Genomic DNA, 144179 nt, shown 5'->3' with positions numbered 1-144179 from the left:
CAGTTTTTAATTTATGCTGTATAATTCTTTATGCACATTTATGCTAAAGGAAAAGTGTCAACCCTATAAAGGAAACTTGTAAGGTATAACAGAAACCACACTCACTTTATTCTGAGCTATAACTTAGCTCTAAGTATAAGAGTGGTAAAACATTCCTCCCAGGTAAGGATTCAAGGATAACAGAACCTGGTTAAAAGTAGGTATTAACATGAATAACAAAATCACTTGAGTCATTAAGGGAGAGTCAACACACCAAACTACTAACAAACACAAGCTAGCACCCTTGCTCATGACATTCTCAACCAGTAAGTTTGGCAGTTCAAATGGATTGCCCTACCCTACTAGTGACATAGAATCCAAAACACTTCCATTCAAAATACTTTCCACCAGTTCTATTAGCTTTTGTATCTAGTTGTCTCTCTTACTTTTAGCTTTGTGGAACAGTGAATTTAGTTGGTGTGACTACTTGGGAAGTGGGCGTTTTGAGATATAAGGATGTCTTACTGAGGAACAGACCACTAAGGTGCCAATTTATCATGGCCCGAATGGGGCCATACACCACTGTTTCTGCGCGAGCCTTCAGGCTCGCCAGAAACAGGAGTTAAGAAGCAGCGGCCTTAAGACTGCTTCTCCTTAACTCGTACACCACCTCTGAGGTAGCGTACAGCAAACCACCCGATTAAATACAATCGGGTTGATTGACATCCCCTGAATCTGCAGGGTGCGGCATTGCACAAGCAGTTCACCAGAACTGCTTGTGCAATGGTAAATGCCAACAGCGTATGCTGTCAGCATTTATCGATGACTGGCGGACATGATCTGCTGTAGCTGATTTGATAAATCGGCCCCTTTATCAAGGGATAAAGCAGATTTGATAAATCGGCCCCTAAATCTCTATGTCAAGTGTGTGTAATGGGTCCTCTGTAGGTAATGTTTGCACATAGAGTGTGTGTAGTCTGATTTACTTTTATAAATATATAAATATTACAGGAAACTGCCATCCAGACCAATATGTGAGATTACAGCTTCCACAAACCAATAATGTCAAATTTCTAATAAGTATGTATTTATATATTTTTTTAAATAACTTTAGATCTTTATATTTAAAGGGATACTGAACCCAAATTTTTTTCTTTCGTGATTCTGATAGAGCATTCAATTTTAAGCAACTTTCTAATTTACTACTATTATCAATTTTTCTTCATTCTCTTTCTATCTTTATATAAAAAAGAAGGCATCTAAGCTTTTTTTTCTTGGTTCAGCACTCTGGACAGCAGTTTTTGATTGGTGGATGAATTTATCCACCAATCAGCAAGGACATCCTAGGTTGTTCACCAAAAATGGGCCGACATCTAAACTTACATTCTTGCATTTCAAATAAAGATTCCAAAAGAATTAAGAAAATTTGATAATAGGAGTAAATTAGAAAGTTGCTTAAAATGTCATGCTCTAGAGGTTCCGGTGGAGGAGGAGCAAGGCAAGCTAACCTGAGCTCACTGCTCCAGCCCAACAGCTGCTGGCGGTGAAACTTTCGCGCCCTGCCTCAAGTCTTGAGGCTGCCTCTCTCAGGGCAATTAACAAAGATCAAGCTGGAACCCGGCCCAGGGGACTGTCATCCCCCTGGTATATGCCAAACATCGCTACCCGAACTCACTTTTTGTGGCTCAAAATCCTTTACCTGGGTATACAGGTGCGCTGCTAACGAGCGGTGTTCCTGCCTCAAGTCATCTAGCTTTCTTAGCTGGTTATCTTTATTCTCTAGCAAGTGCTCAATTGCCAAACTAAAATACCCTCCCTCTCCTTGCTGTCACTGCCCGCCGCCTCAGAGCGGCTAAATTCTAAGCCTAAAGAACATAGTATTTCTTCAACCCCGTAAGGTGAGCCTCCCAGCACTCTTACCTATAGCAAGACTTTCCCTGCCGGCGTGTGCCTGCTTTACCCCTCCCCCACCGGTGCTGCGTGGGAGGTGGACTGGATTTGCTCTGTGCTGGAGCTGGCGGAGGGACTTCGCTTCTCGCGCTCCTGCATACTGTTCCCTTCTCTCCCCTCCCACCGGTGCTGCGCGAGGGGAGACGAAGATTGAGTTCTCCATCGGATCTGGAAGCGGGAGATGCGGGTGGCCACCTCGGGGAGCGAGCTGCTGTATCAGATCCTGGACGCCGGAGAAGAATTCGGCGGGCAGTTAGACGACATAGGAGGGGGTAAGTTAAGTTGTAAAAGCACTGCTTTTCCTACAAACTCTCTTGGCACATTAATAACTCTCTAAAGGGACATATAGCGAAGAAATACAGAGCTAATAGACTGGGGCTAACTAGCTTGAAGACTGTCCTGGAAGTAGGCCTCTAAAACTACTTAAAAAACACACTCTTTGGTTCACACCGTGTTGGAAAATTGCTGACACCTTGCTAACTTTACACATATTCTACACTTTGGAAAGACCCAGGGCAAGAAAATCTAAAATTCTGCTTGAATTTTTCACCAGCATCCTTTTTTTTTTTTTTTTAAATTGGACATTCTCGGGAAACGTAAAGAGTGGAGAAAAAGATACAAAGTGGCACTTACTAACTGAGAATGGACACAATTGTAGCAAGCACAAGCACAAATTGGCTTCTTTTTATTGTATATGCTGCATTGTGCTGGAAAGTATAAGATTGTTTTTGTCTTGAAGGCTTATCTATTTGCAGTAGCTTAAAGCTTCAGTGTATCTAACTTTTATACTTGTCTGCTTCAAAAATCCTATATGATAGGGATTTCTTTTTCTCTGTTAAATAATAGTTCTGATGTATTCCCATTATCTGCTTAAAGATTTACACTCATATAAGTATGTAAAGGTAATTAGCTAAGGTAAAGGCTTTATATATTATTTAGGTCTCACCAGATCAGAATTTACAACAGGGGAAATGACTCTTACTTTACTGAATAGAATTGTGAAAATGGAAGATAGCAGAAGTCTTAAAGGCAAATTCTGAACTAAAGGGAAACCTATACAATTAATTTCTGAACTCCTGGAAGGCTTTAGCCTCTTCTCCAAACCAAAAGGCATGAACTTTTCTAAAATTGATAGATAGGTGCGGAGAAGAGAAAAACTCAGGCTTCCTTTAACTTTAGCGTGATTGGGTAAATCTACTTCTGTCTGGTCAGGTTAACCATATATTTTATTACAACATTGAGTGTCGATCTTATTGATTGGCGGATCTTAAAATATTATTGCGACTGCCTCTATAAATCTTCTATCCTTCTATAGACAATCGTCATGGCTGGTCAAGAGACCCCCACACACTTTTCTTAAGGATCCTTTTTTCCTTAAGCAAAAAAATAAGAGGTTCACTCTATCTCTAATCCTTCCTCCCCCTCCTCCTTTTTTTCCTTGTCCCTTGATGAACTGAATCACGATTTTACCCTGGGCTAACGCTTTCTTCTCTACCCCAGGGCTATAGCACCTTCACTTTATGGTCACTGAGACACTGGTTCTTAATTTTTCCTTTCTATAATTTCACTGATATAGTGCACGGGATAAACAATTAGCAGTGATACACACAATAGTTTTTTTTTTATTTTATTTTATTTAGCACATGGATAAATTCCTTCACTCCCATTCCCGGACTCCTTCACCAGTCATGACATCTAAACATAGAGACAAGAGAACAAAGGCCGCTGCTGAAGCCTCCGCAGAAATAACTGCACCTACAGCTCCTATCTTGTCCATAAACGAATTAACTAATGTACAGGCCCTAGTGGCTAGTATATCTGAGGCACTAACCCCAAAATTTGATGTTTTAAGATCTGAGATTAAGCAAGATATTAATCTACTTAGACACGAGATAAAATTATTCTCCAACAGACTAGATGAGGCCGAACAGAGAATATCTGATTTGGAGGATCTTATCTCAGCACAGGGATCCAATCTTGAAGCTAATAATATAACTATAGCTAAAATGCAAAACAAAATGGAGGACTTGGAAAACCGCGCCAGGCGCAATAATATTCGCATTATAGGGGTCCCTGAGGGGGGGCCGCTAGAAGATTTAAATACATTCATTCCTGAGATTTTAACCCAGCTTCTTAAGATTCCTCCCCATTATCCATTGATAGTAGTTGAGAGAATACATAGACTAGGGAGACAAACAACAAATAGACAGGGAGATAATAGACCCAGACCTATAATTGCGAAACTGCTTAATTTTCAAGATAAGGTTACATTACTCCAACATTTTCGCAAAAATCAGCCAATTATTTTTAAAGAAAAAAAAATCCTGCTATTCCAAGATTACTCAATGGAAACATCCATTAAAAGAAGAAACCTAGCCCCAATTTGTTCAAAATTTATTCAGCAAGGCTTTCAAGCCTTAATAATTTACCCTTCTAAATTAAAAATCATTGTGAAAGGAGAGGTTCACTTCTTTGATAACCCACAAGAGGCAGAAAAATTATTGCAACAACTAAATACGCAGGAAAAATAAGAAGTTCTTCTTGATAAGAATATAACGCTAAAAGTTAGAGTTCAATGAATGGACAGTATTTATCTGTTCAATTCCCTTTTTCCTTTCCTTTTTTTTTTTTTTTTTTTTTTTTCTTCTCTTCTCTCTCCTTCTCCTCCTTTCTCTCTCCCTCCCTCTTCCTCTCTTTCTCTCCCTCACTTTCTCCCCCCCCCCTCCTTAGGTAAATGTCGGGCTTAGTTACAAATCTGAAATTAATCTCCTGGAATGTAGGGGGAATTTCTACTCCCATCAAAAGAAAAGCAATCTCAACCCATGCAAGGCGACTAGATTCCGATATTGTTCTTTTACAGGAGACCCACCTTTCTCAGGTGGAAGTCCTGAAGCTTAAAAAGGGATGGGTTAAGGAAGTATATGCCTCAACCGGCTCTGGCAGGAGGAGGGGGGTAGCTATATTGATGGGGAAAAGGCTTAAGGCAGAAGTTTTACAAGTCTTGACTGATCCAGAAGGGAGATATTTACTACTAAAAATGAAAATTGAAAAGGTTACTTTTTCGCTTTGTAATATATATGCACCTAATATTATAGATCCAGAATTCTGGAATCAGTTACAGGCTAAAATCCTTTCCTTTAAGGAAGGTTATTTAATCCTTGGAGGGGACTTTAACATGGCCCCTCATTGCCCTTTGGACAGAATGAGGGAAAATAGGGACCATAAAAAGAACAAAAAAGATAATTTAGAATCTAAATTATTGTCGAAAATCAAACAAAATTTAAATGTTAGAGACATTTGGAGGATTCAGAATCCTGATGTCCAGGAATATACTTGTCTATCTAAAGCACACAAGACTATGTCAAGAATTGACCTTTTTTTGATTGATGAAAGGCTATGTACAGCTAAAGTAAACGCAAAAATATTACCGATTTTTTTGTCAGACCACGGACCAATTTCTCTAAATTTTCAATCTGCAGTTTTCCAGCCGGGCTCTGTACGGTTTCATTTCCCCTCCTTCTTGGTAACAGATATGAAATTTAAAGCTCACTTGAGGATTAAATTTGAGGAATATATTCAATGTAACAGGGAATATTGGGAACGCCCATTAATTCTCTGGGAAGCGGCTAAAGCAGTCATTAGAGGTGAGATTATCTCTTATAGTGCAATGATCAGTAAAAATCTAAGAGCTAGAGAAAAAGAATTAAATAATGCCTTGATCAATTCATATAATCGCTTACTTCTGACTAAAAATCCAGCTAATTGGGCAAGCTATATCCGAGAAAAAAATGAGAAAGATACATTTGCAATATATAGAGAAACCCAGTCTGATTTGAAACTACATTCCAAACTGTATAGGTATGGAAATAAATCTGGAAAACTACTAGCAAACTTGGTCAGGAATGATAGAAAGTCACCACTTATTGAAAATCTTCTTGTAGATGGGAAACTCCTTACAAAGAGTTCAGATATACATGAAGAAATGGCTAGATATTACCAAGAGATATACTCTCTAAGAAAATCTGACTCAATACAAGCGGAAGATTTTTGGAGCAAAATAATCTGCCCTAAGCTTTCCGCAGAAGTATTGGAAACTCTTAATGCCCCGATCAGGGTCGAGGAAGTAGAGAAAGTGATTCTCGAACTAGCTACAAATAAGGCCTCAGGGCCGGATGGCCTACCAAGTGAGTTCTATAAGATTTTGACATCGGAGATTGCTCCCCATCTTAATCAAGCATATAACGCCATGTATATCAAAGGAGAACTGGTACCGAAAGCTTTCTCAGCATCTTTCACTACTCTTATCCTTAAAGGTGGAAAAGATCCAGTATATAGGGAGTCATATAGACCGATTGCTCTATTAAATGTAGACTATAAGATCTTTATGTCTATCTTGGCCAAAAGATTGCAGGGGATCTTATCCGATATCATACATAAAGATCAAGCGGGTTTTTTGAACTCGCGAAATTCTTCAGCTAAAATTAGAGAAGTGCTATTGGTTTCGGAATATTTTTACAATACTGGAGGGAGGGAGAGTGAGGAAGGAGATTACATCCCAGATCTAGCTATTGTGGCAATCGACGCAGAAAAGGCGTTTGACTCAATACAACATGATCATCTTTTTACCTCGCTGGATCAGTTTGGGTTTAAAGGGAACTTCCTTAAGTTTATACAAAATTTATACAGTCTTCCATCCACTAGCATAATTGTCAATAATATTGTTTCTTCTCAAATTTTGCTTAATAGAGGAACTAGGCAGGGATGCCCCCTCTCTCCTCTCCTTTTTAACCTAGCTATCGAGCCATTGGCCATAAAGATCAGATCACAGCTGGAAGGTATTTTGATTGGCAGACAGGAGATGAAACTGGCATTATATGCAGATGACATCCTTGTCTATTTGTCAAATTCTCAGATTAACATTCCCAAGCTGTTACAAATTATTAATCAATTTGGTTTATTTTCTGGATACAAAACAAATGTCTCTAAATCCGAGATTTACTGGCTTCGAAAGAATAAAGATTCATTTCTGAAGAGTCCTTTTAAAACAGTCAAAGATTCATTTAAGTATTTAGGTATAGTAATACCCACGAATCCACATGACCTTTACAATCTTAATATCCCCCCAATATTAACAGCACTTAAAGACAAACTTAGATCATGGGAAAACCTACCCCTTTCTATATCAGGACGGATAGCCCTCTTCAAGATGGTCCTCCTTCCTAAACTACTGTACATACTACAGAATACAGCATTAATACTATTTGACAAGGACATCCGAAGTCTTAATAGCTGGCTTAGAAGTTTTATATGGCAGAAAAGGAAACCTAGGATATCCCTGAATAAATTAACACATGCCAAGTTATTTACAGGATTTGCATTACCTAATTTGCGGCTTTATAATCTTGCTTTTTTAGCACGTATAGCTGCCGACTGGATTTCAGGCAATAATTATGTCCTGAACAATGCATTAGAAGAGAACATATGCGATCCATATCTCCCCTGTGCTCTACTTCACTGTGCGTTGAAAGACATGCCACCTAGAATTAAGAAAATTAAATCAATTATTAATCCATTAAAGGCGTGGTGGAAGATAGGGAAACTCCTGTCCTTCAATTGTAAGGTCTCCAAATATCTCCCCTTAAGAGGGAACCCTTTATTTCAAGCTGGCATTGACTCCGCAGTTTTTAAAAATTGGCAATCAATAGGACTAAAAACGATAATACAATTTGTTGATAAGGATAACAAGTGCTTTAAAACATTTGAAGAAATCAAGAACAACTTCAACCTCTCCAATAAGGAGTTCTTTGCATTTCTTCAGGTGAGACATTTTGTGTCTGGATTAATGAGGGAGGGGGAATGGAACTGGGAGCTCGGTAAAATAGAGGACTGGCTAACACTAGTTAAAAATGGCCGTATGTCCATTTCATACTGTTACTATTTATTGGGAGCTGAAGAAGGGAAACGCACTCTGGAGAAAGTGGCTCAAGACTGGAGATTAATCCTGGAACAAGAGTATATAAATTGTAAATTTATTCAAAAATCCATTCATATGGTGGCACAGACCACTCTCTCAACAACATGGAGAGAATCACATCTTAAATTGCTGCATAGATTTCATTATACACCAGAAAAAGGTCATAAATTCCAGAACCCTAATTTTTATAAATGTCCTAAATGCTCCCTAGATGCTGCAGATATTATACATATGATGTTTAAATGTCCCCTGATTAGACAATTCTGGTGCAAACTGGAATATTGGTTTAATACCTCCCTAAAGATTTCCCCTTTTGAACTTTCGGCGACATTTGTCATATTCTGCTGCGACAATCTAGTAGAACAACAAATGAACAAAAAGATAATTAAAGTTTCTATCCTAGCAGCCAGATATTTAATATTTAAAAAATGGAAGACGAAAGAAATTCCCACGGTAATTGAAGTAAAAAATTATCTTAAAAAACAATGTATTATAGAGCAACGTGATACGAATATTAATAACGAAACAGATATCAGAAAATTCTTTGATAAATGGGCACCATTTATTAAGTCCCTCCCAACAACAGAGATCGATTATATTATTTTTCCCTTTCAGAATACAGAGATGGTTTTATTAGGGATATGGTAATTGCATAAGGTCTGGAGATATGGGGTGGGGGGGGGGAGGAGGAGGGTCTGAGGCAAAATCTTTTCTCCCCCCTTTTTTTTTTTTTTTTCTCTTTTTGTTGTTTTGTTTGTTGTTGTTGCTGTCGCTATGTCTGTTTGTTTGTTTTGTTGGTATTATTATTTTCACCAACTGGTGTATGGAATTGAGATATTATGGGAAAAGTGAACAAAATAATTTAACAGGAACCCTGAGATATAAGACTTAATAGAGTATAATTATTATTTTGGTTACTAAGGTCAGGAAGACTGAGGAATTGTTTGAATTTATTTTTTTTGATGTTCTCTTTCTCATTTCCCTTTTTTTTGAAAATTATGTAATTGTATATATATGTTGAAATATATATAATAAAAATGAATTTAAAAAAAAAAAAAAATGTCATGCTCTATCTGAATCACGAAAGAAAAAAATTGGGTTCAGTGTCCCTTTAAGTTAACACTGTTAATGTTTCCACAATTTTAAACAACTTTCCAGTTTACTTCTAGTATTAAATTTGCTTCATTCTATGTTTTTGAAAGAGCAGCAATGCACTACTTGTTGCTAACTGAACACATGGGTAAGCCAATGACAATAGGTATATATGTATAGAGCCACCAATCAGCAGCTAGAACCCAGGTGGTTTACTGCTCCTGAGCTTACCTAGATGAAACCCTTCAACAAAGGATAACAAGAGAATGAAGCAAATGAAATAATAGAAAAAGTTGTTTAAAATTGTATTCTCTATCTGAATCATGAAGGTCTAATTATGACTTTACTGTCCCTTTCATTTTGCAAATACAGCTTGTATGTTGAAAGTACAAATGTTAGAAAATCTAATCAATAAACAATTAACCAATAATAATCCATGTGTTTGATTACATGCTTGATAAGTAAATTATTAAAGGGGTAGTCTAGTCAATTATATAAGTAAAAAGAATAAAGTATTAAGTATTAAAGCTATAAATTATCAAACATATGGCAATAAAGCAATAGTTTATTAAAGGAATAGTCTAGTTAAAATTTAACTCTCATGATTCAGATAGAGCATGCAATTTTAAGCAACTTTCTAATTTACTTCTATTATCAAATTTTCTTCCTTCTCTTGGTATCTTTAGTTGAATGAAAGCTTAGAAGCCTGCCCATTTTAGGTTCAGCCCCTGGGTAATGCTTGCTGATTGGTGGCTCCATTTAGACACCAATCAGAAAGCGCTAACCAGGCGCCGAACCAAATATGAGTCATTTTCTATGCTTAGATTCTTGCTTTTTCAAATAAGGATACCAAGAGAACGACGAAAAAATGTATAATAGGAGTCAATTAGAAAGGTGCTTAAAATTGCATGCTCTATCTGAATCATGAGTTTAATTTTGACTAGACTATTCCTTTAATAATTTATGTATCAAGCATGTAATTAAACACATGGATTATTATTGGTTAAATATTTAATGATTATATTTTCTAACATTTGTACTTTCAACATAATAAACTTATAGCTTTAATCCTTTAATACTTTATACTTTTAATTATATAATTGAGCTATGTGCTTTATTTTAAGAGTAAAAACCACAGCCACTTATTTAATATACTTGACCAAGCAGATGAAAATTTCTACTAGGACTGAAATTAATTATAGATTTAGATACATTTTAAAATAAATAAAAAAAAACCATGGAGATTTACACAACTTGCACTTTCCATTAGTTATTATGAAGAAAGTTAGGCACTTAAGAAAATGCATGAGTTAACATGCTATGTGCAATCTGTAAAAAAAAAAAAAAAAAAAACCATGAAAAATATATTTTTTTATTGACCAGGATTTTGGGAGAAATCTTCTAAAGCTTAAGCAGTCACAGATCTGTTTTCTAAAAGTATTGGCTAAAACTGTTTCTCCTTAAAAAATAGGTCACTACCTGTTTCTGATTTCTTTCAATCTTTGTTGAAACTGGATTTTATGACTAAAAGCGAGAGCTGTATCAAAATGTTCTCTAGATCTGGTGGGCAGTCTTTTATTTATGAACATTTGTACACCTTCAAAATAGAATGCAATTTATTTGAGCCTTACAGTGTTTCATGATAAATGTTAGCTATTAAATACAACATGTACAAAAATTATATTTTCTCCATGAAGTAAAAATATAGGGCTAGATTATGAGTGGAGCATTAACTGTTACACGCGAGCGAAAATAAGTTTATCGTGACGTAGTAAGAAGCATGTGTATTTCGAGTTGAAAGTAAGCGACTTTCCTCAAGCATCGGGATAGTGCAAATTCAGAGCTCTGGTTAACTGTTATGGTTGACTAAAAAGTTGCACAAAACACATCAAAATTATATTTAAAAGTACAGTTACATTCATTATAACACTATCTAATAATCACTATTAAAAATATAATTGCATAAAGATATGAGGACTGCAAAGAGATACATACAGTATATATACATATCTAAATATATATGCTGTGTATATATATATATATATATATATATATATATACAGTATATATATATATATATATATATATATATATATATATATATATATATATATATATATATATATATATGTTTATATGTGTGTACATATGTATTTATGTATTTATATGTGTATATATGTGTTTACAGATATATATATACATATATAAACACATAAATAAACATGTACATACTGTATATATATATATATATATGTTTATATGTGTGCACATATGTATTTATGTATTTATATGTGTTTACATATATATATATATATATATATATATATATATATATATATATATATATATATACATACAGTATATAAACACATAAATACATATGTATACATATAAACATATGTATAAGTGCATTGTAGCCCTTAGCAGTTAAGTAGCTGAAAACATGTAAAATCATATTTCTGCAATATTTATATTTAATAGTGTACTGTAAATATTTAACATTGCAATGCTCTTCACATAGGGTAATATGGTATAAGTATGTTTAAACAGATATTATTATATATATCTGTACTTAGCTATATATATATACTATATATCTATCTATATAGATATACAGTATATATATTTTTTTCAGAACCCTGGATAGCGCTTGCTGATTGGTGGCTACATTTAGCCATCCAATCAGCAAGCACAACCCAGGTGCTGAGCATAAAATGGGCCGGCTCCAAAGCTTTTATTCCTGTTTTTTTCAAATAAAGCTACCAAGAGAACAAAGAAAAATAATAATAGGAGTAAATTAGGAAGTTGATTAAAATTGCATGCTCTAGCCGAATCATGAAAGAAAATATTTGGGTTTAGTATCCCTTTAACCGTCAATTAGTATTTGTCCAGAAGGTATATAACTTACTTCAGGGTGTTGATTACTGAGTTAAAATACACCTGGTACCTTTCCAGTAATAGTAGAATGGACGTAGGAATAGATTAGTAAGTACCCAATCCATACAAAGGCAGAGATCTGAATACACCAATTGGTTATCAGCAACACCATATGTGGGCAAGAGTCTCAGGAAAGCAATCCATAAGAACATAATAGAAGAACCTAACTGGGTTGGACAAAAGGCCCAGGATGGTTAGAAGGATTAAAATAAAATCCCGAACTGGGGCTTATTACAACAGCTGCAGAAATAAACACAGTGAAGAGTCAACTGCAGCAAGGAAGCAAAGCAAAATTATGAGATAGCTGAATGATCAGATAAGCCAGTGTCACAGTCTTCTCTCCCAAGTACAGGCACAGAGGCTAGGACGAAGGGAATCAATGCCAGAGCACGGAACTTTGGTGGTATGTCTCTAAATACTAAGAGAAGGGAATACACCTGAGGGATAAGATATGTACCAGCAGTCAAGATAATTTAATTTATTTAAAATAATGCAGCATTAACTATTGCTAATTTTAGAGTGCTGAATGGTGCAAATCAAGATTGCAACATTTGTAAATTTTACAAGTATAGTTGTTTATTTAAAGGGATACTAAATCCAATTTTTTTTCATGATACAGATAGAACATGCAATTTTAACCAACCTTCTTATTTTCTCCTATTATCAGTTTTTCTTCGTTATCTTGCTATCTTTATTTAAAAAGCAGGAATTTAAAGCTTTGGAACCAGCCCATTTTAGGTTCAGTACTGTGGAAAGCACTTGCATATTGGTGGCTACACACCTGCTTTTTTAAATAAAGATAGCAATACAACGAAGAACAATGTATAATAGGAGTAAATTAGAAAGTTGCTTTTAAAATTCCATGCTCTCTCTGAATCATTAACCCTTTCCGGTCATATGTCGGAATATATCCGACAAAGGGTTTTCCCAATTGCGGTCCAATGTCGGATATATTCCGACATGACTTGTTCAGACCGGAAGTGTGGCCACATAGCGATCGGCTACTTTCAGCACATATTGCTCCCACATACACAGGAGCCATTCAAACTTAGAGCCGTAGGGGACGGGAGAATGATGTATGTCCCATGCTCTGTCTGCTGCCTGCGGCCTGCCCTGTAGTTTATAGCCTCTAACAAAAGGGGGAGGGAGGCAGGAGCTGAGCTTCCTGGAGGCTACCCACACAAGATAGAAGCTGAGACTCCTGCGCTCTAAACTTGGATTGCATTAAAAACATATATATATAAATATAGATAGATAGATAGATAGATAGATATCCCACAAAGCAAATGCACTCAGAGGTCTTTGGTTGAAATTGGTTCAAATTTAATGAAAGGTCTTCGAGGACAACTTCCCCTTCATCAGTTGTCCCCAAAAAAGTTTCATTAAATTTGAACGTATTTCAACCAAAGACCTGTGAGTGCATTTGCTTTGTGGGGTACTCATACATTTTTGCATCTGGCAGATGTCCATAGGAGGGAATTTGAGGCCGGGAATAAGGTCAAGAGTCGGGTGGCGGGAAAACAGGGGCCCATAAAAACGTGGAGACGGCTAAAAAGGGGAATAGGAGGGTCACAGGGCACAACTGTTAGGAAAGGGGGAGAGGAAAGGGAGCTTGGAAGGCTGGGAATAAGGCCGAGTGAGGACAGTGTGAGCGCGAGGGGCCCATGAGGTCGGGAGCGGGCCTCGTGGCACGCAACAAAATCAGGAACAGTCAGGCGACAGGGTGCAGGTCAGGCCTAGGGGGAGGGGCCCTATAGTAATTCTGGGGGTGAGGCGAAGCTGATGCTGGGAGAGTAGGGGGTGGGAAGCAAAGGGGGCAGTTCAGTGGTAGGCTGTGGGGGGAGGAGGAAAGCAAAAAAAAAAGAAGGGGGGGAAATTATTAGCTATCAGGGCGCAGGTCATTATAAGTCAGGGCCTTTCAACGGGACTTACGGGCTGTGGGTTGGAAATCACAGGGGAAGGGAAAGGGGGGTTGGCTGGGAGGAGAAGGGAGATGGGAATTGGTGCATGATGTAATTATGGTATTTTGTAGGGTGCACTGTGGTGGAACGAAAGGGTGAGGAGGCTGAGAACGCTAGGAGGGTGGAGCTTGTGGAGCAACAGGAGCTGTTTACGGAGCCACCACTAGAGCTGGAGGCCAGCAGTGACTTTGGGGACGAAGAGGAGGACCCTTTGGAGGGAACGTCATCAGGAACGGGACGGCTGGCCAGGTAGGAAATCTGTCAGCACTGGCGCAGATCTTACAGTTGTTGTCTCCTCAATGGAGAGAAGGGGGCACGGGACTGAGGGTACCAGATAGGGGGAGGGGTGGAGCAGAAGGTAGAGGGGGTTTGAGGGGGAGGGATCTCAATGTTGTCTCTCCCTCACAGGCAACAGAGGTGGAAAACAGGAGGGATGATCATCCCCTGCCAAGCGGAGCGACAATCTATGGTGGACGCCGGAGATCGAGGTCGCCATTACGACGGGCGAGAGGGGGCGAGAGGGGGTTGGCCCCCTACTTCCCAAACATGGGCACGAGTGGAGAGGGACTCTGACAGGAGCAGATACGGCAGGGGGCAGTCCCCCACCAGGAGAGACAATGTGAGGAGAAGATTGGTCAGCAGCAGAGGACATGAGAATGGCGACAGAGACAGTGTTCATAGGAGGGATACAAGACCAGACAGGTCGGATGGACTGGTAACGGTGCAGCAGCCTGCAGGTGAGGTGGCAGCTAGTGGGGCACCCGGTATGATTGGCTCGATGAATGGTGAGAGGGAAGCATTAGTGGCAGGTTTGAAGGGCTTGCTGACGGTTTTAGAGAGGCCTGGCAGGAATGGGAACTCGTTAGCGGCGGCATGGCTAGCGCCGGGGCCGAACACGGCGGCGGGAGGTTCACAAGCTAGGGTAGTGGTAGGTGGTACAGGGGGGGGTGACAGCGCCTGTGGCAAGTGGGGGGGGTGAAGTCGTGCGGGGGCCCGCTGGGGATACACCTGACTAGTGAATTGAGGGATAAGGTAGGGAAAAGAGAATTTGTGGATATTTGTATTTTGTTGCTATTAGAGCATGTGTTAGAAGTTAAAGATAATGAGAAGGAGAAGGGTAAGAAAGAGGAGAAGGAGAGGAAAAAATGGTGGAGGAAGCTGTTAAAGACGTTTGGGAACTGGTCCCGGGCCTTTTGTATTATGACCAGTGTTATATGTGAAAAATCGCCGGAACAGGGAGCCCCGCTGTTCTGTTATTATGATGAGATAGCTAGTGCATATAGGACATATGGGGGAATGGCATTGTGGCGTTATGATGAGGGGTTTAGGCAGCTTATGGCGGTACGACCGGAGATGAGATGAAACGATAGGGACATGGGGATTTGGCTGGAAAAGATGACCCCCTTAAGGGGGAGTTATTCATTTTGAGCCTACGGGCAAGTGAGTGGGGGCAGAAACGTGGGCAGCAGGCCAGGAATGGCCATTAGAGAAGGCTTGTGTTTCCAGTTCAACGAAGGGCAGTGTAGGTTTAGGGCATCGTGTAAATACAGGGAGTGCAGAATTATTAGGCAAATTAGTATTTTTACTACATCATCCTCTTTATGCATGTTGTCTTACTCCAAGCTGTATAGGCTCGAAAGCCTACTACCAATTAAGCATATTAGGTGATGTGCATCTCTGTAATGAGAAGGGGTGTGGTCTAATGACATCAACACCCTATATCAGGTGTGCATAATTATTAGGCAACTTCCTTTCCTTTGGCAAAATGGGTCAAAAGAAGGACTTGACAGGCTCAGAAAAGTCAAAAATAGTGAGATATCTTGCAGAGGGATGCAGCACTCTTAAAATTGCAAAGCTTCTGAAGCGTGATCATCGAACAATCAAGCGTTTCATTCAAAAAAGTCAACAGGGCCACAAGAAGCGTGTGGAAAAACCAAGGCGCAAAATAACTGCCCATGAACTGAGAAAAGTCAAGCGTGCAGCTGCCAAGATGCCACTTCCCACCAGTTTGGCCATATTTCAGAGCTGCAACATCAATGGAGTGCCCAAAAGCACAAGGTGTGCAATACTCAGAGACATGGCCAAGGTAAGAAAGGCTGAAAGACGACCACCACTGAACAAGACACACAAGCTGAAACGTCAAGACTGGGCCAAGAAATATCTCAAGACTGATTTTTCTAAGGTTTTATGGACTGATGAAATGAGAGTGAGTCTTGATGGGCCAGATCGATGGGCCCGTGGCTGGATTGGTAAAGGGCAGAGAGCTCCAGTCCGACTCAGACGCCAGCAAGGTGGAGGTGGAGTACTGGTTTGGGCTGGTATCATCAAAGGTTGAGGATGGAGTCAAGCTCAACTCCCAGTCCTACTGCCAGTTTCTGGAAGACACCTTCTTCAAGCAGTGGTACAGGAAGAAGTCTGCATCCTTCAAGAAAAACATGATTTTCATGCAGGACAATGCTCCATCACACGCGTCCAAGTACTCCACAGCATGGCTGGCAAGAAAGGGTATAAAAGAAGAAAATCTAATGACATGGCCTCCTTGTTCACCTGATCTGAACCCCATTGAGAACCTGTGGTCCATCATCAAATGTGAGATTTACAAGGAGGGAAAACAGTACACCTCTCTGAACAGTGTCTGGGAGGCTGTGGTTGCTGCTGCACGCAATGTTGATGGTGAACAGATCAAAACACTGACAGAATCCATGGATGGCAGGCTTTTGAGTGTCCTTGCAAAGAAAGGTGGCTATATTGGTCACTGATTTGTTTTTGTTTTGTTTTTGAATGTCAGAAATGTATATTTGTGAATGTTGAGATGTTATATTGGTTTCACTGGTAAAAATAAATAATTGAAATGGGTATATATTTGTTTTTTGTTAAGTTGCCTAATAATTATGCACAGTAATAATCACCTGCACACACAGATATCCCCCTAAAATAGCTAAAACTAAAAATAAACTAAAAACTACTTCCAAAACTATTCAGCTATGATATTAATGAGTTTTTTTGGGTTCATTGAGAACATGGTTGTTGTTCAATAATAAAATTAATCCTCAAAAATACAACTTGCCTAATAATTCTGCACTCCCTGTTCAAGCATGAGTGTTCCGGATGTGGATGGATCCATGCCTTTAGTAAGTGTTTCAAAAAAGTTAGACAAGGGGCACAGCCAGTGGACATGGGTGCAACGGGCACGGACACCAGTGAGGGTAGAAAGGATGGTGCCGTGGCTAGAAGCGTATGCCCATAAACGGGGGCACGCAGGGGACGCAGAGACGATTTTCACAGGGTTCAGTATGGGTTTCATAATTCCGTACAGGGAACAGGAGGCACAGGGTTTTACGGGAAATTTAAAATCGGCTAGGGAACATCCAGAGGTAGTGATGAAAAAATTGTGGAAGGAGGTGAGTTTGGGTAGAATGGTGGGCCCTTTTAGGGACCCGCCTTTGCCTAACTTGAGAGTATCCCCGTTGGGGGTGGTCCCCAAGAAGACGGCGGCACAATTCCAGATGATACATCATTTGTCCCACCCAAAAGGTTTATCGGTGAATGATGGTATTGACCTGGAATTGGTATCAGTAATATATGCTTCCTTTGACAACGCAGTGGTGCTGGTGAGAACAGCGGGCAGGGGAGCATTGTTGGCAAAGGTGGACTTCGAGGATGCATTCCGCTTGTTGCCGGTGCACCCAAAATGCCATCACCTACTGGGCTGTAAGCTGGAGGAATCCTTCTTTGTGGACCTCTGTCTCCCGATGGGCTGCTCAATTTCATGCACCTATTTTGAGAGGTTCAGTTCGTTTGTGGAGTGGGTCATGAAGCAAAGGTCCAGGAGGTCGTCAGTGGTCCATTACTTGGATCACTTTCTTTTTGTGGGCCCGGCTGGGTCGGAGGTCTGCGAGTCATTGGTTAGGATTTTTGGAGAGTTGGCCCGGGAATTTGGTATACCGGTGGCGGAGGAAAAATCTGAAGGGCCAGCCACTTCTTTGAGGTTTTTTGGGCATACAGTTGGACTCGGTAAGGATGGAATGCAGGCTCCCGGAAGACAAAGTCTGGGATCTGCAGAACGTGATTGGCAGCATCTTGGGGAGTAAGAAGGTTACGCTCAAGGAGGTGCAGTCGCTGTTGGGCAAGCTAAATTTTGCGGGGAGGATTATACCCATTGGTTGGGTTTTTTGTAGATGGTTGGCTCTGGTGACAGTAGGGGTGTCAAGCCTGAAGCACCATATTCAGTTGTCAAGGGAGGTGAAGGAGGACTTGAAGGTGTGGCAAATATTTCTTGAGAGCTTTAATGGGAAGTTGATGATGCAGGAAATGGGGTGGCCGGACAATCAGCTGTGTTTGTACACTGACTCTTTAGGGACCCATGGTTTTGGGGCATATTTGAAGGGGCAGTGGTGTGCAGGGGTATGGCCGCAGTCATGGGTAGGGATGGGGTTAACCAAAAATTTGACTTTCCTGGAATTGTTCCCACTGGTGGTGGCTCTGATGGTATGGCATGAGCATTTGAATAACAAGAGGGTGTGCTTCCATTCAGACAACCTGGGTGTGGTATTGGCAATCAACCGTTTGACAGTGAATTCGCCAGCGGTGATAAGACTTCTAAGAGTGTTTGTGCTGGAATGCTTGCGTTGCAATATCTCTTTCCGGGCAGTGCATGTCCCAGGGCGATTGAATGTGATTGCTGACTCTTTGTCCCGTTTTCAGTGGGAACGGTTCCGAGAGGTGGCACCGGAGGCAGAATGGGACGGAATCGAAGTGCCAGAGGAGCTGTGGCAGCAGGGCTGCCAGGAGTGCTGAACTTGATGAAAGGGGCGCTGGCCCCTAGCACATGGAGAGCGTACGCCCGAGTGTGGCAGCTGTGGTGGAGTAGAGCTGGGGGTGTGCAATTGCAGGAGGATAGAGATGGTTGCTTAAAAGAGTTATTGGAATGGGTTGGGAGTTGGGAAGAGGGCAGGCTATCGCCCGCTGAGATTCGGAAAAGGATAGCGGCATTGGCTTTCCTTTTTCATATGTTGGGTTGTGAGGATCTGACCAAGGTCTTTGTAGTGCGGAAGGCGGTCAGGGGTCTGTGTAGAGGTGGTTCAAGGACAGATGGACACAGGCCAGTGACGTTTGCCATCTTGCAAAGTTTGGTGACGCTTTTGGGAGATATATGTTCAACAGGGTATGATGTATTGTTATTCAGAGCGGCATTTGTTCTGGCTTTCTTTGGGGCCTTTCAGGTATCTGAATTGATGGGAAGGAACCGGCAAATAGCAGTGGGTTGGGGAGGCAGGACGTTGTCCTAAAAGAGGGGGTAATGGAGCTATGGGTTAGAAAGTCCAAAACAGATCAGAGTGGAAAAGGGTTGGTGGTAGTATTGAGAGAGATCGGGGGGGGGGCTGCTGCCCAGTGGGTACGATAAAGGAGTTCCTCAGGGTAGCGCAGCATAGTTCGGGCCCCTTGCTGGTGCATGTGGATGGGTCGAGCTTATCTAGGTTCCAGTTTATATCGGTCATGAGGAAAGCTCTGGGTGCAATGGGCCTGAAGGGGTCGGAGTTTGGGTCGCATTCGTTCAGAATTGGGGCGGCAACTGAGGTGGCAAGCTGGGGACTGGAACCAGCAGTGATTAGGAAGATTGGGCGATGGAGGTCTGAGAGGTTTCAGGGGTATGTGAGACCGGGCTTGGTGTCGTGACAGGGGTAGCTGATGGGTTTCACAATTTTCATTTGACAGATCCAGTGAGATGTTGGATAGTTGAACACGCGTATGTGTTTTGGGTGAGAAAAGCAGCTGCAGTAAAGGAAGATGGGGCTCAGATGGGTTTTCCTAGAGAACAAGTAGTAGTTACATGGTTTGGGGTTAGGGGTATGAAGTGGGAGCAGGTAGTGGGAAAACAGAATTTATGCTTACCTGATAAATTACTTTCTCCAACGGTGTGTCCGGTCCATGGCGTCATCCTTACTTGTGGGATATTCTCTTCCCCAACAGGAAATGGCAAAGAGTCCCAGCAAAGCTGGTCACATGATCCCTCCTAGGCTCCGCCCACCCCAGTCATTCGACCGACGGACAGGAGGAAATATATATAGGAGAAACCATATGATACCGTGGTGACTGTAGTTAGAGAAAATAATTCATCAGACCTGATTAAAAAACCAGGGCGGGCCGTGGACCGGACACACCGTTGGAGAAAGTAATTTATCAGGTAAGCATAAATTCTGTTTTCTCCAACATTGGTGTGTCCGGTCCATGGCGTCATCCTTACTTGTGGGAACCAATACCAAAGCTTTAGGACACGGATGAAGGGAGGGAGCAAATCAGGTCACCTAAATGGAAGGCACCACAGCTTGCAAAACCTTTCTCCCAAAAATAGCCTCCGAAGAAGCAAAAGTATCAAATTTGTAAAATTTGACAAAAGTGTGCAGTGAAGACCAAGTCGCTGCCTTACATATCTGGTCAACAGAAGCCTCGTTCTTGAAGGCCCATGTGGAAGCCACAGCCCTAGTGGAGTGAGCTGTGATTCTTTCAGGAGGCTGCCGTCCGGCAGTCTCATAAGCCAATCGGATAATGCTTTTAAGCCAAAAGGAAAGAGAGGTAGAAGTCGCTTTTTGACCCCTCCTTTTACCAGAATAAACAACAAACAAGGAAGATGTTTGTCTGAAATCTTTAGTAGCCTCTAAATAGAATTTTAGAGCACGGACTACGTCCAAATTGTGTAACAAACGTTCCTTCTTTGAAACTGGATTCGGACACAAAGAAGGTACAACTATCTCCTGGTTAATATTTTTGTTGGAAACAACTTTCGGAAGAAAACCAGGCTTAGTACGCAAAACCACCTTATCTGCATGGAACAACAGAAAAGGCGGAGAACACTGCAGAGCGGATAACTCTGAAACTCTTCTAGCAGAAGAAATTCCAACTAAAAACAAAACTTTCCAAGATAGTAACTTAATATCTATGGAATGTAAAGGTTCAAACGGAACCCCTTGAAGAACTGAAAGAACTAGATTTAGACTCCAGGGAGGAGTCAAAGGTCTGTAAACAGGCTTGATCCTAACCAGAGCCTGAACAAATGCTTGAACATCTGGCACGGCTGCCAGTCTTTTGTGAAGTAAAACAGATAAAGCAGATATCTGTCCCTTTAGAGAACTTGCAGATAATCCTTTCTCCAAACCTTCTTGTAGAAAGGATAGAATCTTAGGAATTTTTATCTTGTTCCATGGGAATCCTTTAGATTCACACCAACAGATATATTTTTTCCATATTTTATGGTAAATTTTTCTAGTTACAGGCTTTCTAGCCTGAATCAGAGTATCTATTACAGAATCTGAAAACCCACGCTTTGATAAAATCAAGCGTTCAATCTCCAAGCCGTCAGTTGGAGGGAAACCAGATTCGGATGTTCGAATGGACCCTGAACAAGAAGGTCCTGTCTCAAAGGTAGCTTCCATGGTGGAGCCGATGACATATTCACCAGGTCTGCATACCAAGTCCTGCGTGGCCACGCAGGAGCTATCAAGATCACTGAGGCCCTCTCCTGATTGATCCTGGCTACCAGCCTGGGGATGAGAGGAAACGGTGGGAATACATAAGCTAGGTTGAAGGTCCAAGGTGCTACTAGTGCATCTACTAGAGTCGCCTTGGGATCCCTGGATCTGGACCCGTAGCAAGGAACCTTGAAGTTCTGACGAGACGCCATCAGATCCATGTCTGGAATGCCCCATAATTGAGTTATTTGGGCAAAGATTTCCGGATGGAGTTCCCACTCCCCCGGATGGAATGTCTGACGACTCAGAAAATCCGCTTCCCAATTTTCCACTCCTGGGATGTGGATCGCAGACAAGTGGCAGGAGTGATCCTCCGCCCATTGAATTATCTTGGTCACTTCTTTCATCACCAGGGAACTCCTTGTTCCCCCCTGATGATTGATATATGCAACGGTCGTCATGTTGTCTGACTGAAACCTTATGGATTTGGCCTTTGCTAGTTGAGGCCAAGCTCTGAGAGCATTGAATATCGCTCTCAGTTCCAGAATGTTTATCGGGAGAAGAGACTCTTCCCGAGACCATAGACCCTGAGCTTTCAGGGATTCCCAGACCGCGCCCCAGCCCACTAGGCTGGCGTCGGTCGTGACAATGACCCACTCTGGTCTGCGGAAGCTCATTCCCTGTGACAGATTGTCCAGGGTCAGCCACCAACGGAGTGAATCTCTGGTCTTTTGATCTACTTGAATCGTCGGAGACAAGTCTGTATAATCCCCATTCCACTGTCTGAGCATGCACAGTTGTAATGGTCTTAGATGAATTCGTGCAAAAGGAACTATGTCCATTGTTGCAACCATCAATCCTATTACTTCCATGCACTGCGCTATGGAAGGACAAGGAACAGAATGAAGTACTTGACAAGAGCTTAGAAGTTTTGATTTTCTGACCTCTGTCAGAAAAATCCTCATTTCTAAGGAATCTATTATTGTTCCCAAGAAGGGAACTCTTGTTGACGGGGACAGAGAACTTTTTTCTTTGTTCACCTTCCATCCGTGAGATCTGAGAAAGGCTAGGACGATGTCCGTATGAGCCTTTGCTTTTGACAGAGACGACGCTTGAATCAGGATGTCGTCCAAGTAAGGTACTACTGCAATGCCCCTTGGTCTTAGAACCGCTAGAAGGGACCCTAGTACCTTTGTGAAAATCCTTGGAGCAGTGGCTAATCCGAATGGAAGTGCCACAAACTGGTAATGCTTGTCCAGAAAAGCGAACCTTAGGAACTGATGATGTTCCTTGTGGATAGGAATATGTAGGTACGCATCCTTTAAATCCACGGTAGTCATAAATTGATTTTCCTGGATAGTAGGTAGGATCGTTCGAATAGTTTCCATTTTGAACGATGGTACCCTGAGAAATTTGTTTAGTATCTTTAGATCCAAAATTGGTCTGAATGTTCCCTCTTTTTTGGGAACTATGAACAGATTGGAATAAAATCCCATCCCTTGTTCTCTTATTGGAACTGGATGTATCACTCCCATCTTTAACAGGTCTTCTACACAATGTAAGAATGCCTGTCTCTTTATTTGGTTTGAAGATAATTGAGACCTGTGGAACCTTCCCCTTGGGGGTAGTTCCTTGAATTCCAGGAGATAACCTTGAGAAACTATTTCTAGCGCCCAAGGATCCTGAACATCTCTTGCCCAAGCCTGAGCAAAGAGAGAAAGTCTGCCCCCCACTAGATCCGGTCCCGGATCGGGGGCTATCTCTTCATGCTGTTTTGGTAGCAGTGGTAGGCTTCTTGGCCTGCTTACCCTTGTTCCAGCCTTGCATTGGTTTCCAGGCTGGTTTGGGTTGCGAAGTATTACCCTCTTGCTTAGAGGATGCAGAATTAGAGGCTGGTCCGTTTCTGCGAAAGGGACGAAAATTAGGCTTATTTTTAGCCTTAAAAGATCTATCCTGTGGGAGGGCGTGGCCCTTTCCCCCAGTGATGTCTGAAATAATCTCTTTCAAATCAGGTCCAAATAATGTTTTACCTTTGAAAGGAATGTTAAGCAATTTTGTCTTGGAAGACACATCCGCTGACCAAGACTTTAGCCAAAGCACTCTGCGCACCACGATAGCAAACCCTGAATTTTTCGCCGCTAATCTAGCTAATTGCAAAGCGGCATCTAAAACAAAAGAGTTAGCCAATTTAAGTGCTTGAACTCTGTCCATAACCTCCTCATACGAAGATTCTTTATTGAGCGACTTTTCTAGTTCCTCGAACCAGAAACACGCTGCCGTAGTGACAGGAACAATGCATGAAATTGGTTGTAGAAGGTAACCTTGCTGTACAAAAATCTTTTTAAGCAAACCCTCTAATTTTTTATCCATAGGATCTTTGAAAGCACAACTATCTTCGATAGGAATAGTAGTGCATTTGTTTAGAGTAGAAACCGCCCCCTCGACCTTGGGGACTGTCTGCCATAAGTCCTTTCTGGGGTCGACTATAGGAAATAATTTCTTAAATATAGGGGGGGGAACAAAAGGTATGCCGGGCCTTTCCCACTCTTTATTTACTATGTCCGCCACCCGCTTGGGTATAGGAAAAGCGTCGGGGGGGCACCGGAACCTCTAGGAACTTGTCCATCTTACATAACTTCTCTGGAATGACCAAATTGTCACAATCATCCAGAGTAGATAACACCTCCTTAAGCAGTGCGCGGAGATGTTCTAATTTAAATTTAAATGTCACAACATCAGGTTCAGCTTGATGAGAAATTTTTCCTGAATCTGAGATTTCTCCATCAGACAAAACCTCCCTCATGGCCCCTTGAGATTGGTGTGAGGGTATGTCAGAACAGTTATCATCAGCGTCCTCTTGCTCTTCAGTGTTTAAAACAGAGCAATCGCGCTTTCTCTGATAAGTAGGCATTTTGGATAAAAGATTTGCTATGGAGTTATCCATTACAGCCGTTAATTGTTGCATGGTAATAAGTATTGGCGCACTAGATGTACTAGGGGCCTCTTGTGTGGGCATAACTGGTGTAGACACAGTAGGGGATGATGTAGTATCATGTTTACTCCCCTCATTTGAGGAATCATCTTGGGCAATATCATTATCTGTGGCATTACTGTCCTTACTTTGTTTGGACACTATGGCACAATTATCACATAAATTTAAATGGGGAGACACATTGGCTTTCTTACATATAGAACATAGCTTATCTGACGGTACAGACATGTTAAACAGGCTTAAACTTGTCAACAAAGCACAAAAAACGTTTTAAAATAAAACCGTTACTGTCACTTTAAATTTCAAACTGAAAACACTTTTTTACTGAATATGTGAAAAAGTATGAAGGAATTGTTCAAAATTCACCAAAATTTCACCACAGTGTCTTAAAGCATTAAAAGTATTGCACACCAAATTTCAGAGCTTTAACCCTTAAATTAACGGAACCGGAGCCGTTTTCAAATTTAACCCCTATACAGTCCCAGCTATATGCTTTGCTGAGACCCAACCAAGCCCAGAGTGGAATACGATACCAAATGACGCCTTCTAGAAGCTTTTTTAGTGATTCTTAGATCCTCACACATGCATCTGCATGCCTTGCTCTCCAAAAACAACTGCGCAGTAATGGCGCGAAAATGAGGCTCAGTCTATAACTAGAAAGGCCCCCAGACTAAAAAAGGTGTCCAACACAGTGCCTGACGTTTTTTAAACGTTCCCCAAGATTATAATACCAATTATTAGCTAGAATCTGCATAATATGCCCCAATAAAGCAATCGTTTTAGCCCATAAAAATGTCTACCAGTTTTTAAGCCCTTTTTTAAGCCCTTTATTCTTTTATATTTGACTAAGAAAATGGCTTACCGGTCCCCATGAGGGGAAATGACAGCCTTCCAGCATTACATGGTCTTGTTAGAAATATGGCTAGTCATACCTTAAGCAGAAAAGTCTGCTAACTGTTTCCCCCAACTGAAGTTACTTCATCTCAACAGTCCTGTGTGGAAACAGCAATCGATTTTAGTTACTGTCTGCTAAAATCATCTTCCTCTTACAAACAGAAATCTTCATCCTTTTCTGTTTCAGAGTAAATAGTACATACCAGCACTATTTTAAAATAACAAACACTTGATAGAAGAATAAAAACTACATTTAAACACCAAAAAACTCTTAACCATCTCCGTGGAGATGTTGCCTGTGCAACGGCAAAGAGAATGACTGGGGTGGGCGGAGCCTAGGAGGGATCATGTGACCAGCTTTGCTGGGACTCTTTGCCATTTCCTGTTGGGGAAGAGAATATCCCACAAGTAAGGATGACGCCGTGGACCGGACACACCAATGTTGGAGAAAGGTGGTTGAGTATGCAAGGTTGTTTCCTCCCCCGAAGGTGTTGGTTATTCATGCAAGAGGGAATGACCTGGGGTTCTTGCCCCAGAAGGACCTGGTTGAGGATATAAAGAGGAGTTTTGATAGACTGGTCCCATTGTTTCCAGGGGTGGTTTTAGTTTGGTCAGAAATCGAGGGTAGGCAGACCTGGAGGTCTGCATGGGACTTCAAAAAGTTAGGGGCCTCCAGACGGAAGGTGAATATAATGGTGAGCGGGTATTTGAGGAGGTTGGGGGGTGTTGGTCTACGACATGTGGAGTTTGAGGGGGAATCCAGTAAATGTTTCTACCTAAAGGATGGGGTACACTTAAACAAGTTGGGGTTGCATCTTTTTAATTTTACTTTAAAAGAGGCGATCGAAAAGGCCTTAGCTTTAGGTGGCGGTACTCGCTGAGGAGGTGGCGGGGTGCTTGCTATGTTTCTGTTGAGGCTTACGCTTGGTGGATAATGGCTGGTACTTTTGGGGTGGATGATAATGGCTGGTACTTATTGGGGTGGACGAAATGAATGACTTAGGAATATGGGGTCAAGGCAAGGCCCGGATGGAGTGAAATTGAAGGAGGGCACATTTGACCCCACTTCATTGGAATGGCCCGTGATAAAAGGGGCGGAGCTTCGGGAAGGAGTTAAACCCCGGTGAGGAAGTGACGTCACAAGTTGGGACTGGAGCAGCACGGCAGGAGGTGTTGTTCCCGCCCTCCCTAAAGTTGAGGATTAGAAGTAAGGGTTGTCGCAGCAAAGACGGGGTGCTTGCTATGTTTCTGTTGAGGCTTACGCCTGATGGATAATGGCTGGTACTTTTGGAGGTGTGGCAAGAGGAAGAGTGATAGTGGATGCCCTTCCCTGTGAAGGGGTGTGGGCTTATAGTGTAAAAAGCAAGCACTGATGAGTTAAAAGGTGTTTTACAAAATGTTAAAAGTTAAAATGTTAACTTGTTATTTGATTGGGTTTTTAATAAATAAGCTGCGGCCTTTTCCCCATAATATGGTGGTCTTGTATTTATTGGGGTGGACAAAATGAATGACTTAGGAATGTGGGGTTAATGAATATCTGAACAAATGCACCCCTAAATCTAAAGAAAACAAAGAAATACTAACAAAATTCATTAATACAAAAATACTTAATTCCGGCTCGCTGGAGAGCCACTCTTAATCTTTAACCTTCTTCACAGAGTCTCTGGGGCATTCTAAAAGGAAGCTTAGCAAGGTGGATCCCAAGGCCTGCACTAAAGACGAAGGTACTTTCGCACAGGCCCTGGGTTCTGAGAAGAAGGGTTGGGATTAGCACAGATCTCCAGGGCTCTAAAGGTAAGTATGTTACGCTACAGTTGAAATAGTTTCACCTGTAGCAAAGGAACATTTACATTTGTTTAACAAAAATGAATGTAAATGTTCCACGAACATTCAGTATTTGTTTTGTTTTTTTAACTAAAATTAATAGAATAGCACGGCAGCCAAATATTTGGAAACTTAAATTTCTGAATATTCGGTCCGAAAGATTGCACATGTCTAACAAATACTAAAGTGCATTTCAGATTAAGGTCTAGGCTACAAATGGAGCACAATCAATAGCACAGGATAGATTGTCCTTTGCGTGACTTTGCGTTAAGAATAGCACACTATCTGGTATTACAAGTGGATGGTAAAGAAAGGTCCAACATGTATACTTTTAATGGATAGTGCTGGGTGCGCTAGAAGCACTAATGTTGTAACTTGCAAGTGATGAGTTAAAGAGACAGTTTACCCCAAAAATTTCTCCCCTTTAACTTGTTCCCAGCTATCCATTTTACCTGCTATTAAATTGTTTACAAGTAGCTTATTTACCCTTTTTTCTGCATTTAAAACAGTTGATTTAGCTTGTGGAATCCCAACATTCACTGAATGTTTCTATACTGGAGTCTAGGATATTGACAAGGCTAAGTAAACACAGTCAGCAGAAGAAATTACACTCCCAGTGGGGTGCAGGATAGTTAAAGGACCAGTCAACACAGTAGATTTGCATAATCAACATATGCCAGATAACAAGACAATGCAGTAGCACTTAGTCTGAACTTCAAATGAATGAATCAATTTTTTTTTGACAATTTTAAAAGTTATATCTATTTCCACTCCCCCTGTACCATGTGACAGCCAACAGCCAATCACAAATGAATACACGTACCATGTGACAGCCATCAGCCAATTACAAATGCTGGGTGCGCTAATTCTGTAAATTCTTGCACATGCTCAGAAGGAGCTGGTGACTCAAAAAGTGTAAATGTAAAAATACTGTGCACATTTTGTTAATAGAGGTAAATTGTTAAGTTGTTTAAAATTGCATGCTCTTTCTGAATAACGAAAGTTTAATTTTGACTTTAGTGTCCCTTTAAGTAATAAATTGTTTATTTTCCAGTGTTCTCTCTAAGGCCCCGATTCTAAAAAGATCCCTGGGCCTGTGTGATTAGTGCTCGCCAGCCATTCTATATTCCTGGTGGAATTCTATAAAGCCACTTTTTACCCTTAAAACAGGCTCACTAGGGGGTGTATACTGCATTTTACTATGGGAGATGCAAACATTACAAAAGTGCCCAGTAAAATTCATAATTGTAAAATTTTACTAAACAAATAATTAAACCATTTACACAAAAATATGCAGGATACTGCGGGGCCCATTTATCAAGCTCTGTATGGAGCTTGTGGGCCCGTGTTTCTGGCGAGTCTTCAGACTCGCCAGAAACACAAGTTATGAAGCACTGGTCTAAAGACCGCTGCTCCATAAATTGTCCGCCTGCTCTGAGCAGGTGGACAGACATCACCGGAATTCAACCCAATTGAGTACGATTGGGTTGATTGACACCCCCCTGCTGGCGGCCGATTGTGAGCTGCTGGTGCAATGCTGAATACAGAGAGCGTATTGCTCTCTGTATTCAGAGAGGTCTGGTGGACCTGATCCGCACTGTAAGATCAGGTACGGCAGACTTTGATAAATTGGGGCCATTGTATTGTTAAGGTGCATCACAATTTATAACTACATTGATTACCACAAAATGTATTTTATAAAAAAAAAAAAATGTAGGTAAATTACAAAGGAATAAATCGTATTAAGTGTAATTTCATGTTTTTTAAAACATGCCGGTTTCTTCCTCTATACTTTACTTTCCATTGAAAACTTTTATCTAGCTCAGAGCTCTCATTATTTGTATGGGAGACATCACACCACTCATGGGGTAAGACCCTTTTTTTAAAGAATTACAATACGGTTGTCCCTGAGAGTGTTGGAGTGGAAAACCAGATCTTGAATGGTGATTTTTTTAGAATTGGGGAATGAGTATTAAGCTTTGATTTACAAATAGATATAAGATAAGGAAGCAAATGTGTGTATACAGAGTGATAACATGATGAGATCTGATATTACCTGCACGCTCAACCCATTGTAATAGGCTGTGGTTTATAAGCACAAAAAACAGCTAATTCATGTACACAAATAAACCTGAAGGTGCAAGTTCTCATACATTCTATACTTTGCCGCTGGCATAACAAGGCATTGAAAATAAATTAATATAAAAACAATTTTACAGTGTCAAATACAAAAATAAGCAGCGCTAAATAGCAAACAGCCTGTTCTTGGAGATGGATAGAAACCTTCCAGAGCCAAAATAAAGGCTGAATCAAGCCGAATGGTTGCAACTGTACAAAGATTTGTGGGTTTCTCCTCCACAGACAGATAGACAGATAACTGTAAGATAGAAAGGGAAATAGCGCAGTCCTCGATTCAAGGTAGTATTTATTCGATAAAATGCACAGCACGCTAGTAATATTGCACTTACTAAATGGATAAAACAAAAAGCCCCACATCACAGATCCTAAGGTAAAAGGAGATAGTCCGTTTCTGGTCAATCAGTGTCCGTGCTCAGAAAAAGCCTAACAGTTCTGTTTGAAGCTCCCGGCTTGCGGCACATGTGATCCAGCTGACGTAAGTCCAAACACTCTCCTATGGATGCTCGTCAGGGCCAATAGACTCAATGTGTTTCACCTGTAGAACGCCACGGCTTTCTCAAGAGTTAATTTTTTCATAAATATATATATGTATGTGTGTGTATATATATTTATATATACTATATGTGTGTGTATATATATATATATATATATATATATATATATATATGTATACAGGTAGCCCTCAGTTTATGCTGGGGTTAGGTTCCAGGAGGAATTGTTGTAAATCGAAACCATTGTAAATTGAAACCCAGTTTATAATGTAAGTCAATGGGAAGTGAAGGAGTTAGGTTCCAGGCCCCTCTCAAAACTGATATAAGTAACACCTAATACATTATTTTTAAAGCTTTGAAATGAAGACCTTAAATGCTAAACAGCATTATAAACCTAATAATATAGATTGTATCATCATCAAACTAAGCTTAATGAACAAAAACATTTGCTAACAGCAATTAATAAAATAATCACACAACAGCTTGCATCATCATCAAACTAAGTTTAATGAACAAAAACGTTTTTTTACTTGCATTTTTCTGCAATCAGTTCTCTGCATTGTTAGCATGTTAGATAATATTGGGTCTGCACCTATTCTATGCATTTCAATCTGCAGTGATTAATAGGCAGTTAGGCACCTTCACCTCAAGCAGCAGGACAGGAATATAATAGGGAAGTGGCTGCTCGATAGCTAATGTCTGCTCTGTGTACACAGATCAATTTCAGACCTGTTAAGTTGCATAACTTTGCTGCAAAACAAGCGGACAGATCCACCTACTGGCTATTTTAATTACTGCACATGACTGAAAAAAAAGGTTGTTGTTCTGAAACGGCGCAAATTGAACCTGTATATATATACATTACACACATACAAATATACACATACAAATATACACACCTTTGAGCCCCTCCCATTAAACCACTTTTAATACATTTATTTGTATAATGTTTAGTGTGGCTGTGCTATAGAAAGGAAGTCATACTAAAGAAATATCAGCATAGCTGAACATTCGCTGGTTATTCATTTTTACCATGTATTTGTAATACCAGATTGTGCTAATCTTAGCATGTTCATGCGATATTGATAGTGTACCCCGCTCTATCAATAGCACTCTACTTGTAATCTGGGCTATAATGTGTATGAATGTGTATATGTGTGGACATATATATGTGTATTTATGCATGTGTGAAGTGGTTGTAACTTATATTTCAATTGAAAACCATAGTATAAAAGTAAGTAGAACGTTAGCCAACGTGTTTTTCAGCGTGACCTCATAAACGTTTTTTATGTGAGGGATTTAGCACAGCCGTACTATCTGACATGCAGATGTTAGTGAACCCTGGACTTTTGTTTGAGTGCTAAAATATTACTTTCAACTTGTAATATGGGCATAATAACATTAATATTATTTGTGCTCCATTTTAATCTAGCCCTAAGTGTATATGCACTCATTAATTAAGCACATTTTCCTTTTTAGATCATTGTATTATATCTATAGAGTCCTTTGGGTGACACATAAATAAAAAATAAACAAGAAGCTATTTCAAAACCTTTGTAGGGGTTTTGCAAGATGTGGTATCACTAATGGGGCTACTAGGGGCTATAGCTCCAAACCTGGGGCAGTAAAGCCCTGATGTACTAGTTGGTTTGGCAGGAGACAATGATAGGAACCCTGCTAAAGTTATCTTCCTTTGCAAATATGGCAGCCACCTACAAGATAACCAACTCTAGATAATGGTAATGCTACTCATGTGGGGTAGTGACAAAAATGTTTAATAGACTTTTGCCTATTGGTGGGTAGTGACTGTATTAGAAAGGTCTCTAAAAAATGTATGAAAGAAGGAATATGGCATAAATTGACATGAAGTTTTAATACAGATATGGAGAACAAATAAGCAATAGCAGAAATGCCCACCTATATACAGAAACAAAGAAAGAAAATATGTATACTTCTGGAGGATAAATGGGTACCATAACTTATTTGTTTGTGATACTTGTGCAAAGGGATTAAGTATCTGCTCTCTATTAGAGATGTGCATTAGTTTTAACAAATTTAATATCCCAGGCATCTGTCTGTGCGCCCTACTGATTTCTATTGTGTCTGCAGCTAGCATATATAAATCGAGTAACTAGACACTGACATACACACCCAGACATATTGGTTAAATGAAAACCTTAAAAACTGCTTTTTTGGATGGTGGACAATAACTTATTCACTGTAGAAAAAGTGATCTAATTAGAATGAGAACCTCTGCTATATTCAATACCATGAACATCTTTTGAAGTATAAACTGCTTATGGATTTTAATGTTAGATAGCAAAAAAATCAGCAATTGGTGGCTTATTAAATCGAGTCCATACCTTTGAGTTTTGCTTGAAAATATTTAGTCAAATGATTTGTAACACTCTAAATATACTGGCCTGCCAAGGGCACACTGACCAGCCTTAAAATTGAATATCCTTGAAATATTATGTTAAGGACATTTACTTTTATCACTGACATTCTTTATTGCCAGTTCCATTCTCCTGAAAACTGGAAACCGAAAATTTTAATTTTAGTTGCTTCTTTTTCTGCTGAAACGTGTCACATATGCTTCAGATCAATGTTGCAGCTATCCTGGTATTGTTTTACAATTTTATGAACATCATTTCACATGCTCTAAAAATTCGCCATTTAAGTTGCAGTTGAGAAATTTTTATTGCATGGATTGATAGGTAAAATTACAGCAGCTGTTTGCTTGTATACATTCTCTACCCATTACTATTCTTCCCTTGGTAATTATATTGGGAGCGTGTTGAATAATAACCAGCTGTTTCAATTACCAAGTAGTAAACACAGTTATTTCATCTGTGAAGTAGCATAGAATCCAACGCTAGAAGGAAAAAGCTGTTGAACATGTAAAATTCAGAGCAGCTTTTTAGCTATAGCACTTTATTGGGATTAACACGTCAAGGCATATAAGGACATTTGTCAACGGGGCAGGCAGTTACAAGAGGGGTTAATAGGGGCTTAAGCCCCAGGTATTTTCCAGTAGAGACCTGAGTTTGTAGAGGTATCATGCTCCGAAAATTAAATATGTGTTAGATCACAAAGAAAAAAATAATAATTCTCCAAAGACTTTAATTTAGACAAGATGTCTAGGTGGAAAATAAACTTCACACCATTGTTAATACTTGCTCATTAATTGTAACTGCAGTCCTGTGTGGCTGCAGTTTGTATAGCTATTATGTATATATATTAAATTACGTAGTATACAATGGGAAGGCATATTTTTTATATTCAGTTGAAAAAAGAATTCTAACAAATTTTCTTGTTTTTCACTCATTTATAGAACAAACAAAATTAAAAAGTATTGAATTGTTCATTTATTTGTTATTTGCATGTGGGCATTTTACATCTATTATTTAATTTGCTTTGTTCTTTATTATCCTTTGTTTAAAGCCTACCTAGGTAGGCTCAGAAACTGGTACTTAGTTGCTGAGTGTTGGCTGCCCATATATACCTCTTATCATTGTCTTACCGAAGTGTGTAGCTAGCTCCCAGTTGTTCATTTGTTTTGCTTCACTAAAGCATTACAAGAGAATAAATCAAAATCGATAACAGAAGTTACGTAATTGAAAAGTTGTTTAAAATTGTATATTCTATCTGAATCATGACAAAATTATAGGGTTCAGGTCCCCTTAAAGGGACACTGAACCCAATTTTTTTATTTTGTAATTCAGAAAGAGCATGCAATTTTAAGCAACTTTCTAATTTACTCCTATTATCATTTTTTCTTCGTTCTCTTGCTATCATTATTTGAAAAAGAAGGCATCTAAGCTTTTTTTTGGTTTCAGTACTCTGGACAGCACTTTTTTATTGGTGGATGAATTTATCCACCAATCAGCAAGGACAACCAAGGTTGTTCACCAAAAATGGGCCGGCATCTAAACTTACATTCTTGCATTTCAAATAAAGATATCAAGAGAATGAAGAAAATTTGATAATAGGAGTAAATTAGAAAGTTGCTTAAAATTTCATGCTCAATCTGAATCACGAAAGAAATTTTTTGGGTACAGTGTCCCTTTAAAGAAGTTAGAGGTTTAGTAAAACATAGAACCATTCCTACAGATTGGATTACTTGATGTATAGTTTATCTCTATATATTGTTTTATAGACAATTTCTCAATGGGATAAAATCTAGCACCTAGATTTAGAGTTTTGCGGCCAAAGGGGTGCGTTAGCTACTCGTGCTTTTTTCTGGCCGCACCTTTTAAATACCTCTGGTATTGAGAGTTCACAGAATGGCTGCGTTAGGCTCCAAAAAAGGAGCGTAGAGCATATTTAACGCAACTTCAACTTTTTTTTTTTTTAAATATTTTTATTGAGGTTTAAAGGCAAGGCATACATGAAACATAAAACCAAGCATGTAATAACATATAAACTTCATATGGTACAAATAGAGAGATACAATACATATTGCAAAAGGACACTATGGTTGTATAGTATATAAATAAAATGCCTAAAAATCTGAAGCGCCTCCCAGATGGAATTAGAGGCCGCTCTTGGACCTCAGACATGTGTATATATAAATGTATGGAAGACAATTGTTGACAAAGGAAACCACTTTTGGGTCTCCAGACAAGAACCTCAGTTTTCAATTTTATGGGTCTCAAATAGCAATGTAGAATGATAACCAACAAAAAGGTGAGGAAGGATTACACAACAATAGAATAGAATGGACACCCTCATTTACAAAAATCTAAGCTGCAGATGAATATACTATTAGAGGCTTATATGGTTTATATGGTTTTTGCTCTATACTACTAGGAGAGAGCAGATATAGTATTTTATGGGACATGGGGGATACACTAGAATGGTCTTGAAATAACCCAGGCCAAAGTAAAACTAAGTTTTAGCCTCTTAGATAGAAGTGGAGGTGTGGATGGGGTAGGGGTCTAGGTATTTTGCAGGGAAATAAGTACATTGATTATTTAGCACATAAACATAGCGCCATACAAATAGGTGTACTCGCAAGATAAGAAGTCAGCAGTAAGTATTCAACATGAACAACATATGAATATTTTAGTACTTATGATAGAATGCACAAACTAAGCATGAGCAGGTTTGGACTCCCTAACTTTATACTTAAAATCTTATAACCCTCAAAGCTAATAAGGGTCTGAAGTAATGTGGGAACCTGAAAACATAGGGCTGGGTGTTAGATTGCTAACTATGGCTTCCACCTCGGCTGCTGGCAGGAGCACAACAACAATTTTCACCAGCCACACTACCGCTCTATAAGGGAGGCATATGATTGACTAACATTAAATGAGCTTAGCAGTCTTAACTCCTAAAGGCAATCAAACATCTGGTATTATACATGCGTTTAGCTATGTTGCCTAAATAATAGAAACAGCTGAAAAAAGCTTAACCTAGGCTATAAGACTATATTAAATATGTTAAACACACGTTCCAGGGTAACCCCCCTATGCAATACATTATACACATTCAACTATCATAACATGGTTACAAGGATCAAATATATTAGCTAACCCCTGAGAAAATTTGCTGATATCCCCATGTCCACAGCACCAGAGCAAACTGGGAATGCAATATCAGTCCCGTGCTGGGGCAATGTTTACCCAATTCCAGATTTCTCCTGAGAGATATGAGGCATGTCAGGAGCGCAACGGGTGAGGGCTTCATGTAATGGACTAATTAACTGCCCATTCTGTGTCCTTTCAGTTATTTGTATTGGCACTAGGGATGGGGCTATTACCAAGATACATTTAGGCTGTGGAGGGACAAGTCCTGAGAACGTTAACGGTGGTGCCGATTTGGCTCTAACATTTTTCAAAGAGACTCCAGCAGCGGTGTCTGTATAGGAAGGCAGCGTGGCATCTTTTGGCAGCGTGGATGGGGAACGGTCTGCATATGCAATGTTGCTTGCGCTCGCTACCGACATCCAATGTCCTATATCAGTGTTCACATCCTCTGCCGCCGTCCCGCCATACAATGCCTCCGGTTCCTCCAGACCAGCAACAGGAGCCGTCAAGGGTTCATTGCAAGTGGGAGGTGGGCACTCGGGCCCTAAAGCGCCCCCCTTCCCCTCACAAAGAATAGTTAGCTCCGATGCGGTAGACTGTTTTGTGTCACGATCACCGTCGCCATTAGCCCCTCCATGCAGAGTCTCATCAAAAGCAACTAGGTACGTTGCTAACAGGCTGCGCAGATCTTCAAGGATGACTTTAGCTAGCTCCATAGTGAGCTTTTGAGGGTGATGTACAGCTGGTAGAGTTGTGTAATCCTAATTAAAGGAAGGTCTTGCGGTGCATCAAACTTTAGTTGTAGTCAGTTGCTTCGAGTTTAGCATTACATGCTACTTAACGACAAGGCCTATGCGCACCTCGCTGGGGGGTAAGTGAAAGGCCTCAGCCTAAAAAACTGCTCCGGGTGCTCCAGGTCTCAGTCCTTAAAGAGATAGTGGGCTCATCTAATGCAGGATCTTTAGTTGAACAATGAGCAAGCTGTGTAACAGATAGATGAGCTGTCTAAGATGGTATATTGAAAGAAAATACTGCAAGGGCTGGAGCAGAGTGGTGAGGTGCGACCTATCATGGCCGCCTCCAGGAAGTTCCCCCACGCAACTTCAACTTTTGATACCAGCGGTGCTTACGGACGCGGCCAGCTTCAAAAACGTGCTCGTGCACGATTCCCCCATAGGAAACAATGGGGCTGTTTGAGCTGAAAAAAAACCTAACACCTGTAAAAAAGCCGCGTTCAGCTCCTAACGCAGCCCCATTGTTTGCTATGGGGAAACACTTCCTACGTCTGCACCTAACACTCTAACATGAACCCCGAGTCTAAACACCCCTAACCTTACACTTATTAACCCCTATTCTGCCGCCACCGCTATCGCTGAACCCTGCATATTATTATTAACCCCTAATCTGCCGCTCCGTAAACCGCCGCTACTTACATTATCCCTATGTACCCCTAATCTGCTGCCCCTAACACCGCCGACCCCTATATTATATTTATTAACCCTAAATCTGCCCCCCACAACATCGCCTCCACCTGCCTACACTTATTAACCCCTAATCTGCTGAGCGGACCGCACCGCTATTATAATAAAGTTATTAACCCCTAATCCGCCTCACTAACCCTATAATAAATAGTATTAACCCCTAATCTGCCCTCCCTAACATCGCCGACACCTAACTTCAAACATTAACCCCTAATCTGCCGACTGGAGTTAATAAATGTATTAACCCCTAAAGCTAAGTCTAACCCTAACACTAACACCCCCCTAAATTAAATATAATTTAAATCTAATGAAATTAATTAACTCTTATTAAATAAATTATTCCTATTTAAAGCTAAATACTTACCTGTAAAATAAATCCTAATATAGCTACAAGATAAATTATATTTATATTATAGCTATTTTAGGATTTATATTTATTTTACAGGTAACTTTGTATTTATTTTAACCAGGTACAATAGCTACTAAATAGTTAAGAACTATTTAATAGCTAAAATAGTTAAAATAATTACAAAATTACCTGTAAAATAAATCCTAACCTAAGTTACAATTAAACCTAACACTACACTATCAATAAATTAATTAAATAAAATATCTATAATTACCTACAATTAAACCTAACACTACACTATCAATAAATTAATTAAATACAATATCTACAAATAACTACAATGAAATAAACTAACTAAAGTGCAAAAAATAAAAAAGAACTAAGTTACAAAAAATAAAAAAATATTTACAAACATCAGAAAAATATTACAACAATTTTAAACTAATTACACCTACTCTAAGCCCCCTAATAAAATAACAAAGACCCCCAACATAAAAAAATGCCCTACCCTATTCTAAATTACTAAAGTTCAAAGCTCTTTTACCTTACCAGCCCTGAACAGGGCCCTTTGGGGGGCATGCCCCAAAGAATTCAGATCTTTTGCCTTTAAAAAAAACACATACAATACCCCCCCCAACATTACAACCCACCACCCACATACCCCTAATCTAACCCAAACCCCTCTTAAATAAACCTAACACTAAGCCCCTGAAGATCTTCCTACCTTATCTTCACCATACCAGGTTCACCGATCTATCCAGAAGAGCTCTTCCGATGTCTTTATCCAAGCCCAAGTGGGGGGCTGAAGATGTCCATGATCCGGCTGAAGTCTTTATCCAAGCGGGAGCTGAAGAGGTCCATGATCCGGCTGAAGTCTTCCTCCAAGCGGGAGCTGAAGAGGTCCATGATCCGGCTGAAGTCTTCTATCAACGGCATCTTCAATCTTCTTTCTTCCGGATCCATGTAGTTCATCATGCCGACGCGGAACATCCATCTTCACCGACGCGGAACATCCATCTTCACCGACGACTTCCCGATGAATGACGGTTCCTTTAACGGACGTCATCCAAGATGGCGTCCCTCGAATTCCGATTGGCTGATAGGATTCTATCAGCCAATCGGAATTAAGGTAGGAAAATTCTGATTGAATCAGCCAATCGGATTGAACTTGATTCTGATTGGCTGATTCCATCAGCCAATCAGAATTTTCCTACCTTAATTCCGATTGGCTGATAGAATCCTATCAGCCAATCGGATTTCGAGGGACGCCATCTTGGATGACGTCCCTTAAAGGAACCGTCATTCATCGGGAAGTCGTCGGTGAAGATGGATGTTGTCAGGGATTCATCTCTGTTCATGCTATACCTTTAAGAAAGTGAACTCATTAGCCCTATTTAAGGCACCTCCCAACAGAACTCATTGCTTGGTAATTTGTTGCTCAGTGACAAGCTGCTTCTGAAGAGACCTTGCCGTTTATACAACTTTGTATTTCATTACATTGCTCTCTAAACTCCCCCTGAGTTTCTGCCTGCTTGAATCTACCTCCTTGTGCTCTTTTGCGTCTGGAGATTTTCACCGTTTATTTCAGTCAGAGACCTCTCTGTCTCTCCTGTATTGAAGTTACTCCCTGCAGCGTGTGACGTCACGCCCGACATTCTCCCGCCGCGGCTCTGACTCAGGCTCACTGTGGTACCGCTGGGACTGTTTGCTGTCTGGTAACAGCATTACTCTGCTCATTGCCATCTCCTGTAATACTGGTCTGTATATTTTGCATTATACGAACTGTGTGTACTACTGCAACTCCATTTATCTGCAAGTTTGCCATATTATCTGTGTAACGCACACCTGCTGGAGAATCATATATGCTACAGATGACAAATATGCATTAATCTATTTTCTCTACTTACTAACTTGCATACAAACAACTGTGACAAAGTTATATATTGCTACCATTCTTTCATAAATAGACTTCCTAAGCATACATTGGTCTTAGTCACAGTTTACCCTCATATCTGTTCGCAAATGACTGTTTGTATAACTTCAACTTTATCTGTTTCAAATGACCAACACAGCTACTTATGCTTTCATTGAACAAGCTTGGATATAACTAACATTCATTATCAAATTATGGATTTTATAATGCTCTCAGCTTGATTAGTTCATTCAGATAACAAAGTGCTGTGTGATTGTAGGTGTGTTTGTTAAAGCTTGCTGTATAATCTTTATGTTCACTGCTTGTGTGAGTGAATCAAAGCACCTGCAGTAATTAACTCTTTCACTACTGTTGAAGTTGCTTTCCCTTATGAATTACTCTCCTTTCTGCTGCTAGCAGTCATTGTTGCGTGAAGGTTCCGTATTCACTCAGCTACCCTGCTGTAGTGACCCTCAGATCAATAAGCATATCAGGGTTCCCTTAAGTTCAATCTGTGGGAATCCGAGGTAAGGTGTGAGACTGAGTGGTCCTACATTGGCAGTAAGCTGTTGTAGTAGTGTTTTCTATGATAACTTAGCAAATCCTTACAGATGTTCCGCGTCGGCGGGTTCCGGAAGAAAGAAGATTGAAGATGCCGTTGATAGAAGACTTCAGCCGGATCATGGACCTCTTCAGCAACCCACCATCCACATACCCCTAATCTAACCCAAACCCCCCTTAAATAAACCTAACACTAAGCCCCTGAAGATCTTCCTACCTTATCTTCACCATACCAGGTTCACCGATCGATCCAGAAGAGCTCCTCCGATGTCTTTATCCAAGCCCAAGCGGGGGGCTGAAGATGTCCATGATCGGAACAGCCAATAGAATGCGAGCTCAATCTGATTGGCTGATTGAATCAGCCAATCGGATTGAACTTGATTCTGATTGGCTGATTCCATCAGCCAATCAGAATTTTCCTACCTTAATTCCGATTGGTTGATAGAATCCTATCAGCCAATCGGAATTCGAGGGACGCCATCTTGGATGACATCCCTTAAAGGAACCGTCATTCGTCAGGAAGTCGTCGGTGAAGATGGATGTTCCGCGTCGGCGGGATGAACTACATGGATCCGGAAGAAAGAAGATTGAAGATGCCGTTGATAGAAGACTTCAGCCGGATCATGGACCTCTTCAGCTCCCGCTTGGATGAAGACTTCAGCCAGATCATGGACCTCTTCAGCTCCTGCTTGGATGAAGACTTCAGCCGGATCATGGACATCTTCAGCCCCCCGCTTGGGCTTGGATAAAGACATCGGAGGAGCTCTTCTGGATCGATCGGTGAACCTGGTATGGTGAAGATAAGGTAGGAAGATCTTCAGGGGCTTAGTGTTAGGTTTATTTAAGGGGGGTTTGGGTTAGATTAGGGGTATGTGGGTGGTGGGTTGTAATGTTGGGGGGGGTATTGTATGTGTTTTTTTTACAGGCAAAAGAGCTGAATTCTTTGGGGCATGCCCCGCAAAGGGCCCTGTTCAGGGCTGGTAAGGTAAAAGAGCTTTGAACTTTAGTAATTTAGAATAGGGTAGGGCATTTTTTTTATTTTGGGGGTCTTTGTTATTTTATTAGGGGGCTTAGAGTAGGTGTAATTAGTTTAAAATTGTTGTAATATTTTTCTGATGTTTGTAAATATTTTTTTATTTTTTGTAACTTAGTTCTTTTTTATTTTTTGTACTTTAGTTAGTTTATTTCATTGTAGTTATTTGTAGATATTGTATTTAATTAATTTATTGATAGTGTAGTGTTAGGTTTAATTGTAACTTAGGTTAGGATTTATTTTACAGGTAATTTTGTAATTATTTTAACTATTTTAGCTATTAAATAGTTCTTAACTATTTAATAGCTATTGTACCTGGTTAAAATAATTACAAAGTTACCTGTAAAATAAATATAAATGCTAAACTAGCTATAATATAATTATAATTTATATTGTAGCTATATTAGGATTTATTTTACAGGTAAGTATTTAGCTTTAAATAGGAATAATTTATTTAATAAGAGTTAATTTATTTCGTTAGATTTAAATTATATTTAATTTAGGGGGGTGTTAGTGTTAGGGTTAGACTTAGCTTTAGGGGTTAATCCATTTATTAGAATAGCGGGGAGATTCGGTCGGCAGATTAGGGGTTAATAATTGAAGTTAGGTGTCGGCAGATTAGGGGTTAGGGAGGGCAGATTAGGGGTTAATACTATTTATTATAGGGTTATTGAGGCGGGAGTGAGGCGGATTAGGGGTTAATAACTTTATTATAGTAGCGGGGAGATTCACTCAGCAGATTAGGGGTTAATAAGTGTAGGCAGGTGGAGGCGACATTGAGGGGGGCAGGTTAGGGGTTAATAAATATAATATAGGGGTCGGCGGTGTTAGGGGCAGCAGATTAGGGGTACATAGCTACAATGTAGCTGGCGGCGGCGTGCGGACGGCAGATTAGGGGTTAATAAGTGTAGGTAGCTGGCGGCGACGTTGAGGGGGGCAGGTTAGGGGTTAATAAATATAATACAGGGGTCGGCGGTGTTAGGGGCAGCAGATTAGGGGTACATAAGGATAACGTAGGTGGCGGTCGGCAGATTAGGGGTTAAAAAAAATTAATAGAGTGGCAGCGATGTGGGGGGACCTCGGTTTAGGGGTACATAGGTAGTTTATGGGTGTTAGTGTACTTTAGAGCACAGTAGTTAAGAGCTTTATAAACCGGCGTTAGCCCAGCAAGCTCTTAACTACTGACTTTTTTCTGCGGCTGGAGTTTTGTCGTTAGATTTCTAACGCTCACTTCAGCCACGACTCTAAATACCGGAGTGAGAAAGATCCCATTGAAAAGATAGTATACGCAATTGACGTAAGTGGATCTGCGGTATGGAAAAGTCGCGGCTGGAAAGTGAGCGTTAGACCCTTTCCTGACTGACTCCAAATACCGGCGGTAGCCTAAAACCAGCGTTAGGAGCCTCTAACGCTGGTTTTGACGGCTACCGCCAAACTCTAAATCTAGGCCTAGGAAAATAGAAGATGGAGGAAAACCATTCCTAAGGGCTGCAGAGTTATTTATTGGGATTCAGCATACCAAGCTGATACATAAAATATATATTTTTTTTAATCTAATCTGCTCAGTTAGCATTGACTACAACTTAATGATCAGTGCAAGTATTAACAATATTATGTTTACATTTTTTACTGAAACATTTTTAATAAAATATATAATATTAATCATTATACAAAAAGTGTAAATGTTAATAAGTACATTGTAAAACTTGCAATCATGTTATTGACTCTTTTCTCTTTTTTTTGTCCTTTTTCCTTTTTTGTTTGTGCTATCTGGAATCAAAGCATCAAGTCTTTTCTTTGGGAAATCTATGAGTCCATTCCTGGTTTTCTTTACATATTGTTTGACATTAACCTATAGGGGATGGTAAAAACAAACACCCAGATTACGAGTTTTGCGCTAAACAGGGTACAAAACTAACACCAAAAAAGTTGCGTTATTTTACCCTCCGTAGAGCTACCATTACGAGTTACTGAAAAACCTCCTTGTGCGTGCGATATGGTGGCGTTAAGCTCCATTCCACACAAAATCCAAGGGCTGCTTTGATGTGCTTGTGCACGCTTTCCCCCATAGACATCAATGTGGAGAGAGTGTTAGAAAAAAACCTAACACCTGAAGTACGGAATGAAAAATCTCCATAACGCAACCCCATTGATGTCTAGGGGGAAAAAAAAGTTACTTTTAAACCTAACACCTTAACATAAACCCCAAGTCTAAACACCCCTAATCTGCTGCCCCTGACATCACCGACACCTAAATAAAGTTATTAACCCCTAATCTGCTGTTCCCAACATTGCTGACACCTAAATAAAGTTATTGACCCCTAATCTGCCGCTCCCGACATCGTCAACACTAATAAAAAATTTTAACCTCTATTCCGCCGCTCCCGGACATTACCGCCACTATAACAAAGTTATTAACCCCTAAACCTCTTGCCTCCTACATCTCCGCAGCTAAATAAACCTATTAACCCCTAAACCTCCGGCCTCCCATTTCTCCATAACTAAATAAACCTATTAATCCCTAAACCTCTGGCCTCCCACATCTCCGCCACTAAATAAACCTATTAACCCCTAAACCGCTGGCCCCCCACATCGCAAAACACTGAATTAAACTAAATAACCCCTAAACCTAACACCCCTCTAACTTTAAATTCTAATTACAATATTACTATTTTAAATAAATAAAAACTTACCTGTGAAATAAAAATAACCCTAACATTAAACTATAAATTAACCTAACCTTACTATTCTAATAAAAAAAAAATACTACCAATTAAAAAATAAAAATTTAAAATTTAAAAAAACCTAATACTACGACAAAAATGTAAAAAAAAATCTAAAATTACAATAACTAATAAACACTAAATTACGAAAAATAAAAAAACACTAAGATTACAAAGGATAATAAACAAAATTATCAAAAATAAAAACAATTACACCTAATCTAATAGCCCTATAAAAATAAAAAAGCCACCCAAAATAAAAACACCCCCTAGCCTACAATAAACTACCAATAGCCCGTAAAAGGGCCTTTTGTAGGGCATTGCCTTAAGCAATTAACAGCATTTTTACCTGTAAAAAAATACAAAGTCCCCCCAACAGTAAAACCCACCACCCAACCAACCCCCAAAATAAAAAACCTAACTCTAAAAAAAACCTAAGCTACCCATTGCCCCTAAAGAGGCATTTGTATGGGCATTGTCCTTAAAAGGGGATTTCAGCTCTTTTTCATTGCCCTTAAAAGGGTAATTTTTTTAAAAGCCCAAACCCTAATCTGAAAAAAAATCCACCTAAAAATATACAAAAATACCTAACACTAACCCCAGAATATCTACTCATGGTTGCTGAAGTCCGGACATCCAGACGCCGAGAAGTCTTCTTCCAGACGGCAACATCTTCATCCATCGCTGGGACATCTTCAATCTTCATCCCGGCGGATCCCGGCGCGGAACCTCCTCTTTATACGACCCTCGTCGTACACTGAAGCTTCAATGCAAGATAGCCATTTCAAAATGGCATACCCTGCATTCCTATTGGCTGATTTGATTATTCAAATTCAAATCAGCCAATAGGATGAGAGCTTCTAAAATCCTATTAGCTGTTCAAAGGTTTATTTAGTTGTGGAGATGTGGGAGGCCGGAGGTTTAGCGGTTAATAATTTAATTATAGTGTCGGCGATGTCGGGGAGCGGCGGAATAGGGGTTAATAGCTTTATTATAGTGGCGGTGATGTCAGGGAGAGGCGGAATAGGGGTTAATAATTTTTATTAGTATGTCGGGAGAGGCAGATTAGGGGTTTATACATTTATTTAATAGTCGCAATGTTGGTGGGTGGCAGATTAGGGATTAATAGGTTTAATATAGTGTTTGCGATGCAGGAGGGTGGCGGTTTAGAGATTAATAGGTAGTTTATGGGTGTTAGTGTACTTTGTAACACTTTAGTTATGAGTTTTCTGAAACATTTTTGTGGCGCAAAACTCACAACTACTGCTCTCAGATGGCGGTATGGATTGTGACGTATAGGCTATAACGCAAGCTTTTTAGTCTTAATGCACAACCTGTAATACTGGCGCTATGAAAATCCCAAACTAAAACTTCATTTTTTTGAGTGCAGAATTGCGTTACAGACTAAAATGCTTGCGGTATAGCTATACCGACATGACTCGCGATATATATAGCTATACCGACATGATGGCTGCGTTACTGCCATTATGCTTAAATTGCCATTTGTTCAGCGTTGATAGCTGTAACGCAAAACTCGTAATCTACCTGATTGTTAATTATAAAAAAACATTTTTAAACTCAAACTTAAACTGAGTGCCAAGGACCACATTGAATATAACAATTGTCTTATGAGTTACTTTAGGAGCTCTCTAATAATTAGCGAATAGGTGTGTGATATATTGTCTGTTTATTATACACAATTTCATTCATTATAATTTGAACCATTTCTCAGGTTCCAATTAAACCACACTTCATCATTTGTTTCTTTTAGACCTAATGTCCACGCTGCCAAGTCATACATTGTGTAGGTGTATTGAATCTTGTTATGTATTTCGGACCATGAGGGAGTACCAACCTTTCAATATCTTGCAATAGATGTCCTTGTAACTGTACACAGAATTTTAATACAATTAATGATGGGCCTATTAAATTCTCGTATATTTTCATGAAGTAATGCGTAATAGTAAGTTGTAGGTTTTCATCAAATAAATAACTTAGCATAGAAATTGTCTGTACTTCTCTACAGTCCCACCACATGCGTTTGTATGTTCCTATTTTGTTGCAACCCCTATAGCATAGCCTGGATTTATTGTGTCATGTGTGAAGTTCTCAGGGGAGTCAGATACAATCTAAACATTGTTTTTAAAGTATTGTCTATTAGATCTGTGTTCAATAGACCTCTAGTTGCTGAGTTATATATTTTGTCCCACATCTCCTTGTCTAGGGATATCTCCCATTTGGTCATTACTGAATGTTTGGAAATTTTCACAGTTTGTTGTGTGACTAAGTAGTTTGGTTATAGTTTGTTTTGGTCTGCATCATGAGGTGCATATGTTTTCTAGTGTGGTATTAGTGCTGTTAGTGTGTGTCAAGAGGATTTTATGTATGGAGGAGGCTATTTAAAGATATAAATACTAGTGAATCTTGATTGGAGACAACTTCTCCTGTAGTTGAGAGAACGTTACCAATTTATTTTGTATCAAGAGGTCTGCTACCCGATAAAGGCCTTTAATTTCCCATTTGCTTATATGAGTTCTAAACTCCTCTGTTAATATGTATCTAATTGGCATTAGTGTATATCATTCTGGCTATAACCCCCATTTAGTGCAACTTCAGACCATATAAGCCTTGTTGTTTCTGTCGTGGGTGGGCTGTAGCCCCTCATGAACATTTTAGAGGTTTTGTTATCCCAAAAGATTTCATCAGGAACTTACAATCCCCCCCAAGTTCGCTTCTAGCTTTATCCATATTGCTTCTTTTACAGATCTGTGTATTAAGGTGTCTTGTGCTAGTCTAGCAGTTCTATAGTAATCTATGAGGTTTGGAAACCCCAAACCCCCCAGATTTTTTTTTTTTTTTAAATCAAATTTTTTTTATTGAGGTGTTACAACAAAATACAATTAGTGAGCAAAGTACATATTTTGTCGGTTCATAACATGTCTTAATAAGTACAATATCATTTTACCACATGAAATGAAACCGACATCTCAAATAAAATTCTTACCTTATTTGTCATACAAAAAGAAAACTAAAGATATCTCAAAAGGACACAAGGTGTTTGAGTTATACACCATATTCACCTCTTTTACATTTTGTTTCCTATGTTAAGACACAACAAACTTTATGTTAATTAAACAACCATGAAAATCTATACCTCTTATAGAATGAAACTTTGTATACAGTAAAAATGTATTCAGTATCAGATGCTTTACATAATAGAGAAAGTCAGAACAAGCAGCCTCCATTGAAAATATATTGATCTAGGACAAATCAACATGTTTTATGGTTTTTCTCAACCCACAGACAGGTGGGGGGGGGGGATGGGGAACAAAAAAAAAAAAAGTAGGAGAAGGAGAGAAGAAAGAGAGAAAGGAGAAAATATGTATGCAGATGGGGGTGGAGGGAAAACAGAGGTAGAGATGTGGTCATAATAGTGGATCTCCCTGATTAGTGGGAACATTGCAAGAGTGTCTACACCCTATTGCCCCCTATCGTCTAATTAACTATTGTTCCCCATACAGTAGTGACCAACTTTCCCAGACCTTATCATGAAGATCAGCCTTCCCTGTTAGGTTATAGACGTATTGTTCCATTTGTTTCATATACGAGAGTTGCTCTATTACGTGTTGAATGGAAGGAGGTGAGACCTGTTTCCACTTTCTAGCAATTGTTAATTTGGTGGCCGTAAAGAAGTATATTAAAAAAATCTTTCTCGGTAAAGACATTCTAGGGAGATTCAAATGTAATAGACTGAGCGAAGGAGAGGAGGAGATATTGTAATGTAAGTCTCCAAATAATTTCAAACAAGTACGCCAAAAAGGCCTGATCTGCGGGCACTCCCACCACACATGCATCCAGGTTCCTCTCTGCCCGCAATTTCTCCAACATACTGGAGAGGAGGTGGGATAAAACTGATGCAAGCGCACAGGCACTAAGTGCCATCTCCAAACTATTTTATAATGAATTTCCCATAAAGTTGAGCAATGTAAGTATTTTCTAGCAAACATCATTGCCTTATACCAGTGTTTCAAGTCAAAAGTCTCATGTAAGTCCCCCTCCCAAGCTAGTTGGGTTGGGGTTTTAATTAATGTCTGCTCTTCAATCAATAAAGAGTAAAGAAAAGACATCATGCCCTTAGGTTTAAGTTTTGATGCCCAACATGATTCCCATTTGGTTTTCTCTCTCCACTTACTATTTTGTAAGCCCCAACTTTTCAAGAAACTAAGTAGCCTAAATGTCTCAAAACTGCATTTACCGGGGATATGATATTTGGTCATAAAGGAGTCTAGTGTGAAGCTATCTATACCGTCATGTATATCTCCCACCAACATGTCTCTATGCTCTAACCATATATTCATATGCAATTCCTGTAAACACCATGCCACACTCACAACAGGGTGAATAGGTGAAGGGTGTGGGGCCAATTGACCTCTGTGTCTATTTTTATCCCAGAATCTAAGGGCGTCCAGTATAATTGGTTGGGTAATTCCGAGTTTATCCCGACAATGTGCAGGGATCCAAATTAAATCAGCTAGAGTCATGTTCAGTGGCAGCATGTTGCTTTCGACATCCTGCCACCTGAGCCTGGAGTCTGCAGTACTCCAACCCATGATATGAGATCTAGCTGCATCATGATATGCTAGTATACTTGGCAATGATAGACCCCCTTGTCTAATGGTTCTTTGTAAACTTCCGCTGGAAATCCTTGGCTTCCTACCCCCCCAGATATATACAGATATCATGCTTTGCAATCTATTAATTATCGATCTTGGTATTTGTATGGGAATACAACGAAAGAGATACGTAATTTTCGGGAGAAAAGACATTTTGATGGAGGCAATTCTACCTGTCCAAGATATTTCTGAGTACTCCCATGACTCTAATATCTTTTTAAACTCCGGCATTCTATCTGTAAAATTCCTGTCTACCATTGTGGTCATATCGGGGCCCAGATACACTCCTAAATGTTTTATGCTATTTTCAGTCCATTTAAAATTATATCTGTGTTTGATATCTGACACTACATCATCTGGAATCCCTATCGGCAATGCTTCAGTTTTAGCTAAATTTAGCTTATAAAAGCTGAGCTCTCCAAATCGCTGGATAACATCCATAAGCGCGGGCACCGAGGTTTTGGGAGAGGTCAACAGGAGGGTGACATCGTCCGCGAAGAGAGCAATTTTATGGGGAGAATTTCTAAATGTAATACCTTCTATTCTAACATCTCTCCTAATGGTTTGGGCTAGTGGCTCTATAGCGAGCGCAAACAATAGGGGCGACAGGGGACATCCCTGCCTCGTTCCATTAGACACCTGAAATTTTTCAGATTGGAAACCAACTCCCCTAACTGTCGCCGTGGGGCAAGAATATAAGGCCTTTACTGCTTTTATAAATTGTGGCGGGAAACTAAATCTCTCCAATACTTTCCAAAGGTAATCCCACCTCACCCTGTCAAACGCTTTTTCTGCGTCTAGAGACAGGGCGAGGAGGGGGATCCTTCTTCTCTGCGCTTCTGACAATATATGGGCCAGTCTTCTAGTATTATCGGGGCCCTCCCGGCCAGGGATGAACCCCACTTGGTCCCCGTGTATCAAGGTTAGTTAGGCGATTAGCTAAGATTTTAGAATACAGCTTGGTGTCAACATTTATCGATGATATTGGTCTGTAGCTTCCGCATTCAACTGGGTCTTTATCGGGTTTTAACAGTGTGACTATGTTTACTTCTAAGAACTCAGATGCTACTATCCCCTGTTGCATGATCTCATTAAAGAATTTATATAGAACAGGAATGACCAGCTGGGAGAATGACTTATAAAACTTCCCTGTGTACCCATCTGGGCCGGGTGCTTTTCCTATCTTAAGTTGTTTAATTGCCAATTTTATCTCTTCGATCGAAATTTGAACTCCCAAGGTTTTTATATGGTCATCTGACAGAGTGGGAAGATCTAGGGACTTTAAATGGGAACTGATTTCATCATTCATTATGTCTTGTTTGTCCTGTGGTGACTGAATGTTGTAGAGGGATTTGTAAAATTTTCCAAAGGCTAGTCCAATTTCTTATGGAGAGGACACTAAAGTGTCTCCTCTGTTAATGGCTACAATTCGTTTCTGAGCAATTCGATTGCGTAATTTATTTGCTAGGAATGTGGTGGGCTTATTGTTACAGTAATAAAATCTCTGTTTGAACTTATATAGCGTTCTCTGAACTCTCAAAAGTTCTAAGTGTTTAATCTGTTTTTTAATCATTTGTAAATGCTCATTAACTTCTATGGAATATGTTCTAGAAATCTTAATCTGACAATCTCTTAGTTTACATGTTAATTCGGCTAATGTGCCCCCTCTTTCCTTTTTGGCTTTTACTGCTACCTTGATAAAGTAACCTCTCATGTACGCTTTGAGTGTAGCCCATAGGGTTTGATAGCTTGTCTGGCCATCATCATTGAACTTCAGGTATTCCTTCAGAACCTCATTAGCATGTTGTATATCTGTCGGGGACTTGATTAACCAATCTGCTAACTTCCATGTGAGTCCCTCACTAGGAATAACCGGGCCAATCTCAAGGGTCACTGAATGGTGATCTGACCACGAGATTGGGAGAATCTTGGAGTCTTCTAACTTATCTAGCAGTTTGGCCGTGACAAAGAAAGTATCTATCCTGGAAAACGATCCATGAGGATTTGAGTAAAAAGTATAATCTCTAACTGATGGATTATGGGCTCACCAAGCATCGTATAGTTGGAAATGAAACATAACTTTCCTAAACGCATTTGCCTTGGATTGTGCAGACCTATCTTTTTTAAATGTGGAAGGTGCCAATATATCTATGTCGGTGTCCCACACAAGGTTGAAATCCCCACCTACACATAATTTTCCTTGCCTAATGGGAATTACCCTCCCCATTATTCTTTTAAGGAATCTTGTCTGTTTTACATTGGGGGCATAAACATTTACAAGGGTGAAAAGCATATTATTAAGTTTGCATACTAGAAAGATATATCGCGCTAGTGGGTCATATTCACTATATATTTCTTCAAAACTAACTGAGTCTTTAATCATAATAGCTACTCCTCTAGATTTAGTGTGGTGGGAGGCTCTATAAACATGTGAATAATTGCGGAAATTGAAACTTCTCACCTCTCTGTGGTATCCAATGTGTTTCCTGGACAAATGCTACGTCAATTTTATTTCGCTTGAGTTGGTTGAGGAGTAAGCTTCTCTTAGTCGGGGAGTTTAAACCCTGCGTATTATGGGAGAGAAACCTTAGACCAGACATTTTCTATTATAGATATGTTGGAAAAAAGGCAATGACATATATAAATAGTGGTTGAAAGAGGGAAGGAAGAAGGAAAGGAGAAAGAAAGAAAAAAAAAAAAAAAAAGGGGGGGGGGGGAGGAAGACTTTGTTTATGAGTTATTCGATGTCCAATAGCACTGTTCTCATTTTCCTTAGATAGGGAAATATGGAAGCCACTTATAACGGTAATATATGAGTAGTGGATAAACACCGCCTAATTGTCCACCTATAAAGGAGTGAACACTATATGTGAAGTTAAACCTGATTCAACTTATTCAAACTATAACTGCAAACAACTTCTTGAAAGAAAGGATAGGAGGGCGGGGGGGGGGAGGGAGCTAAATCACTGGTAGCGTTTGGAAGTAGTGTATGTCCTTCTCTAGAGTTATCTCATTAAACAATGAAGTTCAATGGCATAGTCTAACTAATGCTACTAATGCAATTTAGTCAAAATATGATTTTAATTATGAATAAAGTCAGCTTCTAAGGAATGAAAAGGGAGGGGGAGGAAGAGAAAGGAATGGGGAGGGGGGGCAGGAGCAAATATCTCAGGAAGTGCCTAGGTATATAGTATTTCTGTTTCAATAGTCTATCTCAGTAGAGATTGAAACTTAATATCATGTGCTGACTGGCACTATTAAGGCTGTATATATAGGATGTGATTTTTGAAAGAGTCTATAGTTCACCCCTGAGGTAAGCCTGATGTAAAGGTGAGAGAAGGAGCAGAATATGTATGGGAGGGGGGAGAGTACAACTGGAGAAACATTCTACGACTGAGTTGAAGCGAGAATAACAAAAGAAATACTATTGCAAAAGAACAAGGGAAAGGGAGATAATTTATATATATATACTACATCATTACATCCTCCCTTATATATAACTACATTCTCGTCTTAAATATAGTGATGAAAAAGGAGCATTAAGACATAACCAACTTTAGTATTATTCATTTCGAGTTTCATTGATCCTTAGGGACTACTAATCATTAAGCTAAATTCCGTAAACATTCTTATCTTATCTATAAAGAATAAAAATTAAAAAACATAACATCTCTTAACATTTGCAATACATTCCAAATAGTGTAATTGACCTACAGATACAAATTATCTGCCTTTATCAACCACACCCTTAACTAGATAGTTGGATATCTAGTTCTAGTATAGGGAGTCTTCAGATAGTCTCAATTAATATTTTAAGTGACACTCGTAACTTCCATTGAAATTGTTGAGGCTCTATCTTGCTGTTTGTTTGGCCTTTTAGATAGAGGTTGCCATTCTACTGCTGATGGCCTTAATTTCTTTTGGAGAGCTGGGACAGGATCTGATATTTCTGTCTGCTGCACCAGACCCAGAGTTGTTAAAAGTTTCAAACCCTGTTCCAAAGAAGAAACAACATAGCTCTTGTTATCATGTTGAAAGAAAAGTCTCACTGGGAAGCCCCATCTATACTTGATCCCAGCTTTCCTCAGGCCCAATGTGATAGGTGCAAATGATCTCCTTTTTGCCAGGGTGAAAGATGAAAGATCTGGGAACAATTGTACCCCTGGGTATTTTTCATTAAGCATTTTATTGGAGAATGAGGCTCTCATCAATCTTTCTTTAAAGGTGAAGTAGTGGAGACGGACGATGACATCTCTTGGTAGCTCTGAAGCCATTGTTCTCAGTTTAATAGCTCTGTGAGCTCTGTCGATCAGTGCCTCTGTATCTTTGAGCGGGCCCAGAAGAACTTGAAAAAGGGCAAGCAGATAGTCAGGCAGCTCAGAGGGACTAATATCTTCTTTGATACCTCTAATCCTGACATTATTCCTTCTGGACCTATCTTCGATATCCGCTAACTTGGATTCAAGGTCACTGATAATTTCAGCTAAAGATTGGGCATATGAGAGCAGATTAGCCTGATCGACGGCCATGTCTTCTTGTTTTCTTTCCAAATTTTCCGATCTTTCATTTTGTATATTTAAGTCTCTACGTAATTCTGCTACAGAACTCCTAATTTCCGACCTAAGTGAAGTGTAATGGGTGTCTATCTTCGAGGACAATGCATTTATCGAGTCCAAGATCTTTGAGTCAGAATGAGCCATTTTTCCTTTTGAGAGAGATTCTGGATCAGGAGTCCCCTTATATGAGGGAAGCGAGTCTCTTGATTCGTCATCTGAACCTTCCCTATCTGAAAGCATTCTATTAGAAAAATGGTCAGCTACTGTGCGTTTAGGTCCATCACCCAATCTTTGTTGATGTTTTTTCTTGTTTGAATGTACCATTTTAAACTAATAGCAGCGGGAGTCACTTCCACAGGGACCAAAAGCAATAAAGGATACAGCTTTAGAGATGAAACTTTTTTGGACTGTTGTTTAAGTAGGAGTTTCTATAGGTAGCAGGAACCTCTGTATCGGATGTTTGAGCTAGCTCCTAGTAATGTGTCAGTCGCCTAGTCTCTCCATCTCCCCCCCAGCAAGGGATCTAGTGAGCGGGCATAATTCGGGTTAATCTCTTTGTAAACTTTTGTATTTTGTCTGCATCAAAGTGAAAAAGAGTAACTCCCGCAGTGGTTAATGATAGACTTTTGACAAATAGATCCTATTTAGCACAGCACCTCAGGGATAGTGTCCTCACTTGACCAGGTCGGGAAAAGGAAAGAGGTTATGACCCACTGCAACCCAGTACAGCAGGAAAGGAGGAGGTGTGTGTTATATCAGAACTAAGTTACAATATAGGAGGTAACTGGTACTATTGATCAAATGTCAAAGTGGTCACAGATGATGAGGCAAGGAGAAAAGTAAAAAAAAAAAAAAAAGCCAATAGCTTCAATAGGATCTTATATTTTCCTTCAGTGTCACTGAACATGAGGCTTAGAGTGCTATTACCTCTATCACATTTAAGCAATTTGCAATACTTTCTATCTGCCAGGAAAATAAACAAACAGCGTGACTAATTGGTTAAAGTGAGGGTTCCTTTCTTTTTTCTCTCTCCTCTCTCTCCTTTATAAATCAATTTATGATACTTAGATCCAGAGCAGCAGATCAAATAATACAAGTCTTATGGTCATATAATATTTTCCAGGGGACAGGACGCCTCCCTTAGTGAGAGAAGCATCTATCTGCTGAGGAATAAAGATTTTCAGTCTAGAGTGACCAAAAGTTAACTTGCAGTGTTGTATAAATATGAACAAACAGTTGCTCCCAGACCGGATGGTCCACTATATATAGCTGAGGTTACTTGGGTATTTTTTATTAAGTAGTGCTATGTCTTTACCCTCCGGTGTGTAGTAACATGGAACTGCGCAATAGAGTAGTTAAAATGGCGTATTTTCGCGCCAAATCTTGTGTGATGCGCTATAATGACCCCACAATGTCTTATGTTATAAATAACATACTTGTCAACCTCAGGATTCAAACTTAGAAACTTCTCTATATTAATTCAAGAGAGTACAGTATATCATTAGTGCCTGTCTTGTAGCCGTTTTCAATAAGGAGCACAATCTCATATGACAGTCAGGACCCGGTATGCTTCAGGCCAATATCAGTTACTTTCCCCGTGTACAGTCTATCCTACCGCCTGAGTACCGTGGGTTCCAAGACCCCCTCTCTGTCTCACCTGAGTCTCTCACAAATGTTCCTCTCAAAACCGGAGCAGGTGACTTGTCCTCCGAGTTCTCTACTTTGCTCTTAATGGCGGCTCCGTGTAAATGTCCTCCGGGTCTAACTGGCGTCTGTCGTTATTCACTGCTATCTAAGCGTGAACTATCTCCTCTGCTGTGATGATGTCTTCTAATGTCCTCCGGAGCAGAGCCCCGACCCTCCGGAGGTGATGAGATAGCAGGTTTTAGATAGGCGCTCTATTGAAACGTTAGCCCGGTGCCTACAGCAGCAGTCAGGATAACAGGGTTCAGAGTCCATAAATTTATCTGCAGCCGGCTCAAGTCACAATCAGTCAACCTCTCACTTGCAATGAACTTCTTAGAAAGTTAGTTTAGGTCACTTAATACAATTTTAACCCTGATTTTGACTCTGAAGCCACAGGAGCTACACAGATCCACAGCCTCTTCATACAGCGGTTAGCTCCGCCCCCCCAACCCCCCAGATTTTTGTGTTTCATTAGAATTACATTAGATATTCTAGCTGCTTTTTTACCTCTAATTAAAGCAAGTATTTCCGAAAGTAGTGGTGCTAGGTCCGTGTATATGATTTTTATAAGTATGGCCCTAAAAATGTATAAAATACGAGGTAGGATATTAATTTTGACTGCAGACATCCGTCCCAGCCAGGAAAAGTTATGGTTTCTCCATTTTTGTAAATCCTTTCTTATGGCTTTGTAGAGTGGAATATAATTAAATGTATATATTTGTTGGGATTGGGTCATTAGGTGCACTTCTAAATATTTTAGGGAATGTTTAGCTTGCTGCAATTCAAAATTGATTTCTATTGCTTTTTTGTGTGGGGAGGGATTTCTATAGGTATCATTTAGGATTTATCTAAATTTATTCTGTAACCTGAAATTGAAGAGAATTTGTTTAGCACATCATATAGGGTAGGGAGAGAGATAAGTGGCTTGGTAATTGTGAGCAAAATGTCATCTGCAAAGAGGGTCAATTTATATTCAGCTTTTTGTATTTTAACACCTGAGATATTTCTGTTAGATTGAATATTTGCTGCTAGAGGTTCAATACAAAGCGCAAACAAAAGGGAAGATAGTGGGCAGCCATGTCTCTTATCATTCAATATTGGGAATACTTTAGATTTATAACCTGCCGACGATACTTGTGCTGTTGGGGATGTGTATATCGCCTTCAGAGCTGTAATAAATGGGCCGTCAAAGTTCATATGGGACAGTGTTGTCAACATATACTACTAATCTACTCTTTCAAATGCCTTCTCTGCATCCAATGAGAGAAGCAGAGAAGACATTCTCGTCTCTTTTAAATAATGTATAATGTTTATCAGGCATTTAATATTATATGGGCTTCCCTGTCTTTGATAAAGACTACTTAGTCCAAATGGATCAGACCAGACAGTGCATGTTTGAGTCTATTGGCTAGAATTTAAGCAAATATTTTCATGTCCTGATTAAAAAGGGAGATTTGGTGATAATTAGAGCATTTTTGGGCATCTTTTCCTGGTTAAGGTATAATCACAATTTTGGCTTGGAGTAAATCAGGAGGAATCGGCTGTCCCTCCATGATATAATTACAAAATTTGGTCAGGTGAGAGATGAGGCTAGTTTTGAACAATTTATAGAACTCCCCCAGGAAACCATCCGGACCAGCAGCTTTCCCTGGTTTAAGATTCTTAATGGCAAGTATCACTTCTAGTTTTGTTATGGGGGCATTAAGGTTATTTTTGTCTTCTTCAGATATAGTTAACAATAGGGTCGTTCTCAAAAACTCTATTGTAGTATTTTCTATTTCAGAAGTATAATTTACCTTTTTCCCATCATATAGTTTCCCATAATATTCTGCAAGAGTGTCTAATATTGCTTGTGGGTGGGATGTAAGGGAACCATCTGCTGTCTCAATGCATGGGGTAGCTGAAGCTCTGCATCTCTCTCTAATTTTATGGGCTAAAAATGTATCAGGGTTTATTAGCATAAATAAAGTATTGGGATTTTAGCTTTAATATGGTTCTACTAGATTATGAATTCAGTAGTTTAGCTAATGCATTCTTTTTAGTGTGTAGTGTGTGTAGGGTTTAATTTTGTCAGGTAAGTCTATGTTGTCATTCTAGATTGTCTATTTTTTTATATAGTTGGGTCAGTTGATCTCATGACTGCCTTATGCGCTGCCCATGTATGTATTGGATTGTTGGTAGAGTCCACATTAATGTTCCAGTATTCCATTAGTTGTTGTAATGTCTTGTTATAACTCAGAGGTTTTTTTGGGGGGTATTGGGTCGTTTGTACATGATCTAGTTCTGTTGAAATCACATATTCCCTTCAGATGGAGAGAGATTATAGAATGATCTGACCATACACATGTATGGATGGAGGATGAATTGAGGATTGGCTGTAGAATTTGACAAGAGTATATATAGTCCAGTCTTATGTGGAGAGTAGTATGTTGTGTCTGTTGTAATACTGTTTATTGTGGTCCAGGTGTCTATCAAAAAGAGGGATGAAAGGGAATCTTGGATTGATTTTATCAATCGTTTATGTCTTTGGGCTTTATTGGAGAGAGTTTGTTTTTTTATTGCTTTTATCAGGGAAATAGTTATATTAAAGTCTCCAGCCATAATGATTTTGGTTTGTGACCATTGAGTTAACAGTTGTGCAATATGCTCGAAAAATGTGTGTTGGTTTTCATTGGGTGCATAAACATTACAGAAGGTTATGTCTGCACTGTCTAGTTCTTCCCGTACTATGAGATATCTTCCCTCCATGTCCGCTATTGTGGTTTCATGTGTGAATTGACTGATGAGTGGATGAGGATAGAGACACCCCTTTTTTAGTGCTTGCTGTTGCATGGTAATTTTTAGTGAATTGTCTGGCCCAATAATTAGGTATTTGTGCTTTAACAAAATTGGTTTCCTGGAGAAATAAACGGTTTGCCTTGAGTGTTGAGTATTATGTCATAGCTGTTCTGTGTAAGACATCTGTATTTAGCCCCCTAACATTATGAGAAATTATGTGTATGTTAGAAGTAATTTCTGTTGTTAGGTGAAATTATCGAGTAGTTCATGTATATGGCTTAGTATGACGAAACTGTGTGTCAATGTGGAGTAATTTATCGCTATAATTTAGCAATGAGTATCCTTAAGTCGTGGCAACATTGCACATAATATATAATGTACATAACAACTTATCTTGTGAACTAAACAAATAGGAAAAACTAAAAACCCAAGTTTTGGGGTTTTTATTTAACAGTTTAGCAAAAATCTGCAGGTTAGAGGGTGCCGTTACAGCAACACATAGCCATAAATTCTATAGATGGCTGTTACTATGGGAAAAACTATGCAGTAGTAGGTTGAGAGTAATGAAACTTAGGCTATCACCACGATGATTAGCCAACACAAGGTTGTATTGAATGAATTAGTAAATAGAATAAATATAGGATAATACAATATTACAATCTCAAAACAGTAAAAGGATACCAGTAATGACTTTGAGACTACCAGGTTAGTCTCACTCGATAGTTGCTGGATCATAGGTAACAATAGCAAGATTGTCATATACACTACATATATCAAGGTTCTCAGGTCTTTTGTCTCTTGTGATTAACCCTGGTCCATTTAGTGGCTGTAGATTGTGGGGTCTGTTTTGGAGGATAGAGAGTACTTGATGCAGAGGCTGATAGTGATAGTATTGGTGCTTCCAAACCTAATATTTTACATATCTCAGTTATATCTTCTGGTTCTCTAATGGTTATGGTTTTGGAGTCTGTGTTGATGTAAAGAGCAAATGGAAAGCCCCATTTATACTGTATTTGATGTTTTCGTAGTAGCATCATTAGAGGTCTTAAAGAGCTTCTGTGTTGTAAGGTTCTGAGGCTGAGATCCTGAAAAAAACTGAATGACGTTGCCTTGAAAATTAAGTGTAGGATTGTTTCTTGCAGCTTGGAGAATTTTTTCTTTATCCTGAAAAAGCAGCATTTTAATTATTATATCTCTAGGAGGCAAGCCCTCCCTGGGTTTATGCTTGAGAGCTCTATGCACCCTTTCGATCCCCATGGTGTTGTTGCCTGCTTCTTCTGTCATGTGATGGAATAGTTATGCTACATAGCAGATTAGGTGTTTATTGGAGATCGACTATGGTACTCCTTTCAGTCTAAAGTTGTTCCTCCTGCTCCTATTCTCTAAGTCTTCAAGTTTCTCTTGCATCTCTCTTAGTATTTGTTGTTGTGAGACAACTGTTTGAGAGACTTCTTTAAGATCTTCTGTAAAGGTGTCATTATGCTCTTCCAAGGAGTCAATTCTTCCTCCCAAATCAGCAATTTCTGTTTGATTTCAGATAGACTGTTGGTTACAGCTGTATGCATATTATCTATTTTGTTGCACAACTTTTCAAAGTTGGCTGTGATGTCCTGCTTGAGAAGTTTTAAAGATAGTGTTCATGTAAGTCATCTTGGAGGACTTGTCTCTTTTTATAGATTTTCTAGAGGACATTTTTAATCAAGTCCTGTATGTATATAGTTTACAGTCCTGTAAAGAGCTATAAAGAATATAGCTTGTGTTCAGTTTATGAAAACTGAGTTTCAAAGCTATCTTAATCTTTCTTTAAGGCTTCTGTGTTCTTCTGGATATATAGTTAGACTAACCACCTTGAACAACCTCAGATCCCTGAGTGTATGGTTTCTCCTGGTCAGCCTTATTAAGGGGTTGTGAACATAGCTTGGGAAGGTTCAGCGCTATTTAGCGTCTATGTCTCTTATTAGTGCCTTTAGTTGCTTTCTAAGTGTTAAATCGCTTTCACACTAGCTGTTCCCTGTCATCTAGCACTTATTGTACAATTCCTCAAGATCTTTTTTGTTATTGATAAATTAGGCAGTTATCAACTTTTATTAATATATATATATATATATATATATATATATATATATATATATATATATATATATATATATATTGTCCTCTGAGATTTATTTTGAAGCTAGGTATATATGGGATTATTGGGGGATTACCATTTTTTTTCTCTAGCCAGCGCCATTTTGACTGCGAGTGATGCTGCAATTGCGGCCTACCTTGTCTCCGAGAGAGGTGGTGTCACTTGTGCAAACCCCGACTTGCTCTATTTCTCATACCTTGTATTCCTTAGCAGAAGGATTCGGTTGTTGGACTTGCCGAAACTGTGAGTTTCTTATGATTAAAGCCAGGTAGGCCTTCAGCGTCTGTGGGGCATTGAACAATCTTCCGGTAACTGTGCTTCAAATCTTTTCCGGTTCATTTTTTCTTTTACTGGTCTCGGTATTTTAGTTGCAGGAATGATCCCCTTGTTAGTCTGCCTATAAATGAAGCATTAGGAGAGGGTAAGATCAAATTTTTGCTGTGGTGCTGCACGGAGATCAGGATCAAAGCTGCCATGTCTGAGCTTGGTCAGGCCACGCCCCCGTATTAACAATGTTAAAGAGACATGAAACCCCAAATTTTTCTCTCATGATTCAGATAGAGCATACAGTTTTAAACAACTATCTAATTTGCTTCTATATCTCATTTTCTTCATTCACGTGGTATCCTTTGTTGAAGGAGCAGCAATGCACTATTGGTAGCTAAATGAAAGCCAATGATAAGAGGCAAATATGTACAGCCACCAACCAGCAGCCTGTGAGCCTACCTGGTATACTTTTCAACAAAGTATACAAAGAGAATGTAAGTAAAAACTCAACACTTGATTTGTAAAATAATCAAATCAAATTGAGTTTGGCACACACTTTCATTATTTAAATAGAAGTCTAACATGTTTCTAATGCTAGATTCACCTCTTTCTCTTGTATCCTTTGATTAAACTTGACTCTTTTTCATGACAAAACACTGAGGCAGACTTAGGAGCATCCATGTGTCACAATGCACAAATTCTATAACATTGTTACAAAAATTGAGGTTGATTCCAATTTTTCTGAAACCTATTGAGATGCAGGGCCTTAAAGGAAAAGGGTACTGTAACATTTTCTTCCCTTTAATTTGTTTCCAGTTATCCATTTTACCTGCTGCAGTGTATTCAATTGTTTATAAATATCTCATCTATTTTAATATTTAAAATAGCTGCTTTTGCCTGTGGTATACCCACCTATACTGAAAATCCCAATATTTAGTATTAGGTGTACAGAAGCTGTGTAAACATAACAAGCAGAAATAATTACACTCCAAGTGGGGGATAGGAAAGTAAGTAATAAAATGTTAATATTCAATTGTTCTCTCTAAGTGCCTGATGATCTAAAGCTCTCCACTCCGGCACGATGATCTAAGAAGTCTCACCAGAAAGACCAAATAATTTCTGAAACAGAAACTTTAGCTTAAGAATTGTTTATCTCACTATACAGGGTCCTGGGTGTGAAGGTGGAACTCCCTTCATTACAATATAAGGTCTATATAAATTCCAAAGATTTTACGCATTTCTCCCCATGACAGCTAGTTTTTGATCTTTTGGACCTAAGTCCCTGATGATAAAAGCATCATCAGAACCATGAAAATTAGATTTTTTGGCTTTACCAGTCTTGCAATCTGAGAGCCTGGCAATATATTTGAAGAAAGTGCAAACCCTCCCTGTTCTCATGAGTTTTAGCAAAAGTCTAACAACATTGCAACTCATCTTGGATCTCGGAGGGGTAGGAGGGCTGTATTTGAAGCGTGTGGTTACACAATATAGACTGTGCATTTGCTAAAACAAAAAATGTTGTTTGTTAGACTTGTGCATTCATTTTGGAATAAAAGCATTTTCATTCCAAAAAAGGGATATTCATTTAGTTTTAATGAAACAAATATCCGAAAGGTAGCACAGAGAAAATTGACGAAAACAAAAAGAATATTGTTGAATTTGACAATAATCCTTTGTTTTTTTAAAAGATGCTAAAAAACTTACTTATATGCACTGAAGAGCTTGCTAACCCCCTCCTATTCACTCTAGAGCCTGGTTTGCACTTTTTCTTTTTAAACATTTACATTTGTTTAATGAAAATTAATGTAAACATTTAACTAAAATTTAATATTCGTCTTATTTTAAACTAAATTAATACTGAATAGTGCAGCCAGCACATTTTTGTAAAATGGATTTCCCCAAATATTTGTTACTAAATTTTTTGTGTAGTAAAACTTCAAATAATGCCTCTATAAACTAAGTTTCATTGTACATTCTCTAGATTTCTTACACTGGAAATTCTCATTACTTAAAAGCTGGCAAGACTAATGTGGCTAGAAAGGTGCATATAACATGGATATAGCCTTTAGGATCTGTGGGTATACATGTATATACAATCATTTATTTATATGTAATTTATTGTATAATGCTATCATATGTATTGTGTTTTTTTGGTTTATTTTTAGAAAGATTTCTTTTTCATGCTATTAAGATGCCAACAAAGACAGTATTAGTGACTTTCTAGTTTTACATAACTGCATTTTTTAATAACATTGCAAAGTTAAAGAAATGCAGTTATGTAAAACTAGAAAGTCGCAGATACTGTTTTCGATGACATAATATCAGAACTCTTCTTCCATAAAAATACATGCAAAAAGAAAACATTTTTAAAATCACAAAAATTCTTAAAATACATATTATTGCATTATACAATAAAATACACATAAATAACTCATTGTATATACATACATAGATACATATATAGTTGCTACTTCTCTAAAGCTCCTAAAGGTGTATTATTAATTTCCTACTTTCACTATTAACCCCCAAAGCCTCATAACCCAAACCACAAACTAACCCCTACACGATTAACCCCTAAAGCACCATTAGGCCCACCACAACCTTACCCAACTAAGCTATAAATCCCTAAAAACCCTTAACCCTCAATGCAACCTAGGCACACTACACTATTAACCCCAAAAACACCATTAGGCCCATCACAGCCTAACCCCACTAAACTATAAACCCCTAAAGCACCATAATCCATAAAAGTAAACTACAACATATCACAAAAAACATCAAACAAAACCCCACAACAGTAAACAAGAAAACACAAACAATACAAAAACAATGGTAAAGTACAACAAAGCAAACAATACATTAACCAAAACCCAACAATAGTAAACTAAAAATACTTTATTCTAAACCTAACATTAGACAACAACAAAGCAAACAATATATAAATCTAAAATCAGTAAACATCAACAACAGATATTTATTACTCACCATCTGAAGGAATATTTTCTTTTCTTCATCAGATGTAATCCACCACGAGAAAAAAAATCCAGGAGGAAAAAAAAATTATAAAAAAAACCATGATAAAAAAGACAAGGGTTCCTCTTCTTTTCTTCATCAGATATAATTCACCATGAGAAATAACAAATCCAGAGGAATAAAAACATTAAAAAAATCCAAGATGTCTTCTTTTCTTTATCAGATGTAATCCACCACAAGAAAAAATCCAGTAAAAAATAAACACAAAAAATCCACGATGGAAAAACAATCCAAGGGGTCCTCTTCTTTTCTTCATCAGATGTAACAAGGGGCCCAATGGCAGCAACGCCTTGGCGGTGACTCCTCTGCAACTTCTCAATCAATCAGCCAATAGAATTTTTTTCCTATTGGCTAATTAAAAAAATGAAAATCCTTTTATTGGCTGATTTCAATTTTTTGTTTAAAATCAGACAATAGATCTGCCTGGACACCCCTATAAAATGGGAAAGCTGACAGCAAAAAATGAGTGTGCTGCGGGACAGCATGAAGAGCAGACATAAGTAAAAAAGGAGCCACTGCCACCATTGTGGATTTGCTGAAGAGCTTTTGCCGAGGAGTCGCCATCGCCTAAGCGCTGCCACCACTGGACCCCTTGTGGATTACATCTGATGAAGAAAAGAGAAGGACCCCTCAAATTATTTATTTTCAGGATGGAATATTTTTGTGTTTTTACTTGGATTTTATTTTCTCCTTGTGTTTTACATCCAACGAATATAAGAAGAAAATATATTTGTTGTTGATGTTTATTGATGTTAGCTTTTTGTTTTATGTATTGTTTGCTTTGTTGTTTACTGATGTTGGGTTTTGGTTAATGTATTGTTTGCATAGTTGCTTACTGTTAGTATTTAAATGTATTTTATTGAGGTTACACAAAAGATACATGTCAAAAAAAGAAAAAAAAGAAAAAAAATTAAATATCCACATACATCATTAGATTCGTAATGATTCAACAATATTATAACAATTAATGTAGCTAACATCAATAGTGCACCTCTTATCATTTTGAATTATCACTAAGAAAGTATTTAATGCCAAGTGCTAATAATATATAATAACAAAAGAGCAGCAGAATTATAACAGAAAAAAACAAACAAAAAGCCTCTAAAAGAAGAGTTTACAATAATATGGTGAAGATACTCCCCTTTTCTTGGACCGCTGCCATCTCACAGTTTCTCCCCAAGTCCATCAAACTTATGTATTCTAATATGAGAGGCACTGGACCCAGGGGTACATCAGATTTTAAGATCTCCTTCTGGCACTATTCAATCCCACTCCTGTGTCTCAAGAGGCACAAAAGGAGATTCACAATAGTGTAATATGCCATTGAAAGGATAGCCGCAAAGGAAAGTACTCACAAGATATGTAGATGGCATTTCTCAAGAGCTTCAACGTTTGCATAAAAAAGCTATAATATACATCATATTGTTCTATGATAGCCCGTTTCTGAATTTCTTTATAAATTGTGTAATACTCGGTTCTCTTTTATTTTTCAATCTTTTAAGAATTAAATGCCTACTCCCTAGGATGACTGTGTTAATGAATTGTTCCTTATCTTGAATACTATTTTCTACATATTAAAAAAACTATCACCTAGATAGATTATGAGTTTTGCACTAAATAGGGTGCAAAACAAATGTATTATTTCACCCCCCATAGCGCTGCCAGTATAAGTTTCTAAAAAACGGCCTCCTTGTGAGGACGATATGGTGGCCTTAAGCTCCATACCGCACAAAAGCCAAGGGCTAAGAATACGTGCTCGTGCATGCTTTCCCCCATAGACATCAGTGGGGAGAGAGTGTTAGAAAGAAAACCTAACACCTGAAGTGTGTACGCAACCTCATTGATGTCTATGGGGAAAAAAGTTACATTTAAACCTAACACCCTAACATAAACCCCAAGTCTACACACCCCTAATCTGCTGCCCCCGACATCGCCAACACCTAAATAAAGTTATTAACCCTTAATCTGCCGCTCCCAGCATCGCTGTCACTAATAAAAGTTATTTACCCCTATTCCCCAGCACCCCGACATTGCCGCCGTTATAATAAAGTTATTAACTCCTATTCCCCCACACCTCAACATCGCCACCACTATAATAAAGCTATTAAACCCTATTCCGCCTCTCTCCAACATCGCCGCCACTAAATAAAGTTATTAACCCCTAAACCTCCGTCCTCCTACATTTCCGCCACTAAAAAAAACTCTGGGCCCCCCCATATCGCAAAACACTAAGATAAACTATTTACCCTAATCCTAACACCCCCTAACATTAAATTAAAATTACAATATAACTCTATTTAAATAAATAAAAACTTACCTGTGAAATAAAAAAAAACTAACATTAAACTATAAATTAACCTTACCTTACTATTCTAATAAAATAAAAAAAATAATACCAATTAAATAAAATTAAATTACAAATTTAAAAAAAACCTAACACTACGAAAAAAATAAAATAATCTATACTACAACCAAAAAAAAACAAATCCTACGAAAAAATTTAAAAATCTAAGTGTACCAAAAATAATTAAAACTAAAATCACAAAAAATAAAAAACAATAAGATAACAACAAAAAATAAATGAAATCCTCAAAAATAAAATCTATTACACCTAATCTAATAGCCCTATAAAAATAAAAAAGCCCCCCATAATAAAAACACCCCCTAGCCTACAATAAACTACCAATAGCCCTTAAAAGGGCCTTTTGTAGGGGATTGCTTTAAAGAAATCAGTTCTTTTACCTGTAAAAAAAGTTCAAAGTCCCCCTACCAGTAAAACCCACCACCCAACCAACCCCCTAAAATAAAAAACCTAACTCTAAAAAAGTCTAAGCTATCCATTGCCCCTAAAGGGACATTTGTATGGACATTGTCCTTAAAAGGGCATTCAGCTCTTTTCCAAGTGCCCATCCCTAATCTAAGAAAAACCCACCCAAAAAAAAAACAAAAAACTAACACTAACCCCAGAAGATCTACTCACGGTTTCTGAAGTCCGGACATCCATTTTCATCCAAGCGGCGAGGACTTCATCCAGGCTGCGAGGTCTTCATCCATCCCGGGGGCGTCTTCTATCTTCATCCTGGCGGCACAGACTGGAGCCATCCTGGAAGCTGATCCCATCCTGCGTGGAGCGTCCTCTTCATACGGTCGCCGCAGTACACTGAAGTTGAATTGCAAAGTAGCCATTTCAAAATAGCGTCCCTTGCATTCCTATTGGCTGATTTGTTTCTTCAAATTCAAATCAGCTAATAGGATGAGAGCTTCTGAAATCCTATTTGCTGTTTTAAGGGATATTGGTAGTTTATTATAGGCTAGGGGGTGTTTTTATTTGGGGGGGGGGGGCTTTTTTTATTTTTATAGGGCTATTAGATTAAAAATGGAGCCGTAAGCTACTGAAGCGGCCAACAGCTAAAAGTAATTTATGGCTACAGTTTAGTACCAGGTTTCCATTGAAAGCATAGCGTGTTGCGTGCAGTCGCTATTTTCGACAGTACGTAAGTTTGCGCTGCCAACCGATTTTGGATTTGACGAAAAGCACGCCATAACATGTTCATTGCCATGGTAACCCAACCTCTTTCTAAAAGAATAATGGTTTGCGCCTGCGCTTTTTACCTGTGATCGCCTCTAGAGGGAAAGAAATGGGAGCTAGTTGCGCTGGTAGGAGTTTAGTGGTTTGATTAGTTATTGTGAGTTAGTAAAGAGTTGGAGATTTTTGTTTGATATATTCATATATTTGTAGGCTCATATTATATATTAGGAACACACACACACATATCCATACATTAGTTAATAAACACACATTAGCTTATACACACAAACATACAAACACTATACACACATTTTTATTTTCATTTCATTAACCCCCCCATATCCCCATCTTCCATTTTTACCCCTTTCATTACCCCCTATCCCACTTCCCATCCCCCTTTACCTACCCTTCCCTTAACTACTACATATTTTTATTTTCCTTTTGTTCATTTATCCATTTCTCCCATCCCTTTTTTGTTTTATATCCCATATTATTTTTCTCTGATTTTTTTTATAATCTCATATATATTATTTTTTTTATTATTATTTAGCCCATCCTTTTTTCTTTTACATCCCTTTGTTTAATTTCACCCCCACATTTTTATTTTTATTTGCAGGGATATAGATTAGATATAGTTAGGTAGTTAGTTTTGGGGATATTTAATTTAGGGTTTAATTAGGTGAATTTGTGTAGGTAGGTAAGTTAGGGACATTAGTGTTAGGTTAGAGTTAGAGAGAAAGGAAAAGGGATGGATAGGCCTAGTGGAGTTGTGAATGCGGTGGCTAGGGGGAGGGCAGTGGAGAGGGGGGTAGATGGAGGGGGAAGTAGGGAGTATTATGGGCAGGTCTAGGAGCCGAGCTTTAGGTGGAGGATTTGTCCTTCCTCAAACCCTGGCAGAAGAGGGAAGGAGAGAGGGTGGAAGAGGAGTGGAGGTGTGAAGAGTGAGGAGGAGTCAGCCTCAACTAGGCATACAGTGAAAAGGTAGAGTAGGGCAGATTGTGGCAAGTGAGGTGGGGCTGGTGGTAGCCTTTCACAGCCTGCAGGGACAGAGGAGGGAGAGAGGACTGGTCCCCAGTCACAGGAGGGAGAGTCTGAGTCTGCTGGCCCTTCAGGTATGAAGGGCAGGCTAAGAGAGGAGAGGTACTCCGAGGAGGAGAAGGAGGCTCTTGTTGAGGCCTACTTGTATAGGGCACCTCAGCTGGAGACCCCTAACCTGAGGGCGAGTCTCAGGAATAAGCAGTCAGCTGCTTAGGAAGCAGTCATTCTACTGCCAGCATAAAACACAGATATCATGACTGCAGGGAAACAAAGGCAAATATGCCACAGCAGGCTAAATATGCATGTGGGACAAGTGGTGGTCCTAGTAAGAGGATCCTAAAGTCATGGGAGGAGATGATGTCCAACGTCATCCCAGGTGAAGCTGTCCTAGGATGTAAGGGGACAATGGACACCTCTGTGCCACCTGAAGAGGTGTATGAAGTTGAATATTCTATATTAAATATAAACAAATATATGATGTATATATGTTGTAGATCATAAATATCCATCTGTGTTTAGCTACAAATGTCAATTTACATAGTTGTATTTAATATGTTCAGCAAGCACTCTGTATAGTATATCTGCTCCAACAAGCAAGGATATTGATAATATAATATCCAATAATATCAAACATTTCATATAAATCTGTCATTAACAATGTTCCTTTAAGACACAGACTATAAAGATTCATCAGTTATGGTCATATATGCTTGGATTTCATATCAAACACACTATATGTATGTATGTATGTATGTATGTATGTGTGTGTATGTATGTGTGTGTGTGTGTGTATGTGTGTACATATACTGTATATACACAAAAGTATTGAATATAATCAGTTTTATTGTTATGCTACAAAGTAATATATTCTATTAGAGAGATAATGTATACATCTATTTATTTGTAGAATACGAACAGGCGGAGTATGAAGCTGCACCAACACCAGGGCAGCATGTTCATGCATTCATTGGGGAGGATGAGGATGTCTATGGCGACACTACCTCCTATATCAGCCTCCTAGAAGGCATCATCTGCTGTGGTGGGTGCATAATCTGCTGCAGTGGGTGCAGCTGTGGGGGGGGGGTGCTATTTGTTACTGCGGAGGATGCATGAACTGCCAGTGTTGAGGAAGATGAGTCTGCTGGGGTTCAGAACCCATAACATGGTATGTCGTCTCAGAGGTAGATGGAGAAGGGCCTGATACATCCTCCACCTCATATGCCCTGGGCTGCTGCGTATCACCTTCTAGGAGTCTGATATAGGAGGTAGTGTCGCCATAGACATCCTCATCCTTCCCAGTGAATGCATGAATATTCTGCTGTGGGGTTGGTGCAGCATCATACTCCTCCTGTTCTGACTCTCCACATACATTTCCTGTGCCTGCACACTGCCAAAATAAAAAACCCTTACTAAGGCCTAGATTTAGAGTTTGGCGGTAGCCGTGAAAACCAGCGTTAAAGGCTCCTAACGCTGGTTTTAGGCTACCGCCGGTATTTGGAGTCAGTCAGGAAAGGGTCCAACGCTCACTTTTCAGCAGCAACTTTTCCATACCGCAGATCCCCTTACGTCAATTGCGTATCCTATCTTTTTAATGGGATCTTTCTAACTCCGGTATTTAAAGTCGTGTCTGAAGTGAGCGCTAGAAATCTAACGACAAAACTCCATCCGCAGAAAAAAGTCAGTAGTTAAGAGCTTTCTGGGCTGACGCCGGTTTATAAAGCTCTTAACTACTGTGCTCTAAAGTACACCAACACCCATAAACTACCTATGTACCCCTAAACCGAGGTCCCCCCACATCGCTGCCACTCGATTACATTTTTTTAACCCCTAATCTGCCGACCGCCACCTACGTTATCCTTATGTACCCCTAATCTGCTGCCCCTAACACCGCCGACCCCTGTATTATATTTATTAACCCCTAACCTGCCCCCCACAACGTCGCCTCCAGCTACCTACAATAATTAACCCCTAATCTGCCGACCGCAAATCGACGCTACTTACGTTATCCTTATGTACCCCTAATCTGCTGCCCCTATCACCGCCGACCCCTATATTATATTTATTAACCCCAAATCTGCCCCCCACAACGTCGCCTCCACCTGCCTACACTTATTAACCCCTAATCTGCCGAGCGGACCGCACCGCTATTATAATAAAGTTATTAACCCCTAATCCGCCTCACTAACCCTATAATAAATAGTATTAACCCCTAATCTGCCCTCCCTAACATCGCCGACACCTAACTTCAAACATTAACCCCTAATCTGCCGACTGGAGCTCACCGCTATTCTAATAAATTTATTAACCCCTAAAGCTAAGTCTAACCCTAACACTAACATCCCCCTAAATTAAATATAATTTAAATCTAACAAAATAAATTAACTCTTATTAAATAAATGATTCCTATTTAAAGCTAAATACTTACCTGTAAAATAAATCCTAATATAGCTACAATATAAATTATATTTATATTATAGCTATTTTAGGATTTATATTTATTTTATAGGTAACTTTGTATTTATTTTAACCAGGTACAATAGCTAAAATAGTTAAAATAATTACAAAATTACCTGTAAAATAAATCCTAGCCTAAGTTACAATTAAACCTAACACTACACTATCAATTAATTCATTAAATAAAATACCTACAATTACCTACAATTAAACCTAACACTACACTATCAATAAATTAATTAAATACAATATCTACAAATAAATACAATGAAATAAACTAACTAAAGTACAAAAAATAAAAAAGAACTAAGTTACAAAAAATAAAAAAATATTTACAAACATCAGAAAAATATTACAACAATTTTAAACTAATTACACCTACTCTAAGCCCCCTAATAAAATAACAAAGACCCCCAAAATAAAAAAATGCCCTACCCTATTCTAAATTACTAAAGTTCAAAGCTCTTTTACCTTACCAGCCCTTAAAAGGGCCCTTTGCGGGGCATGCCCCAAAGAATTCAGCTCTTTTGCCTGTAAAAAAAACACATACAATACCCCCCCCAACATTACAACCCACCACCCACATACCCCTAATCTAACCCAAACCCCCCTTAAATAAACCTAACACTAAGCCCCTGAAGATTTTCCTACCTTATCTTCACCATACCAGGTTCACCGATCGATCAGATTGAGCTTGCATTCTATTGGCTGATCAGAACAGCCAATAGAATGCGAGCTCAATCTGATTGGCTGATCGGATCAGCCAATCGGATTGAACTTGATTCTGATTGGCTGATTCCATCAGCCAATCAGAATTTTCCTACCTTAATTCCTATTGGCTGATAGAATCCTATCAGCCAATCGGAATTCGAGGGACGCCATCTTGGATGACGTCCCTTAAAGGAGCCTTCATTCGTCGGTAGTCCGTCGGGCCAGCAGGATGTTCCGCGTCGGAGGTCTACAAGATGGATCCGGAAGAAAGAAGTTTGAAGATGCCGTTGATAGAAGACTTCAGCCGGATCATGGACATCTTCAGCTCCCGCTTGGATGATGACTTCAGCCGGATCATGGACCTCTTCAGCTCCCGCTTGGATGAAGGCTTCAGCCGGATCATGGACATCTTCAGCCCCCTGCTTGGGCTTGGATCAGGACATCGGAGGAGCTCTTCTGGATCGATCGGTGAACCTGGTATGGTGAAGATAAGGTAGGAAGATCTTCAGGGGCTTAGTGTTAGGTTTATTTAAGAGGGGTTTGGGTTAGATTAGGGGTATGTGGGTGGTGGGTTGTAATGTTGGGGGGGGGGTTTGTATGTGGTTTTTTTACAGGCAAAAGAGCTGAATTCTTTGGGGTATGCCCCGCAAAGGGCCCTGTTCAGGGCTGGTAAGGTAAAAGAGCTTTGAACTTTAGTAATTTAGAATAGGGTAGGGCATTTTTTTATTTTGGGGGTCTTTGTTATTTTATTAGGGGGCTTAGAGTAGGTGTAACTAGTTTAAAATTGTTGTAATATTTTTTTTATTTTTGTAACTTAGTTCTTTTTTATTTTTTTTACTTTAGTTAGTTTATTTCATTGTATTTATTTGTAGATATTGTATTTAATTAATGTATTGATAGTGTAGTGTTAGGTTTAAGTGTAGGTAATTGTAGGTATTTTATTTAATTAATTTATTGATAGTGTAGTGTTAGGTTTAATTGTAACTTAGGTTAGGATTTATTTTACAGGTAATTTTGTAATTATTTTAACTATTTTAGCTATTGTACCTGGTTAAAATAAATACAAAGTTACCTGTAAAATAAATATAAATCCTAAAATAGCTATAATAAAATTATAATTTATATTGTAGCTATATTAGGATTTATTTTACAGGTAAGTATTTAGCTTTAAATAGGAATAATTTATTTAATAAGAGTTAATTTATTTCGTTAGATTTAAATTATATTTAACTTAGGGGGGTGTTAGTGTTAGGGTTAGACTTAGCTTTAGGGGTTAATAAATTTATTAGAATAGCGGTGAGCTCCAGTCGGCAGATTAGGGGTTAATGTTTGAAGTTAGGTGTCGGCGATGTTAGGGAGGGCAGATTAGGGGTTAATACTATTTATTATAGGGTTAGTGAGGCGGATTAGGGGTTAATAACTTTATTATAATAGCGGTGCGGTCCGCTCAGCAGATTAGGGGTTAATAAGTGTAGGCAGGTGGAGGTGACGTTGTGGGGGGCAGATTAGGGGTTAATAAATATAATATAGGGGTCGGCGGTGTTAGGGGCAGCAGATTAGGGGTACATAAGTATAATGTAGGTGGCGGTCGGCAGATTAGGGGTTAATTATTGTAGGTAGCTGGCGGCGACGTTGTGGGGGGCAAGTTAGGGGTTAATAAATATAATATAGGGGTTGGCGGTGTTAGGGGCAGCAAATTAGGGGTACATAAGTATAACGTAGGTGGCGGTCGGCAGATTAGGGGTTAAAAAAATTTAATCGAGTGGCGGCGATGTGGGGGGACCTCGGTTTAGGGGTACATAGGTAGTTTATGGGTGTTAGTGTACTTTAGAGCACAGTAGTTAAGAGCTTTATTAACCGGCGTTAGCCCAGAAAGCTCTTAACTACTGACTTTTTTTCTGCGGCTGGAGTTTTGTCGTTAGATTTCTAACGCTCACTTCAGCCATGACTCTAAATACCGGAGTATGAAAGATCCCATTGAAAAGATAGGATACGCAATTGACGTAAGGGGATCTGCGGTATGGAAAAGTCGCGGCTGAAAAGTGAGCGTTAGACCCTTTTTTGACTGACTCCAAATACCGGCGGTAGCCTAAAACCAGCGTTAGGAGCCTCTAACGCTGGTTTTCACGGCTACCGCCAAACTCCAAATCTAGGCCTTAATCTAGCCGTTAATGATTACACTATGACATTAAAGACTTGTTTATCTACCAGTTAGTAGTGGTAGTAGCTTTCATTTGTTTGTAAAATGTGACTATATTTTGTGTATGCCGATGTTTACTGGGGGTGATCACAATCCATTAGAAAAACATATCTATTGATTTTTAACAGAAAACTCAGAACATATGGAAATGATAAAGGTTGTACATGTCCCATAAGTTGTGAGTTAAAGATACAATAAAGTCAAAGGGGCCAACTTAGCAAGCAGCGGGCAGACATGACTCACACATAAAAGCCTCGTCATTGGTGCACCAGATGTGTTCAGCACCCAGTAGTGCATTGCTGCTCTTTCATCAAAGGATTCCAAGAAAATTAAGACTTTTGATAATAAAAGTAAAATGGAAAGTTGTTTAAAATAGAATTTTCTATCTGAATTTTAAAAGAGCAGTTTTGGGTTTAATGTCCCTTTAAGAACAATTATAATAAATTATATTCCTGGTTTTCTGTTTTGCATCAATGGAAACATTGGCATGTGCTACAGAGTGGACAGACACACGTTCAGATACTGTAATAAGAGCCTTAAGGGGATTTACAGAAAGCAAAACAGTCTTAAAAAAAACATCCTGGCCCCTAGTAATCTCAATACCAATAGAAAAAAAAAATCTATGAAATAAAAAAAGAATGTTATGAGCCTAGAATCTAACAGAATACAGGTTTTTTTTTTTTTTTACACTGTGAGTGCAAGTTACAATCAGGTCTGGACTGGCACCGAGGGCCACCGAGCCATTTGACAACAGCTGCTTGGGACCACAGCAGGGGGGCATTATCCAATGAGTGATGGTATGCACATCAGGTTGGTTGGTATTCCGGCCACTCTTTGCAATGAGTGGCCAGAGAGCTCTATCTTAAAGGTACACTGAGGAGAACCCTGAGAAGCTGCTCTATGCCTGGGGGTTTGTAATGTAAAGATAGAGGGCAGGACAGGACTTCTCATGTAAGTTTCTACCATTGTTTACTATATACACACACACACACATATATATATATATATATTTATATATATATAGTGCCCTCCACTAGTAAAGATGAGCAAAGAAGGCTGTGAACATTTGTCTTTATGGTTTAACCCTTTGATGTTTTGTTAAAAAAACTACACAAAAATACTCTGCTCTAATGGATATCAACTGCTTTTATTCAGAGACACTAAAAATCAACCTTATTGCAGTTTTTAGCTAAAGTCTATGACAATGTATATTTATACACACACACACATATATATATATACATACATACATATATAGGTAATAGAAGACAGCACTCACTGGTCTTGAGCAAAGCAAAAACATCTTTAATTAAGTAACGTTTCGGGGACAGCTCCCCTTCATCAGACCAAACAACAGGTTGGTCTGATGAAGGGAAGCTTTTCACAAAATGTTACTTAATTAAAGCTGTTTTTGCTTCGCTCAAGACCAGTGAGTGCTGTCTTCTATTACCTATATCATAACCTGTATTCAGCACCCTGGCAACAACACTTCTGTTCGTGAGAGTGCACCTATCTCTGCAAGTACATATATATGTTACGTGTAAAGTCAGAAATTGGGTAATTCTAGGATTACCCAGTAGCTCTGGGTAAAACCCAATGTAAGATCATATTTTAGGCTTTACCCAGGAAATCTTAAGATTACCCAAAGTCTTCTGGATAAAGCTAATAAAATCATACATTGGGCTATACCCGGGTAATGTTAGGAGGGTAATGCTAGGAAAACACACCAACAGTAAATTAAACATTTTTATTTTGGATTACACAAACACTTATGTTTTGTACAATGTTTTTGTTACAACAACAGGAAATTAAACATTTTTATATTTTAAAAGTGGATTTGTACCATGTTTTGCTATTTCATATGTGGATTTTTCATATGTTTTGTACCATGTTTTGTTACAAAAGGAAATTAAACATTTTTACAACAACAACATGAAACATTTTTATTCATGAAACATTTTTATTTTTTAAAAGTAAACATTTTTATTTTTCATTTGTGTATTTTTCACATGTCTTCTACCATGTTTTTTTTACAGGAGCATGAAATTACATGTTTTTGTGTTATTGTGTGCAGGGCTCGAGGCTCTGATTAGAACAGAACTCTCTGGAGCGTATATGAATGATCTGATTGGTCCGTGTCTCTGTGAGGTCATTAAATGCACAACCAATCAGATATGATCATGCATTAATGGCCGAGGGCAGATACGCTCCAGAGAGTTCTGTTCTAATCAGAGCCTCGGGCGCTGCAACCACCACTGGGAACCTAACTATGAGTGCCACAATGTGCTTTTAAAGGTTCTCGGACCAAACGTATTGTTATCCAACGGACATTTGTCTGTACAATTATTATATGTCACACATGCACTCTGTCTGAGAACCTTTAAAAGCACTTTAAGGGGGGTGGGATCCTGGTTAGGTTCCCAGAGACGATTGCAGTGCACGGTGCTCTGATTAGAACAGAACTCTCTGGAGCGTATCTGCCCTCGGCCATTAATCCATGATCTTATCTGATTGGTTGTGAATCCTGTGACCCCATGGAGACATGGACCAATCAGATCATGGATTAATGGTCAAGGGCAGATACCCTACAGAGAGTTCTGTTTTAATCAGAGCCTCGGGTGATGCAACTACCTCTGGTACACTAACCATGGCACCCACCCCCCCACGACATGCTTTTAAAGTTTATCGGACAGAATACATGTGCGACAGACAGTCTGGTCTTTCTAAGAACACAATAACACAAAAATGTTTTATTTTCTGTTGTTGTTAAAAAAACATGTTAGAAAACATGAAAAATCCACATATGAAAAAAAAAGTTTAATTTTTAAAAATAAAAATGTTTCATGAAAAAAAAGTTTTATGTTGTTGTTGTAAATATGTTTAATTTCCTGTTGTTGTAACAAAACATGGTACAAAACAAATGAAAAATCTACATATGAAATATAAAAAATGTTTAATATCCTGTTGTTGTAACAAAAACATTGTACAAAACATGTGTTTGTGTAATCCAAAATAAAAATGTTTAATTTACTGTTGGTGAATTTTCCTAGTATTACCCTTCGAGCATTATCCGGGTAAAGCCCAATGTATGATTTTATTAGCTTTATCCAGAAGCCTTTGTGTAATTCTAGGATTACCCGGTTAAAGCCCAAAATATGATCTTACATTGGGCTTTACCCAGAGCCACTGGGTAATCCTAGAATTACCCGGATAATCCTAGAATTACCCGGATTTCTGGCTTTACCCATAACAAATATATATATATATATATATATATATATATATATATATAAATATATATATACATACACACACTCACTTTATTAGGTACACCTGTTCAATTGATTGGTAGCTGCTAGACGGGCTGGTCTGAGTATTTAAAAAACTGCTGATCTACTGGGACAACTACTGGGTTTACAGAGATTGGTCCGAAAAAGAGAAAACATTAATTGAGCGGCAGTTGTGTGGATGACAATGCCTTGTTGATGTTAGAGGTTAGAGGAGAATGGGCAGACTGGTTCGAGATGATAGAACAGTAACTCAAATAACCACTCGTTACAACCAATGGTATGTCGAATACCATCTCTGAATGCACAACACGATGAACCTTGAAGAAGATGGGCTACAGCAGCAGAAGACCACACCGGGTGCCACTCCTGTCAGCTAAGAACAGGAAACTGAGGCTACAATTAGCAGAGACTCACCAAAATTGCACAATAAAAGATTGGAAAAAATGTTGGCTGCTCTGATGAGTCTCAATTTCAGCTGCAACATTCAGATGGTAGGGTCAGAATTTGGCGTAAACAACATGAAAGCATGTATCCATCCTGCCTTGTATCAACGGTTTAGGCTGGTGGTGGTGGTTTAATGGTGTGGAGGATATTTTTTTGGCACACTTTGGGCCCCTTAGCACCAATTAAGCATTTTTTAAATGTCATAGCTTACCTGAGTATTGTTGCTGACCATGTCCATCCCTTTATGACTACAGTGTACCCATCTTATGATGGCTACTTTCAGCAGGATAATGCACCATGTCACTAAGCTCAAATAATCTCAAACTTGTTTCTTGAACATGACAATGAGTTCACTGTACTCCAATGGCCTCCACAGTCACCAGATCTCAATCCAATAGAGCAATTTTTGGGATGTGGAGTAATGGGAGATTTGCATCATGGATGTGCAGGCGACAAATCTGCAGCAACTGCGTGATGCTATCATGTCAATATGGACCAAAATCTCGGAGGAATGTTTCCAACACCTTGTTGAACCTATGTCTCAAAAAATTAAGGCAGTTCTGAAGGCAAAAGGGGGACCTGGTACTACCAAGGTGTACCTAATAAAGTGGCAGGTAAGTGTACCCCTGAGGAAGGGGTGAATGCCCCAAAATGTCACGTATTAAAGGTTGCTGTGATTTAAACCCAGAGAGTGCAATTTTTTGGAGTCTTTATATGTAGCAGTTTTGCACCCTGGTACTTTACTCTTAAGCAAGTTGGAGTGCGCTTTTTCTCTTGTTTATATGTATATATATATGTATATATATATATATATATATATATATATATATATATATATATATATATATATATATATATATTTATACATACATATATATAAATAGATAGATATACATATATACATTTATGTTGGATAATGCTCAAAAGCTAAGCAGATGGTGTGCAAGTAGAGGAGTTCTTAAAAAGGGCCAGTAAATACAGTAGAATGTAGTAATTGGCAAATACACAATACAAAGACAATGCTATGGCACAATATGAAATGAGCAGTAGAATATTTTCTTGCTAATTTCAAAGTTAATCCAATTTTCCTTCCCACTATATATTGTTACAGCCATGCTTCAGACTTGATAAAGGAAGGAACTCTTCCGAAAGCTTGTCATCTTATAAATGTATAGTTAGTCCAATAAAAAAAGTATCAATGCTCAATGCAATACTCTTGTTATTTTGATATATATATATATATATATATATATATGTGTGTGTGTGTGTGTATATATACTGTATGTGCAAAGATATATGTATAAATTCTGGCATTAATAATCATCTAAAAAAGAAAAAATCATGAGATAGGCATATAATGATTTCTGAAAATACAAAGACACATTAATTTATGGCGATGAAAGAGAAAAAATCAAAGTACTTCTGCGCAGCTTCAAACAGGTATTACCCTTTAAAATCCAATCTAATAGAGAAATGATTTTATAGTCTGTGATATTGAGTCATTATGAACAATATATATATAAGAACGGTCAATGCTCTTAATTCATAAGCAGTAAATCCCAGGCAGAAAAAGTAGTATTACTGTCTTCTTATCGGAAGGTACCTCAATCATATGAGGTAATGAGTAGTCATATGGTATAGGTGTGGATCTGTGGTCCGCCGCTGTCTGTGCTTGTTCTTTTTGTGCAGCCTTGTGTATGGTAGTCCTGGGTTAGGAACTTCCTGTATCTTGTGCTTCGATGGTAGTGTTTTCGTCTCAGGGTATTTCCCAGTTGTTGTAAGCAATGAGAATAATGCCACAGCGCCCTCACATTAATTTATGTGAAAATATTATATATCAGATTTTTTGTATAACAAATAAATAAATTACTTTCTAAGAGATATTATTGTTTGTTCAGGTATAAATCTAGCTATTTCTTGGACATTGACAGATGAAAAATAAAAGATTAGCTTTAGAGAAATGTGCTTGTTCATGGACAGTAATAAAATGGTATAAATAAAGTTGGAAAAAACAGAATACCTGTGACATCGATGACACTTATTTATCAACAGTCCGATGCTCATCGCGCCGTACTTGACACGCGTGTTTTTGACAGACTTTTTAAAAAATAAGGCCGTTGTATGTAGATTTGTGGCAGCGATGTCTGGCGAGGAATAGGAATGTTCTCATAGGAATAAGAAAGTCAATTTTCTCAAGGCATTTAAATACTGGACGCCATGTGTGGTATTTACAGCCTTCATGTTTATCTTCCAGAGACACACAAGGAGTGGCAAGCAGTTAAATTAAACTTTTATTCATATACTGTAGCTAGAATTTCAAATGTTTTAGGGGCCATAGACTGTATGTTTTGTAACATTCTTAGACAGTCTTGACTCTATACAAAGTTTGAGCAGAAGGAGATGCCAAAGGGATGGCTAATAGATAGTTGTTCATTTACTTTATATATTAAGCACTCAAATTATGTTAGCTAATTTATAAAGACAAAAAAGAAACATGTTTAAGATGTGTATAAAAATCAAAATGCTATATTCTTTAAAATGGAAAACTTTTAATAAAACTTGAACATGTTTGAAATTACCTTCATGAATATATCTGTAGCTACTACGTTGACACTAACAATGCATAAATAAGGGGACAGTGGATATCCATACCATATTTGGTTGTTGATACCTATCAATAACCCAAGGACAGCAGCAGAATTGAAATATTATGATGCCCATCTTAGCACAATGAACTATATTGAACATTCTTTAGCATATTAAAGATTAGATTCTGGTGCCTTGACCACTCTGAAGGTATCCTTTAATATTCCCCAAAATAGGTGGCCAAAATCATGGTGAAAAAGATTTTGAATTCTCAATGGACACAGATGATGAGTATAGGTAAATAGTAAATAAATATTATTTAAAAACATTTGAGATTGTACAATTCATAGTCACTCCTTTCTAATGCAGGGAATAAATATAACCTTTCTTGTTTTGGAACCTGACATATGAAATGTGTGGTATTATTTACAATAATAAAAGTTAACCCTTGGTTCCATTGTGACTCAATCAAACACAGTTAACACAGAACTTGTAAAACAGAATGCAACTACTTGTAAAATAACTTACTTCTAACAATAGTTTAAAAACTAATATATATACTTACTTAACTATAATCAATCACCTACTTAACTACAATTAACTAATTAGCAAAACCTAAACAACTAACCCCTGCATTAATAAATTACAAAAACTATATAATAAACATTTAAATTATCTCAATTAAAAAATTAACTTTTAAACATAAAAACTAACTAAATGTAATCCTAAAATCTTATCAGTAGCTTTTATGTTTATACTAATCTATGTTAAATTATATACTAAATAAACTACAATAATAATTACAAAGCAAACCTTGTTAAATAAACAATATCTACTTAACAATTCCCCTTTTAAAAACAACATGTAGAGATCAACAAAATAAATATATTTACAAAAGTCAAATTTCACAGATATACCTTTATGTGAACACTATAATTACATAATAACTGTAATATTATAATACAGATAAACATTTTTTAAACTGTTACAAACGGAAAAAAGGAAAAACTACTAGGTGTCAAACCACCCAGACACCCACAATCTATTTTAAATTTAACACCACACAGTGATTGCTCTTCGCCCCCAATTGCCAGGAACTTTAATAAACAGACAATCAAATAAGAGACACTGTGGTATTCAACCTTTGGGCATATATGTCACTCAACTAAAACATTGTGCATGGTCATTTACATCGGATGACGCCACAATACAAGAGGATATACAAGTCACAAGTGAGGAAGTTCAAACAACAGAGGCAACACAAGGTCCATCTGGTGGAGCCTCTGGAAAACACACGTTAATCTGACTGTTACTAAGCATACATTTATATAAATGTCACCTTATCTTGAATTTGGTATTAGTGATCAAATTTAATTCTGAACTATATGTTAATTCCGGTCTTAAATATAGGTTATGATCCATATATACTACTCTTCCCATTTCAGGTGACGCAGAAATTAAAATCTCTTGTGAAAATGTCTATCAAAATTGTTAAACTAGAAATGACCTATAAGGACATCACTGACACCATGTGAAAATAATATAATTCCCACTACATTTTATAAAAAAAATATTAATTTATTAAAGAGTTGCTCAAACATAAGTTTAGATATTGTTATTATGATTATTATTATTATCTTCATGTTTTGTTTCCATTGGTGAACACCAAACAGTCAAATTGATTATAAATATATTTGCTGTCTAGGTAAATATATATATATATATATATATATATATATACACACACATTTTTTTATTATTATTTTTCTATTTATAACAGTAATAATAAATCAATTCTTATTTTAAAAGTGCAAACCCACAAAAAAATACACAACTATAAATAACACCAAAAAAGTGCAACATGACAATAAACCTTTAAAGGGACAGTCAACACCAGAATGTTTGCTGTTTTAAAAGATAGATAATCCCTTAATTACCCATTCCCCAGTTTTGCACAACCAACACAGTTATAATAATGCATGTTTTACCTCTGTGAGTACCTTGTATCTAAGCCTCTGCAGACTGCCCCCTTATTTCAGTTCTTTTGACAGACTTGCATTTTAGCCAATCAGTGCTCACTCCTCAGTAAATTCCCGTGCATGAGCTCAAAGTTATCTATATGAAACACATGAACTAACGGCCTCTAGTGGTGGAAAACTGTAAAACGCAGAGGCGGCCTTCAAGGTCTAAGAAATTAGCATATGAACCTCCAAAGTTTAGCTTTCAACTAATACCAAGAGAACAAAGCAAAATTGGTGATAAAAGTAAATTGGAAAGTTGTTTAAAATTGCATGCCCTATTTGAATCATGAATATTTTTTTTGGACTTGACTGTCCCTTTAAGGCAATATATACATTAATATTTAGTCTAATGACTCTTTGGTGGAGCTTCTTCTATATTTTGCCTACCCCTCTCCTTGAGTAGCAACAGAACGCTGTCTAATGCCCCTTGCAAGACTTGCAGTTGTTCTCTTGTTTGCATGTTCCCTATACATTTGCTGTTGCCACTCAAAATGCCTATTGTCCAGATCCATTGTTTGCCTGACAGAAATGGGGAACTCTTGAGATGTAGTTTTCATAACAGTTACAATCCTCCCCATTGTCTGTAGACAGCCACCAATGATTTGTATCATCTCCTGGTGATCTTCCTGGGATGCCTCTTTACATGGTCCTCTATCTCTAATAGCTGCAATATATATATTAGCAGCAAGTTCACCTAAAAAAACGTTAAAATCTTCATTGTATATACACATTTATAATCTATACATAAAAATAACAGTTTGTAATTATTTACCAGGGCCACAGCTGCTTGAGCACTCCTCGGGGGTGCTGATTCTTATGTCAGGCAGTGTGTCTGCAGAGGAGAGACTGTGTCCATGTTCATTGTTCATAGGCCATTTTTTCTGTTTGCTGGTAAAGGGCAGTGGAAGAGTAGGCCTTATTATTTAGCAGTGCCTCTGCAGTGGCAGTAGGTTGTAAAGGTCCAGGGACAGCGGATGTACTTCTTCTTTAAAAATAGTGAAAGTAACAAAAATTATTACATTTTACTTTATTTTACTTGAAACATGCATATAAGAAAATATCAAATTGTTATTCCTTTATATTTATTTTTATAAGTACGCACAAAACATTATATAGCACATTCCTACATTAGTATAGTAATTTTCTCTTGATTGATTTAATAAAGAGAAAGGATAATTAAGTACACGTAGAAGAAACAATGACCAATTACTTTATTAGAATTGAAAGTGAAGGCTATTGTCAGAAAGAAATGTGGATTTAGATCTAGACGCATGAACAGACAGAATTATAAAGTTCTAGACAGGGCGACGTGGTAGTCGTAATTGAAAAGTTAAATTTATAATGAGTCATTTTGGCTTTGTAGACAAGAGGCATATATAGCACATTATTACATTAGTAAAATATATTTTCAAGATTCCTTTAATAAAGAGAAAATACCATTAAGTACAATTAGAAGGCACAATTACCAGTTACTCTATTAGCATTGAAAGTGAAGGCCATTGTCAGAGAAATTTTGATTCAGATTTAGACATATAAATAGACAGAATTATAAAGTTCTAGACAGGATGACATGGTAATCACACCTTCTAAAAGAATTAGCGGATTGATTGTACAAATTTTCAAAATGAAAGAACAGTTAGAATAGCTTTATTGCAAATGGAATAGTGCCATAATATTTTAACATTTTAACTCTTTATCTTTAGGGAGCAAAGTACTGTACTGTAGGGGGATAATCAAACTATAAATAATCAAAACACAAGAGACAAATATGGGTTTTGTGTATTTAATCAGTGTACTTAGGTAACAAAGACAATGGGATTACAATCTTGTGAATAGAGCTACTTTGCATTTATGAGACAGACAGACATGTTAACCACACCTACCCAATCAAATAAAAACTAAATTTTATCAGTAAAATGTATTAGTATAACTTTAAAAAAAAAATCTCTACAATAGAATTTAAGAACACCAAAACAAATTATTTAACTGTTACTATAATGAATACAGTTTTTAATTAATAACTTACTGATATATATTTTTTTTAAAACAAGAGTTGACAAACTGCAGTTCTTTTAAAGGCTATATTAATTATATGCGTTTTTAAAAAAAAAAAAATAATAATAACCTTGAATCTTCACCGTAGACAGAGTGCATCCACCCCTTGCACTAACTCGGGTAGCAGTAGCTTCAACAAAACAGCAAAATGAACAGTCCGCACTAGCAGTGGTTAAAGCATAACCTAAAAGCAGCCTTAAAGCAGAGAAATCTTCAATGACCTAGCAAGTCAAATAATATATGGCACAGAAGGAAATAGTGAAAGTTCACTTACAGCAAATGGAAGTTCCGCATACCGGAGACGATTCACCTTGTCCAGGGAACCTACACTTTGCCCTTCTCCAGTCGGCTGTATCCTTGTTCTGTGCTCCACACTGCTAGACTCGGATCAGGCACTTCCGGGCAGTAGCTTCAAAATAGGGTGCTCATAGTAAATGAACTTCACAACATATTCTTGGCCTTCACTGGCAATGTGGGCAGACTTCTTTTTCCACACCAGCTTTGTCTTGATGATCCTCTTTATATCTGAAAAGCTTTTATGCTCCATGTCTTTAGGGTACATTCCTTGGACAGACTTTTACTGACATATGTTTTCCCATAACTTTTTTTCACTCACCCTGAGGTTTAGTTTGGTCATTTTCCAATGATAAAATCATAGTTTTGAAAAACTCAATCCACCAGGACAACTTTCTGTGGTAAAAAAAAAACAAAACAAAAAAAACTTCTTCCCCTTTTCTTGTGTCCATTCTATGTAGAAGCCATTTTTTATTTTAATGATAGCTCAATTGCCTTTCTTGATGAAAAAAAATAGAAGAATGATTACAAATACTTTTTCTTTTCCACAAATGTTGCACTGCATGCTGGTACTTCTTTCCCATGAGAATACTTTTTTATTAAAGGATTACTTTCTGTTATAATTTTTAAGCTAAACAACTAACATATTAAAGTTAATAAACATTAATTAAAACCTACTGACCTATTTTTTCTCCAAAACGAAGTTTCATAACGTTCTAAAAGTTATATCTTTTATTTGCCGATGATGTCACGTTATCCTGCCCACTATTTTCAGCACTGAGTGTTCAAAATACTTAAACCAATAACTTTGTGTTTAAAGCGCCATTTTGAAACCTAGGTATTGTAAACGGATTGGTACAGAGCAAAGGATACCCACGGAGTGGGTTTGGAAAACAATTAAATTTGCAGACAAGATTTCTGATATACGGTAGAGATATGTTAATGAAATGCTATTGATAAAAAGTGTATTTGGGGTAGTTAGTTAGTAACAGGCATAGAAAATATTTACTTACAGTGGCCCTTTAAGTAATTCAAAAATAGTTTCTAATAAGATAATAGCTAGATAAATATACAGTATATGTATTTGCATCTATATTAGTTTCTACCAATTTCTTTTTTTAAATTACTGCATCAGGCAGCTATTCTGGGCACTCAATGTGACATGAATCTGATCACTATGGTTCCCTTAAAATGATAAGGTTTTAATAAATGGGGGTCTATGAGTTTAATGTCCTTTTGCTCTTATGAATCTACTAAACAAGATTATTCTTTAAAACCATATTCAATTAACTTTACCAAAACTTTTCATTAACATAATTTAACACTAGTATTAGAGTCTACCAGAAAATATATTTTGAGCAGATTTTCATGGGATATATGAGTTCTGTATTTCAATAGCTATAAACTTTTGAGAACAATAAACAATCTAGGAATCCAAACAGGAAACCTGGAGGTGGCACACTAAACACATATCATGTGTAAAATAAAAAGTGGAAAATGTGCATACTATTGTCTGTCAGGGAATAGGTGAGTGACATTATGTAATATATAAATTTACATACATACATACATATATGATGTAGAGAAATAATTAATTTGCATGTGAAAATCTGGCTAATGTAAGTTGCATTCAATTCTGAAATCAAAATTTAACCCAAACCAGTTGCCATTTGAATATACATAGGTTAACTGAAAAACACAATAAAAAAGAAGACAGTTGTCTCAAATCAAATGAGGTCACTTTAAAGAAACTTTTCATCACTGCCTGAATAAATTGGTAATAAAATTACCAACATAACGACCTCCTGCAATGAGAAGGACGAAATTCTGCTGACTATCAGAAATCTCAGGAGGGTAATTGATTTATCACAGGGACAAAGAAGTCCTTTCAAGTCCCAATACAGACCTCGATTGGCTCAGAAGTAAACTTCCCAAATAGGCAGTCACCTCATGTTTTAAATTCAGGGAATTTCTACACCTCAGAAGAAGAGGCCAGCTATTATAGTGAGTCAGAGGGTGGAGCCAGCTACCCAGATAGCCCATATAATAATAATACACTTAAGGGGTCTCCCCATAGTACAAATAGGACAGATAGGGAGCACTCCAGCCCATACCATAAGGTCCCTAGGAGAACTAAAAATGTACCTAATAAGGTGTATGACACTCCTAAGATAGTAAAATTCTTAAGCAGTGCAGTACCTGTATTCTCCAAAAAGGGGACCACTTCTATAATTGATCACTTAGAGGCCTATGAAAGTGCTTTGTCTATACTAAATGTTAATAGTAAACAGTTGAAAATTAAATATCTGCCATGGGTATTTGATGCTAAACACCGGAAATTCTTTGCTTCACGAAAAGATATGAATATCAACTCTTGGAGTGAAACAAAGCAACAGTGTAAAAGGGAGTTTGGGCAGTATCACACCACCACCATTGCTAAATCGGCTGTATACAATTTAAAATGTGGCTCAAATCAAAGTCCGATCAAATACCTGTCTACGCTTAAAGGTGCTTACAGTATGGATGAAAACAATCCTTAATTTGAAAGCTCAGAATTTGTAAATTTATTTTATGAAGCATTACCCTCATACATCAAAGTAAATCTGGCTAGTGACTTTGATGATAACTGTTCACTGGATTTGATGATCAGAGAGAGTACAAAATTATACTCTATTCAGCAGTCCAGTGAACAGGGAGTTAAAATAGAGAAAAAGGCCCTACCCTAAAATCGTGGCAGAAACCAGGGTGTCACTGAGCCCCCTAAATTTTGAATCCAAAAAGAAAACTTATGTGAAAGTGGCCAGAGAAATCAGGCCTTCCCCACAAAGTTTTGAGTCTGCCCCTCCCCCACCAAGGGCTGAGGCACAGAATCCACAGGCTAATAGAAGGGAAAAATACTCAAAATGGGGGGAATATCCAAATAAATAGATATCCTCAAAGAGATGAATACCCACTAGGTACTCGGTATCCCCATAGAAGTAGATATCATAAGTGGCACAGATACTTTAAGGATAACCAGACACCCCAATTAAATAGTACACCCCAGGATATTAATGCCAGAAAAGTTGAACCCTAAAGACAACCGAGTCAAGATAGACAAAATAGCTATGATTCTGAGGAATACCAAGAATCCAGGAATCACTACCATGGGGTATCAAAAAAATTGGCCCATGGGTAGAAATAATTTGTACAATCAAGTGGGTCAACTTAGTACACAGTTAAATCAATTATGTGAACAATTTGCTAATATGAGTCAAGCTCTTATGGCTCAGCATAAGAGCTTGACTCTTATGGCACAAGCATAAATACTCAGATATTCTCTGGGGGGAGAGAAATACCAAAGGGTATAATGAATGTTAATAATGATACTAATCAATATCTCTCCCTACAGCCCAGCAAAGGAAGGCCTAACTGTGATGACAGGTGTCCCCAGTCTGGAAGTACTAATAATTCTTCTCTTTTGCAGTTCTCCCTAAGCTTTATTCCCACAGGTGGACGTGCAGCGCAATCCTCACCTGCAGAGGGGAGCCCTGACTGCAACACAATATGCATGAAACCTGTTATCCCTATTACAGACGAGATGGTGGGTAAAAATTATACCCTATCAGGTAATATGGCTGATTCAGGTAACTCGTGGTGAAGCCCACAAATGTGTAATCATACTAATTTTATGTGTGAAATGGTAGAAACTGAGGGGGATATTATGTATTAGCTGAGCTCCAAGATTCAGTTACCAACCCTATCATGGGATTAATTGATATTGGATCTCAGGCAACTTGTTTATCCCACAGGTAATACACACAGCTAATTGAGCTAACGCCCCACAAGCCTAAACTCAGGGAAACTGATGGTTCATTAATAGGTGTTGGGAGTGACTCTCTCAAAGTCTGGGGCACTGCATGGTTAAAACTAAAGCTGGGAAACAGGGTAATAAGACACCCTGTCATTATAGTGGAACTGCCCAATGATTGTTTAATAATTGGTATTGATCTTCTTAAGCATTTAAGTACCGTAATTGATTGCATAAATAATATTATTTGGTCACAAGTCAAAAGACCTATTAATTATGAGCAATCCAGCATACCTCACACAAGACATAACTGTCATGTGGTGGAAGAGGAGCCAGATGCTGTCGAAATTCATTTCAGGAATAGCTCTGTACCTGAAATAACTGTCCTACAAATAGATGATCAAACTCCCCTAAGTGGCTCTGATGGTCATACCCTTAAAATTTCGCCTGGGAAAATAGCCAATATTTTCCTAGACAGCGATTTACTAACTATATCTATCCACCAAGCTGATCCTATATCCCCTAAGTGTGGTGATCACTCTCAATTCCTCACAGAAATTTATAAAATTAAGGATGATCTATTTATCCCTATGCAAGTGCATGACCTTGGAAAAACCAAGTATGCCAAATTAAACTTAAAACAGGAAGCTAGCTATATAAGCGAAGGCTTATTGGCGCAGCTAGATGAACCTAAAGTAATATCTTTCTCCCCAAGATCACTGGATCCATGACCTATATGATAACTCTGAAAGCTATGGCACTATAGCTAAGTGTTTATTATCTATTTCCATAGGTAATAAAGCAGCGAAACACCTGTTTTTAGTTTTAAATAATCCCCATAATCAAACATATATTGGCAACGATCTCTTGCATAGATATGCCATACAAATAGATTTGATTAACCTTTACCTCTGGAGTAGGTAAAAAGGGGACCCTGAAGTATTTCAGGATGAAAATGCAGCCCTGCTATCAAACCATCAAATGCCATATGCTGTGAATATGCAGGTGTCTAATGATACTGTAATCCCTGCTGGGGCTGATAAATTTCTCTTACCCTTACAGGTAAGAAGGGGTCAGAAGTTAAAAACTTCTGAAGCACTAATTTGCATCTCCCAGAGAATGCAAAATAAGGATATAACAATGACCCATACTCTTATGGTAAATATTGGAAATATACCAATACATGTTATTGTGCATAACATGACCCTACAGGATATCACCTTATCCAAGAGAACTACCATAGGATATGCTCTGGAATCCAGTTATTACACTTTTGGATTCCAGAATAATGTAATTGGGCTTATACTTGAAAGGTACTTAACTGGAGGACAGTTAATAGAAGAAGCCTTCGCATCCATACCAGAAGGATTATTTACAATTCAATCTATTTACCCTTTCAGCTCAGAGGAAGGCATCTGTAAAATTGAAGAAGCTTCCCTGGTATTTGATCAACCGATCAAAGAACAAGAATACCCCAATATCCAGAGTCATGGGGGTAATGTGAATTATAATCGAGGGGACCTCACCTCTAGGCTTGAAGAAGCCTATGAGATAGGACAGTCTATAATCTTTCCTGGATTTCAGCAAATAGTCGAATAGCAAATTTCCTTAGCTAATGGCTGTTCCAGTGATGATGAACGCCAACAGCTACGAGAACTCCTGATGGAATACCAGGATATATTTGCTAGGGATTCTTATGACTGTGGGACTACAGATATACACATTACAAGAATCCAAACAGATCCCAATGCACTGCCTGTATTTGTTAAACAATACAGACTTCCCTTAGCGTCCTATGATTCTCTAGCAGAAATCATAAGAATCTTGGAAGAAAGGGGTATCATCAGACAGGTACATAGCTCTTATAATAATCCTAATCTAGGTATTCCTAAACCCAATGTACAATGGCGGTTGTGTGCTGACTTCAGTCAACTAAACAGACAGGTGTACATGTCTGGCTGGCCTGTACCATACATTGACCAGTGCCTAGCGCAGATGCAGGGATCTAAAATATTCACTGCCATTGACTGTGCGCAGGGATATTGGACCAAAAAGGTACATGAGGAAGACCAATATAAGATAGCGTTTACCTTCCAGAAGGTCCAATATGCATTCCAAAGACTTCCGTTTGGATACATACATTCAGGACATGAATTTGCTGTTTTCATGCATAAGGCTATACCTGATGCACTGGAAAGGGGGACGTTATCCTATGTTGACGATGTGTTAATCAAAAGTACAGACTTTGAAAAACACATCACAGAGCTTAAACCTGTCCTTAGCCAACTTAAAAGGGCAGGTGTCAAATTATCCCTACAAATAGCTCAATGGTGCCGTACTCGTGTCAACTTCCGTTACTTCTGAAGGGTTAAATCCTTTAGAAGAAAAAGGTTAAGCCAAAATAAATTCTAAGAAACCCACTAACTTAAAGGAATTAAGATAATTTTTGGGTACAATGAATTATTCTCCTCAAATTTATTGACAATTATGCAGAATTAGCTAAGCCACTACTACATCTTCTAAAGAAGGATGTAGTATGGCACTGGAGTGAGGCTCAAGAGACAGCCATAAGAGGGCTGAAGAGGAAACTCACTCAAGCACCTTTCTTAGCTTACCCTAAAGGCGTTAAACCTTTCTACCTAGAGACAGGTTATACAGATGTAAGCATGAGTGCTGTTTCATATCAATAACATGATAGTCTAAGCAAAGTTATTGCTTATGTGAGCAAAAAATTATCCCCAGTTAAAATTAAATTTAGTGATATTGAAACAGCCCTCTTATCTACTGTATGGGCTCTACAAAATTTCCGCAGCTATATACAGGATGAGAAAAATATTGTAGAAATGGGCCCACCAGTCTTTGCTATACCTGCAAAGTTAGAAAATAAGCAAGGGGAACATGTCAAATAGCCTCATAATAGCTTGGACTCTTTCCTTACAAGGCTGGCCTTTAGAAATTCGCTATAAGCAAAACAAAAAGAATCCAGTTGCACAGGGGCTTGCTGAGCTCCATGGCTGTACTGATAAAGGTCATGGGGAAGATTTAATATAATTTTTTTTCCTGGAGGAACAATTGCGTTCCCCATATAAAATACACAATGAGGACCACTGTCAAAGATTACCTTGAGTATATGTTGATGGTTGTTCTTACCATGCCACTATTGATAATGAGCACAGATTAGTCGCTGGCATTGGTGTAGCTTGGGCAAATGGATTCCCAAGTATTTCTGTAGGATTCAACATTGGAGGACCCAGATCCTGTCAAGTAGCAGAATTCACTGCTATTTTTAAAACCATTGAAAAAGGCTATTAAACAAGATATTCATGAATTTATGATCATTACTGACTGAAATTATGTGCGTGACAGTTTTGTTGAATACCTGCCAACTTGGAAAAGAAATTGCATGCAGAAAATTAACAACAAACAAGTCAAACATGGTAAAATGTTCTACGAGATTGATAAATTAGTGGTTTCCAATGGGTTAACCATACACTGGAAAAAGACGGTCATTCCAGATATCAAAGTCCTTATAAAGAAGGCAATGATCTTGCAGATTCATTAGCCAAACAAGGAGCCATCGCTTGAGAGCTCCTCAGTGTTGACCACTTAATGGGTGCAATTCAGGTAGAAGTTATTACCAGAAAACAGACTAAACAACAAAATGAGCCTAACATGGTACAATGGAGTTAGGATTCTCCTAGTTAGGACATGATCACTAGTCAAAAGAAGACCCCATTTTAGGTATTTTCTATAAAGATATAGAAAATCCTGAAAACAACCCCATCTCAAAAGATGACTATATTGGCAAGGAGGATCTTAGATTATTAATGAAGTCCAAATCACAATTCAAATTACAGGATGGTTTGTTAATAAGAACCTCCAAAACAGGTATCCAACAATGGGTGGTACCTATCCAGTTCAGGGGTCTCATGCTTCAACATGCCCATGATGCTCCCACATCTGGCCATCGTGGTGCCAAAATAGCATATGAAATATTGCGTGATTACGCTTTTTGCGTAATGGATGGATCAATCTACTGTCAAGGTTGTTTAAACTGTCCACAGTTCCAACCCACTGCGCCAACATATAGAGCGTCATTGCAGAAAAGGGGGATGGTAATGCCATGGTCAGGCATACTAATTGATTTTATTTTCCCAGTAACTAGGTCATCTAGAGGTAAAAAATACATGTTAACAGTAACATGTCTTTTCACTAACAGGTAGAATAAAAGTTTTGCGCTATGGAGGGTATTTAACGAACGCAACAGTTGCGTTATTTCACCCAACATAGCACTGCCATTACGAGTTTTAGAAAAGCTGCCTTGTGCGTGCAATATGGTTGCGTTGAGCTCCATACCGCACAAAATATAAGTGCTGCTTTGACGTGCTCATGCACACTTTCTCCATAGACATCAATGGGGAGAGAGTGCAAGAAAAAAACCTAACACCTGCGATCGCAGAATGAAAAGCTCCGTAACGCAGCCCCATTGATGTCTATGGGGAAAAAAAAGTTACGTTTAAACCTGACACCCTAACATAAACCCCATATCTAACATAACCCCTAATTTGCCACCCCCGACATCGCCGACACCTACATAATGTTATTAACCCCTAATCAGCCGCTCCTGATATCGCCGCCACTATACTAAAGTTATTAACCCCTATTTCCCCGCACCCCAACATCGCCCACACTATAATAAAGATATTAACCCCTATTCCGCCGCTCCCTGACATCGTTGTCACTAAATAAAGTTATTAATCCCTAAACCTCTGGCCTCCCACATCACTACCACTAAATAAACCTATTAACCCCTAAACCGCCAGCCCCCCACATTGCAACAACCTAAATTAAACTATATTAACCCCTAAACCTAACCCTAACAGTAACCCTAACCCTAAACCTAACCCTAAACCTAACACCCCCTAACTTTAACATAATTAAAATAGAGCTAAATTAAAGTTACAATTATTAACTAAATAATACCTATTTAAAACTAAATGCTTACCTGTGAAATAAAACCTAAGCTAGCTACAATATAACTAATAGTTATATTGTAGCTAGCTTAGGTTTTATTTTTATTTCACAGGTAAGTTTGTATTTATTTTAACTAGGTAGACTAGTTAGTAAATTGTTATTAACTATTTACTAACTATCTAGTTAATATAAATACAAACTTACCTGTGAAATAAAACCTAAGCTGCTTTACACTAAAACCTAACATTACAAAAAATAAAAAAAACTACTATTACAAAAAAGAACAAACGAAATTATCCAAAATAATAAAAATGATTCCTATTCTAATACCCTGTTAAAAAAAAAAGCACCCTAAAATAAAAAACCCTAATCTTTAATAAACTACCAAGGGCCCTTAAAAGGCCCTTTTGTAGAGCATTGCCCTAAAGAAATCAGCTCTTTTCCTAAAAACCTAATCTACCCATTGCCCAGAAAAGGGCATTTGTATGGGCATTGCCCTTAAAAAGTCATTCAGATCTTTTTCCTGCCCTTAAAAGGGCATTCAGCTCTTTTAAGAAATGCACAAACCCTAATCTAAAAAAAAAAAAATCACCCCAAAACGAAAAAATAATACACAAAATAACAAACGAATTATCCAAAATAATAAAATTTATTCCTATTCTAATACCCATTTAAAAAAAAAAGAAACCTAATCTATAATAAACTACCAATAGCCCTTAAAAGGGCCTTTTGTAGGGCATTGCCCTAAAGAAATCAGCTCTTTTTCTAAACAAAAATACAAAGACCCACTAACATTACAAACCCCCACCACCCAAAACCCACAAAATAAAAAAAAATATCTAAAAAATCTAATATACCCATTGCCCTAAAAAGGGCATTTGTATGGGCATACAATAGGAATGAGAGCAGCTTAAATCCTTTTGGCTGATTTGAACAGCCAATAGGATTTTAGCAGCCCTAATTCCTATTGGCCGATTCAAATTTTTCAGCCAATAGGAATGCAACGGTACCCCCAGTATAAAAGGGGAAGCTTGTATTTCAGTCCTCAATGTGCGGCGGACGATCGCATGAAGAGGACCTCTGCCTTGGACCTCTGCCTGGACCTCCGCCTTGGACCTTTGCCTGGACCTCTACCTCTGCGCATTGACTGCTCCGCCTCCGCAGGGATGAAGAAGATGCCGGTCCAGCGATGGATGAAGATCCGGTCCCGTGATGAATGAAGATGGAGCTGCCTAGATGAAGATGGAGCCGCTGGGATGAAGACTTCAGCAACTGTGAGTACCTAAAGAGGGGTTAGTGTTTTTTTAAAGTTTTTTGGGTGGGTTTTTACTATATTAGGGGTTGGACATTTCTTAAAAGAGCTGAATGTCCTTTTAAGGGCAGGAAAAAGAGCTGAATGTCCTTTTAAGGGTAATGCCTATACAAATGCCCTTTTCAGGGCAATGGGTAGATTAAGTTTTTTTCAGAGTCTGTATTTTTTTCAGGTAAAAGAGCTGATTTCTTTTGAGCAATGCCCTACAAAAGGCCATTTTAAGGGCTATTGGTAGTTTATTGTAGGATAGGGGGTGTTTTTATTTTGGGGGGCTTTTATATTTTTATAGGGCTTTTAGATTAGGTGTAATTTTTTTATTTTGGATAATTTTGTTTATTTTTCGTAATTTAGTGTTTGTTATTTTATTGTGCTTTAGTATTTTTTTATTTTTTGTAAATGTAGATTTAATTTTTTTTAGTAGGGTTACGTTTTTTAATTTGTAATTTAGTTTATTTAATTTGTAATTTAGTTTATTTAATTTGTAGTTAGTTTAATTTTAGTCTAATAGTTATGTTAGTTTAACTTATAGTTTACATATTTTTTTTAATTTCACAGGTAAGTTTTAATTTATTTTAATATAGGGATCTTGTAATTTTAATTTAAAGCTAGGGGGGTGGTAGGTTTAGGGTTTAATAGTTTAATTATTTTTTTGGTGATGTGGGGGGCTGGCGGTTTAGAGGTTAATAGGTTTATTTAGTGCTAGTGATGTGGGAGGCCAGAGATTTAGGGGTTTATAACTTTATTTAGTGGCGGTGAAGTTGGGGAGCAGCGGAATATGGGTTAATATATTTATTATAGTGTGAGTGATGTTGGGGTGCAGGGGAATAGGGGTTAATAACTTTATTATAGTGGCGACGATGTCGTGGTGTGGAGGAATAGGGGTAAATACCTTTAGTATAGTGGCGGCGATGTCGGGAGCGGCAGATTAGGGGTTAATAAGTTTAATATAGTGTTTGCGATGCGGGAGGGCCTCGGTTTAGGGGTTAATAAGTAGTTTATGGGTGTTAGTGTACTTTGTAACACTTTAGTTATGAGTTTTATGCAACAGTTTTGTTGCTTAAAACTCATAACTACTGTTCTCAGATGGCGGTATGGATCTTGTCGTTATAGGGTGTAACCCAAGCTTTTTAGCCTCACTGCAAAACTCGTAATGGCAGCGTTATGGAAGTCAAATGAAAAAACGTCATTTTTTTAAAAGCAAGACTGACATTGCGTTAAAGGCTAAAAGGCTTGCAGTACAGCTATACCGATAAGACTCGTAATGGCTGCGTTGCTGTTTTAACACTGAAATTACCATTTTTTCAGCATTAAAACACGAACACACAACTCGTAATCTACCTGTAAATGGGTAGAGTGCATCAGGGCACCTAATAATAGTACTGAAACATGCACAGCATTGCTCATCAACCACATGTTTTCCAGATTTGGTTTACCCCAGCAAATCGAATCTGATCAGGGGACCTACTTCACTATGGAAGTGATGACAAAAATGTGGAAAATAAGAGTATTAGTGGAAAAAACTAATACTTTAAAAGAAAGCTCCATATAGCATATAAAGCTGCTTCTAGTGGTGGTGTAGTGTTACAACCAGTTCATTGTAAAAATCCTCAAAAAGTTTGTGATTGAAACAGGTAAGGACTGGGATGTAAAATTTCCTCTAGTCCTAATGGCATTAAGAACATCTCCAAGTAGAGCTACTAAGATGTCACCTTTTGAATTGATGACTGGTAGAAGAATGGTTATACCTCAACATTTAATGTACCATACATCAGAGCAGAACTTAATAAATGCTGCTACCACACATCAATATGTGGACATTTTAAGAAAGCATCTACAATATGCTTTTGCATTTGCCCAAAGGAACATGGAGAAGTCCGCATCTACTGCTTAAACTTATTATGATCTCAAAACTTTCAAAAAGGAATATGAAATTAATGATAAAGTTTATCTTTATAACTTTGGAAGAGATCAGGTTAAGGAGAAAAAATTTCTTCCATCATGGAAAGGTCCTTTTGTCATTACTGACAACATATCTCCAGTTGCCTATAAAATAAGGATCCCTAAAAATGATAATTTTTTGGATAAATGGGTCAATATTTATCAGCTGCAAGCACGCCATTCTAGGTCCCAACTCCAAATCATAGAGAAAGAATGAAATGTCTAAAGTATGAATCAGATGTCTAACTAAATAGCATAAATAAGAGTATTAAAAAATAACAGACTCTCTTCTAGTAAGAATGTCTACGACGCATGTAACGTAAATACCCTCACCAATTACCACTGGATTTCAGTCCATTCCTATATGTGTCCCACATATCTTAAAATTGAAAGGGAGATTTATGTCAGGGAATAACGGAGTGACATTATGTAATATATATATTTACATACATACATATATGATGTAGAGAAATAATTAATTTGTATGTGAAAATCTGGCTAATGTAAGTTGCATTAAATTCTGAAATCAAAATTTAACCCAAACCAGTTGCCAGTTGAATACACACAGGTTATCTGAAAAACACAATCAAAGAGAAGACAGTTGTCTTAAATGAAATGAGGTCACTTCAAAGAAATGTTTGATCACTGTCTAAATAAGTTTGTAAACAAATTACCAACATAACGACCTCCTGCAAGGACAAAAGTCTGCTGACTATCAGAAATCTCAGGAGGGTAATTGATTTAACACAGGGACAAATAAATCCTTTCAAGTCCTAATACACAAATTTCCAGACTGGATGGCAGTTTAGATCTTAATATAGGAGACATTTACAGGCATGTGAAAGCATATTGGGATTTTAAATAACCTATATTATAAATTATCTAATATTTCATTTGTACCTCAGATTGTATAAATAATATATATTTATGGATCTGGGGGATGTGCCCAATGCTTATATTAAATATGATGTGAAGTGAATATGTATCTGTATTGAATTTAAAATGTTTGAGTGTATTTCAAAATAACTTAAAAAAAAATATTATTCCAGGAATCTAATAAACCTCTGAGATGACTGATACATACTAAATACAGCTGTCCTATGAATATTTGTCATAGACATGAGTCCATGCACTAATAATGCTGCTATAACTATCTGTCAAGATTTAATCACCACAGAAAGCTACTTACAGATTATATATGATATAATCCAATAGGATATATATAAATATATAAATATATATATAAATATATATATATATATATATATATATATATATATATATATATATATACATATATATATATATATATATATATATATATAATAAGATTGTTTTATATTTTTTATGTTTTAAATCAAAGGTATTCTATAGATATAGTTAAATTGTAGCTGTGATTTGTAAGTGTAACTTGTAGTTACAGGTAGGTGTTCTGTAGGCCTGTGTAGTCTATAAATAATCATAGCTAGTACTAAGCAATTTACTGTTGAGAAGAAAGGTTCTGCATTTCATATTGATAAATCCATTTTTATTTACTGTAAACTATCTTAAGAATTGCACATAAATTGGCTATTGTGTTGAATTGATAATTGTATAATAATCTGTGGGTTTAAGTGAAGTATATTAGATTATATTGGGTTGGATAATATTTATTTAATTTGCATTCTAATCCATTATAAGTCTTGCTGTTTTAACAAATAAGGTTGCCTGTGTTATACATTAAATATCACAGGCAAAACTAGTTAAACATGGAATACCTGCAATGACATGCCTGGTCACCGGATATCTTTGAGGAGGCAAGTAGCAACTTAATAAAGAAAAAACAAATCCTTTATAAAAATGGGTTCTCAAGAGGTTATGGAAGAGAAATAAAGGACTCCTCATAGTGAGCTCTGTGACATAATTGGAAATCTAAAGGTTTGTAGCTGCTAAGGAAACTGAGATTGAAGGGTTTGAAAATCCTCCAAATCCAGTTCCCTTGTAGCTACCAGTATGTAGCCTTGTTCAGACACCTTTGTGACGTCACCACGTACATACATAGTGATATTGCCAACACTCCCATGAAGCCTGGGATTGCCGTCGACTAGGTCACCAACGATCCTTGGCCTGTAGTGAGGATAGTCACCAAAAACAGTGTTTGATCAGTGATCCCCCTGCATGACGATATAAAAATAAGAGTATTGCAGCATGTAGTAATATCTTTTTGATTCGACTCAGATTATATAGTAAAAGACAAGAGTTTCGAGAGCTTCCTCTTTTTCTTAGGTCTGAAGCATTACTGATCAATATGATATTATGGAAAGAAGGGAGGTTCTTAAATCAGCAGATAGGAGAGTTCTGTGAGAGGAGTTAAAGGGTGTCTTAAACAACAGGTCACTCTGATCGTTAAAAAATGCAGTGGGAGTCTGGAATGACAAAAAAAACACACTGGCAGCGTAGATGCTGGATAATCTTAGAACAGGGCATTGCTGAGATATACTGTATGTACATGACATATTCATATATATTGCACATGTATATATGTATATATATATACATCTTCATCCAAAAAATCACACTCTCTGGGGCCGATTTATTAAAGTGCGAGAATTTGCAAATCAAATTTGCATATTTTACCCAGAATTCTCTTGTGCATTGGTAACATTGTTTATGGAGTACTTCTGGGGAAAAGCAAGCGGGGAATCTTGCCTAGATGTGCTAATTTCCTATGCAAATATTTGTATTGATTTAATTTTGAGACATGGAGGATTTTAATCTCAGTTTTTTTATCTCCACCATAATTTTAATTAATTTTGATTTAACCCTGAAAGTAGCTTTTCCAAAGCAGCAACCAGAAATCTATCTCCTACTGACGAGTTCTAAAAAGAACGAAACAGGCTTTCATTGCAAAAAAAAGAGAGTGATTTCTGTATTGCTGCAATAATCCTGTTAAAAGGATCTCTGTGTTAAAACAGTATTTTAAGCAAAAAAACTGAGAATTTGCATATTTAATTTGCATATCTTACCCAGAATTCGATTGTGCATTGATAACATTGTTTCATTGTTTATGGAGTATTTCTGGGGAAAAGCAAGCGGGGAATCTTGCCTAGATGTGCTAATTTCCTATGCAAATATTTGTATTGATTTTATATATATATATATAAATTTAGGTGTCTCCGCACTACCAAGCAGTTAATATACAAAAAAAAAATGCAGTAACAAGGGTATATACTGTATCTTAAAAAAAAAATAAGGAATTTAATGTACATCAGCTACAAATATATAAGACACATTCCATATACGGTGCATAATTTAACAAAGATGCAAATACACAGAAAAAGAAAACAAAACACAGAAATATTGGGCGTCCCCAGTACTAGAAAATAAAATGTAGATGTCAGTCCAAACTTTGTAATAGGCCAGACCCTTAGGCTGAAATTTTCAGTACTTGAGCTATGTATGTCTTAAGGATATAAGGAAGCTGTAGGTTTAGAAGCAAATGCAGCGTAGATGCTGGATAATCTTAGAACACGGAATTGCATGCTGGGATATACTGTATGTACATGACATATTCATATATATTGCACATGTATATATATATATATATATATATAAAAAGGGGGTATACCAGCTTAGAGGAATATAATGCACTGCTGAGCACAGATGAATAAATGTGATATCACCTGGTGCAAGGAGGTAAGAAAAATTAAAATGAAAAAAGTAAGAAAAAATGTAGCTATACCTTTAACCAGCACTTGCCCATTAAGCAACAGTAAATAATGTTAGCGATCACAGATCAAGTAAATAACGCCGGAGACTGAATGCAAGATATAATTTATACTTTATTAATCCCCTAATGAGCAAACCACCAAAAATAGTTAACACTGAACACAAAAAGTAAAATATGTAACTGTATATCTTCCCCTAAATAGAGGACAATAGACCAATATGAAAAACTGTCCAAACAACAGTTTTAGTCTTGCAATGGTAGCTACCAAATAATCCAGCTGAAAAGAGGTTGATTTATTGTAATAGCAAGTCAGGCGATGTCAGCAAATGAATAAGCATGCCTTGATTAGTATGCATAATAAACAGTCCTCAGTGGGAGATGATAGCAGTCTTTATTAATGCCAACTCCAGAATGGTTAATTAGTTGGTTAACAGTTCTTGGTAGTACAGCCAAAAGCAAGAAAACGTATCAGGTAGATATACACTGGGCGCTAGTGGCCAAAAGGTTGGTCGGGTATATTAGTGCAGTTCATACAGAGCCATTATGGAGGGCTATCCAAATCAATGATGAAAACAAGCTTACCGGTAGCTTTTCACTTGCGGGAGTGACGTCTCACTTCCACCGCTGTGCCGATTTGACTCCAGAGATTGTACCGGTCTCCACAAATCTTCACCCTCTCGGCTCTTAGCAGATTCCTCTAACCTCACCTAGTGCCAAGCAGCGCGCTCAAACATTTCAACACTCACGGAGCTCCAGTGGTCATGCCAAATCAACTGCTACATGTGTTTCACCCAAATGAAAGTGTTGATTGGGCTTCCTCAGGCATGTGATCCTATGTGACATGACATTCGCCTTATATTGAGATAAATTCCAGGTGAGTTAACACACTCAGTGCCAAACTATATAAATATGAACTTCTTGCTCACAAAAATATAAATAATAATACACAATACACTGATAAATAACTTAATTAGTATTCTGGCAGCAATGGCATTCCTATAGTATCTTGAAATAACAGGAAAGTTAAATAAATAAATGGTACATACTTAGTAATTATATTCATTTAGTTTTAGTAGTTTTATAATAACATAATCAATTGTCAGTTAAATAGCTGCACACTAAGTTGTTACTGGAGATATCCAATGTTGGATTTATCAAAAAACAAAGGTGCAATAAATATGACAAGTGTTACAATGTAAAATATTCAAAGTATCCTTTTCCAAAGAACTCCGAGTATGGTGGTAAAACAGTATAAGAAGTAATTTAATAAAGAGAAGACAAGTGGAAACTTATAGTAGAAAGGGAGCAATGTTTAGCTCCTCATTTAGTCCTCCTGGTTGGACAGTATCCAGGTTAAATATACACTTGCATTCTGCTTTTAATAATAAATTATCCTAATCTCCTCCTCTTTCTTGAATGCCAACATACTCGGCTCCAATAAATCTTAAACATTCATCACTGCTATTGAAAACCTCAACAAAATGTCTTGCAATGCCACTGGTTTTTATTTTTTTATTTACAATGTCCCGTCTATGCTCCTTCATCCTTTCCTTGAACTCTCTATATGATTTCCCAACATATAACTTGGGACAAGAACATGACAAAACATAGACTACCCCAAAAGTTTTGCAAGTAATAAACCCTTTAGTTTTATGTACTTGGCCTTTTCTGTCTTCAATCACATTGCCTGAAATCATAAATTTGCACATTTTGCATTTATTGCATGGATAGTTGCCATTTTTTGGTTTCATACTTCCTAACCACATCTTTAACTCTTTGTTTATATAATGACTATGTACCAATTTATCCTTCAAGGACGGTGCTTTTCTTGCAGTCAATAAAGGGAAATCTCCTACCAAATTATGGATATCCCTATCTAGGGTTAGTAAATGCCAATGTTTTGCCAGAATTGCCTTTAAGTCAGACCATTGGTCATTATATGTAGTTATCATCCTAACTTTCTGTTCATCACTTTTATCTTTTTGTTGATACAATAGAGTATTCCTATCTGTGAGGGATGCCCTTTGAAAACCTTTCTTGAGCCACTTTCTGCTGTATCCTCTCTCTAAAAACCTAGATTGCAAATCATTGGCATGTTTCTTAAAGAGTGTAATATCTGAGCTGTTCCTTTTATGCCTTAGATACTGACCTATTGGGATCCCTTTAATTTGTGCTATAGGGTGATGACTTGTAGCTTCCAACAGAGTGTTAGCTGCTGTAGGTTTCCTATAGCTTTCAGTAACTATAGTGTTCCCTATTTTCTCAATTTTAGGTCTAAAAAAGAAATTTCGAGGGGGCTGTATTCAAAGGTACATTTTAAATTTTTGGTATTGGTATTTAAATATTCCAAAAATTTATATAAAAGATCAATAGAGCTTTCCCAGAGCATCAAGACATCGTCAATTAATCTAGTCCATAAGATTACTTTCTCATTAAATACATCCGGCAAGTTTAGAATGGTTTCTAATTCCCATTTACCCAGGTATAGGCATGCATAAATGGGGGCACAACTTGCCCCATTGCAGTCCCTAGGGTCTGTCTGTAAAACTTTGAGTCAAACTTAAAGTAGTTTTTTTCCAAAACAAATTTAATTTTATTACAAAAGTTGTATGACTTGCAAACCTGACACCTCTCTGATGAAGATAAAAGCGTGAAGCCTCCACCCCCAAATTATGGGGTATTGAGGAATAAAGAGCTTCTACGTCAATAGTTACAAACAATGTTTCATCAGAGAGTGTCAGACCGTCAAGTTTTGCCAACACATCAGTGGTATCCTTTAAATAGGATGGTAAAGTTATCAGGAAAGGTCTAAGGTTACAATCCATATATTTGGCAATGTTTTCCAATAGGCCTCCCTGGCCTGATACAATTGGCCGGCCTGGGGGTGGATTCTTATATTTATGTAATTTGGGAATCGTATAGAATGTTGGTATAGTGGGGTGCTTAACACTCAAAAATTCAAATTCTTTACTGTTAATCAGACCATTGTCAAAACCTTCTTTTAGAATGCTATCCAATTCATCTTTATATTGAAAGGTAGGATTGCCTTTGAGTCTCTCATAGTGTATAACACTAGAAAGTTGTCTATGACATTCAGCTATATAGTCTATGGTGTTAAGTAGCACCACATTCCCACCTTTATCCGACGGTTTGATCATAATAGAGTGGTCATTCATTAATTTCCTTAGAGCCTTTTGCTGCTTAACATTAATATTACCAGAACTATTAGTTCTATTTAAAGATCGTAAGTCACTTTCCACTACTTTTACAAAGTTTGAAACATTTGAGAAAGTAGATTGTGCCGTCATATATTTTGATTTTGCTTTGAAAGGACTAAATCCAATATGAGGACTTTCAATCAAGTCCCCCAAAGGGTCACTCTCCTGAAAGAGTTCAATTAATCCCTGTAGAGTTTGTCTTTCCTGCATATCTAGATCTTCATTTAAAGGTTTGCTCATATAGGTTTTCTTTAGAATGATCTTGCGAGCAAAAAGATGCAGATCCTTTATTATGGTAAACTTGTCCAAATTATTAGTGGGACAAAAAGTAAGTCCCTCTGAAAGCACTTCCAAATGAATATCATTCAAAGTTACTTTGGACAAGTTTACCACTTTTAAATCAGTGTGACTTTTGACTATGTCTTGGTGCTCTGTTGGCTGCATAGTGAATAACTCTTCTTTGTTTTGTCTTCCTTTTCTATGTTTTCTGCCCCCTCTTCTTTGTTTTTTTCTGGGTTTTTCCTCTCTAAAAAACGTCCTCTTCTTCTAAATCTAGATCTGCCCTGTTGGTTGTTATCTCTATCTAGGCTTTATTTATCTGAGTCTGAGGTGGCTGAATCATATTTGTAATCATAGACTTTTCCCTCCACATAGTCTAAATGGTCTCTAAGAAATGTTCTCCTCTTTCTAGATTTGATCTCCTATTGTAATTTTCTGATTTCAGAATTAGCTTGATCTTTTAGTTTAGTATATTCCTGATGTGTTGTCCATTTCTCTATATTTAAAGTATATTCATCCAACAATTTTTGAACATTTTCCAGTCTCAAATAATTTTCCTTCATTATCAATCTCATTAACCCAAACGAACAGTCAGTTAAACATTTCTCCCAATCTGTTTTAAAATTAGGAAGTAAAGGGTCAACTAAATTAGTACCCGCTTTTTCAGTCTCCGGCGTTATTTACTTGATCTGTGATCGCCAACATATTTACTGTTGCTTAATGGGCAAGTGCTGGTTAAAGGTATAGCTACATTTTTTCTTACTTTTTTCATTTTAATTTTTCTTAACTCCTTGCACCAGGTGATATCACATTTTTATTCATCTGTGCTCAGCAGTGCATTATATTCCTATAAGCTGGTATAACCCCTTTTTATATTCTATGCTAGACTTTAATGTCTTTTCTTTTTACCGTGCTTGTTGGAATACAATTTGGCAATCTTTAGTCATTTTTCTAATACCGGAGACTGATCAAGATTACTGGCAGCAATGGCTAGTTTTAGTGATAGTGAATGGGAATATGATTTAAATGAAATGTTCGCTTTACAAACAGACACTCAATTGATACCAAAAAATGACAATATTTTTCATTATTTCAAAATGTACAAACAACAGTCTATCAAACATTTGAAATGGGAAATCAGTAGTATACGCAGATACTTAGGCCTAGATTTGGAGTTTGGCGGTAGCCGTGAAAACCAGCGTTAGAGGCTCCTAACGCTGGTTTTAGGCTACCTCCGGTATTTGGAGTCACTCAAGAAAGGGTCTAACACTCACTTTTCAGCCGCGACTTTTCCATACCGCAGATCCCCTTACGTCACTTGCGTATCCTATCTTTTCAATGGGATTTTTCTAACTCCGGTATTTAGAGTCGTGTCTGAAGTGAGCGTTAGAATTCTAACGACAAAACTCCAGCCGCAGAAAAAAGTCAGTAGTTAAGAGCTTTCTGGGCTAACGCCGGTTCATAAAGCTCTTAACTACTGTACTCTAAAGTACACTAACACCCATAAACTACCTATGTATCCCTAAACCGAGGCCCCCCCACATCGCCGCCACTCGATTAAATTTTTTTAACCCCTAATCTGCTGACCACCACCTACGTTATCCTTATGTACCCCTAATCTGCTGCCCCTAACACCGCCGACCCCTATATTATATTTATTAACCCCTAACCTGCCCCCCACAACGTTGCAGCCAGCTACCTACAATAATTAACCAATAATCTGCCGACCTTAAAAGCGCCGCTACTTAAGTTATCCTTATGTACCCCTAATCTGCTGCCCCTAACACCGCCGACCCCTATATTATATTTATTAACCCCTAATCTGCCCCCCTCAACGTCGCCTCCGCCTGCCTACACTTATTAACCCCTAATCTGCCGAGCGGACCGCACCGCTACTATAATAAAGTTATTAAGCCCTAATCCGCCTCACTAACCCTATAATAAATAGTATTAACCCCTAATCTGCCCTCCCTAACATCGCCGACACCTAACTTCAATTATTAACCCCTAATCTGCCGACCGGAGCTCACCGCTATTTTAATAAATGTATTAACCCCTAAAGCTAAGTCTAACCCTAACACTTACACCCCCCTAACTTAAATATAATTTAAATCTAATGAAATTAATTAACTCTTATTAAATAAATTATTCCTATTTAAAGCTAAATACTTACATGTAAAATAAATCCTAATATAGCTACAATATAAATTATAATGATATTATAGCTATTTTAGGATTAATATTTATTTTACAGGTAACTTTGTATTTATTTTAACCAGGTACAATAGCTATTAAATAGTTAAGAACTATTTAATAGCTAAAATAGTTAAAATAATTACAAATTTACCTGTAAAATAAATCCTAACCTAAGTTACAATTAAACCTAACACTATACTATCATTAAATTAATTAAATAAAATACCTACAATTACCTACAATTAAACCTAACACTACACTATCAATACATTAATTAAATACAATACCTACAAATAACTACAATGAAATAAACTAACTAAAGTACAAAAAATAAAAAAGAACTAAGTTACAAAAAATAAAAAAATATTTACAAACATAAGAAAAATATTACAACAATTTTAAACTAATTACACCTACTCTAAGTCCCCTAATAAAATAACAAAGACCCCCAAAATAAAAAATGCCCTACCCTAATCTAAATTACTAAAGTTCAAAGCTCTTTTACCTTACCAGCCCTGAACAGGGCCCTTTGCGGGGCATGCCCCAAGAAGTTGAGCTCTTTTGCCTGTAAATAAAACATACAATACCCCCCCCCAACATTACAACCCACCACCCACATACCCCTAATCTAACCCAAACCCCCCTTAAATAAACCTAACACTAAGCCCCTGAAAATCATCCTACCTTGTCTTCACCTCACCGGGTATCACAGATCGGTCCTGGCTCCAAAATCTTCATCCAACCCAAGCGGGGGCTGGCGATCCATCATCCGGTGGCTGAAGAGGTCCAGAAGAGGCTCCAAAGTCTTCATCCTATCCGGGAAGAAGAGTAGATCCGGACCGGCAACCATCATCTTCCAAGCGGCATCTTCTATCTTCATCCGATGAGGACCGGCTCCATCCTGAAGACCTCCACCGCGGACCCTTTTTCCGATCAGCCAATAGAATGCGAGCTCAATCTGATTGGCTGATTGGATCAGCCAATCGGATTGATCTTGATTCTGATTGGCTGATTCCATCAGCCAATCAGAATATTCCTACCTTAATTCTGATTGGCTGATAGAATCCTATCAGCCAATCGGAATTCGAGGGATGCCATCTTGGATGACGTCCCTTAAAGGAACGTCATTCTTCAGTTGGACGTCGCCGGATGAAGATGGGTCCGCGGTGGAGGTCTTCAGGATGGAGCCGGTCCTCATCGGATGAAGATAGAAGATGCCGCTTGGAAGATGATGGTTGCCGGTCCGGATCTACTCTTCTTCCCAGATAGGATGAAGACTTTGGAGCCTCTTCTGGACCTCTTCAGCCACCGGATGATGGATCGCCAGCCACCACTTGGGTTGGATGAAGATTTTGGAGCCAGGACCGATCGGTGATACCCGGTGAGGTGAAGACAAGGTAGAATGATCTTCAGGGGCTTAGTGTTAGGTTTATTTAAGGGGGGGTTGGGTTTGATTAGGGGTATGTGGGTGGTGGGTTGTAATGTTGGGGGGGTTATTGTATTTTTTTTTTACAGGCAAAAGAGCCCTGTTCAGGGCTGGTAAGGTAAAAGAGCTTTGAACTTTAGTAATTTAGAATAGGTTAGGGCATTTTTTATTTTGGGGGTCTTTGTTATTTTATTAGGGGGCTTAGAGTAGGTGTAATTAGTTTAAAATTGTTGTAATATTTTTCTTATGTTTGTAAATATTTTTTTATTTTTTGTAACTTAGTTCTTTTTTATTTTTTGTACTTTAGTTAGTTTATTTCATTGTAGTTATTTGTAGGTATTGTATTTAATTAATGTATTGACAGTGTAGTGTTAGGTTTAATTGTAGGTAATTGTAGGTATTTTATTTAATTAATTTAATGATAGTATAGTGTTAGGTTTAATTGTAACTTAGGTTAGGATTTATTTTACAGGTAATTTTGTAATTATTTTAACTATTTTAGCTATTAAATAGTTCTTAACTATTTAATAGCAATTGTACCTGGTTAAAATAAATACAAAGTTACCTGTAAAATAAATATTAATCCTAAAATAGCTATAATATCATTATAATTTATATTGTAGCTATATTAGGATTTATTTTACAGGTAAGTATTTAGCTTTAAATAGGAATAATTTATTTAATAAGAGTTAATTAATTTTGTTAGATTTAAATTATATTTAAGTTAGGGGGGGTGTTAGTGTTAGGGTTAGACTTAGCTTTAGGGGTTAATACATTTATTAGAATAGCGGTATAAGGATTAATCAAATTTGTGGAACACAACTGCAGTGTTGAAGCCAAATTTAGTGTTTGTAACACAAGACTGTCTAAACTCTTTATTGAAGGAAAGAGTTCTTAAAGTCTTGTGGTGTTGCTCAGGAAATAATTCATACAGGTATAGAAACGGTGTTATATGAAATAACTGATAAATACCATAAAGAGATATATCAGGAAATAGCTTAGTCCATTACCACAAGCAGAAGTGAGTAATATTGTTGCGAATGCACAAACAGCAGATGTATCAAAAGTAGTTGTAACACAGTTGGCAGCGTGGTTAATATATGCTGGTATTAGTTAAAGTCAATCGAGTTGTTAAATGACAGAAGCGCTATTTTGTAATAATTTCCTTTAACTGAAGGCTGAACACAAAGTAGGAGAAACAGTCAATAGTGGTTCAAAAATACGGTAACAAAGTTTTACTACCTTCTCTTCCTTTGAGGCTGTAGAAATGCTGCGGAGTTGCAGAGAAGTCAGTGCGGTTACACGCTGACTACAAACGCCGGAGCTGTTTGGCCTGTGACGTCAGTTTAGCGTGGAGGCGGTTGCAGCGATATTAGCCTGTGTGAATCTGCTGCTGGAAATTTAGGACTGCAGGTGAATGAGAGAAACGGTTTGTTGGTAATATCTGAATTTTACAAATACCGTTCCTAGTAGATGAACACCTTAAGTTGAAAGTCCTTTTAGGCAGTAAGAGAGGTAGTTGTTTTAAAATGTTAATAAAGAATCCTCAATGGCAATTTTCAGCTTATAAAGACAATTGGTTTGTAATCCAGTCTGGTAGTGGAAACTACAATACTAAGCACTGAGTGCAAGGTGAGCACCTGATTTAAAGGGAAGACAGCGAATCAGTTGGTAGTGGGTGTGACAGGGAGAGAGAAGGGGAGTGTAGGAACAGAACCTTACAGAACCCCCTCGTCAAGGAAGCTGTTCCACAGCGAAAGGTCGAGGTCGGTCAGGATGGCGACGATGGAACAACGACAGAAGTCGTGGAGAATTAATATTAGAAAGAGGTTCCCAAGAATCTTCCTCTGCAGAATAATCTTTCCATCTCACCAAATACTGAAGTACACCTTTGGAAATTCTAGAGTCCAATATGGTTTCAACCTCGTATTCTTTACCATCTGAAGTTATATTTGAAGGAGGTAGAAGGACTTGGTCATTCCTAGTGCGGACGTAAGGTTTCAACAAGGAAACGTGAAAAGTGGGATGTATCCTTAGAGATCTGGGAAGCTCTAGTCTGACAGCATTGGCATTAATGACTTTCTGTATAGGAAAAGGTCCAATAAACAGACTGGCCATTTTCTTAGAAGGGATTTGTAATTTCAAATTCTTTGTAGAAAGCCAAACCAAATCTCCAATTTTGTAGTCAGGAGCTTTACGTCTTCTGAGGTCATAAAAATGTTTTTGAGACTTTTGAGCTTCAAGGATGTTTTCATGAATGATTTTGAAGTTCTCCTGTAATGAATTGTGCAAATCATCAAGTAGGGGAGAATCTGATGAAGTAGAAGGTAAGAAAGAAAATTTAGGATGATATGCATAGTTAGCAAAGAAGGGGGTCATCTTGATAGAAGAGTTGATTGAGTTATTGTAAGCAAATTCTGCCATTGAGAGGTAATTAATCCAATCAGCCTGATGATAAGAACAGTAACACCGAAGATAATGTTCGAGCCATTGATTCAACCTCTCAGATTGCCCATTAGTCTGGGGATGGTAGGCTGTGGTAAAACGATGTTCCATCTTAGTGATCTCACATAATTTAAGCCAGAATTTGGAGGTGAATTGTGTCCCTCGGTCAGTTGTTAATATAGAGGGAATGCCATGTAACTTTACAATATGATCAATGAACAAAAAAGCAGTCTCTGAAGAAGTAGGAAGCTTATGAAACGGTATGAAATGAGCCATCTTTGTGAATAAATCAATGACAACAAGTATAGTGGTTTGTTTTTTTGAGGGTGGTAATTCAACAATGAAATCCATTGAGATATGATGCCATGGTTTGTTGGAAACTGGTAGAGGCATAAGTAATCCAAAAGGAGGTCTTCGATCAGGTTTAGAAGTGACACAATCCCTGCAAGTGGTAATATATTCAGCTATAGATGATTTCATTTGAGGCCACCAATAAGTACGACTAACCAGATCAAGAGTCCTTAAAAGCCCAGGATGACCAGCCAAAGGAGTATCATGGCAGCTCTGTATAATCTGTGTTCTTAAACCATCAGGTACATACAATTTCTCACCTTGGAAATACAGGCCATGAATCTTGAGAAGATTTGGTTCAGGAGGTATAGGTTTGTTTTTACAGAAGTTTTTTAATTCAGATAATATAGTAGAAGTGAAACCAATAAAACATTGAGGAGAAACAATATCTTTCCTGATGGGAGACTCAGTTGGACGAATAGGAAGACGTGATAGGGCGTCTGCTTTAGCATTTTTATTTGCTGGTCTGTAAATAATGGTGAAGTTAAAACGATCAAAATATAAACTCCAGCGAACCTGTCTAGCAGAAAGGGTTTTGTTAGATTGTAAATATTGTAGATTCTTATGATCTGTGAAGATAACAATTGGTAAGACCGTGCCCTCTAGAAGGTGTCTCCAATGTTCAAGAGATCGTCGGATTGCCAGTAATTCCTTATCTCCAATGGCGTAATTACGTTCGGCAGGTGACATAAGTTTGGAGAAGTAAGAAATAGGATGAAGTGGTTCGGATAGAGATTTTTGTTGTGAAAGTACAGCTCCGATTGCATAATCCGAGGAGTCTACTTCTAGGGTATACTGATAAGAAGGATTAGGAAATTGGAGGATAGGTGCAGAAGTGAACCTAGACTTTAAGTGTTGGAATGCATGTTTAGCATCAGAACCCCATAAGAAAGAACTGGAAGAACCGGTTAATATTGTAAGAGGCTTTACTATTTTAGAAAAACCCTTAATAAATTTCCTGTAGTAATTGGCGAAACCAAGGAAACGCTGTAGTTCTTTTCTGGACTTAGGTTCAGGCCAATTCAAAACAGTGTCAACTTTCTGCTTTTGCATTTGGATTCCGGATGGTGAAATATCATAACCCAAGAATGAAACTTCTGTTGTGTGGAATTTACATTTTTCCAATTTAGCGTAAAGTTTATGTGCTCTTAGACGAGCAAGCACCTGTCGGACGTGTTTGACATGTTCATCCATAGTTCTTGAGTATATGAGGATATCATCCAAATAAATAACTAGACATACGTCAAGGAGATCACGAAACACATCATTTATAAAATGTTGGAAGGTGGCAGGGGCGTTGCAAAGGCCGAAAGGCATTACAAGATATTCAAATAAGCCGTACCTGGTCCTAAACGCTGTCAACCATTCGTGACCCTCCTTTATTCGGATGAGATTATACGCCCCTCTTAAGTCAAGCTTGGTGAATATAGTAGCATCAGATAGCCTCTCAATCATTTCGGGAATCAAAGGCAGGGGGTATCTGTTTTTGATAGTGCACTTATTCAGTTCACGATAGTCAATAATTGGCCTCAGACTAGCATCTTTGTTACGCACAAAGAAGAAACCAGCTCCAGCTGGAGAAGTGGAGGGCCTAATAAAGCCTTTTTTCAAGTTCTCTTCAAGATACAATTTGAGATGTTCAAGTTCAGGATTGCTTAATGGGTAAAGATGACCAAAGGGTATCCTAGCTCCAGGTTGAAGATCGATAGGGCAATCATAAACCCTGTGTGGTGGTAAATTCTCTGCTTCGGTCTTACTGAAGACATCTTGAAACTCTAAATATTGAGGAGGTAAACTGTCAGAGTGAACAGTTGAATTTATCAATAAAGGACAAGGAAAACATGTATTTCTGCAATAATCTGAAGAAAACTTTATTTGAAAAGGAGACCAAATAATATCAGGGTTATGAAGTTGTAACCACTTCAAACCCAAAACCAAAGGGAAATGGGGCGAGGGAAGAACGTCAAATGATAACATTTCAGTATGTCCAGAAATAACAGTTATAATAGGGATGGTCTCATGTGTAATTGGACCTGAAAACATAAGTGACCCATCTATGACTCTAATAGGTATAGGAGTCTTTTTCTTGATGAGTGGTATATTCTTCATAGAGCAGAAATCTTGGTCAATATAATTCCCAGATGCCCCCGAATCGATAATAGCATCATCAATCTTCAGATGACTTTGTTGTAGCTGTAAGGAGACAGACAAAGTACAATAAGTGGATTGCGATGGAGAATGAAGAGAAGTAAATAAGTTGTTGGACTTACTTTTCTTATTTTTTAATAGTATTGAACAGTCCAGGACAGTATGGGAGGAACTAGCGCAGTACATGCACAAGTTTTTAACACGTCTACGTTGTTTTTCTTCAAAAGACAAAGGACCTCTAAAAAACCCAATTTCCATAGGTTCTGCTTGAGATTTAGATGTTGAAGAAGAGGTGGTTGTAGCGACATGAAAAGAGGTTTTAGGTTTCAAGTCAGTGGAATATTTTTCAGCTTTTCTTTCGCGTAAGCGGCGATCAATTTGAATAGCCATCTTCATGAAAGTATCAAGGGTCTGAGGTAACTCAATTCGGGCAAATTCATCTTTTAATGTTTCTGATAATCCTAAACGGAATTGGTTTCGGAGTGCAACAGGGGTCCAATGAGCGTCTGTGGAGTACTGTTTGAAGTCGGTGATATACTCCTCCACAGGTCTCTTCCCTTGCTTAAGACTCCTTAAACTCATCTCAGCAGTAAGCTGTATATCTGTGTCTAGATACATTTCATCCATTGAAGTGAAGAAATCGTCAAGAGAGGCTAAAATTGGGTCCTGGGTTTCAATGAATTTATCAGCCCAGTTTCTTGGATCACCTCTGAGAAAAGAAATGGTTGTCAAAACTTTAACTCTGTCAGTGGGGTATGTTCTAGGTCTCATAGAAAAAAGAAGTTGACAAGCATTTTTAAATTGCCTATAGGCTTTTCTATTCCCAGAGAAAAGGTCAGGAAGTGAAACTTGAGGTTCAATAGAGTTGTCATGCTGATTCCCCTTTAAAGCAATAGAGTCTTTTATAACATTCCTTAGAGCAGTATTTTCAACCTGTAATTCATGTAGGCCTTGTGAGAGCTGATCAACCTTTTGGGTAAGATTATATACAATCTGGCGTAAATCTGCTGGTTCCATAGTTTTCTCAGGCTTAGTATTATATAAGGATTAATCAAATTTGTGGAACACAACTGCAGTGTTGAAGCCAAATTTAGTGTTTGTAACACAAGACTGTCTAAACTCTTTATTGAAGGAAAGAGTTCTTAAAGTCTTGTGGTGTTGCTCAGGAAATAATTCATACAGGTATAGAAACGGTGTTATATGAAATAACTGATAAATACCATAAAGAGATATATCAGGAAATAGCTTAGTCCATTACCACAAGCAGAAGTGAGTAATATTGTTGCGAATGCACAAACAGCAGATGTATCAAAAGTAGTTGTAACACAGTTGGCAGCGTGGTTAATATATGCTGGTATTAGTTAAAGTCAATCGAGTTGTTAAATGACAGAAGCGCTATTTTGTAATAATTTCCTTTAACTGAAGGCTGAACACAAAGTAGGAGAAACAGTCAATAGTGGTTCAAAAATACGGTAACAAAGTTTTACTACCTTCTCTTCCTTTGAGGCTGTAGAAATGCTGCGGAGTTGCAGAGAAGTCAGTGCGGTTACACGCTGACTACAAACGCCGGAGCTGTTTGGCCTGTGACGTCAGTTTAGCGTGGAGGCGGTTGCAGCGATATTAGCCTGTGTGAATCTGCTGCTGGAAATTTAGGACTGCAGGTGAATGAGAGAAACGGTTTGTTGGTAATATCTGAATTTTACAAATACCGTTCCTAGTAGATGAACACCTTAAGTTGAAAGTCCTTTTAGGCAGTAAGAGAGGTAGTTGTTTTAAAATGTTAATAAAGAATCCTCAATGGCAATTTTCAGCTTATAAAGACAATTGGTTTGTAATCCAGTCTGGTAGTGGAAACTACAATACTAAGCACTGAGTGCAAGGTGAGCACCTGATTTAAAGGGAAGACAGCGAATCAGTTGGTAGTGGGTGTGACAGGGAGAGAGAAGGGGAGTGTAGGAACAGAACCTTACAAGCGGTGAGCTCCGGTCGGCAGATTAGGGGTTAATAATTGAATTTAGGTGTCGGCGATGTTAGGGAGGGCAGATTAGGGGTTAATACTATTTATTATAGGGTTAGTGATGGCGGATTAGGGCTTAATAACTTTATAATAATAGCGGTGCGGTCCGGTCGGCAGATTAGGGGTTAATAAGTGTAGGCAGGTGAAGGCGACGTTTTGGGGGGCAGATTAGGGGTTAATAAATATAATATAGGGGTCGGCGATGTTAGGGCAGCAGATTAGGGGTACATAGGGATAATGTAAGTAGCGGCGGTTTACGGAGCGGCAGATTATGGTTTAATAATAATATGCAGGGGTCAGCGATAGCGGGGGCATCAGATTAGGGGTTAATAAGTGTAAGGTTAGGGGTGTTTAGACTTGGGGTACATGTTAAAGTGTTAGGTGCAGACGTAGGAAGTGTTTCCCCATAGCAAACAATGGGGCTGCGTTAGGAGCTGAATGCGGCTTTTTTGCAGGTGTTAGGTTTTTTTTCAACTCAAACAGCCCCATTGTTTCCTATGGAGGAATCGTGAACGAGCAAGTTTTTGAGGCTGGCCGCGTCTGTAAGCAACTCTGGTATCGAGAGTTGCAGTTGCGTTAAATATGCTCTGCGCTCCTTTTTTGGAGCCTAACGCTGACATTCTGTGGACTCAATACCAGAGTTATTTTTATGGTGCGGCCAGAAAAAAGCCAGCGTTAGCTACGCGGGTCGTTAACGACAAAACTCTAAATCTAGCCGTTAGATAATAAAATGATCCCAAGGGGCCTACGCCTCCGGAAAAAAGCGGGTACTAATTTAGTTAACCCTTTACTTCCTAATTTTAAAATAGATTGGGAGAAATGTTTAACTGACTGTTTGGGTTAATGAGATTGATAATGAAGGAAAATGATTTGAGACTGGAAAATGTTCAAAAATTGTTGGATAAATATACTTTAAATATAGAGAAATGGACAACACATCAGGAATATACTAAACTAAAAGATCAAGCTAATTCTGAAATCAGAAAATTACAATTGGAGATCAAATCTAGAAAGAGGAGAACATTTCTTAGAGACCATTTAGACTATGTGGAGGGAAAAGTCTATGATTACAAATATGATTCAGCCACCTCAGACTCAGATAAACAAAGCCTAGATAGAGATAACAACCAACAGGGCAGATTGAGATTTAGAAGAAGAGGACGTTTTTAGAGAGGAAAAACCCAGAAAAAAACAAAGAAGAGGGGGCAGAAAACATAGAAAAGGAAGACAAAACAAAGAAGGTTTGGGGGGCGGAGCCAGCCACCGTCAGAAATGGCTGCAAAGAACTGATGCTCCGTTATTGCAGGATCTTCCTGATTACTTAATAACACGAGCATGCAGGGCAACTACTATAAAATAGATGATTTCACCCTATAACACCACCTAGATCAGATCGGAGCATTTAGATAACGATCTCCTGCAGAACACCTCGAGGAGCCACGAGGATAAGAAGAGGAGGTCAGCAGTAGAGGAATGAGCGCTAAATGGGTCATATACCAGAAGGGGTAAGCACAAGTGTTATACACAGACTTTGACACACTACCCTCTTTACTAGAACACCGCTAATTACCCAGACTGTTGTGATGCACCGCACCTCCTCCGGCAACGAATAACACGCAGTTCCTTAAAGCCTGCCTAGGAGTGGATGTTACATAGCACGTCTTACAAGCAACATAATATTAACATACTACTCACCCGCCCGTAATATACAGGATCAGAGGGACATGCTGGATAGAGCCCCACACTGGCCCGGCATATAACTATCAGCCCATAATAGCCGCAATGACTCCGGCTTACAATATAGGCCCACAACAGTAAGTCTCAAGATGGCGGCAATTGCACTGTAACAAATAACTTGCAGGAACAAGTGGCGCATAACTGACACTCTCAGACGGTTTGTACGGTGCTGCAAATTGCAAATCATATATTCTCTACCACAAGCCACAACCAGTACTTGTGCAAACCGTCAATTTAAGAGAAAGGTGGATCTTGCATATAGAGTGATAAGCAAACCCTGTGAATAGATCGCTAAGGCACAAACTATGTAAAAAGACACTGCTAACGATTTCAGTATTATACACGCTGTTCCCCAACTACCAAGATTGATACTGCACAAATTAATATAACCTGTTGAGAGAGATCTTACCAAAATTCAACACAGAGACAATAAGAGAACCTCTTGTGGAGGAGACACATTTAATAATTGCTGGCGACACTGGACTAGAACCCTTGCAACTTTTGTTGTAACTATTGAAAAGGCTTTTAGAGGAGAATTCCTCAAGTGATCTAGCCACAATGGCTTCTAAAAAAACCCCCAAGAATAACAAAAACGCCAAAAAACAAGCAACCCCAGCATCCAAATTAAATAATTTTTTCAAGGTACTAGATGTGACGGAAAGCTCCTTATTCCTATCACAGGAACCTGATACTGTTCAATCAGACACAGAATCCTCAGAAGCAGGGTACCCAATCAAGGAACCTCTCACAAAAGCTGACATAGAAAAGCAGATTTTGCCTCCCTTATTTCACAAGTTGGGAAAATGATTACAGAGGGTCTTAAAGAGGTCAAGAAAGACATCTCTGAACTAGGAGAAAGAATGATGCACTTGGAGGAAGACTTAGAACATGTACAACAGGACACAGATCTGCACAATAGAACACTGGAGGTCCAAGACTCCATGATGCAACAGATGCAGCTACATCTAGAGGACCTAGACAATAGAGGACGCTGAAATAACATCAGAATCAGAGGCGTGACAGAGAACATCACAGCGCAACAAATTCCATAGTACTTGCAGAAATTGTTTCAATTCCAACTTCAAACCACCGAGTTACCTGACATGCCCGTTGAAAGAGCACACAGGGCCCTTAGGCCTAAGCCCCCAGAGGGTAAACCTCCAAGAGACATAATATTGAAATTCCAGTCTTTCAATGATAAGGAAAAGATAATGGAGGCATCCAGAAAGAAAAGACAAATCTCCTATGAAGGAGACAACATACAAATATATGCTGATCTCAGCAACATCACATTGAATAGGAGAAGAGAAGCTAGATTCCTGACACTACACCTGCAAGACTTGAAGATACCATATAGATGGGGTTTCCCATTTTGCTTAAAAGTAATCAGAGGCGCAAATACCTCCACGTACAGATCCACAGAGGACTTATCAGAATTCTGCAGACAAATGAATATACCAGAACCCGCTCTACCCAGATTGGAAAACCAACCAACACCGTATCAACACAACTCAACCAGAGATCCCAAACCACAGAGAGACACTTGGGCCAAAGTCAATAGGAAAAGATCTCAACCATCCACCAGTGTTCTTGGCACTGGCTCCAATCAATCTTGAAGATAGGTTATAGATAAAGAAGTGAGAAGAAATTAATCTCCTGATGTGACCTCACATTCTCGCATCCTGCCAAACACTTCTCAGCTTAGGTTTGATCTCACATTTAAGAGATTTCACCAGAATGGGAATAACTTGTCAAGATGGAAGGTAGGTCTACCTTAGGTCGTACCTGCTATTGATTTCCCACTGTTACTTTAATCGTTTAACTTTTTATAATTACAATAATTTACACTACTGCTATACTATTATACTAAATTGGAAGATACCGATACTCTCATGTTCGTAATATCATGCGAACCGGATAGTATCCCCTACAGTTATTTATATTGTATGTACCAGTATACAATTGTTATGTTTTTGTTATACGTTAGATTTTGTATTTTTAAAATGTTTATTTTTGTAGAATTGCAAGATTTGCAGATTAACAGACTCCTCACCACCTGCCTAGCTTACACTATCTCTATCACTACCACACCCAACAAGCGTTGTTTCCCTAGACGGATCTTATGCTAGACACTAGACATATTAATATAATATCTCAGAACGTTAGGGGCCTAAACTCACCAATGAAAAGATCCATAGCGTTAAATTGGTTTGCTAAACATAAAGGAGGAATAGTATTTGTCCAGGAAACCCACTTCAAACGTACAGCTGAGCCCAAATTTTCATCCAAACAGTTTCCCATAGGCTATTTCTGCTCGGATACCAGTAAAAAAAATGGTGTAGGTATCCTCATCAACAAAACCCTACCACTTAAAAATGTCACCTCTTACTTAGACACAGAGGGGAGATATATAATCCTAGTAGGAGACCTCTATAACAGGCCAATAACATTGGCCAATGTATACGCCCCAAATAGAGGCCAAGCCAAATTTTTAAAAAAAATCACAGGTAAACTTTTAGAAATTTTAAAAGGAACCACAATTCTAGCTGGCGATTTCAACGCTACATTAAACCCTAAACTAGATTGCTCTCTAGCCAAAAGCTACCTATCAAACTCCACAATCAAAACAATAACTCAGAGTATAAGGTCCTCCTCTCTAGTAGACATTTGGAGAATACACCACCCAACCCAACAGACATACTCTTTTTTCTCACATCCAACTAAAACACACTCTAGATTGGATTATATTTGTATAGACCAGTTGGGACTGACTCTTGTAAAAGACTCCGACATTACACCAACTCCCTGGTCAGACCACTCAGCCGCTTCTGTAACGATAGACTGGCCGAACACACCACTTAAAGATTTCTGTTGGAGGCTGGATAACACCCTCCTCATACAGCCCGACATAGCTGATAAAATCTCAACGACTCTAACGGAATATTTTCAGTTTAATCATACCCCATCCTCTTCCCCCACTATAGTCTGGGAAGCGCATAAGGCCGTGATAAGGGGAGAACTTATTAAACAAAAAATTCACCTTAGGAAACTTTATAATAGGGAATACCTCTATTTAACGCAGCAACTAAAACTTGCGGAGAGCAGGCATATGGAAGACCCAGACTCTCCAGACAGCTTCAAAAATCTTACAATAGTAAGAAGGGAGCTAAATAACCTGTTAAATAAAGAGGCCCACGAAAAAGCATACTACCTGAAAAAGCTATATTTCACAGAAGGCAATAGAACAGGCCCACTTTTAGCAAAAGCCTTAAAAAAAAGATCCCTTGAATACCACATCCATAAAATGCTAGATGACACAAATAAGGAAATCTTTGATTGCAAGGAGATAGCAAATATCTTCAATAATTACTATAAAGCTCTATATAACCTCCCATACAAAAATGACCCCCACTCCAAAGGGGAAATAGTGAAATACATTAGGGAAGCAAATCTTACCATTATTCCAGAGACAGTAGCCAACACTATGAGTGACCCTATAACAGAACTTGAAGTAGCAACAGCTATTAAACACCTCCCAACCCAAAAAAGCCCGGGTCCTAACGGACTCACAAACATTTATTATAAAAAGTTCCAAAAACTCTAGTCCCCCACTTAACAAAACTTTATAATTCACTAGATGAGGAAACCCATTTTTCCCCTCTACTATTAGAAGCACATGTCACGGTAATACACAAAGAAGGGAAACCTGAAACAAACCCAAGCAGTTATAGACCCATCTCCTTGCTTAATGGGGATGTCAAGCTCTATGCGAAAATACTAGCGACCCGAATCAACTCTATCTTACCTTCCTTAATACACCTAGATCAGGCTGGTTTTGTCCCGCACAGGGAGCCAAGGGACAACACAATAAGAACGATGCGCTTAATAGAATACGTGAACGCACACAATATCCCAATGTCCCTGGTCTCCACTGATGCGGAAAAAAGCGTTTGACAGAGTGGCCTGGCCCTTCCTTATTGAGACCCTGCGAGGTTTTGGGTTTAGCAAAGTCATGATCAACAGAATTTTCCAACTTTATAATTGCCCCTCAGCCAAAGTTAAAGTTAATGGAGTCCTGTCTCGAGGTTTCCCCATTACCAATGGAACAAGACAGGGTTGCCCACTATCACCGATCTTATTTGTATTAGTGATGGAAGTTCTGGCCTCCCACATACGCAACAACCCGAATATCGAGGGAGTAAACATAGGACCAAACCAGTATAAATTATCAATGTTCGCGAACGATGTCCTCTTGACCCTGACTTCCCCAAAACGTTCACTCTCTGCCCTCATGACTGAATTCGACCAATTCAGCTCCCTGTCCAACTTCTCAATCAACCAACTTAAATCAGAGATAATGAATATTTCCGTGCCAAGTAGTGAATCCCAGACACTTAAGACCATATGCCCATACAAAACTCAGAAAACACAGTTGAAGTACCTCGGAGTATTTCTAACACCTAGGACCTCGCAGTTATTTGATGCCAATTACAAGGCACTACAATCCACTATATCACACACACTACAAAACGGGAAGGATAAACCCTTGTCATGGTGGGGCAGGATTCAAGCGCTAAAAATGTCAATTCTTCCGAAGATCCTATACATTATGCAAACAGTACCCATTGCCCTACCAAAACAATTCCTTCTCCTACTCCAGAGAAACATACACTCCTTTGTGTGGGGTAAGATTAAACCATGCATCAATGCATCTACACTATACAGGCCAATCAGAGAGGGAGGCCTAGGTGTCCTGAAAATTGAGTCCTACTACTACGCAACAATCTTACAGCATGTTTTAGACTGGCACCTGAAAAAAGATGATAAAGCCTGGATATCATTAGATTCACAAATCATTAGGGCCCCAAAACCAGGCTCCATATGCTGGATTAGCAAAGGTCTCAGACCCACAATATGCCACACTTCTACCTTCTACAAACACATATTTGAGTCCTGGGATCTACTAGTTCACAAACACCCACAACTCTCTTCCCCACATTCTCCACTCACACCAATTTCACCGAATATGGAACTTACAGGAGGGTACGAACCCTTACAACATACCAAAGTCACTTGGGATCTGCCAGACTCAACACCAATTTTTAACCTATTAGACAATCAAACACTTAAATCTAAACAAAACCTGACCAATATAATGAATGGTGCCTTTGCATCATGGCTAAAATATAACCAGCTCTCCAACTTCCTACACAATATACACTACCGTGAGGCCCTAACTAGACTACCCACCAACTTTGAACGTTTGTGCCTCACAACCACACCTGTTAAGGGAACCCTGTCTATCGCCAAAACAATACTAGACAATGTCACACAGGCTCGTCTGCCAACATTTACAATGCATTGGCAACAAGACCTAGACGTTAGAATAGACAAGGAGGATTGGAGGACAATATTTAAAAATACTTCTAAATCCTCCACATCCAGGAGAATAATAGAAATGAATTTTAAAATCTTAACGCGATGGTATCTAACACCTCATAGACTCCACAGAATCTATCCCGGCTCCTCTCCACTATGTTGGAGGGGATGTGGGGAAACGGGTACCATGGCACATGTATGGTGGAGCTGCCCCAAGTTAACTCCATTCTGGAAACTGGTGGAGCAGTTGATACGTGAAATCAGAGGATTGGATTTTATATTAACACCTACAATAGCGCTACTGAGTCACCCCTCCAAATGTAGATGTAAAATCCAACAAAACTTAATCCAAATCTGCCTTAATAGTGCTAGGAAGCTCATAGCTTTAAATTGGAAATCAGCACATATACCCACCAAAACACAATGGATCTCAAGGATCTCCGAGACCCTTCCCCTGGAACAATATGGTTATTTTAAAAGACACCAACTAGCGATGTTCCTAGATACGAAACTCTACTGGGAATCCATACCCAAATAGATAAATATAGAAAGGGCGGAAAATGAACCTCCCTATACCAGAATTAGGCAGAAGCTCTGATATATTACAACTAGATAATTCCACTGTAATCGAGACCCCTCCCCATGCTATCCCACTCTTAGAGTTTGTAAAATAAACACCAACATAAATACCCACAGACTAGACATTATCGATCTTGCAATGCTTTCTACCTTTCTGATAAGTAATTACTGTTAAGTTAGTTATGGTTATTATTTTGTTATGGTTTATTATACCTCTGTGACAATAGAGTTTTGAACGTAATGATATCTGCCTATAATACTGAAGGGCTAATAGGAACGTAAAGCCTGAAATTGTGGACTATTCAGAGACGTTGTTCCGAACACACAGGGTTACCAGGGTAACCAAGCCTTGTTACCTCACCCTCTACATGGAAAAGACAAGTTCACTAAATGTCTGATTATATGATATGTTATACTGTCCAACTCAACATGTTATCACTGTTATGAAAACCAATAAAAATTATATTTAAAAAAACAAAAAAACAAAGAAGAGTTATTCACTACGCAGCCAACAGAGCACCAAGACATAGTCAAAAGTCACACTGATTTAAAAGTGGTAAACTTGTCCAAAGTAACTTTGAATGATATTCATTTGGAAGTGCTTTCAAAGGGACTTTCTTTTTGTCCCACTAATAATTTGGACAAGTTTACCATAATGAAGGATCTGCATCTTTTTGCTTGCAAGATCATTCTAAAGAAAACCTATATGAGCAAACCTTTAAATGAAGATCTAGATATGCAGGAGAGACAAACTCTACAGGGATTAATTGAACTCTTTCAGGAGAGTGACCCTTTGGGGGACTTGATTGAAAGTCTTCATATTGGATTTAGTCCTTTCAAAGCAAAATCAAAATATATGCCGGTACTATCTACTGTCTCAAATGTTTCAAACTTTGTAAAAGTAGTGGAAAGTGACTTATGATCTTTAAATAGAACTAATAGTTCTGGTAATATTAATGTTAAGCAGCAAAAGGATCTAAGGGAATTAATGAATGACGAATGACCACTCTATTACGATCAAACCATCGGATAAAGGTGAGAATGTGGTGGTACTTAACACCATAGACTATATAGCTGAATGTCATAGACAACTTTCTAGTGTTATACACTATGAGAGACTCCAAGGCAATCCTACCTTTCAATATAAAGATGAATTGGATAGCATTCTAAAGGAAGGTTTTGACAATGGTCTGATTAACAGTAAAGAATTTGAATTTTTGAGTGTTAAGCACCCCACTATACCAACATTCTATACGATTCCCAAATTACATAAATATAAGAATCCACCCCCAGGCCGGCCAATTGTATCAGGCCAGGGAGGCCTATCGGAAAACATTGCCAAATATGTGGATTTTAACCTTAGACCTTTCCTGATATTTTTACCATCCAATTTAAAGGATACCACTGATGTGTTGGCAAAACTTGACGGTCTGAAATTCTCTGATGAAACATTGTTTGTAACTATTGACGTAGAAGCTCTTTATTCCTCAATACCCCATGATTTGGGGGTGGAGGCTTCACGCTTTTATCTTCATCAGAGAGGTGTCAGGTTTGCAAGTCATACAACTTTTGTAATAAAATTACTTAAATTTGTTTTGGAAAAAAACTACTTTAAGTTTGACTCAAAGTTTTACAGACAGACCCTAGGGACTGCAATGGGGCAAGTTGTGCCCCCACTTATGCATGCCTATACCTGGGCAAATGGGAATTAGAAACCATTCTAAACTTGCCGGATGTATTTAATGAGAAAGTAATCTTATGGACTAGATTCATTGATGATATCTTGATGCTCTGGGAAGGCTCTATTGATCTTTTATATACATTTTTGGAATATTTAAATACCAATACCAAAAATTTAAAATTTACCTTTGAATACAGCCCCCTCGAAATTTCCTTTTTAGACCTAAAATTGAGAAAAATAGGGAACACTATAGTTACTGAAAGCTATAGTAAACCGACAGCAGCTAACACTCTGTTGGAAGCTACAAGTCATCACCCTATGGCACAAATTAAAGGGATCCCAATAGGTCAGTATCTAAGGCATAAAAGGAACAGCTCAGATATTACACTCTTTAAGAAACATGCCGATGATTTGCAATCTAGGTTTTTAGAGAGAGGATACAGCAGAAAGTGGCTCAAGAAAGGTTTTCAAAGGGCATCCCTCACAGATAGGAATACTCTATTGTATCAACAAAAAGATAAAAGTGATGAACAGAAAGTTAGGATGATAACTACATATAATGACCAATGGTCTGACTTAAAGGCAATTCTGGCAAAACATTGGCATTTACTAACCCTAGATAGGGATATCCATAATTTGGTAGGAGATTTCCCTTTATTGACTGCAAGAAAAGCACCGTCCTTGAAGGATAAATTGGTACATCGTCATTATATAAACAAAGAGGCAAAAATGTGGTTAGGAAGTATGAAACCAAAAAATGGCAACTATCCATGCAATAAATGCAAAATGTGCAAATTTATGATTTCAGGCAATGTGATTGAAGACAGAAAAGGCCAAGTACATAAAACTAAAGGGTTTATTACTTGCAAAACTTTTGGGGTAGTCTATGTTTTGTCATGTTCTTGTCCCAAGTTATATGTTGGGAAATCATATAGAGGGTTCAAGGAAAGGATGAAGGAGCATAGACGGGACATTGTAAATAAAAAAATAAAAACCAGTGGCATTGCAAGACATTTTTTTGAGGTTCACAATAGCAGTAATGAATGTTTAAGATTTATTGGAGCCGAGTATGTTGGCATTCAAGAAAGAGGAGGAGATTGGGATAATTTATTATTAAAAGCAGAATGCAAGTGTATATTTAACCTGGATACTGTCCAACCAGGAGGACTAAATGAGGAGCTAAATTTTGCTCCCTTTCTACTATAAGTTTCCACTTGTCTTCTCTTTATTAAATCACTTCTTATACTGTTTTACCACCATACTCAGAGTTCTTTGGAAAAGGATACTTTGAATATTTTACATAGTAACACTTGTCATATTTATTGCACCTTTGTTTTTTTATAAATCCAACATTGGATATCTCCAGTAACAACTTAGTGTGTAGCTATTTAACTGACAATTGAATATGTTATTATAAAACTACTAAAACTAAATGAATATAATTACTAAGTATCTACCATTTATTTATTTAACTTTCCTGTTATTTCAAGATACTATAGCAATGGCATTGCTGCCAGAATATTAGTTAAGTTATTTATCAGTGTATTGTGTATTATTATTTATATTTTTGTGAGCAAGAAGTTCATATTTATATAGTTTGGCACTGAATGTGTTAATTCACCTGGGATTTATCTCAATATAAGGCGAATGTCACGTCACATAGGATCACATGCCTGAGGAAGCCCAATCAACACTTTCGTTTGGGTGAAACACATGTAGCAGTTGTTTGGTCATGCCCACTGGAGCTCCATGAGTGTGGAAATGTTTGGGCGCGCTGCTTAGCACTAGGTGAGGTTAGAGGAATCTGCTAAGAGCCGAGAGGGTGAAGATTTGTGGAGACCGGTACAATCTCTGGAGTCAAATCGGCACAGCGGTGGAAGTGAGACGTCACTCCCGCAGGTGAAAAGCTACCGGTAAGCTTGTTTTCATCATTGATTTGGATAGCCCTCCATAACGGCTCTGTATGAACTGCACTAATATACCCGACCAACCTTTTGGCCACTAGCGCCCAGTGTATATCTACCTGATATGTTTTCTTGCTTTTGGCTGTACTACCAAGAACTGTTAACCAACTATTTAACCATTCTGGAGTTGGCATTAATAAAGACTGCTATCATCTCCCACTGAGGACTGTTTATTATGCATACTAATCAAGGCTTGCTTATTCATTTGCTGACATTGCCTGACTTGCTATTACAATAAATCAACCTATTTTCAACTGGATTAATTGGTAGCTACCATTGCAAGACTATATCTGTTGTTTGGACAGTTTTTCACATTGGTCTATTGTCCTCTATTTAGGGGAAGATATACAGTTATGTATTTTACTTTTTGTGTTCAGTGTTAACTATTTTTGGTGGTTTGCTCATTAGGGGATTCATAAAGTATAAATTATATCTTGCATTTAGTCTCCGGCGTTATTTACTTGATCTGTGATCGCCAACATGTTTACTGTTGCTTAATGGGCAAGTGCTGGTTAAAGGTATAGCTACATTTTTTCTTACTTTTTATATATATATATATATATATATATATATATATATATATATATATATATATATATATTCAATGAGAGCACTCTCACTTCCAAAATATTAAATGCCAGGGTGCTAGCAGGTATGAATATATAAATGATGGAAAGCACTCTCTGGTCTTTTAGTGAAAACTTTAATAAATCAAGCGTGACGTTTCGGGGACACACTCCCCTTCCTCAGACAAACAAAAATTGCATTCAACTGAAAATTTAAACAAAATAAGCCCCTCCCCCAGTGAGAAAATTGCGCCAAATTTAAAAAAACAGTTGTCATGGTGATCCTCAATAAACAAGTACTGGCTAACTAAAACCTAGTGCAAAGTGCAAAACAAAAGAGCTCTGTATACATAAATCCTTACAAAGAGCAATTAATGTGAGTAGTGAAACATGAAGGATACATTAGTTCTCCTAATGTGCTAAATATACTGGCATCAAAGCTTTATCATTACAAAAAATGAAAATAAACATCAATCACACCCTGATTAAGGTGAACTTATATAAAGACTGTGATATGTGCAATATCTAGTGATTAATAATATTAGTAAACAACCTAGATGGGCACCGGATACCTTTAAACATCACGGGCTGTATTTAGTTCAACCATAAAAGTCAAAATTTACAGAGACATCCCATTCCTTACGATTAGACTATGTTACTGGAAGGAATACAAAGTCTATCAATCTATTCAGTGGTCAAATACCTGTTTGGTACATTCGATTACATGGAGAATTAAGTTGTAGCGAGGGACACGCTCATCTCGGCCATATTGTGACGTCAGTACTGGGCGCCATACCTCACTCAAAGGTTAGTTGCCATAGCAACCTTATGCATCAAACACTAAGCGCCATACCTCACTCTGAGGTTGGTTGTCATAGCAACCTTATACGCCAAGCCGCCAGAGGAGATACAATGTCCGCTTAATCTATACTACAATTTAATAAAGCTGATTAAAAATCAAGTGATCAAATCTAATACAGTTATATGTAATCCTCTCATCACAGTGACCAGTCTCGGCATCCACAATACTATACGCATATCATTTACGCTACTAGTTGCCATAGCAACCACATATACAAATCAGGTGCTGGCAGGGGCTTCAGAAAAATTACATTGACTATCAGTTACGTCCAACTTACATCCACCACATGTAGGGAACCACTACATATATGGACCATAACCTAGCGTAATAAACATAACAAAACTTGTCTAACATATTAAAGTCACTGGAATTCCCAGAAGGGCTATACAATCCTCAAGGGGAGCAATAGATCCATTAAATGATCCAATATATAGGTACATCACCTATGAGAAACAATGTGCCAAAATTATGTTAAACCCAACAATTGTAGTGTGATCTTAAATACCAAAGTTGCACACAAAATCAACATAACCAACAAACAGAGATAAATACCTACAATTATAGAAAAAAACAGTAACTAAAGTCAACAAAAATCAACAAAAATGAAAATATTAATAATAAAATAAAATAAAATGAACAAGGAAAAGAATAAAGTAGAATAAAACCACATAAGATAAAATGAGTAGAATCAAATAAAATAATATAAAAATAGTATAATAAAATAAAATAAAATAAGATAGAATGAAATAAAGTAAAATAAAATAAAATAAAATAACCTAGAAAAATAAAGTAAATAAAGTAAAATAAAATAGAGTAAAAAAGACTCAGTAGAGTGTAAGAAAATGAAGTAAAATAAACATAGAGTGATCAATAGAGGAAGATCCCAACCCAGTAATAGCAGCATGAGAGAAAACCCCCAAGGTAAGCACCAAAACCAAAGAAAAAAAGAGAAAGAATAAAACAGAACTCAGAGCCCAAAAGTAAAAACAGCATCCCGATTTGTATTTGTGGCTGCTATGGCAACTAGTAGCGTAAATGATATGCGGAGTATTGTGGATGCCGAGACTGGTCACTGTGATGTGCGGGTTACATATAACTGTATTAGATTTGATCACTTGATTTTTAATCAGCTTTATTAAATTGTAGTATAGATTAAGCGGACATTGTATCTCCTCTGGCGGCTTGGCGTATAAGGTTGCTATGACAACAAACCTCAGAGTGAGGTATGGCGCTTAGTGTTTGATGCATAAGGTTGCTATGGCAACTAACCTTTGAGTGAGGTATGGCGCCCAGTACTGACGTCACAATATGGCCGAGATGAGCGTGTCCCTCGCTACAACTTAATTCTCCATGTAATCGAATGTACCAAACAGGTATTTGACCACTGAATAGATTGATAGAGTTTGTATTCCTTCCAGTAACATAGTCTAATCGTAAGGAATGGGATGTCTCTGTAAATTTTGACTTTTATGGTTGAACTAAATACAGCCCGTGATGTTTAAAGGTATCCGGTGCCCATCTAGGTTGTTTACTAATATTATTAATCACTAGATATTGCACATATAGTGGCCAATCAGCTGCTAGCAGGTGGTGTCAATCAACCCAATCGTATGCAGAGATGGCGTACGAGTTAAGAAGCACCCGGTCTTAAGACTCTTGTTTCCAGCGAGCCTGAAGGCTCGTGCGGAAACAGACGCATTGAGGCCGATACGGAGATTGTTAAATTGGCCCTACTGGATTTAAGCACAGTAAAGGCTTATTCAGTGATGTTTCGTGGCTTACATACACTACATGCCAACTTGAGTCTTTATGCTAGATTATTTTGCTGAGATTCATCAAAAAATTCTCAAAATATTATAACGCTATTTTGTTTTTCTTTTTTTCAAAGTAAAACCTTATTCATATTTCACACTTAACAGTAAGCTATGGAAAAATAAATTGCTACTTAAGGTTTAAAAACAACCTCAGTTTTAATTTCAAATAGTACATAATGCAGCCAAGATGACTCTTAGAGGCCAATTTATCAATGCCTGTCTGACATGATATGCTGTAGTGTATTATGTCCGACAGATATTGCTGAATGCCAAGAACTGCTTATGCAAATTCCGCCCTCTCCAGATTCGCAGACAATCGGCTGCTAGCAGGGGGTGTCAATCAGCCTGATCGTATAGGATTGGGCGGATTGCAGACCGCAGTTTCAGAGGCAGTGGATCAGTTATGGAGCAGCGGTCTTTAGACCGCTGTTTCATAACTGCTGTTTTCGGTAAGCCTGAAGGCTCACGCGGAAACAGGGGATAATTTGGCCCCTTAATGTTAAATTGCTATTTACCAGCTGAAATGTTATTGATGTTTATTTTTATATTATCTTTCATTACAAATTATATTGCAAATAACTATTTGTGTTTAATAATTTGTCATTTTGTTTTATTTTTCTTTATTAAAGGAACATATTACTCATAAGTATCATTTAAATCTGCAAATATTTTAAAAAGCAAAAGAGTGCAACAAAGCTTTGCTGTGACATTTCAATCTATTAGAATCATGCATGGAATAATGTAAGATGCCTGAGCTAAGTCAGCAATTAGTCAGGGATTTTTCAAGAGTTTTTACAGAAATATACATTTGCAGGATACTAAACCTCACCTATGTTTCTGAGCATTTTGTTAGTTGGCATTCATTTAATCTTTAGTCGCCCAACATATGAAATCTTGCACATGAGACAAGAATCTGTTGCTAGGCGGTTAAATATTTACAATGACATCAACTTTTGCAACATGATGAAAACATGGTTGACTTAATTTAAAAAGGAAGCTATCAAATCAGGGCATGACCAAAAGCTTAGTAGTTTTTTTCTATGGTTATTTACCAAAACAAAAGTCTATTGTGAAAACTGGGAAAACAATACCAACATGCACTATGGTAATAATTGTGCTCAATATATCTTAAATATAAAGCTACAAAGTAAAATTATATATTGGAAAGCTTCCCTAAAATGGCACTCTCCCCAAGTCTCCAAAAATCCAAAAGTGTACACAAAAAACAACAAAAAGGAAGCACTACAAATAGCTAAATCCAATATCAATCCAAATTAATAAATAAGTAGATGATACTCAAAGCTGTATATATAAAATATATTTATTTAAAAATACAATGATAAAATGTGGTAATAACATTTAGCAAACTGACCAAAATGCTGTGTGCTAACATAAAATAGCATAAAACACATATTTATGGGACATCACTCAAAAACACATGCATGTGCTGCTCACAAAGAGCAAGTCCATAAAATATAAGGCACAGAAATAAATGTATGAAAAGCAATGATACTCAAATTAAAGCGTGCACGTAAACAAAATACATATAGTCATGGATGTATAGAAAGTGTTGATAAGATGGTGAGATAAACAAAACAAAAGTTACTTGCGGCTCTAGACCTGATCCAATATCGGCTACTTTGGGAGCCATATCTGTCTTACCCTCCACCTGTGTGATCTGACCCAATGCCGGCAACTGCATGGGGCCGTGTTTGTCTTTCCCCCCGCTTGTAGTCTTAATAAAATAAATGGTCGGGGTGTCACCAAAATTGGGAATAATCTCCTGGTAGGCTATCCAAATGCAAAGTTGAAAGTGGAGTATGCTATTATTTAATCTTCACTCCAAAGATTCTTTTTGATTTTCTCAAACAGGTGTAGTGTGGTTGAGGTGCTGAACACACCTCCAAGTCATGTGGTAACATGTTTCAGCCTATGGATGGCCTTTGTCAAACCATGACATCAAGAGTCTCTTGATCTCCCTTTAAAACCATGTTTGGGATGCTATTGGTCCAGCGGTGTGACAAGGTTCCCTCCTCTTTTATCAGATGACAACTTTCTAATGGGTGTAAAAAAGAAATAAATTAAACTATTGTCATTGCATAACCTAAAATGTTTTGCAACTGGCAATTCTAGGTTTCTACCCTCTGTGGGGTTTTCGATGGAAAATATATGCTCTTCATTTCTCCTACATATTGTACCTCACATTTCTTGTATTCAATTAGGTATATCATGCTCTTATCTGTGCACCTAATAAGGCTCTCTAACTTATATTCTTTCTTAGTTTTTGAAGAGGGGGATGTGTTACTTTTAGCTGTGTGTCTGCAAGACTTACAGATCATACAAGGAAAAAAGCCTTTCCAAACTTCCCTCTTTATGCTTCTTTCCTTATTCTTAATCTTTTCTTTTCTCAATGTGGGAGCTAATATATTATTCCGATTTTTTGCTTTTTTGTAAACAAATTTTGGTTTGTCAGCAAGATATGGTCCTAACTTTGGACCTGCTTTTAGGACACTCCGGTGTTTTCTTACTATTTTCTCAATGTCATTCCTGTGTTCACTATATTGTGTTATTAGTTAAACAATACTAATCGGCATAAAAGGAAGAATAATTTAAGCAAGAAACAACATACCCTGATTAAAAATCTAGAAGAGAACAAGGACTTAGTGATTAAACCGGCAGATAAGGGCGGATGAATTGTTATAATGGATAAATCCAAATATAATGAAATGGTTGGAAGTCTATTGAATGATTCCACTAGCTATACAATAATTACTAGAAACCCTACACAAGCATGTCAAATTTAAAGAATTGCGATTAACTTGTAATACCAGCACATATTATTGTGCGCTGGTATTACAAAGTGGAGTGTTAATACAGCTTGCATGCAAACAATATTTAGTGTTCCACTTGTAATCTGGCCCTGCATGGGTAATCCAACATTCAAGATAGGTTGGAAGTATTTGTAAAAGTGCTGTTGCTATGAAAAATATGTAAGCAGACACAGGTTTAATAGGCAGTTGGTTTTCAGCAAAGAAAGACAGATTTATTGCAACATAAGGCAATGAACACAATTAATTAACACAACACCTGTTAATGGGCAGGGAATGACTTAAGAGCATAGGATAAAAAAGGGAGGGATTTCTAAAAGGTAAAGTTGCTATCACCATATAAACATAAGTATCAAAATATGACAGGCACTAGTAATGAATGATAAAATATAATCTTTTTTAAGTGTTTGAAAAGATAAATCTGTATTCATTTGATTCTTTTTACATTTGCCATCTCCTGTGAGATTCTTCATTCCAGAAGGATTCTTACTTTCTATAGAGGGAAGCTTGCCACTCACTGGGACTTCAGGCTCAACCTCTTTTTAGAGAATTAAGTGGGGTCTTCACATGTGAAGGTCACTCCATGCTGGCAAGCTTTAGAAAATTAGAGTCCATGTTACAAAAAAATGGGATTTGAGTAGCTCTTTTAAATAAGTAAATATAATTTAAAAATCTTATAATATAGAGATCAGTGATGATGTAGCACATGTGTGGGCAGATAGGCCAGTGATAATGTAAAAAGAATTTGGTTGACTGTATAAACTGGTAAAAAAACATGTAATAATGTTGAATATAGGCTTACCTTATAGGATGGATGTTTAGTCCTATTATTAATGGAATAAGTAGCTAAAAGACTATGAAAAGCAAAGCAATAGTATACCAGATTTACACTGCAAGTAGAATTGCTTGAGCAACTGGATAAGAAACCAACCCATAGAAGGATATAATTGGTTAAATTCCACTAAATAATCAAATGTTTTGTGTGTTCTGAAATTCTTCAATTAACTTACTTGCATGGCATACAGCTAAGGTTATTTAGAGATATATCTATATACAGGAAACAGTAAAGTTGAAACAAGACTCCTCAATGCCACTAGTTTGTTGGCTTCTGTGAAATTGTTTTTAAAAAATATGTTTTTGTAAGGGAGAGTAACTTTTGAATAATTAGATTAAGATAAAGATGTTATCCTGCATTTTTAATAGAAGGATATGTAATAAGGAAATACAGATGTACAGACATCAGCTATTGTAATCTCAACATCACACAAAGGAGAGAAAACAGACTAACATATATAACTAATTTAAGATATCAGCTCAAGTATATTTTTTGTTCAATAGTACAAGATCCTTTACCTACTTTTTATGGATACAATGATTTATTACTTTATGCTTAGAAAGGTTGTAAATGTGTTTCTAGGTATAATAAAACTCTAAGAATTATTTTGGCACATAGCAATGTTTCTGGGAATGCAAAAGAAGCCAGAATAAGATGGCTTTAGTGTAAAGGTTGCTATAAATGTAGTGGTAGAGATATAGAACCTATGATAATGCACAGATATAGATGAATTTTGAATCCTTTGTAACACAGGTTTACACTTTAGATATGTGCAAACTATAGATCAATATATGCAAAGCACTTCAAAGCTTGTACAAAATTTAAAAGCAGACTATAGGACATATTATAAGGAAAGTAAAAGTTAGAATTAGGGAACATTTGAATGAAATGGTATCTGTATCTAAATCCCTGTTCACCATTTACAATACACTTTACTCAACAGTGTAATAGTAGAACAAAATTTTTCAGATGGTTGATAATAGAACATGTCAAGTTTTCTCAGATAAAATGAGACAGAGAAGCCGTAATTAATGAATGTAAGATTTTTGGATGATTTTTTTGAGAACGTTGATTGGAGTAGCCGTGTTAGTCCAGTGATTTAGGTAACAATGCTCTTGGTTTTTTTGTGATCTTTGAGAAGAGATAGAAAAACATACTCAAACATTTAATCTGATTTGATACATTTTCAGAAATGTAAAACACGTTTTATATTATATTCTAATGTTTAAATAATAAATAAGGGGTTTAAATAATAAACCCTGATTAGAATTAATAGCAGAGAGTATGGCAAGTATTACCAGTTATCCAGAATCTTTCAACTGTAATCTGATTTAGAAAAAATTTTGATCAAGTTCCTTTATTAATTTGTGCTTTCTTACTGTAGAACTTGCTTAGTAGGACACTTATTTATATGGTCTAATAGCTTAACAGAGTAGAGACCATAAACCGATGCTGTATGGTGTGATGCAGAGTTATTATAATTCTGGTGTTATTTAAGAAAAATACGCGTTTCTTGAGAATCTTGGACATTTCCAATATTTTGTGTTGCTGTCATCAAAGAAATGGAAAGGTGTGATTTGTCTGAGAATTATGGTTCATAGTGTAATAGGCTTTGTAACAGTGTTTTTTTAGGAGTTTTAATATTTGTTAAAGAGACATAAACCCCCCAAAACATTGTTTTCATGATTAAAATAGAGCATACAATTTTTAACACTTTACAATTTACTTTTATTTTGATTTTTTTTTCCATTTTATTGTTATTCCTTGTTAAAAAGCCGGAAGGTAAGTTCAGTAGGGTGCACATGTCTGCAGCAATGTTCCCTCTAAGGCCAGTTTTGTGAGCAGCCCAGCAGTGAAACAGTTAATTAGAGCAATTAGCAAACATTACATAATGCTGACTGCAAGGTGTGGTTCCTTTATTAACTGTTTCACTGCTGGGTCGCTCACAAAACTGGCCTTAGAGGGAACACTGGTCTGCAGCACTACATGACATCAGTTTTGCAACAATGCTATACATTAGCAAGAGCACTAGATGGCAGCACTATTTCCTGTTATGTAGAGCTCCCGACGTGCATGCTACCTATCTAGATATCTCTTCAACAAAGAATAACATGAGAAAGATGCACATTTGCTAATAGAAGTAAAAACATTTTTACATTTTATTCTCTATCTGAATCACAAAAGAAAAAATTGGGTTTTATTTCCCATTAAATTATTTAACAGATGAAATAGAAGCAGGAGTTTTTTTTTAAGAATATAACTAGTTTTTGCTTATATTATATGCTTATCTGCTTATAAAATAAAGACTTGATCTGGCGATTTGATGCTATATAAGTGTAAATTGTTTCAAGATTTTTGTAATTGCTTGATAAAACGGCCATCTTGATCAAGGCCGAGAAACGCGTTGCATATTGTTTTTATTGTAGACCTCAATTGGTCTTTTTATTAAACTTGTTTTTACTTACAAATATAAGTTAAAAAGTGACGTCTTCTGTGGCCAAAACGGTTTTAATAGCGGTTATATCCCGAGACAATACCGGTGGAGAGTGGACGCACCGGCTTCACATTACTGTCATCCACAGTGATCCTACTCTGGGATTATATAGGGGGAAAGTGGTTACATCTACTTTACAAAAGCCCTAAAACTAGGGAGTTTGTTTCCTGTGTGCCAACCGGTTGTCAGGAGTGAGTAACTTACTGGATAGCTCTGAGATTCCAGGTTGCCTTTGTTCACTTTTCGAAGGTGTATATGAAATGTAAGGACAATCTTCTTCAATAACTTTCCTCAATTCCATTTGAACCTGTTATATTCTATGAGACACCCTTCTGTTTTAATCTAGATTCATGTGTCTTGAGCTAAAGTAAGACATTTGTAGGCTGGAGTAGAAACATTTTATTAAATGGTTTTTAAGATCACTTATTTGTATAGTTTGAGCACCCCTCAAACTATATGATTCTCTATCTGAATCATAAAAGAAAAAAAATGGGGTTTTATTTCTTTAAATTATTTAACAGATGTGAAATAGAAGCAGGAGTTTTTTTTAAGTGTCTGATTTGTTTGCAATATAACTAGTTTTGCTTATATTATATGCTTATCTGCTTATATTATATGCTTATCTGCTTATATTATATGCTTATCTGCTTATATTATATGCTTATCTGCTTATATTATATGCTTATCTGCTTATAAAATAAAGATTTGATCTGGTAATCTGATGCTATGTTAGTGTCAAACCTTACACGCAATGCATCTTTACATTATGGGCTATTTAATCATTGAGACCTCTTTGACTGTCAGATACATGATGATTACATTAAGCACATTTTTTTTTTTAATTACATAAAAGGCAAAAGGCTTTAATTTGCTGTGACCTCAGCAGTGTTTTAAGTATATAATTAAAGGGACAGTCTACTCCAGAATTGTTATTGTTTAAAAAGATAGATAATCCCTTAATTACCCATTCCCCAGGTTTGCATAAGCAACATTGTTATATTAGTATACCTTTTACCTCTGTGATTACCTTGTATCTAAGCCTCTGCAGAATGCCCTCATATTTCAGTTCTTTTGACAGACATGCAGTTTAGCCAATCAGTGCCCTCTCATAAGTAACTCCATTGGCATGAGCACATGTTATCTATATGGCACACATGAACTAACACCCTCTAGCTGTGAAAAACTGTCAAATGCATTCAGATAAGAGACGCCCTTCAAGGGCTTAGAAATTAGCATATGAGCTTACCTTGGTTTAGTTTTTAACTAAAAATACCAAGAGAAATTTGATGATAAAAGTAAATTGAAACATTGTTTTAAATTGCATGCCCTATCTGAATCATGAAAGATCAATTCTGACTAGACTGTCCCTTTAAATACCGCTTCACTTGTAATACAGATTAGAGAGGAAAAATACTGCAATATCGGACAAACAATAGCGCACCACTCGTAATATGGCCCTAAGGTGCTGAACAACATACGAATGCGACTTTCTAGGTCTGAGTTCTTTAATATTTACCCCAAAACTCACTCACAATTTTTTTTTTTTTAAATTTACCATCCAGGAGCAGCCTAGGAAAAAGTTTCCTTAGGTTACTCTCTGATGTGTGAAGGAAGTTATTTCTGATGCAAACGAGATAAAAATCAAAAGCAGCTTGGATTATAAATAGCTGCAATTGGTTAAAAGCAGTTTACAGTGTACACTGTACTGGTAAATAAAGACACTGGTTGATAATCAGTGCCTTCAACAGTGAAAAGAATGAAGGTATGTTGGCAATTTTGTGTGCAGTACAATTAAAAAAAAAAAAAAAGAGTGGTTGGAGATACAAGCTTTTTATTTTAATTTGTCATTACTTTTATTGGAAGGTATGAATCCAGGGTTCCTGTGAGCACCATTTGATGAGGATTGCAAAGATTTGAGTCTTTAGGATTCAGTGGTTTAGTAATCAGATACAGGGGAAAAGCAACTACATTAAAATAAATATAGCTGCAAGCAGCGATAGAGGTGGCCATGCGCATTGACTTTGCAATGGCATACAAGCAGCTAAGTCACAATATAAAGCTTTATAGAAATTTTTAAAATTCACATTCAACATTAGCATTTGGAAAAAAAACACATTTTCGAAAATTTTGCGTTTTTCAAGATGGCTGCCCTGCCATATGACCAATACATTCATCATGATCAGAGGTAACTTTAGGTCATAATATATTGTTTTACAGCAAATTTCACAGCTTTAACATAAGCGGTTGCAAAGATAACACATTTTCAAAATGTTTGCGTAAACCAATATGGCTGCCACAGCTTGTGACCAATTCCTTTAACATGAACAACTGTGATTCTAGGTCACAATATAAGGTTACTTAGCTGGTTTCACAGTTCTAACATAAGCGGTTGCAGAGAAAATAGATTTTTGACATTTTTGCGCAAAACAAAATGGCTGCCTAATCATATGATATATAGCCTCCATATTATGCACAATTGTTCTTACCATAGATGTCAATAAACATGGCAAAAATAAAGCTTTTTTGTAAAACGGTTTTTGTTTTATTACTATTTTAAAAATATCATTAAGCATTTTTGAACAATTCAAAATGGCTGCCAAACCACATGACCTATAAACTTCTCTTGAACAAATCTGAATGTTAGTCATAAGATAGCTCTATAAACAAAATTTCAAGTCTGTGCCATAAGCGGTTTTGGGGGAAGAAGATTTTTGTAGTTTTTAAAAACCGCACATACGAAACAAAATGGCCGTCAACTATGCATTGTAGGGCTTTTAAATTGCACATAGTAATGCTCACTATAGACCTCTATAATTTGCAGAAGTTTTATGAAAATTTGCAAATGTTTTATTTCACGAAGGCGACTGCGCAGTGCAAATTTTTACTGTAATATTGCCTTTAGGGGTCATGACTATGTGTACTCATGTGTCTGCTACACTGTAATATAGTTAAATAGTGTAAACATAATGCATAAAGTGCAAATTTACGCAATTAAACAGCGATAAAAAGGCAAATGGCTCATAGCAGCTATGTTGATTATGGAAAATTCGCAGTTTGAACAAACTTGGTAGAGGACCTTGCAAGGAGCACATGTGCAAAATTGCGCTTCATTGCACTTAGCGGTTGCAGAGAAGAAGATGTTTAAAGATTTTCGCACATTTCAAAATGGCAGCTAGGTCATGTGACTAAATCACTTCTCTTGAACAAACTTTATTCTAGGTCAATACAGCAGTACACACAGCAAGTTCCACAGCTGTAACATAAGCGGTTCTGGAGAAGAAGATTTTCAAGAGGTTGTCGAAATTTGTTGCAAAAAGCAATATGGCTGCTAGATCACATGACCTATGAGATTTATGTTGCAAAGAATTATGCACAGCATAGATCTTTAGCATTGTGCCAAGTTTCATGAGTTTTTGAGTTATGCTGTTGTTTTTATAAGCACTTGAAAAAAGTGGTGGAATAATAATAATAATAAATATAGCTGCAAGCAGCAATAGAGGTGGCCAGCGCATAATTATTGCAATGCCATATAAGCAGTTATGTCAAAATATAAAGCTTTACAAGTTTTTACAATTCTAACATAAGCATTTGGGAAAAAAACACATTTTCGAAATGTTTGCGTTTTTTAAAATGGCTGCCACACCATATGATCTATACTTTCAACATGAATAAATGTAACTCTAGGTGACAATATATGGTTATACAGCATATTTCACAGCTTTAACATAAGCGGTTGGAAAGAAAACACAGTTTCAAAATTTTTGCGTAAACCAATATGGCTGCCACAGCTTGTGACTAATTCCTTCATCATGAACAACTGTGAGTCTAGGTCACAATACTAGACTGTACAGCAAATTTCACAGTTCTTACATAAGCGGTTGCAGAGAAAATAGACTTTCGAAATTTTTGCGTAAACCAAGATGGCTGCCCAATCGTAAGATATACAGCCTCCATATTATGCACAATAGTGCTCACTATAAATGTCAAGAAACATGGCAAAAATAAAGCATTTTTGTAAAATGGTTTTTGTTTTATTATTCATTTAAATATGTCGTTAAGCAATTTTGAACAATTCAAAATGGCTGCCAAACCACATGACGTATCAACTTCTCTTGAACAAATCTGAATGTTAGTCACAAGATAACTCTATAAACAAAATTTCAAGACTGTCCCATAAGCGGTTTTGGAGAAGAAGATTTTTATAGTTTTTAAAAATGGCTCATACGAAACAAAATGGCCACCAAGCTATGCAATGTATGGCTTTCAAATTGCACATACTAATGCTCACTATAGACCTCTACAATTTGCAGAAGTTTCATGAAAATTTGCAAATGTTTTATTTCACGAAGGCGACTGCGCAATGCGAATTTTAACTGTAATATTGTCTTTAAGGGTTATGACTATGTGTAATCATGTGTCTATTACACTGTAATATTGTTAAATACTGTAAAACTAATGTATAAATTGCAAAATTACGCAATTAAATGGCGATAAAAAGGTTAATGTTTCACAGCAGCCATGTTGATTATGGAAAAATCGCAATTTTAACAATCTTGGTAGAGGACCTTGCAAGGAGCATATGTGCAAAATTGCATTTTATTGCACTAAGCGATTTAAGAGAAGAAGATGTTTAAAGATTTTCGCAAAATGCAAGATGGTTGCTACATCATGTGACCAAGGCACTTCTGTTGAGCAATGGCAAATCTAGGTCATAGCAGCACTATGCACAGCAAGTTTCAAAGTTGCAACATAAGCAGTTCCAGAGCTAAAGATTACTAAGCAGTTCTCGAAATTTGTTGCAAAAAACAATATGGCTGCGTAACCTTATGACCTATGAGTTCAATATTGCATGAGATGTAGCATTGTAATAGGCTGTACCAGCATACCTGATTTCAAGAGTTTAGCATACGTAATTTGTGTTTTGTGAGCAATTGACTCAAAAAAGGCAGTATTGAATTACAAATAATTACCATAAACTTAAAACCGATATTGCTGCCGCATCATGTGACTGATTCTCTCCTAATGAGCTATTGTGAATCTAGGTCGCAATATAAGAGTGTACACCAAATTTCACAGTTCTTTCATAAGCGGTTGCAAAGAAAATAGACTTTCGGTATTTTTGCGTAAACCAATATGGCTGCCCGATCGTAAGATATACAGCCTCCATATTACGCACAATAGTGCTCACTATAGATGTCAATAAACATGGCAAAAATAAAGCATTTTTGTAAAACGGTTTTTGTTTTATTATTGATTTAAATATATCGTTAAGCAATTTTGAACAATTCAAAATGGCTGCCAAACCACATGACGTATCAACTTCTCTTGAACAAATCTGAATGTTAGTCATAAGATAACTCTACAAACCAAGTTTCACGTCTGTCTAATAAGCGGTTTCGGAGAAGAAGATTTTTGAAGTTTTTAAAAACAGCGCATACGAAACAAAATGGCCGCCAAGCTATGCAATGTATGGCTTTCAAATTGCACATACTAATGCTCACTATAGACCTCTACAATTTGCAGAAGTTTCATGAAAATTTGCAAATGTTTTATTTCACGAAGGCGACTGTGCAATGCGAATTTTAACTGCAATATTGTCTTTAAGGGTTATGACTATGTGTAATCATGTGTCTATTACACTGTAATATTGTTAAATATTGTAAAACTAATGTATAAAGTGCAAAATTACGCAATTAAATGGCAATAAAAAGGTTAATGTCTCACAGCAGCCATGTTGATTATGGAAAAATCGCAATTTTAACAATCTTGGTAGAGGACCTTGCAAGGAGTATACGTGCAAAATTGCGCTTTATTGCACTAAGCGGTTTAAGAGAAGAAGATGTTTAAAGTTTTTCGCAAAATGCAAGATGGTTGCTACATCATGTGACCAAGGCACTTCTCTTGAGCAATTTCAATTTTAGGTCATAGTAGCACTAAGCAGAGTGAGTTTCAAAGTTGTAACATAAGCAGTTCCAGAGCTAAAGATTTTTAAGCGTTTGTTGAAATTTGGCGCTAAAAGCAATATGGCTGCCAGAGCATGTGACCTATGAGTTCAATTTTGCATGAGATGTAGCACGGCAATAGGCTGTACCAGCATACCTGATTTTAAGAGCTTTGCAAAAACAGTTAAGCAGTTATGGGTAATTGAATACAAAGCTTGGCGGAATAAAAAGAATAATAATAATAATAATAATAATAATAATAAATATAGCTGCAAGCAGCAATAGAGGTGGCCAGCGCATTATTTTTGCAATGCCATATAAGTAGTTATGTCACAAAATAAAGCTATATAACAACTGTTTACAGTTCTAACATAAGCATTTTGGAAAAAAAACACATTTTCAAAATGTTTGCGTTTTTTAAAATGGCTGCCACACCATATGACCTATACTTTCAACATGAACAAATGTAACTCTATGTGACAGTATATGGTTATACAGCAAATTTCACAGTTTTAACATAAACGGTTGGGAAGAAAACACAGTTACAAAATTTTTGCGTAAACCAATATGGCTGCCACAGCTTGTGACTAATTCCTTTAACATGAACAACTTTGACTCTATGTCACAATATAAGACTGTACAGCAAATTTCACAGTTCTTACATAAGCGGTTGCAGAGAAAATAGACTTTCGAAATTTTCGCGTAAACCAAGATGGCTGCGCGATCGTAAGATATACAGCCTCTATATTATGCACAATAGTGCTCACTATAGATGTCAATAAACATGGCAAAAATAAAGCATTTTTGTAAAACGGTTTTTGTTTTATTAGGAATTTAAATATATCGTTAAGCAATTTTGAACAATTCAAAATGGCTGCCAAACCACATGACGTATCAACTTCTCTTGAACAAATCTGAATGTTAGTCATAAGATAACTCTATAAACAAAATTTCAAGTCTGTCCCATAAGCGGTTTCGGAGAAGAAGATTTTTATAGTTTTTAAAAATGGCGCATACAAAACAAAATGGCCGCCAAGCTATGCAATGTATGGCTTTCAAATTGCACATACTAATACTCACTATAGGCCTCTACAATTTGCAGAAGTTTCATGAAAATTTGCAAATGTTTTATTTCACGAAGGCGATTGCGCAATGCGAATTTTAACTGCAATATTGTCTTTAAGGGTTATGACTATGTGTAATCATGTGTCTATTACACTGTAATATTGTTAAATATTGTAAAACTAATGTATAAAGTGCAAAATTACGCAATTAAATGGCGATAAAAAAGTTAATGTCTCACAGCAGCCATGTTAATTATTGAAAAATCGCAGTTTGAACAAACTTGGTAGAGGACCTTGCAAGGAGCATATGTGCAAAAATTGCGCGTCATTGCACTAAGCGGTTTAGGAGAAGAAGATGTTTGAATATTTTCGCAAAATGCAAGATGGCTGCCACATCATGTGACCAAGGCACTTCTCTTGAGCAATAGTAATTTCAGGTCATAGTAGCACTAAGCACTGCGAGTTTAAAAGTTGTAACATAAGCAGTTCCAGAGCTAAAGATTTTTAAGCGTTTGTCAAAATTTGTCGCAAAAAGCAATATGGCTGCCAGAGCATGTGACCTATGAGTTCAATTTTGCATGAGATGTAGCACAGCAATAGGCTGTACCAGCATACTTGATTTTAAGAGCTTTGCAAAAACAGTTAAGCAGTTATGGGCAATTGAATACAAAGCTTGGCGGAATAAAAAGAATAATAATAATAATAATAATAATAATAATCCGAACAATAACAATAGGTTGTCCTGCAACTTTGTTGCTGGCCACCTAATAATAATAATCCGAACAATAACAATAGGTTGTCCTGCAACTTTGTTGCTGGCCACCTAAATATAGCTGCAAGCAGCAATAGAGGTGGCCAGCGCATTATTTTTGCAATGCCATATAAGTAGTTATGTCACAAAATAAAGCTATATAACAACTGTTTACAGTTCTAACATAAGCATTTGGAAAATAAACACATTTTCGAAATGTTTGCGTTTTTTAAAATGGCTGCCACACCATATGACCTATACTTTCAACATGAACAAATTTAACTCTAGGTGACAATATATGGTTATACAGCAAATTTCACAGTTTTAACATAAGCGGTTGGAAAGAAAACACAGTTTCAAAATTTTTGCGTAAACCAATATGGCTGCCACAGCTTGTGACTAATTCCTTCAACATGAACAACTGTGACTCTAGGTTACAATATAAGACTGTACAGCAAATTTCACAGTTCTTACATAAGCGGTTGCAGAGAAAATAGACTTTCGAAATTTTCGCGTAAACCAAGATGGCTGCCCGATCGTAAGATATACAGCCTCTATATTATGCACAATAGTGCTCACTATAGATGTCAATAAACATGGCAAAAATAAAGCATTTTTGTAAAACGGTTTTTGTTTTATTATGAATTTAAATATATCGTTAAGCAATTTTGAACAATTCAAAATGGCTGTCAAACCACATGACGTATCAACTTCTCTTGAACAAATCTGAATGTTAGTCATAAGATAACTCTATAAACAAAATTTCAAGTCTGTCCCATAAGCGGTTTCGGAGAAGAAGATTTTTATAGTTTTTTAAAATGGCGCATACGAAACAAACTAGCCGCCAAGCTATGCAATGTATGGCTTTTAAATTGCACATACTAATGCTCACTATAGACCTCTACAATTTGCAGAAGTTTCATGAAAATTTGCAAATGTTTTATTTCACGGAGGCGACTGCGCAATGCGAATTTTAACTGCAATATTGTCTTTAAGGGTTATGACTATGTGTAATCATGTGTCTATTACACTGTAATATTGTTAAATATTGTAAAACTAATGTATAAAGTGCAAAATTACGCAATTAAATGGCGATAGAAAGGTTAATGTCTCACAGCAGTCATGTTGATTATGGAAAAATCGCAAGTTTAACAATGTTGGTAGAGGACCTTGCAACGAGCATACGTGCAAAATTGCGCTTTATTGCACTAAGCAGTTTAAGAGAAGAAGATGTTTAAATATTTTCGCAAAATGGAAGATGGTTGCTACATCATGTGACTAAATCACTTCTGTGGAGCAATGGAAAATCTAGGTCATAGCATCACTAAGCACAGCAAGTTTCAAAGTTGCAACATAAGCAGTTCCAGAGCTAAAGATTATTAACTAGTTCTCGAAATTTGTCGCAAAAAACAAAATGGCTGCGTAACCTTATGACCTATGAGTTCAATATTGCATGATATGTAGCATTGCAATAGGCTGTACCAGCATACCTGATTTCAAGAGTTTAGCATAAGTATTTTGTGTTTTGTGAGCAATTGACTCAAAAGAGGAAGTATTGAATTACAAATAATTACAATAAACATAAAACCGATATTGCTGCCGCATCATGTGACTGATTCTCTCCTACTGAGCAATTGTGAATCTAGGTAACAATATAAGACTATACAGCAAATTTCACAGTTCTTACATAAGCGGTTGCAGAGAAAAAAGACTTTTGAAATTTTCGCGTAAACCAAGATGGCTGCCCGATCGTAAGATATACATCCTCCATATTACGCACAATAGTGCTCACTATAGATGTCAATAAACATGGCAAAAATAAAGCATTTTTGTAAAACGGTTTTTGTTTTATTATGAATTTAAATATATCGTTAAGCAATTTTGAACAATTCAAAATGGCTGCCAAACCACATGACGCATCAACTTCTCTTGAACAAATCTGAATGTTAGTCATAAGATAACTCTATAAACAAAATTTCAAGTCTGTCCCATAAGCGGTTTCGGAGAAGAAGATTTTTATAGTTTTTAAAAATGGCGCATACGAAACAAAATGGCCGCCAAGCTATGCAATGTATGGCTTTCAAATTGCACATACTAATGCTCACTATAGACCTCTACAATTTGCAGAAGTTTCATGAAAATTTGCAAATGTTTTATTTCACGAAGGCGATTGCGCAATGCAAATTTTAACTGCAATATTGTCTTTAAGGGTTATGACTATGTGTAATCATGTGTCTATTACACTGTAATATTGTTAAATATTGTAAAACTAATGTATAAAGTGCAAAATTACGCAATTAAATGGCGATAAAAAGGTTAATGTCTCACAGCAGCCATGTTGATAATGGAAAAATCGCAGTTTGAACAAACTTGGTAGAGGACCTTGCAAGGAGCATATGTGCAAAATTGCGCGTCATTGTACTAAGCGGTTTAGGAGAAGAAGATGTTTGAATATTTTCGCAAAATGCAAGATGGCTGCCACATCATGTGACCTAGGCCCTTCTCTTGAGCAATAGCAATTTCAGGTCATAGTAGCAGTAAGCAGAGCGAGTTTCAAAGTTGTAACATAAGCAGTTCCAGAGCTAAAGATTTTTAAGCGTTTGTCGAAATTTGTCGCAAAAAGCAATATGGCTGCCAGAGCATGTGACCTATGAGTTCAATTTTGCATGAGATGTAGCACAGCAATAGGCTGTACCAGCATACCTGATTTTAAGAGCTTTGCAAAAACAGTTAAGCAGTTATGGGCAATTGAATACAAAGCTTGGCGGAATAAAAAGAATAATAATAATAATAATAATAAATATAGCTGCAAGCAGCAATAGAGGTGGCCAAGTGCATCGCCTTT

Source organism: Bombina bombina, chromosome 11 (genome assembly GCF_027579735.1).
Source record: "Bombina bombina isolate aBomBom1 chromosome 11, aBomBom1.pri, whole genome shotgun sequence".
Lineage (NCBI taxonomy): Eukaryota > Metazoa > Chordata > Amphibia > Anura > Bombinatoridae > Bombina > Bombina bombina.
The sequence above is the reverse complement of the archived record's forward strand: the minus strand, read 5'-3'. Positions refer to the sequence as shown.